The 144179-nt window shown below is 38.4% G+C and overlaps 6 protein-coding genes and 1 pseudogene across 19 annotated transcripts in view; 3 read left to right on the forward strand and 4 right to left on the reverse strand.

Moving 5' to 3' along the window:
- The first annotated feature begins 8112 nt into the window (after nt 1–8112).
- Nucleotides 8113–9138, forward strand: LOC131537031 (zinc finger protein 239-like). The gene is made up of 2 exons (XM_058770244.1): nt 8113–8739; nt 8809–9138. Exons 1-2 carry the CDS (start codon nt 8113–8115, stop codon nt 9136–9138), a joined length of 957 nt encoding a protein of 318 aa, XP_058626227.1.
- A 25778-nt stretch (nt 9139–34916) lies between these two features.
- Nucleotides 34917–40573, reverse strand: LOC131538152 (uncharacterized; annotated as a pseudogene).
- A 693-nt stretch (nt 40574–41266) lies between these two features.
- Nucleotides 41267–101204, forward strand: LOC131538147 (endonuclease domain-containing 1 protein-like). 13 transcript variants are annotated; one of them, XM_058772022.1, is made up of 9 exons: nt 61148–62368; nt 72343–72426; nt 72638–73268; nt 75370–75927; nt 77874–80021; nt 89369–91469; nt 91569–91678; nt 98001–98362; nt 98634–101204. In XM_058772022.1, the coding sequence occupies exons 8-9, from the start codon at nt 98078–98080 to the stop codon at nt 99336–99338; spliced, it is 990 nt and encodes a 329-aa protein (XP_058628005.1). In that variant the 5' UTR covers nt 61148–62368; nt 72343–72426; nt 72638–73268; nt 75370–75927; nt 77874–80021; nt 89369–91469; nt 91569–91678; nt 98001–98077; the 3' UTR covers nt 99339–101204. The 13 variants fall into 13 exon arrangements, 12 of the variants coding, with proteins under 12 accessions (XP_058627998.1, XP_058628001.1, XP_058628005.1 ...); XM_058772015.1 differs by adding an exon at nt 41267–42364 and having other exon boundaries at nt 62293–62368; nt 89369–98362; XM_058772025.1 differs by adding an exon at nt 80734–80768 and having other exon boundaries at nt 91317–98362.
- On the reverse strand, nt 46387–47781 carry LOC131537054 (zinc finger BED domain-containing protein 5-like). Its single transcript, XM_058770291.1, has one exon. The coding sequence runs from the start codon at nt 47779–47781 to the stop codon at nt 46387–46389; it is 1395 nt and encodes a 464-aa protein (XP_058626274.1).
- On the reverse strand, nt 62350–72307 carry LOC131538142 (uncharacterized). Its single transcript, XM_058772010.1, has 9 exons — nt 71877–72307; nt 70131–70179; nt 69977–70038; nt 68682–68714; nt 67742–67935; nt 66018–66172; nt 64968–65401; nt 64653–64858; nt 62350–63980 (listed from the first exon to the last, which is right to left on the reverse strand). The coding sequence occupies exons 3-9, from the start codon at nt 69990–69992 to the stop codon at nt 63783–63785; spliced, it is 1236 nt and encodes a 411-aa protein (XP_058627993.1). The 5' UTR covers nt 69993–70038; nt 70131–70179; nt 71877–72307; the 3' UTR covers nt 62350–63782.
- On the forward strand, nt 89374–89967 carry LOC131537068 (gastrula zinc finger protein XlCGF49.1-like). The gene has a single exon (XM_058770316.1). It carries the CDS (start codon nt 89374–89376, stop codon nt 89965–89967), a length of 594 nt encoding a protein of 197 aa, XP_058626299.1.
- A 35583-nt stretch (nt 101205–136787) lies between the features above and the next one.
- LOC131538138 (uncharacterized) overlaps nt 136788–144179 on the reverse strand; it is an 11915-nt gene continuing 4523 nt past the window's right edge. The window contains exons 2-5 of one of the 2 annotated variants that reach the window (XM_058772005.1): nt 141355–144000; nt 138664–138800; nt 138406–138521; nt 136788–137283 (exon numbers count right to left, since the gene is read on the reverse strand). In XM_058772005.1, coding sequence (XP_058627988.1) covers nt 137157–137283; nt 138406–138521; nt 138664–138800; nt 141355–143977 — 3003 coding nt within the window. In that variant the 5' untranslated portion in view covers nt 143978–144000 and the 3' untranslated portion in view covers nt 136788–137156. Of the gene's footprint in view, nt 137284–138405; nt 138522–138663; nt 138801–141354 lie in introns of both variants that reach the window. The other variant, XM_058772006.1, reaches the window with a different exon arrangement.

The following is a 144179-nucleotide window of genomic DNA, read 5'->3' on the forward strand; positions in this document are numbered from 1 at the left end:
GGCTGATGTAGACCACCGGGTGTTCCTCGCCGTCTATCACCTGGGAGAGGACGGCTCCCAACCCGGTGTCGGAGGCGTCCGTCTGTAACAGGAAGGTGCAGCCGAAATCCGGGGCCCGTAGGATGGGCTCGGTTGTGAGTGCCGCCTTCACTCGCCGGAATGCTTGGTCCGTCTCCGGGCTCCAAATGACCTTCTTGGGCTGCCCCTTCCGGATCAGGTCTGTCAGGGGAGCAGCTAAGGAGGAGAAGTTAGGGATAAAACAGCGGTAATACCCTGCCAACCCCAAAAAGGCTCGTACCTGAGTCTTGGTTGTTGGAACTGGTGTTGAGAGGATAGCGGCCACCTTCTTGTCCTGGGGTCGGACGACACCCTGTCCCACCTGGAAACTCAGGTATTTGGCATCGAAGAGGGCCAGGTGGCACTTCCGGGGGTTGGCAGTCAGTCCAGCCCGACGAAGCTCCATGAGCACCCTCCGCAACCGTTCGAGGTGTTCCTCCCAACTCTCCGCATGTATGATGACATCGTCTAGATAGGCCGCCGCGTAGGCCTGGTGGGGCCGCAGTAGGATATCCATCAGACGTTGGAAAGTGGCGGGGGCCCCGTGTAGGCCGAAGGGGAGAACCCGGTACTGCCAGTGGCCACTGGGGGTCGAAAAGGCGGTCTTGGGTTTTGCACTCTCGGTCAGTGAGACCTGCCAATATCCCTTAGTGAGGTCAAGGGTGGAGATGAACCGGGCTCTCCCCAGACGGTCAATCAGCTCGTCTACGCGGGGCATAGGGTAGCTGTCAAACTCTGAGACCTCATTTAAACGTCGGAAGTCATTGCAGAAGTGGAGGGTGCCGTCCGGTTTCGGGACCATGACGACCGGGCTGGACCATGGGCTCCGAGATGGTTCAATTACCCCTAACCTCAGCATCTCCTGTATCTCATCCTCAATTGCGTGTCGCCGAGCCTCCGGGACACGGTAGGGCCGCTGCCTCACGATGGTCCCCGTCGGGACGCGGATGTCGTGGTGGAGGACGTTGGTCCGCCCGGGCAGGGGTGAGAACACATCGGAGAACTGACTGACCAGATGTTGAAGCTCCGTCTTCTGGGCAGCCGAGAGATGGGGGTTGACGTCAACAACCGTCCGGTTCCCAACCCACCGTTTCAAGAGGTTAATATGGTAGAGTTGTTCCTCCCGTCGGCGACCGGGCTGGCGAATCCGGTAGGTGACTGGCCCGACTCGTTCGGTAACTGTGTATGGCCCCTGCCAGGTGGCCAGGAACTTGCAAGTGGCGGTGGGGACCAACACCATCACGTGGTCCCCAGGCTGAAATTCCCGTGGTTGGGCTGCCCGGTTGTAGTGACGTTGCTGGGCTTGTTGGGCCTTGGCGAGGTGTTCCCGGACTAATGGCATCACTCTGTCTATCCTCTCCCTCATGTCGTGCACGTGCTCGATCGTGGATCGGAAGGCGGCTGGCTGTTGTTCCCAGGCTTCCCTCGCGATGTCCAGGAGTCCTCGAGGCTGGTGACCGAACAGCAGCTCGAAGGGGGTAAACCCGGTGGAGGCCTGGGGAACCTCCCGGATCCGGGCCGGTAGGCGAGGCTTATACTCCCAGTCCTGGAACAGTTGAGCCGCGCTTATAGGGGACAGACCCACTCTTGGCAGGATTTCCTTCCTTAGCTCCTCATACGAGTCGACCCTCTCCAGAGGTAATGCGAAGTAGGCTCGCTGCGCCTCTCCGGTTAAAAGGGGAGCGATAATCCGGGCCCATTCCTCTTGCAGCCAATCCTCCCGGAGCGCGACGGCCTCGAACATTTGGAGGAAGTGTTCTACGTCGTCGTGGACAGTCATCTTAGGGAGAAGCTGGGTCGCCCGCACTCGGGGATCGGGGAGCGGGATTCGCTGGGCAGCTGTCCCGTGCTGTCTCGTCTTGTCGGGAGGCCATATGCTATATGATTTGCTGCTGGCGGATGCTCACCTCTGTGAGATGTTTGAGGAGTTCTTCCATGTCGGGGAGGGGAGGAGCGGCCGCCTAGACAGAACAAAAAAAAAAACACAGCTTAGTCCACGTGCTGAAGGGGTGATTTGTCGGTGATTCCTCACCGTCCGGCCCGCATTCTCCACCAGTGTGGCGGGGGTGAGGAATCACACACGACAACGAGACAGTTAAGTGTCAAGAAAAACCCCGGAGGGTGGATTTATTTGTGAAATTTGGTGAGTTCGTGGCGTGGTGCTCCGTGCAGTGTTCAGGTTCAGCCCTCTCGTGTCTCCGAAGTGGTGGATCAGTGCAGTGCTCCGTGGTTCGGCGGGACTGGTCACACGCTGCCTTCTGGTGAGGGGGAGAGAAAACAACATTAGATGCGGAGGCTTCTCTAGAACTCACCAGAGTGTGCGTGAAAGGTGGCTTATAAAGGGCGGTGTCTGATCAGCTCCAGGTGTGACCGGTCTGCCGGTGATGCGTGGTGCAGGTGTGCACGCTTTGTTGCCAGGGCGACGCTGATGACGGCTCGGGACACGTGTCACACTACATAAAATTCACATACAAGAAGTAGTTCACTCAAAAATGTTTTTAAAAAAGTTCTGTAATCATCTATTCATCCTTATTTCGCTGAAAGACTTTTCATTTTGTGGTTAACTACACAGTTAATATGAAAAACTAAAAATAATAATAATTGCAAACAAACCTGTCCTGTCTTTTGGTGTATGACGGGCGATCGTCGTCATCATCATCTGTCTGTGAGTCAGACATCACAGTTGCCTGTGGAAGTTTGAGTTGAGCTTCCTCATACGTGTCTATGAAACATCACATTGCTGTTAACCTCCCCCCAAAAAAGTAACAATCCTGAAATGCTATCAAAGTTCATTTTAATAGTTAAAATACCAGTAGTGTAAATAATCCGCACCCTGAAGGTTGTGTAGGCGATTCTCGCAGTGTGACAGCCTTATGAATCTTAGCCACAGATTAGTAAGATGGCCAAGCATATGCACCGTTCTGTACCCATGAAGATGGCACAACTTCCACTTCAGATGACTCGATGAACTCCACAATTTTGAAGTGTATTTTAGGTGTATTATGTATAAATAAATGTACACTATTATAAACAATTGCTGTTGATATCAGTTTAAATGCATTAATGGTAGACAAACAAACTTTTCTTGAGAAGGAAGTATGACATATTTTTTAAGAGACTCGTCAATTTTTGCACATTTAAGTTCTTGAGAAAGATCTGAAACACAAGATAAGCTCCAAGCCTGCAAGAATCAACTGGGTAGTCATTTAATCTTCTTGTAGCAGGGTAAGTGTTTTATCTACTTTTGGCCCGGTTTGGAGGTGATTGGTGGACCAATGAGATGTAAGCAGTACTTAAGGATTCTTATTTTGCGGGGTAGTGTGGTGTCCGGTTGATTCTGAGTTCTCCTCTTCCTGGCGTTCCCCTTTCCGCTCCTCACTGTGTTCAGTCTGATTTAGAGTGGGGCTGGTGGCATCGGCATTGCGGAGAGTGTGTGGCGGAGTTTGCCTACAGTAATGGTGACACAAGCGGGTGCGTGAGAGCTGTCTGGTACGTTGAGTCATGACACTTGTTGGAGTAACCATATAGTTTTGCGTTGGTCTTCGTTCAACCCTAACTGTAAAGGGGGGAATGGAACATCACAATCTCTAAGTTGATCTCTCGTTGAAGATACTACATGTGACTCCGCTGTTTTGCTTACAGGCATTTTTGGTTTTGTTTTGACTACGGACCTTTTGTACATCATTGCTTACGGTTTCGCTGTTTGGCGGTTCATTTGGGCCAATCGTTGTGACTTTGTGCTTTTGCTAGGCCATCTATCCGTTTTATTTTGATTTAGTTTTTTTCAGTATAATTGTTTGATTTTGTTATTGCCTTTTGAAACCTTTAGACAAAAATCAGGAAAATAAATTTCTTTGTACTGTCTCACAGCTCCTTTAACAAACGGCAAAATAGGCCCATCACAATGCTCTTTTCGGACATAACTTTTAGAAATGTCAGTCTTTGAACCACCACTAGATATTTCAGATATCCTGCATACAATTTGTGCAACATGGCCGTCGTACCAATCTTTTTAACTGACCTAAATAATTCTCAAAAGGAAATCCAGAAATGTTGTCAATTGGACCATGACATTTCACATCATCTAAGTGAACAAGGCCATGCACATTATAGACCACATATTCCTTGCCATAGAGCTACACAAAGAGCTGCACAAAAGCTCAGTAAGAATAGAAATTGCAACTGAGAGAAGCATAAAGTTATTGTAAACAGGAGTGCTTACAACATCATGATGAACTACAGATCCTGCGTAGAGTAAAAACGGTCTTAGTTCAGTTGCCTTCCAGCGATTTTTCTCTTCAGTTGACCATGGTTTACGAGCAAATTCAGATGGGACATAATTCTTAAGGGAGAGTAGGTTCTGAGATAATTTGAGTACTTTATGTGATGGCAAGCGAGTCTTGAGAGGACCACTGGTCCATAGATCTAATAACCTACGCATCACACCAAGACAGTCTAAATGCACATAATCATGAGGGAACCATGATATCATGTTTATATCAAGACTGTATACATTTATCACATGACGAATAACCAGTATGAGACTTAACACCCTTAACATGTGCATGAGCAGGTGCATCACAAACAACAGAACTGAGAAATAGTTCCTTTCCTCTGAAAATAAAGCCTGACTGCAGGCTCTTAACTTCTTCAACTAAGCTTTTACTCAGACAATATTTTTTGGTTTGGAAATGCCACCAAATATCGCTATTAGAAAAGGATTTTTTTGTTATGCCTTGTAATAAGCCTAAAATAGGCCACAGTTTCATATTTGAACTCTTGTGCAATTAAATGCCATCAAAATTCAACTGCAATGTCAGTGTATGTCTGTTTGGTAGCTGGGGCAATATTTTATCAAGGATTCCTGACAATGTATTAAGAATGCCAAAATAGTGGAAAGAACCTCCACATATTTGTTCTATTCTATATATTAAGCAGCGTTCGAGCATCTTTTGTAAGGTTTGGGTGCATACTACGCAAGACTGACAGAAGAGCTGTTAATGCAACCATAAGCCCAAAATGATCTTGTCATAGATGGTCAAAAAAACAAGAGTATTAAAAATGTTTATCTTCACTAGAATCAATATAAAACATTTATAATAACAGTTCAGAAAACCCCCAAAATAAATAGCATTATACCCCTTGAGCATAAGCTCAAAAATTCTATTCAAAAACATACAGACATTACTAGACAATCACAGACCATTTTTGGTTTACTTGAGAGTCAGATAAAAGCCATTAACAGCAAACCGTTTCAGCAGTTTGTGAAGCAATTAGTAAAGTCTGGAAAGCTCAAGTATGTTGAAAATGTATCAGCAGTTTACAGCTTGTAATGGACTATTAGCAACTCTAATGATAACATGCCTATTCACACGTTCATAGTGAAACAGTCTGCCATTGCCATCTTTTGTCTCTGTGATGTGCTGCAAAATGACCTCACTGACCCTCATTAAACAATCATAACATTTGACCGAAAATATTGTTACATTACCATTAAATCAGAATGTGTAACTATTTATAACCAATTAAGAATATCAATATTCTGCCTCCAGAAGTTCAGTTTCACATGCGCAAATTACAGCTTAATCAGTGCATATAAGATATGATTGATTGGCTATCACCACGCACCAGCCGTGACATGAATCCAAAAGCATTGTGAAAAACTGAACTTCCTGGTGGTTTCAGCTTTATCGGACGTTCGTCCAATCAGTAGCCACCTACAACGGAAATACATCACAGTATTGTTATGCAAGTCGCTCACGCTATTGTCAAAACAAAAATAATAATAAAAAAACTATAGGCCTAGTAAAATCACTAAAGTAGCATTAAAAGTTGTTTTTAAAAGTTTTAAAAACCGAGTGGACAAATGCAAATAAATAGTTTTGTCGCCTTTTTAAAACTGGCTATAACCAACTTAAAAAGGCAACAAACAACTACTGTTTATTTGCATGTGTATATTAAGTTCATTTTTAAAACGACTTTTAAAGCTACGTTATTGTTTTTACTTTAGTGTTAATAAGCACTTAGGCTTACAGGAATTTCTTAGTAAGCAAGTTGCGCTCGCGCTGTTAACATCCGAAAGTACGGAGCGCCTACAACATAACGTACTCGAAAATAAGTGCATCATCTTACCAATTTTTTCCCTCGATGATACCATATTTTCTGTTTCTGATACCTGTTTCTGTGGCTCAGCGGTAGAGAATTGTGTTAGCAGCGCAAAAGGTCATGGGTTCAATTTCCAGGAAACCCACATACTGATAAAAAAAATGTAGAGCCTGAATGCACTGTAAGACTCTGCAGCCAGACTCGGGCCAGTGCTTTAAAGCTGCAGCACAAACACATGCGCGAGAGCGAGCTGCGGGCCACAATCAGCCCGGATTACACTCACCGATGCCGAGTCTGAGCCGCAGGTGCTGAAGGGCAGCCGAGCTCGGGACGATTACTACATGCTATCTGGGTAACATTTAAGTTATCATTACTTTATTGCAGTTAATGTACTTAGAAAATCAAACTATATTTAGGTTAGATACATATGGAGATGCTGCTGTAGTAATTTAGCTGGAGTGATTAATGAAGATGAGTTAGTGTTTATTTTTGTATTGTTTATGTCATATTGTGTTACTTATAACAGTATTATCTTTCAGTGGAACTCTTTTAGCATATATCCCGACTCAAATAATGTGTTTCTAAGAGCAAACACTCAGAATAAAGTGAGATGATCTGCTGATGATCCTGAATGTCTTGTTGAATGAGTGTTGATCGTCTGAGGCTCATCAATATTAACAGCTGCTGAAAACACTCTTTATTTCATGACAATAGTTCCTGTTCTCACCTCAGTTATTATGCTGATGTCTTCAGATCTCCTGTAAATGGCCACTTCAAGCTAATGTCATTGGTGTCAACAGACTGAAGGTATTTGTTGCTTACAAATATGTAGATTTATTTCTGTCTTGATGCTTCCCGATGCTTTCCTCACAGTCCTTTACTACTTTTCTAGATATCTACCATTATTTTAATGAAGAAACAGAATAATGTTAGAATTAGAAATAAAAAATTGTGGATTAGCTTCAGTTGCTTTATGATACACAGATATAAATGTTTACATTGGTTAATTAGTATACGAGTCAAAGACAAAAATGGGTTCATGTAGCAAAAAGAAATAAAAACTTTTCAGGCATATTTAGAAGAAGAATGATTTGATGACATAAAAATACTCATTAATTGTCCATTTAAATCTCTATACTTTGATACTATACTTCAAAACACTAGCTTTTACCCATTTGTCAGCAAGAACAACTTTATAATCAGTTAAAGTAGCCTAATAAAATTAAGTATGGTATTCTTTTAGATACAGTATTTTATTAAGTACAGGTCAGAATAACACAACTAATATAACAACTGACTACAGAATAACTATACACAGATTTGCACTTAATGGGTTTTCTATGAATATATATAACTATTCAGTATGTTGGATACAACATTGTGTGTTTTGTTATATTTTTTTAAGCAATAAGCAATAAACAGCTAATTGTATGAAGTAAATGGACTTCCAGACTGTCTGACAGGGTTGAAGGAATAACTTAAAGGGATAATTCACCCAAAAATGAAAATTTTGTCATCATTTACTAACCCTCAGGTTGCTCCAAACCTGTATACATTTCTTTGTTCTGCTGAACTCAAAGGATGATATTTGGAAGAATGTCAGGAACCAAACAGATATCCCCCACTGACTACCATAGTATTTATTTTTCCTACTATTTTTCCTACTATGGAAGTAAATGGGGACGAGATCTGTTTGGTCCCTTTAACTTAACATTAGATGATTGATAGTTCTCACTACAACAATATTTAATTTGTGCCTAAAATGTTTTGAAAACAATAACTGAAATGTCAATGTACCTCATTCATGCAATTAATTCATAAAAACACACCAGAATGATTATTATGTTTTACAGCAGCTGTCTTGTTTCTGCTATTACATCAATAATCACTTTCATATTTCGCTCTTTGAATATTAGTTTATTTAAAGTGATTTTTTTTATTTCAGAGCTGATGGAAGAGAGCGAGGAGAGTGAAGAACTGAGTGAAGTGGAGGAGGAGCATCATGACAAACCTGGAGAAAAACCTCCGAGTCGCTCAAAGACGAAAAAGACATTTTTAAAGAAAAGAAAAGCTAATAAATCTATCACCTGCACTCAGTGTGGAAAGAGTTTCACAAATAAACATAGTCTTGAGGGTCACATGAGAGTTCACAACGGCGAGAGGCCGTTCACGTGTGATCTGTGTGGAAAGAGCTTCACGCAACCAACACATCTTAAAGTACACATGAGGATCCACACCGGAGAAAAGCCACATACGTGTGAACAGTGTGGGAAGAGTTTCACATTCAAATATCTTCTCAATGTTCACATGATGATCCACACCGGAGAGAAGCCATTCGTTTGTGGTCAGTGTGGGAAGAGTTTCACAAAACAAGGAACGATTAATGTTCACATGAGGATCCACACCGGAGAAAAGCCGTTCGTATGTGGTCAGTGTGGCAAAACATTTCATTGGTCATCAGACCTGAAGAAACACCTGGCAGTTCATACGAAGGAGAAGCCACATTCCTGTTCTGAATGTGGAAAGAGTTTTTCACAGCGGGGGAGTTTACATGTACATCAGAAAACTCACACTGGTGTGAGAGAGTACTTGTGCTTTGAGTGTGACAAGACTTTTACTACAGCGGGCTCTTTAAAACTGCACCAGAGGATCCACACTGGAGAGAAACCTCACAAGTGTTCACACTGTGACAAGAGATTCAGAGAGTCAGGACATCTGAAAACACATGAGAGGATCCACACTGGAGAGAAACCTCACAAGTGTTCATACTGTGACAAAACATTCAGTCAGTCAGGACATCTGAAAACACATGAGAAGATCCACAGCAGAGAGAAGCTGCACACATGTGATCAGTGCGGAAAGAGTTTCTCTATTAAAAGTCACCTGAAGATACACATGAAGATCCATGCAGTGGAGGTACCACACAGCGATGTTCACAAGTCTTCATCGCTGGAGTCAGAGTCAAGTCTCGAGTGATTTAATGACTTGCTAAAAAAGATCTCAATAAAAATCCTCATGAACTGAACTCATCCTAATTATGAAGCTCTAGACAAAATATATGATCTTCTATGATATGCTTTGTAAGGTTAATGTACATCCAGCCTGTTACTTAGGTTTTCAGAGAAAAATCAATAACAATTACATTTTTAATTCTTTTAAATATAATTTATGAGATTTGTTGTATTTTGAATCCAGTTTTTCTTTGTAAAAGGCAAAAAGTTGATCATACTGATTTCAAACTTAAGGATTCATTAGTTTGAATATACATTGAACCAAAAACTATCATAACATCTCAGTTGATAATTCAATATACTTAATTTTTGACAAAATATCCCATATTTCTGTAATGACTGCACATTTTCAATAGTGACAGAAATGCTTTGGTAGCGACCACATTACATTACAGAACTTTAAGTCACAAACTAAAACATACTGAAATAATAATAATAATAATAAAAAAATAAAAACATTTGCATAATTGTACTAATATTGTGTTTATTTCCTCCAAATTTGAGGATTATGTTTTCCATTTTGTCACTATCAAAACAATAATGACATTTTTCGGTAGTGACAGTTTTAGATACTTTTGAACCTAGCTCAAAGATGCTAATCAGCACATGGTTAGCTAGCACAGTTCTGAACAGTGGTACACATGTAAAAACTAAATGTTATGGAATAACTCCCAAAAAAGTGTGTTTAATTGCCGAAAAAAGGTGTTCGGTAGTGACGTTCCTTAAAGTTACACACAGATTTTTTTTACTTTTGAACACATTTACCTTAAAATGATGAGACCTATCTACTCACACCTTGTGAGCTATCAGAGAGGGACACAGGAATATTTCCTGATCATAAATGTATGGGTTTAGTTAAAATCAGACTCAGACAATGGACTAAAACATACTGTTTCGGTAGTGACATGAAAAATGTGGGGCACATTTTGTTACATTTTGCTACATAAAGTTTCATAATTTACAAAGAAAATATTAAATAAATATTTTTATTTTTAAAATTCTAAGATTATTTTAAAAACAACAATGGAAAAAATACAAAAATGATTTCAATATCATTTTCATAAGTTGAAATTTATGGGTTAGGATTTCGGGACAGTACCCAATAAATGATTATATAAAAAAAAAAAAATATATATATATATATATATATATATATATATATATATATATATATATTAATCCTACATATTCTGCATGTCTTCATTTCATTATATTGTCCTAAGACATGTTAATACTTTGTAATTCTGGTAATCCGTTTACATTTAAATAATCATAACTATCAATCAAAAAGGATAACAAATTTTGAGCAGTACCACTATTAATTAAACATAACTTTTCCTTCATTCGGTTAATTTAATTGAATTTTTTTCATTTTCTGGTGAGAAAATACTTTTCTTCAATCATGAAACTGCTACATTAATAGTTCTCAGTACAAAAATAAAGGTTTAAACATAAGTTGTCACAAATCCGGTTCGTGGCTTTCCGTCTGATTGCCACCAGAGGTCACCCTTCCATCATATTGACTCTCACACTACACAGACACTTTCACATTATCTTGCACTACAATTCCCATCAACCACTGCACTGACGACACACACAGCTGATTGCACTGATCACACTGCTAAGTGATAGCTACTCTACGGAACCCAGTTTGCTGTCATACCCTGCGTCCCAATGTTCATACTATCCATCCTAAATATTATGTGAGACTGCAATAAGTGTGTCCCAAAGCATAGTATGTTGAAAAGAGTATGCCAAAAGACCCTGGATGGTCTAATATTTCAGGTCGATTTTTGAAGTGTGGATCCGTGCACACTCTAATGGCTAAAATTGCCCACAATCCATTGCGCTTTGGCGAAGGATTCGGTCCAGAACTACAAACACGAATAAAAAGCGTTAGAAAAACTACAAACGTGGCGGATGCGCGCGATCGAACGTTATGTAGAGAGGTTTACAAAAAGGGGTCTGAGAGTTACTAATAATCAACATTTAAACTGGTAAAAACTATTTATTTATTGTTATCCGTGTTATTTCATCTGCAACAGAAATGTGAACTTTTATAAACATCCATTTGGTCGTTAACTTTTAAATGCATCATTATGCAGAAAATATGAGCAGAGTTCTCCGCATGAAAGACCCGTGACTGGCAGATCAACGAGCTACTTCTTTTTTATCCAATATGGTAAGAAGTTAAATTAAATTAAATGTGGAGGATGTTAACTGTGACACGATGATTGACAGGCCAGTTTACAGTGACGGTGCGTGTAACAGATGCGACATGAACCGTCCGTTAAAGACGCAGTTGTGTGACGTTATAGTATGTCCCAAAGCTTGCATACTCTTCTACTATACACTTAAAAGTGTGTACTTTTTCTTCACCAAAAGAGTACATACTTTAAGGGCGTAGTATAAGTAGGCACATTGGGACGCAGCAATAGTCTTGCCTTGTGTGTTTTCTAGTGATTTTTGATTCTTTCCTGTCTTTCCTGGATTAACCCTTTGACTTCCATTTTCGGACTCTGTTTGCACCTCTCTTGGACTACTGCTCGTGTACCTGGATTATCTCTCTGCCTTGCTCTGTTGGATATTGTTCGCCGATTGAAGACCCACGCTTGTCCTAGGACTACTCTTTGCCTTGTCTTTGCCATACCTGTTTGCCGTTGTTTGACCCTGCCTGTGATTTGACTGTCTATTAATAAAAGCTTGCACTTGGATCCGCTCACCTCTTGTTTCATCGGCTCCATTACAGAATACTCGGCCACACGAGGATCCAGCGGCTTTTCTAACGGACCCTGGTCAGGTATGGACCCATTCAATCAGCTGCTTGACCAAGACTCAATGGATTTGAGGAGTACGTCACTCAATTTTGTGTGTTTTCTGTAAGGTACCTTTTGATGAGGTTGTATTAAAAGACATTTTTCGTTTCGGTCAAAGTGAGCCCGTAAAGTCATGGTTACCTGAAGGAAAGTTTAATGTTAGTTTAAGGGATTTTATGGACTATGCTTTTCTGTGTGCTGGCTCTTTTCTCATTTCCCATGATGGGGATCACTTTGTGTTGCGTTTGGGCTGCGTACACCACTACAGAACTGAGGTAGCGACGTCCACTGTGATGTCTCCAGAGGTAGCGGCTGATGCTGCAGAACCTCTTGGGGTAGTGACAATCGCTGCTGTGCTCTCCGAAGCAATGGCACTCACTTCAGCTCCTTGTATGATGGTAGCGCCCAGCAATGTACTCTCAGCCTGTTGTGTTGCGGTCAAAGAGACCGTTACTGAACTCTCCCTGTGTCTGGAGTTTACCATTGTAGAACCTCCAGAGGTGTCAATGGTATGCATCTGTGATTCCTTGTCCTGCCCTGTCACGGCTATGGAGGCCGTCTGTGATTCCTCGTCCTGCTCTGTCACGGCTATGGAGGCTGTCTGCGAATCCTCATCTTGCCCTGTCACAGCCAGAAGGGCTATCCCTGAACTCTTGTCCTGCCCTGTCACGGCCACGGAGGCCGCTTTTGAAGATTTGCCCTGCTTTGAATCGGCTGAGGAGGCCATCTCTGAACTCTCGCCCCATTCTGAACCAGCCATGGTGGCTGATGGTGAACTGTCTGTCTTGCCTGTCACTGCCAAAGAAATCGTTAATGAATAGTTTGTCTGTCCCCTTCCAACCAATGCATTTAGTCATGGACTACCTGCCCGCTCAGATGCCACCAGGGAAAATATTGATAGACTTCCCATGTTCCCTGCCTCAATCCTTGGGTCTGTGCATGTTTTTTCTTGTGTCTCAGTTTTCCCTAGGTCCCAGTCCCTGCTGTGGGTTCCTGATCCATTGTGGTGCTCTCCTGATCCATCGTGCTGTTCTTCTGATCCGGCGTGGAGGTCTTCTGCCCTGTCTGCTCCGCACTGGTGGGCTCCTGCTCAGTCTGCTTCGCCGTGGAGGTCTTCTGCCCGGTCTGCTCCGCACTGGTGGGCTCCTGCTCCGTCTGCTCCACCGTGGAGGTCGGCTATCTTGCTCTGCACTGATGACACACACAGCTGATTGCACTGATCACACTGCTGATTGCTCTGATCACACACCCTACATAAACCATGGACTTCCTCTTTGCAGAGTATTGTATAGCGTTTATCGCTTTCCAAGTGATAGCTACTCTACGGAGCCCAGTTTGTTGTCATAATCTTGCCTTGTGTGTTTTCTAGTGTTTTGTTTCTTGCCTTTTTCCTGGATTAACCCTTTGCCTTCCCTTTCGGACTCTGTTTGCATCTCTCTTGGACTACTGCTTGTGTATCTGGATTATCTCTCTGCCTTGCCCTGTTGGATATTGTTCGCCGATTGAAGACCCACGCTTGCTCTAGGACTACTCTTTGCCTTGTCTTTGCCATACATGTTTGCCGTTGTTTGACCCTGCCTGTGATTTGACTGTTTATTAATAAAAGCTTGCACTTGGATCTGCTTGCCTCTCGTCTCATCGGCTCCATTACATAAGTGTAGAAAAACATTTTTTACTTTCGTCATTGCTATTAATTAAATTCTGGTCACATTATTTGTGTAAAGTGTAGAAGTATGTATTAGTTGTAAACATGTAAAACGAAATTGCAATTGACATGCAATTGTACCATAAGTTAAGATCCAGCATCAACTTAAAAAAAAAAAAAAGAAACACTATTTACATTTACATTTGTTTACAGTATTTACAATACAGATGCTTTTTGTTTACTTTTGGTATTTAAATATACAGCACGTATAGAAGCTAAATTACTGTAGTGAACAGCAAATTCCAGGGCCCCGTTTATGGCCCTCTCTGACCACAATAGTGGACAAAGGTTTGCTACATTTTGATTGGATCTTGGTGGACTAACATAAGCAAACTGTCCAACGCCATCAGATAAAGATGCCAGGATAACAGCCAGACACCTCTTAGAGGGCAAGAAGAAGACCTTTGGTAAAAAGCCCGGGAAGGACAAGACTTCTCATTGGTCAAATACAGTTTCTGCCCTTCACCCACCAATAGACTGATTGGAAATCAGCATGGAAATGGAGAAGCGTCAGATTGCAATCTCCTCCTCATCGAAAAGAGATAAAGGTACTTTCCCAAAAGACACTCCTAGTTCTGAGTCTTCGGCCTGTTACAGGGAAGGCAGCAACAGATCAACCAGATCTGAGTCTCCGGCCTGCAAGGGTGAGACACTAACAGATCAACCAAGTTCTGAGTCTCTAGCCCAAAGAGGCAGAAGACAAACAGACATCTGTAACGAGGTTAAGCTCCAGCGAGCCAGCCTTCACTCCAAGGTACCTTGGCTTGCGTGTTCCAGGCTAAGGACCTTCTGTACCTACATTGGCGTGTTCCAGATTCTAGGACCCTTTGGTGCTCCAGGAGATCAGCATCCTCCAGCGCTTCGTGTTCAAGGCTGTCGAAACAGATTCCTGCTCCTTTCCCACCTGCATTGTTACCAGCACAACCAGTGGATGAAGTCACCGCCACCGGACTGCTCACTCGACCACAGAGAACGTAACTATCACTTATCCAAACCTCTTCCAGAGACCTTGGCATTGTTGTATATTATCAGTATATGATTTTTCTAATTTACATTATATATTATATAGCTGATTGCAGTTTATAGCAAATCTTTCATGTATTTGTTTGATGCATAATAAGGTCCTTCACCTTATTTCTTTCAGAGTAGCAACAGTTTATCTTCCCAGACAACGTAGCTCTGACATTGCAACACCCAACATAATCACTTGCATTTTATGCATCTTATGCCCTTTATTACTATTTCATTTATGGTATTCGTTTAGTAGTTGTTGATTACTCTTGTCTATTTTTTGTTAATAAATTCTATTTTATTACACTTGTGTCTTCCTTGTGTTGATGATACAGAAAGAGGTTCTACAAGTTAGAGATCCCACCAATCTTTCTTATGTGATGTACTCATAACCACACCTTAAGTGACACGTGATCCAAATATCATAACGTCATTGGTGATGCGAGTACCCATCACTACACCATTTCGCCTCCTTAGGTTGGCGAAAGCAAAAATCACTACATTACCCCTTCAAAGAAATGTAGATTCAAAAATACAAACAAAATATGCGACCTATGCGACCAGATCCAAACTCTAAGTAACCTTTAATTGTTCTGCACCCCATGTCTATATGTTCTAGGTCAGGATGTTTTTTTTTTGGACTAATCGAGAGCGAGGACATTTTCTCTTGTGCTCCCAGCCAGCGGATGTAAGCTTGTGAAGCGGATTGCCATTAAATGACGGGAAGGCAGCATAACATCTACCAGGTGTGATTTTATAGATTTCTTGTTCTTTCAGTACAGCGACCATCGCACTGATGTCTTCTTTCTTGGATGCCATTGTGTGTTTCCCAGACTATGGACTCTGAACATCTGCATCAAAATTGTCCATTAACTTTCTCTGCCTTTGAAGTGTTCTACTGATTTGTTGTGCAGTTTGAAAATTCACATTCGCACCCAGATGTGAGATTGCATCCTTTGTGTCATGTAAATAATGCTCGCAATTCAGATCCAATGCTACATTTTTGCCAGCACCCCCAGTTACATTTACAGTTCTGTTCCACATCATTCTGTGGGCCACTGGTGGACTCTGCATTGCTTGAATGTCAAATTGTAATTTTAGTGCCTCCAAGCTGTACTTGTGTCTCTGGGCCTCTTTAAAATGAAGCATTTTACATTTCCAAAGGTGGCAGGTCCTTTTTACATCCCCCTCTCTCACAGAGTCTTGGAAGTCATGCTCCAAAAGCCCCATCTTTAAGAAGGCACTGTGATAACTGAAAACACAGTCTTCTTCTCGGTGTTGTTCAATAGCACTGGCACCAGTTTTGGTTACACTTTATTTCGATAGTCCACTTTAGACATTCTACTAACTATAAGTAACTTTGTAACTACATGTCAACTAATTCTCATTAATTTGCAACTACATGTCTACTAACTCTCAGTAGGGTAGGTTTAGGGTTAGTAGAGTAAGTTGACATATACTTGCAGTTTCTAATGCTCAGTATGTTGTATGTTGTGAACCCATCAAAATAAAGTGTTAGAAGATATTAAGCAGACAGTCTACTAATACTCTAATGACTGCTAGTTGACATGTAGTTGCAAAGTTACTTACTGTTAGTAGAATGTCTGAAGTGGACTATCGAAATAAAGTGCTACCCCAGTTGTTTCTTTGTGATCACACACAGAAATGCCATGGTCTTTCTTGAAATGTTCTGTTAGGTTGTGTTGTCTTTTGAAAGGTGGATGGCTGCACCTTGGCATCTGACACACAATTGGTTGAGGTACAACTGTACTCTGTGGAGGACTCTGGAGATTGCCTTGCAGCATGTTGTGAAATTCTGGAGATTCATTGAGTATGTACACTCACTGGCCATTTTATTAGGTACACCTTGCTAGTACGGGGTTGGATCCCCTTCAGAACTGCCTTAATTCTTCGTGGCATAGATTCAACAAGGTGTTGTAATCATTCCTCAGAGATTTTGGTCCATAATGACATGATAGCATCATGCAGTTGCTGTTGCATCATGATGTGAATCTCCTGTTCCACCACATCCCAAAGGTGCTCTATTGGATTGAGATCTGGTGAGTGTGGAGGCCATCTGAGTAAAGTGAACTCATTTTTCAAGAAACCAGTCTGAGATGATTTGAGCTTTGTGACATGGTGCATTATCCTGCTGGAAGTAGCCATCTGAAGATAGGTACACTGTAGTCATAAAGGGATGGACATGGTCAGCAACAATACTCAGGCTGTAGCCCATCTGCTTCAGGGTTCGACATGTTGTGCATTCAGAGATGGTATTCTGCATACCTTAGTTGTAACAAGTGGTTATTTGAGTTACTGTTGCCTTTCTATCATTTCTAACCAGTCTGCCCATTCTCCTCTGACCTCTGACATCAACAAGGCATTTTTCGTCCACACAACTGCCGCTCACTGGATGTTTTCTCTTTTTCGGACCATTCACTGTAAACCCTAGAGCAGGGCTATTCAATTAACTTCATTTGAGGGCCGGATTATCGAATTGAACATTTGAAGGGGGCCAAGGATGTGGGGGGCTGTCCTGATCTTTTTTTGGGGGGCCTATAAAATTGGATATTAAATTTAAATGCATATTCAGCTGTAAAATGAACTAATATTACCAACAGTAACATAAAAGGTTAACGGTAACACTTTAGAATAGGGAACACTTACTCACTATTAACTACAACTTTTCCCTCAATAAATTCCTAATTTGCTGCTTATTAATAGTTAGTAAGGTAGTTGTTAAGTTTAGGTATTGGGTAGGATTAGGGATGTAGAACAGGGTCATGTAGAATAAGGCATTAATATGTGCTTAATTACTACTAATAAATGGCTAATATTCTAGTAATATGCATGCTAATACGCAACTAGTTAAGAGACCCTAAAATAAAGTGTTACCAGGTTAACATTAGTGCTGTCTGCCATTCAATAAAAAAATTAAAATTTCTGCAATTAATTCAAATAATGTGACTAAATGCATATTAATATATTTGTGTTGTCATATTTTCACACTGAACTTCCAAATTAATATAGAAACAACATAAAGATGGTATATTTTAAATATGTGTTTAATGGCATCTTTTTACTAGCCTATTGTTAATGAAGAAGTATCATTGATACAAATAATGTTACTGTTGTCTCTATTAAATCAATTTTTTCCCTTTAATTTTAGCCACTAATTATATCCATTTAATATTACAGTATAATTTAAATGTTATATTATTTTTAATGAAAAATATAACTTTTTATAAGTAAACTTAAAACAATTTTCACATAAACTATAAATTGTATGCATAAACTATATTGATTTATTCTTTATTCAAGCTACAAAAGTTAATCAGCAAGCAGAGCAGTCAAGTGATTTCTCTTTTTCTTTAGTTCTTTGATTTATATCAAGCAGCCTACAGCAGGTTTCACTTTAAAAGCAGCGCTGTTTCTTTAATAAAACCTGATGCACATGATGCGGATGTGACATCCAATTTTCTCCCAACTCTTTACGGTCATTTAGGATTTTATAACTGATTTAAGACTGTGTTTATGAGGTAACTCACCAAAACCACGTATTTTTACATCATTGTGTGTGGTTTTGTGCTCTTGTCTTAAGCGGCTCAGTTTATGAGTAGCTACAGCCAAACGCGCAGATTTTCAAACTATACTTCCTGCTTTGATAAAAATATTCGTCCAGTGTCGGCACTATTTCTCACCAGAAGTTATGACCGATAACACTGTCTTTAAACTTGTTTAAACTAACGTTATAATTGTGGATATCTCATAACTCCCTCACATAAGCGCTTGTCAACGCTGCCATTTCGCCATCTACGCTCTCGGGTAGATTGTTGTTATTACGTCTTTCTTTTTTACGTATTGTGCGCATGCGTGTGATCGTGTGCTGCCTGTTACTGACGCTCCCGACTTTTATGTTTTATTGTTTTTATTTCTTCTATGTTACTTTTTTTATTAATATTATTTTTATTTTTTGGATAGTGTTTTCCTCTTTCCTACCACATGCCAACAGGAAAGTTGTAGGACTTGGTGTTTTTTGTGTATTGTTGCACAACGTTTGTCAGCGTTGAGATGCGACTTTCAGCTGCGTGCATTGTTTACACCAGGGATCAGCTGATGAATCTGAAGACGGTTATCGCCTTAGAGAAAACACCAGGTGAAATTCCTCCTGAATGTTGGCGCAAGACACATAGGGGATGCAGAGGAAATAAAAAGCTACGGAGGAAGAGGATGGCTTTGAAACAACGGAGGTTTATGAGGAGAAAGTTTAAGCCGTGTCTCCCCTCTATCATCATGGGGAACGTGAGATCCCTCGCGAATAAGATGGATGAACTGACAGCATTGTCGCGGAGTCAGAGGGAATACCGGAAGTGTAGTTTGATGTGCTTTACGGAGACATGGCTGCACCAGGATATACCTGATGACAACGTAACAGTTACGGATTCCATACGGTCCGTGCGGACAGGGACTGCACCGGAGCGGTAAGCGCAAGGAGGGGCTTGCCGTGTTTGTTAATAACCGGTGGTGTAATTCAGCTCACATCACGGTGAAGGAGTGCTTTTGCAACTCTGATGTTGAACTGTGTGCTGTTGGACTACGTCCATATTATTTGCCTAGGGAATTTTCTCATGTTGTCATGGTTATTGTTTATACTCCCCCTTCTGCTAACCCCAGTACGGCATGTGATACTATTTACTCTGCAATAGCCCGGATACAGACTCAGTACCCGAGTGCATTTATTGCTATCTCGGGGGATTTTAATCATATCAACTTGAACAAAAGTCTTTCTACCTTTACTCAGTTTGTGAACTGTCCCACCAGGGAGGGAAGAACAATAGACCTGCTGTATGCTAATGTGAGGGATGCTTACTGCTCTTTCCCCCTCCCCCCATTGGGCAGGTCTGATCACAACCTGATTTACCTCTCCCCCTGTTATGTGCCTCTTGTAAAGCGTCTGCCCACAACTTCAAAGATTGTGAGGAGATGGACTAACGAAGCCAATGAGATACTTCAGGGTTGTTTTGAGGTGACTGACTGGCAGGCACTCTGTGAAACCCACGGCCAGGACATTGATGGGCTCACAGAGTGTATTACTGGATACATTAACTTCTGTGTGGACACTATTGTCCCAGCTAGGACTGTAAACTGTTACCCTAACAATAAGCCATGGGTAACTAAGGATATTAAAGATATTTTAAATTAAAGGGCTTTTAGGGCGGGTAACAAGGAAGAGGTGCGAGCCATACAGAGAGACCTGAGAATAAAAATCAGGGAAGCCAAGGAGAAGTATAAGAGGAAGCTGGAGTGGAAACTTCAGAAACAGAACACGAGAGAGGTGTGGAGTGGCATGAGGACCATCACTTGTTACAGGCCAAACAGTAATGGAGGAGTTAATGGAAGTGTGGAAAGGGCAAATGAGCTGAATCAGTTTTTCAACAGATTTGACACAGATACCACAATTCACCCTACCTCCCTCTCTCCCTACACAGCTCATTTGGATGGCATTGCTCACACCTTGTTCCCCGACCCCTTGGCTGAGCATTATCACTTGGGAGTTATTTGTGTACCTCCCCCACCTGTTACTTCAACACTGACTTTCACCATTGAGCAGGTGAGAAGACAGCTGAAGAGACTCCACGCAGGCAAGGCTGCAGGTCCAGATGGCGTGAGCCCCAGGGTCTTAAAAAACTGTGCCTCCCAGTTAAGTGGAGTACTTAACCATGTCTTCAATCTCAGTCTGAGTCTTCAAAAAGTCCCTGTGGTGTGGAAGACATCATGCCTCGTTCCTGTTCCAAAGACGTTGCGTCCTAGAGACTTGAAGGATTACAGGCCTGTGGCTATAACTTCACATATAATGAAGACCCTGGAAAGACTCATTTTAGAACAGCTTCGGCCTATGGTCCAACCACTTCTGGATCCCCTCCAGTTCGCCTACCAGCCCCGCCTTGGAGTGGAGGACGCCATTATCTATCTGCTCAACAGAGTCTACACCCACCTGGACAAGCAGGCAAGCACTGTGAGAATCATGTTTTTTGATTTTTCAAGTGCTTTTGACACCATTAGGCCGGCTCTGTTGGCTGAGAAGTTGACAGCAATGCAGGTGGATGCCCCACTAGTGTCCTGGATGGTGGACTATTTGACTGGCAGACCACAGTATGTACGTCTAGGGTGTTGTAGGTCAGACAAAATAATCAGTAACACCGGGGCTCCACAAAGGACCGTTCTCTCTCCCTTTCTTTTCACCCTCTATACCACAGATTTCACCTACTGCACAGAGACCTGCCATCTTCAAAAATTTTCTGATGACTCTGCTGTGGTTGGATGTATTATTGGTGACGATGAGAGTGAGTATAGGGCTGTGGTGAATAACTTTGTCTCTTGGAGCGAGAGTAACCACCTACAACTCAACGTGACAAAGACAAAGGAACTGGTGGTGGATCTGAGGAGGTTGAAGGCTCCAATGACCCCTACTAGTATCAAAGGGGTCAGTGTGGAGGTGGTGGAGGAGTACAAGTACTTAGGGGTGTACCTTGACCACAAATTAAATTGGTGCAAGAACGTGGACACTGTTTATAGGAAGGGCCAGAGTCGCCTCTATTTTCTGAGGCAACTGAGGTCCTTCAACATCTGTAGGACGATGCTGAGAATGTTCTATGAGTCTGTGGTGGCCAGTGCCATCATGTATGCTGTTGTCTGTTGGGGCAGCAGTTTAAGGGTGAGGGACATTAACAGACTAAACAGAATCATTAAGAAGGCAGGACATGTTGTGGGAGAGGAACTGGACTCTCTGACAGAGGTGTCTGAGAGGAGGATGTTGTCCAAAATAAAGACTATACGGGACTTTCCCTCTCACCCGCTCTACAATGTGCTGACCAGCTATAAGAGCTCCTTCAGTAACAGATTTTTACTTCCACGTTGCACTACTGAGAGACACAGGAAATCATTCCTGCCTGTCACAATTAAACTATTGAACTCTGAACTGTAACTGTTACACAAACATTGTACATGGTATTACATTGTTTTTGTATGGTCTTTTGTATACCATGCCCTTTACTATGTAAAGGTGTATACAGTGGCAAATATGTTTCTTTTGGAGGAATTTAGGAATGGTGTAGTTTTAGATATTTACATAGATATTTATTATATTTAAATTATTTTTATATGCTATTTTTCTCTTTTGGTTGGGAATTGTGTATGGTGTAACAAAAAGGAATTTCCCCTCGGGGATAAATAAAGGAATTTTGATTCTGATTCTGATTCTGATTTCTTTTTGGCTGGCCCGGGCCAGTGTTGCCACCTTGTGGACAAACTAATTAGTGCAAGAACAATTCAAGGCGAATGTGCAACCTGCGTACTCTTCCTCGGGCCGGATGAAGATGATTGGCGGGCCGGATTGGGCCCGTGGCCCGCCAATTGAATAGCCCTGCCCTAGAGATTGTTGTGCGTGAAAATCCCAGTAGATCAGCAGTTTTTGAAATACTCAGACCAGCCTGTCTGGCACCAACAAATATTCCACATTCAAAGTCACTTAAATCACCTTTCTCCCCCATTCTGATGCTCGTTTCAACTTCAGCAAGTCGTCTTCATCACATCTAGATGCCTAAATGCATTGAGTTGCTGCCATGTGACTGGCTGATTAGCAATTTGTGTTACCAAGCAATTGAACAGGTGTAACTAGTAAAGTGGCCGGTGAGTGTAGGTGTCAACAATGTTTAGGATTTGTTCATCAAACCAATCGTGCTTCTCCTCATTTGAGAGAAAAGAGGTTGGCATGGATACTGGCATGTCGTCCTGTGTGTGTAAGGAGAAATGATGGAGAACAAAGGCAATGATGGATGCGTCCAGCACATCTGGTTGAAATGAAAGTGTTGCATGGCCTGTAGTTGTCCCCCAAGGCCGATTTTGTCACATTGGTCCTGTGGACAACATTTCTGAGGTGAAACAAAGAACCGGAATCACACTATGAACTTGGATTGTAGAATCTTTTGAAAATCACATCATTGAAGTTCATGGAACAATGAAAATCTGCAATAGCTGGAACTAGTCGTTCCATTCTTTCAGATGATGACTCTTCATTTGCTTTAGCTCTGATGGCTGCATCAGTGTTCTGCTTGGTTAGTTGGTCACCAGCCAAAATCACATGTACTACAGGCTTTGAGATGTCATTTCCATTTTCTAGATCAGAGGTGTAAGGAATGTATCGCTGATTGATGTACTGCATTGCTTTCACCATATCTGCAGAAACCTTCTCATCCACCTCAAGAAGTCCCAGGAGAGTGATTTCTGTTTTATGTGCCATAACGTCACTGTACATATGAGGAATGTGCCATTGTACAATGTTGGAAAACTGACTGAATGCGGTGAAATGCTGATCTACTACACGACCAACCAATTCTTTAAATTCAGAGCAAAGCATCTTTCTTTTTTTTTTTTTTTTTTTTTTTAAGTTAAATTTTAGGGGCGTTTTCTGCCTTTATTGGGACAGGACAGTAGAGAGCTGACAGGAAAGCATTGGGTGGAGAGAGAGGGGGCAGGATCGGCAAAGGACCTTGAGACGGGAATCGAACTCGGGTCGCCGTGAGTATAGTTGCGCTGTATGTCGGCACTCTAACCACGAGGCTATTGGCGCCAACAGCAAAGCATCTCTGTCCTCCGAGTTTGGTAGAATATCCGACAGTGGCACATCCATTATAGGCACAAAGCTCTCTCTGGGTAAGAAATCAGCAGTCACTCGTTCATGGTTCCCCACCATCAGCAACCAATCAGTAGTCTAGACGTTTTATATCTGTTATATCCAAATTATCAATTGTGATCTGCACTGGTGCCCTCGGTGTGTGTTCGTGTAAGAGATAGGGACAACTAATTAAAGTAAAAATTTTACTTTAAGTGTTTCGTTACTTAAATTTTTTTTAACATTTTTAATATAACATTTCATGGACTACTAAACAACACTGAAGTAATATTGAGACAAACTTACATTAACACACATGAGACAAAACATTGTCAGCCTTCATAATATGGTTTCAATTACATGATGCCATTTTAAAATATATGATTTAAGTGTTTTGGGGCTGTGGTGTAACTTTGTCCCAGACCGGATGCATTTATTGTGTACTCAGTGTGAACAGACATACAATGCAAAATACAAACTCTCACCTGACACTCCAGTGGCATTGCAGTTGGTGACAAGCCATCTCTGCAGCCTGATTCAGTTCTTCTAGAAGCTGTTGTGTCATGATCTGTGTGCTCCTATGAAGTGCAAAACAGACTAAATTAACATAACTACAGTTTATGGCTATTGCAGATTTCTATAAATAACATGTCATAACATTAATAAAGATTTAATTCCCCCCCACCCCCCCACCATGGTGGAGAAGTGCTTAATATGCAATATATAAAATATTACAACAAACATTACAAACCTATTCACTTTCACTGCTGGTGTCAATGAAGACTTCTTCCCATTCATACTCTTCACGGTGGTATGTATGATCAGACAGGAATGAAGAGCAACAACCTGGTTCATCAATCCATGTCAAGTCTTCAAGGCTTGAGCTTACACACATTATTTTTTTTCCATTGTAAAATTCCGATATCCCATGTCTCTGCAATCTCCTTGATCTTCTGTAGAGTTGCTGAGTGATTCACACATACTTCAATCCTGTTGAATCTGTCGATGCATCTTTTTTTTTACTGTAATATTATTAACAAGGGTCCTCATAGTTCTCTTTGCATCCCTCTTCTGCTTTTTCTGTGACGACTTCAACATAACAACAGTTTGACTACTAACAGTATCCTGTACAGATGTTGACGCAGTGTGTACATCTGGTGACGGTAGATCAACCTATTCACGTCTAGCAGGGCTGCATTCGGAAACGGCAACACTCTTCTGCTGTTGTGTTGGCGTTGATGGTGCGCATCGTTTCTGCCTGGTCTTACTGCACATCATTTATAAGCAATTTTTGTCGTACAACTTCTTTGGAAACGCTACTGTACCTCGTTAGAACACGTCAGCAAGACGTGCAGATCGCCAAACTTGTGTCATAAAGCTTGCCAACAAACTCTTCCAGCACAATAGTCAATTCCACTTTGTCTGAAGAGTGGGTGGTGTCCACGACATAATCTGTGTTTGTTAGTTTTAGATGCTTTGAAGGTCTCTGAACAAAGTCTGCATATGTTTCCTATCGATTTACCTTGGCCAATAAATGCTGCCATGTATTCCAGACCTTCAACCGTCAGTCTGGCTACGCGAGACTACTGCGGTAATGACAGCACATTTTCGATAGTGACAGAAATGCAGAGGTGTAAATATACTTGAGGGTCATTCTGTGTCAAATCAACCAAATTTTAAAAAATTCCCCGGCTCAAATTTTTGATTTTGCATATATTTTTTCTGAAGAAAAACAGACATGTATAGTGATGAAAGCCAAAATATTAAATGTCGTGGATGAATATTTATTGAGTAATCCACTATTTTGTTATCACGAATCCGGTCTATGAACTTCCGTTCACTCACCACGAGGTCACCCGCTCACCACATGGACTCTTGCACTTCACTAATTGTTGCACTTCACCCCGGACTACAGTTCCCATCATCCATTGCACTGATGACACACACACAGCTTATTCCAATTAGACATGCTACATAAGCCATGGACTTCCTCCTTCTCACTGCCGAGTATTGTTTAGCGCATATCACTCGCCTAGCAATAGCTACATTACAGAGCCAATCTAGTTTTCCCAGTCATAGTTTCTAGTCTAGTCTAGTCTTGTGTTCGCCTGTTACCTGATTCTCGCCTGTGTATCTTGGATTAACCCTTTGCCATGCCGTTTGGATTTTGTTTGCCCCCTTCTGGATTATTGTTTGAGTTTACGGATTACCCCTCTTGTCAAGCCCTCTGGATATCGTTTGCTGATCGAAGACCCACGCTTATCCTAGGATTACTCTTTGTCTTGCCTGTGTTTTACCTGTTTTCCATTATCTGAATCTTGTCTGTTTAATGACCTCGTCTCTGAATAAAAGCCTTGCAAATGGATCTGCACGTCTCACGTCTCGTTCTCCTCGTAACATTTGTAGAGGACTGCAACCAATCTGGCTTCAGAAGTGGACATTTGACAGAAACTGCCTTACTCTCAGTTGTTGAAGCCCTAAGACTTGCAAGAGCAGCTTCCAAGTCTTCATTACTTATTTTGCTGGATCTGTGCGCTGCTTTTGATACGGTCAACCACCAGATCCTCCTGTCAACCCTATTGGAAAATGGCATCTCAGGAATCGCTCGCCAGTGGTTTGAGTCTTACCTCTCAGATAGGTCCTTCAAGATATCTTGGAGAGGTGAGGTATCCAAGTCGCAACATCTAGCTACTGGGGGTGCCTCAGGGCTCAGTTCTTGGACCATTTCTCTGTCTACATGGCATCACTAGGTTCTGTCATTCAGAAACATGGCTTTTCATATCACTTCTATGCTGATAACACTCAACTCTACCTCTCATTCCATCCTGATGATCCGACGATCTCAGCATGTCTAACAGACTAGCTAAGACTGAACTGCTTGTAAATTCAGCAAACCCATCACTTCATCACAATTTCACCTTCCAGTTAGGCTCAACAACAATAACTGCCCTGTCCTGCAGATTTGCTTTATACAATATTAGGAAGATCAGGCCCTTTATTTCGGAACATGCAACACAACTCTTTGTTCAAGCTCTTGTTTTTTCTCCAGACTTGACTATTGCAATGCTCTCTAGGCAATTCCATCAAACCTCTACAATTAATCTAAAATGCCGCTGCAAGATTAATCTTTAATGAGCCGAAAATAACGCATGTCACACCTCTGTTCATCAATTTGCACTGGCATCTTCAAGAAATGGCTAAAAACACATCTCTTCCATCTTTATTTGACCCTCTAACTTTAGCACTCTCTATTCTAATTCTATTTTATCTATTTGTCTTTTTATTTTAAAAAATTCCACACACACTTGACCCTCTATCAATTGCATATTTTTTCTCTAACTGCTAGTTTTTCTTTTTAAAAAACTAACACTAGCTTTCTTTTTCTTTTCTATCTACTTGTTACTTAAAAAAAAAAAACCCAAAAAACCAGCAAGAACACTAAGTTTCTTTTCTCTATATTCTATCTACTTGTTTCCTTTTTCTTTTTAAACAAAAAAAAACCTTGCTACGTGTACTGTGTTAGGCTAACCAAGACTTGTCATAGTGCTTGCATGTTGTTGCTTTTTTGTTGGTTTTGATTGCTTCTATTGTCCTCATTTGTAAGTTGCTTTGGATAAAATCATCTGCTAAATGACAATGTAATGTAATGTAGTTAAGCATTAGTAAATAGTCAGTTCATCCTTTATAAAGCATTGTTCCAGCATTAATAGGCATTAGTAAGCAGTTTATAAATACAGCTATAAATGTTCTGTTCTTGAGCATATCTATGTGCTAAAAATATTGATGTGCTAAAACATTAGCCACATTTAAATCCAGACTCAAAACTCCTCTGTTTAGCTGTGCATTTGTTGAGCATGACTGTGCTACGTCCGAACTGACTGCACTATGTATAATTATCTTCATAATTAAAATAATTTTAAATCAATTTTTATATAATTTTTTAATTCCTTGTTTTTATTGTTGTGACTGTAATTTTTTGTTTTAATGAATATTTCACATCCTTTTATGTAAAGCACTTTGAATTACCACTGTTTATGCAATGTAAATAAACTTGCCTTGCCTTGTACAAGTTTGAGACTTTTTATTTTAGGTGTCATTTTTGGTACATGGATCTTCTGAGTGCGGATGATAAAATTCAGAAATAATGAGTTTTTTTTATATGCAAAGGACTGAAAAGGCAGTAAAATGTGAATGGAAATTAAATGCATTAGTAGAAAACCTATTTTCATGTTTTTAGGCATTACATGGCAAAAAAACATTTTTTTTAAAAATAATTATTTGTGTCTTTTCAAAGCATCCTTAAAAGATCAGTTTACTTGCACAATAATTTATTACTTGTTTTCAGAAAATATATCTTGAAATAAGTTTGATTTCCTTATTCTAATATAATTTCTTGTTTTAAGCAATAATTTAGCACAATTTAATGAGGTTTATTTTGAATGAAGTCTCTTAAAGTTGTGAAAAATGTAAGATATAATGAATCTGTATTTGGCGTCTTGCAAATGTCTTCTTTTTTGTTTTGTTTTATTTAGTTTTTGTTCTTTAATCATCTTTGGAGCTTCTGTCTTTGATGCCTGTTTTTCTGTAAAGTTGTTTACAAGTTCTCTAATAAAAAAAAATATTTAGATCGAAATTAAGGCAAGAAAAACAACAATGAATAAATAACCATTAATAATAATAATAATATTAAATACAAATATTACGGAAAAACAATTAGTTAATGGACTTACAAGACGGAATTAATAAAATGTTTTCTTGTAGGCCTATTTTATGTACTTTATGTAATATTTATTCATGATAAACTTCATTCAAATGCTGTCTACATCATGCACAATACAGTCTGATAGCCTAGGCCAGTGGTTAATATAATAATTTAATAAATTTAAGAATTGAGGTGGGATATAAGTTAGGGACAGGTTTGGTGGTATGGGTAAGTTTAAGGGTGGGTTAAGGTGTAAGGGATGGGTCAACAGTGTAATTACAGAAATGAATTACAGATGTAATTACATCTAGGTATTTAAATATATATAAGTACAATGTAAAAACATGTATGTACATAATAAGTGCATTGTATCAAATGATTAATTTAAATGTAAGTACATAGTAGTTAAGGCCACCTAATATAAAGGGGGCCCGGAATAGTAAAAAGAGCAATTAAAGGGTTCTGACAAGAGAGGTGGGATAAGGAGGGAAAGGGAAGACACTTGAACAGAATTCAAAGAGAAGTAGGTCTGTAGAAATAGAAGGGAAGGCGTGGTTATTTCAAGTCTCCATATAGGTCATACGGCCCTCAACCATTCCTTAAATATGTAGAGCATGTTCTGTTAGAATGCACCAGATATAAAAATGAAAGGTTAAAACTAGAAAATCAAATCAAGTCAATAGGTATTAATGGTTTGTCAATTCAGAATCTTTTAAGAAATTCATCACAAGTTTTCAAGATATTATTGAAATTTGTATAGGTCACAAATTTAATTGAAATAATTTAATAATCCCCCGCCCCCTTATGTATAACCTATATCACACTCCTCATTGATGCTCCACACTTGATCTAAGTAGGTGGCGGAAATGCACTATAAGTTAGTTTGCCAACCGCCACTAAGTCGAAAGAAGAAGAAGAAGAAGCAGAGCGCACGAAATGAATCCAAGAAAAATCGGACAGCAGCTGAAGATAGCCAGGTAAGTTATTATTTAAGCAAATTATTTAATATTAGTTAACTGTTTTACGTAGGAGTGTGCAATATGACAATTTTTGATCGTGGATGATTAATATGTCTCTACGATCTGCTTTTGGAAAAATATCGCAGTATCGTGCTACTGTCAGAGAGTCACAGTCACCGCCGCCCACAGCAATCACCAGATCACAGTCACCTGAGTTCTAATCACCCGCACCTGTCAACCTTCATCAGCACTTCCATAAATACCCACTCTCTCTGACATTCATCGCCTGGTCTATGCTTCACATGCTGAATAGTAACCTGACTCTATAGTCACCTACCTGTATCTACTTACCTGTTGATTCGCTGAGTTTCTCCCCAGTTCCATCAACTTCTCTCCAAGACGAACTTCCAAGTATCCTGGTTCCAGATCTCCAACTATCCTGTATACAGAGAACGCTGTTATCTCCCAGTCAAGGCCTTTGGACATTATCTCACATCAAGATACTCACCCACGTCATTCTCTGCACACTCCAGTCATCAAACCATTCAATAAACTTCACTGTCATTCACTCACCTGTGGTTTCCATCTTTGTCTGTGACAGCTACAGCGCGACTCCGTCTCAATATACTGTACAACGTGTCAAACATTCACATCAAATGTTATCTAAGCGGTACACTCACTTGACACTGCACTTATTCGCAATCACAAAAGTACATTATTAGTATGTGCTTTAAAGCCTTGCCAATTAAACATTTCATTTGTGCACTGCTCTGACTTTTTCTGAGCCCGTACACATGAAACGCACGTTAAAAAGCCTGTACTGGACTAAGTTATCTTTCTTATCTGATTGTGCTAATACTGTCAAAAACACACAAGGATTACATATAAAAAAATGTCTAAAAATGTCCGAAGTGAAAGTAAAGAGTTGAGAGAAACCGGATGCGTGCAGGTCTTAAAGCAACTGTACTAATCATGCTGCTGATTGTCATCAAAGGGATAGTTCACCCTAAAATTTAATTTCTGTCATTATTTACTCACTCACATGTTGTCCCAAACCTGTATTTATTTATTTCTTGTGCTGAACACAAAAGAAGACATTTTGAAGAATGCGAGTAACCAAACAAACGGAAAAAACTAAATTATAATACTATGGAAGTAACTGGGGACCAGCAACTGTCAACAGAAGAAAGAAACTCATTTGGGTTTAAAAAAAAAAAAACCTGAGCGTGAGTAAATGATGACAGAATTGTCATTTTTGGGTGATCTATCCCTATAATGGTAATAAAACAAAACACAAAGCGAAAAATTGACTGAAGAACTTTAATACAGTTGCTTTAATAAGAATCAATGTATAATTTATGTATATAGTGTTTTGTTATATTTGTTAATTCAATTTCTTGAATGCTACTGCTAAATACACCTACCTGAACCTGAAAACTTTGTTTTATTTGTTCTTATTGTTTATTAACAATCGCCCACTTTGGCCTAAGTGTCTGCCATTCTTTTTTTATTGTATATTTTGTTACCTTGTAAGGCTTTGTTTTTAATATAGGGAAATTAATTTGGCTGTACTGCTCAGACTACTTGCAAAATAGTAAAACATGACGTGAACATGACAAAGAATCATGCTAAAATCGTGAATCGTGATATTTCTGAAAAAAAATGTGATTTGATCTTTTTGCCATATTGCCCACCCCTAGTTTTATGATAGCAAATTGACCGAGAGCTATATGCAGTGAATTACTGGACTTTTCCCTAAAATACTACACTGAGCAGTAACTGTAACAGTGAGCATGTTTGCATGCACACCAGTAACTGATAACTCACAAATATCAGCTTGTAGAGATTAGTTTTTGGAAAAAAAAAAAAAATTGTAATGACCAGGTCCATCGAGATCCATTCATTGTTCTGGAAGTGGCCAACTGCTCCTCTCACAACTTTTCTGATACATATTTTGTAAACAATAAATTGAAACATTATAAAATACATTATAAAATCTAAACTTTTCTCAAGTTTAGAATGTATTTCTCTTGTTTGAGGTATTTTGAAGTGCCCGCTTTTGCAGTAATACCATTTAAATTTGCAGAAACACTAAAAGTTGATTGAAGGCACATATTTGTTTCAATCTAAAAGGTAAAATAAAAACAATTTAATTTTACTTAAATGTAAATAAAACCAAGACCAAAAAAAAAAAAAAACACCTGCAAGAAGCAGATATGAACGGTGTGTGTGTGTGTGTTATAGTGTTCTGGTATATAATGTATTTACAAATGTGTATAATGACATGGGTACTACAACGTAAACATGGTTTATGAGGACACTTCCTGTGTCCCCATAAAACAAAAGGCTTAAAAAACATACAAAACGGTGTTTTATGAAATTCAAAAATTGCCAGTAGTTTCCTGTAAGGGGTAGGTTTAGGTGTAGGGCGATAGAAAATACAGTTTGTACGGTATAAAAACACTGTCACACCCCTGGACTGTTTTGTTGTGTTTTTGCTCCCCATGTGTTCCCTGTGACCCAGTTTCTCCCCAGTCTGATTGTGTTAATTTGCTCCAGGTGTGTCTTGTCTTCCCCTGATTTCCCTGTCCTTAAAAGCCCCAGTCCTTTCAGTTAGTGTTTGTCGGGTCTACTTGTTAGATGTCGTGTGTTTCCCGTGTTCCTGTTTTGGATTTCCCCCGTGAGTAAAAGATTAAAGACTATTCAACGTTTCTCCATGTCTCTCTCATTCCTCCCAGTGAATCGTGACAAACACCTATGAAGAGTTCCCATAAACCACAAATGCGTGTGTGTACGTGAGTGAGTATGCTCGTTCCACATTGCATTTGTGCTCTAGTATCAGGCCTTCGGTTTTGTGGACATTTTCAGATTTATGATGGATTTATTGATTTTATTTCCAATTTCTATAAAAATGGTCTCTGTTGCAGTCACACCTGTGTATTTTTTTAATAAATCATTAAAACGGAGGAAGGTTCCAGCATGTTTCAAGCGTTCTGTTATTATACCTGTTCCCAAAAAGGTTCGTATCTCAAGCCTAAATGACTACAGACCATTCGATTTAACCTCCGTGGTAATGAAATGTTTTGAGAGGCTGGTATTACTTCATCTGAAGGTCGTCATTGGCTTGAATAGAGGCCTAATAGGTCTGTGGAAGACGCGCTGAATATGGGACTGTATCTTATTTTGAAGCATTTAGATACTCCAGGGTCTTATGTACATATTCTTTTTGTAGATTTTAGTACAGCTTTCAATACTATTATACCAGACATTCTTCATTTCAGACTAAGAAAGCTTTCTGTGCCAAGTAATATTTGCAGCTGGATTATTAATTTTCTCAGACAGAGTGCAGAAAGTAAACCTGGGGGTATTTACATCTAGAACGAGCACCCCCAGTATTGGTACCCCTCAAGGGTGCGTGCTTTCCCCGCTGTTATCTTCCATTAATACGAATGACTGTACTTCCTCCGATTCTATGGTCAAGCTTTTAAAATTTGCTGATGACACTACAATCATTGGCCCTATTGTCTCGTGGTGCAGACGTAATAACTTGCATTTAAACATCGGCATAAACTGTAGAGATTGTTAATTTTACATAGAATTCTACCTGCTTGAAAAATTATAATCTGTCTAATGGAACTATGTGCAGATTCTACAGGGCTATGATTGAATTGGTCCCGTGTTCTTCACAGAAGAACTTTAAGTGCTTTGACACAATCTGTATTGTTAAAAGCGCTATAGAAATAAAGGTGACTTGACTTGACTTAATTTACTGTTCGCTACAGCTCTGCTACTCCGAGGGATAAGTTTAGGCTTCAGAGAGTAGTGAGAATGGCAGAACGCATTATTGGGACTGATTTACCCTCCCTTCAAGATCTGCACTTGACACGGGTTAAGAAACGAGCTCAGAGGATTGTCCGTGATGCATCCTGTATTCAGTCTTTTCAGACTTTTACCTTCTGGAAGGCGTTATAGTCTGGTTAAAACAGAACTACCAGATATCAGAATAGTTTTTTTCCAGTAGCCATAGAGATTCTAAATTATATCATGTAAATTATTCATATTCATACTACTTTTCTTTGTTCTCTCGTGTGTGTGTGTGAGAGTGTGGGATGCCTCATACCAGCAGAAAATTCCTTGTATGTTATGCATACCTGGCCAATAAATGTTGATTTATTATGTTTGTGCGTTCATGCCAGTGCATGTGAGTGAGCATGTCTTTTCTATATTGCATTTGTGCTCTAGTACCAGGCCTTCATTTCTGTGTTGTGTGGAGATTTTCAGATTTAATTTCTGGACTTGTTTATTTTTTTGACAAATGGAAAAAAAAAAAATCATATGATTTTTTTTTTTTTCATTTCAATCAGTATAACCAGAGTTTTGATTTGTTTCTCTCACACTATTATAATTTGTTTATTCTTAAAACAAATACAAATGATTTCAATAACTTCCCTTATATGAGGAGCACAGGAGTGTTCGGGGTTAACTAAGATATTCTGTCTTAAAAATGACCACACAACATCAATTTTGTCACAGCATCACCTACTGGTGGAAAGTGATAAGCAATAAATCATATTATACAAATTTTGTAAAGATTTTTCAGCCTTACTGAATAAAGGCAAATTGTTTTTAATTACTCCTTGTTGTAATCAGTCTGATCCTGCTTTTGGTGCTTGGCCCCAATAATTGCTGCTTGGTGTGTTCAGTGAGTGGTCAGCGAGAGCAGCCGCTTGCAGTCAGGGGCGGAGTTGAAAACGGAGCCGTGAACTCGGACAATTTCTGCTCCCATTAGTGACACTCTCGCAGTGTTTGCACTGTTTCACAGATGAAGTGAATTAAATGCAATATTTGTCAAATACACAGATGTTTCACAAATGTTTTCATGAGCAACAGAAACCCTTTTTTTGTGCTGCTTAATACAGTGCCATCAGTTCAAGAATAAAGTTCAACACAAACATATACTAATTGCTAATAAAGTGGGGGTATATATATGCTTTTTTTTCAGTGTTTTATGATAAATGTGACTCAATATTGTGACATTGCGACTACAGTAAAAAGGTTTTTACTGTTCTAAAAACAGATTTGTGAGCATTATTGGAATTGAAGAGATTACAATACACCAAAAACCACGTGATTGTTGTTATGTGGTGAGTCTGGCCAATTGTGAAACAGCTGTGTTGTCATCAGAGCTCCTGCAGCCGCTCTGGTGAAACTGATATCGAAACTGACACTGGATTGGCTCTATCTCTCTCCTCTCCACCTGTAGCTGGTGTGTGGTGAGCGCACTGGCGCCGTTGTCCTGTGGCTGCCGTCACATCATCCAAGTGGATGCTGCACACTGGTGGTGGTTGAGGAGAGACCCCCCCACATGATTGTAAAGCGCTTTGGGTGTACAGCAATACACAAATCGCTATATAAATGCTTCATTCATTCATTAAACCGATTATTTTGCATCTACGTCATTATGTCAAGAGGTCAGGGTCGTCAGAATGGGAACACGATGTCGGTAACCGAGTACATTCTGTGATTTGGGGACACCGACACTACAGAGATTAAAATTTCAATTATACAGTTAAAAACATGTTAGAATGGAGAAGCTTTTTAGCTTAGAAACAACACAATGGTGATAGTGAATTTATGGCTCAATGGAAATGAACAACTTGACCAAAATTTGCCTTTGTCATTTGTATTTATTATTTATTACAGATTCATCATTTCCAATCTGCTTGAATAATATAAGTGCTCACGCAATGAATATTGTAGGAAAATACGTCTGGAAATGTTATGTGTGATATAGCTCATTGCGATCACTCTCTGTGTTCATAAAGCAACGCTCCTTTGATTCATTGTTCAGAAACTCTTGGTTGAATGAACGCAAGGGATTCAAACATTAGTCCATTTATTTATTGGAATGACAAAAAAGTGTAAACGTGGCTACTGTTCAACTCAACTAGATCAAAATCAACTAGATATGCATGAGCAGAATTTATTGTTTGCAAAAACTGCATACGTTACACAGTATACATTATGGCAATGCCTCAAAGTATACGTGATTACATACGTTTATCAGGCACAGATTGCGTAGATAGCCTAATGTGTTTGCTGGGCAAAAACAATAAAAGCTCAATGAAAGTTATGAAGAGAAAATCATTCACTAATAACACATCACAGTTTGATCACTGATGTAAACAATTCCTGGAAAAGGAAAAGTACTTCATTAATTAGAAATTCCAAATTGAATTTCTTTTTGGGCAGGCAGAAGGGATTCACAACGTTATTCTCCACACATTTCCGGCATTCCATCACATTACTGTTTCTCATACACCGATAAAGAGGCACTATCTTATCAATGTTTTGAAATTCTGTTTGAGATCCTTGTCCTTGTCCTTCTGCCAGATCTCTTGGAAGACAAAGGCATTCATTTTGTCTTTTCTTTTATTGATCCAATTTCTAAGGCCTTCCATAATATTGTCGGCACTCTGAAGGCATGTTTTCACACAAGGTGAGTTGTACGAATAAAACACTACACAGCTTTGGTCTCTTGCCTTTGCTAGAAGTTTGTCCATGAGAGAGTTACCTATAGGATAGAGCAGAACATGCTCTGAATGTTCTGTTGTTTTCTCATCTATTTTAACTGGCCGTGAAGCAATGACATTTTTTGGCTTAGTGCAAAGTTCACATTTGGAACCTTTTTGGAGAAGCATTTTCACTTTTGCTGCATCATCCTTGTCAAACTCATTCTCGATATTAGCATGTTTATCTATACAATGAGCCGGTGGGACATAGATCGATAATGCATACTGAGCATCAGCTCCTTGTCCGGTCTTTGGCTGGACACTGAAAGACAAAACAGCATAAGGTTATTGCAATTATCATAAAACATTATAGAATTTGCCTTGTTCCATGTACATTTTGTCATTCAAACCACATGCACGGTTCGAACTGAATATATTGATTCATTCATCGACTTCATGCACAAATGTACCTACTTGTCATAAAAATACTGGGTCATTTTAGCAAGACACACAGTGTTCACATCCTGAACGCCTTGAACACACAGATGAAGCAGGCAGAGGAAGATGACGAGACCGCTCAGTGGTACCACAGATGCCTGAAGTGAAAACAACTCATTTTAGCACAAAACTAGGCTTCAATTCATGATCTGAAGAACCGGAGTGTTTAAGGCTGTACTCACACTAGGCATGTTTGCCACAAACCGAGTCCGAGCACAATTGTCCCCCCTCCCTACCAGTAGTGACAATGAATTTTGTTAGGGCAGATTCTCGGTCATAGCACAAGTTTATCAGAACACTTTTGGCAGAGGTTGCTTTATTCAGTCTGACAGTAACAGACTGTGTGTAACTGACACACAGTAATGCAATAATAATTGCCTTAAAGGGATAGTTGACCCAAACATGAAAATTCTGTCATCATTTCCTTACTCTCTATGGAAGAAAATGAATGACAAATGTCTTTTAAACAAAAAAACTCGGCATTCCACATCTGGGAACCGCAGGAATAGCAGTAGAGCACCGATGCATGATCTCGAGCTGCTGTCAGCCGCTCACCAGCAAGTGGAGCATGGACGGTTGAACTAATTTTGAAGTGCCGGCTGCAAGAGCTTGGTGGTGTCTGATGGGAGTTCAATACTCGTTGCATCATACGTGTAAGCCTCGTCGGTAGACAGACGGAAAAGCCAATGTTTTCCTGACCGGGAGGCACTTGCAGCATCTGATGGGAGTTCACTGTGTCAGACGGGTAAGCCTCGTTGGTAGACAGACGGAAAGGCAAGGTTTGCTCGACCGGGAGGCTCTCGCAACATCCGATGGGAGTTCAATACTCACGACATCGGATGGGCGAGCCTCGCTGGTAGACGAAAGAGAAACATATTTGCTCCACCGGGAGCGCTCTTGCAGCATCTGACAGGTAATTCAATACTCAGAACAGTCTAAAAGGGGTAGATGCTATGAGGATTACTTTGCGTAATTGTTTGACAAATATAATAAGCTGCTTCTAAGGATATTATAGTTTTGAATTTTTAATTAGTTTTTATTTTCATTTCGTTTTCAAATTTCTTATAATTTTCATTAATGGTTTTGTTAGTTTTAGTTTAGTTTTTATTTTGTGAACCAATTTCTATTTAGTTTTTATATATTTTAGTTTCAGTTTTAGTAATTATAGTTTAACAGAGTTAATGGAACACTTCCAGTGTAGACCAAACCAAGACATTTAATTTTAGCAAAGATGAATGTTTGCAGTTCACAGTTAACTCTTGTGCAAACCTCTTAATAATAATTCTTTTTGTACATCACATGTGAATTAGGTTTCTAGTTGCACTTGTTCAATAATAATTGTTTCTTTATGATACACCTAGGGGTGTGTGATATATATATATCGTCTGCGATAATATCGTAATTGTTGATGTCATTCTGTGCAGCGCCACTTCAAGTCGAACGCACCTAATAAAACATCATATTCCGATTTTTTCTCAACTGTTTACGTTCACTTAAGTTTACATTTGCTCTCTGTGCGCACCGAACACAGCATGCAAGCACTCATTAGGATGGCTTCAGCCAGTCAGTTGAAATGAAAGAGTTGTGCAATAGCACTGGTCATCAACAGAAACACAGTGTGATTTTCAAAAAGTCAGTGCTTAGATCGCAACACAGACGGGGTGAATTTACGAATGAACGTGTGAAAGTTCTGTCACAAACATGGTGTTACGTATCCTTAAGTGGGTACTGCTTTTTTAAGTGGGTACTGCGTCTGTGTATTGTAGCTGCAAATTTAAACTGGAGAAAGCTTTGATGTGCTATCGCACCCAAGGGACCGTCTGACAATTCCACCGACTGGGTTAAAACGTCCAATACATTTTAATTGAAATGGCTTTTAACATTTTAAAATAACACGCTGTCAAACTGTATATCTTTTATTGCTCATAGTGATTTACTACAGGTGAGATTTTGCCAATAACTCCCTCCATATATGTACAGTACACAATTATTTTCTTTAAAAAGGTTTTTTTCATGTTCCAACGGTTGTAGTACATTGCTAGATATTGAATTACTACAGGTTAGATTTTGCCAATATCGCCCTTACGGTATGTACAGTATATACAAATTTCTTTTTAAAAAGCTACAGCTATTCACCAAAAGTGAAGTTTAACATGCAGTTTTACGCGTTGCGTAACTTGCGTTCATATTCTGATTTCATCTGCCTGTATATAGTTTGGATCATCAGTGAGGTGTATTAGGAGTTTGGTCTTTTAATAGCAATCATCGTTTTTTTTTTTTTGTAACAGATGTTTGACGGAAACAGTGTGAAACCTTGTGTAATCATTCATATTCTACATCTGCTTAACTGTAGTCTACATAGTCCGCATCATCAATAAAGTGTATTCTGAGATCTGAGGTCTTATATCACTATATTGGTTAATTGAGGCACGTTACGCGTCGTTGGGGAATCCTGGAGTGTGACGTATGAGGGGAACCCCAGCATTACAGCTCAGCGTCACACAGGCCATGATACAGAGTTACAGAAACAAAGTAACAGAAAGCAATATATGTCTTCCTCAAATGTAATGTTAGTTCTGTACATCAGCGTCGGGTCAAACAGCATTATAATCTCCTTTGCGGTAGAGAAAGCTACATGTAATCTACACGGGGAAACGAGTAACAGCGAAGATGCTGAATTAAACGTAAACACAATCAGCTTTTCCGCATACTGATACAGGCCCTGATAATCATAACTTCTACTTAGCGCTTGCTCCATTTATGCAAATCAGTTTTTGTGAATGAATGACTTGATCCACTTGTTGCTTTGGTCTTCATCAACAGCCACTTGGTGCCACTTGCTGGTGAGTGACTGACAGCAGCTGGAGATCATGCATCGGTGCTCTACTGCTATTACTGTGGTTCCCGGATGTGGAATGCCGAATTTTCCTGCGAATTTGAACCACTGAATTTGTGGCAGTGAATTTGGAAAGTGAAATAAAATGACCGAAATTTGTCTGTCAAATATTATACATCGTATTTTTAAACCGATTGAATATTTGGGAAGTGAATTCTGGAAGCTTGAATATGAATTATTGAATTTTTAATTGTGAAATATTTTTAATTGAAATATTCACAGTTTAAATAAACTATGTTAAATTTCAGGATCTAAAAATGCAAGCCCTGAAAATACAAGGCATTAAAAATGCAAGCACTGTTAATTCAATGCATTATTTTTTCAGTTAGTGCAATTCAACATGCTTTTTTGTTTCAAAGACATTTGTCATTAATTTTCTTCCATATTATTTACTCACCCTCCTGTGGAAAGATCCCAAATGTCATTAAGGCATTGTAAAAATAATCAGATGAGAGCTAAAAGACAAATCCACGACTTGAAGAAGAGCAAGGGCTTTGTATGATGAACGGATTTACACACTTACTATAGTAAATGAACATTCAAATGCGCACGAGAACATCATGACAGTAAGTACATGGAGACATATTTGGATGAACTAAACCTTTACAGTTTGAGACGCTTTACGATTAGATCTGTGATTGATTGCGTCATCCTAAGCGTGAAGTGGCAAGCCTCAAAGTGAAAACGCAAACATTTAAATCATCATATCGCATCTTATTTAGTATGATTAGTGTTTTAGATGATTTATGATTACATAGGAGCATTATTAGCGGGAGAGACGGGACTAAGTGAGCCCCGGCGTACAGAAAGTGGTGTGCCGGTGGCCAATGTGGCCGGTCCACCAGGTACACAGATTCATATAAACATGACGAAAACCATAATATTGCATATCCTTTCAACGCGGATGGATGAAAGAAGTGTGTGCGCGGGTGGCAGAGCCTGTCGAATGAGATCTGAAAGTGTGAGTGTGCTGTGTGAGAAAAATTTACTTAGTTTCAGTACTATATTAAAGTACTATAATATAACATACTGTAGTCCTGATAATGCCAAACGTCTGATTTTACCAGTAAAAATGGTTCTACATAATTTATTTCTATGTATTTAGTCAGTGACAGAGTGCAAAAAAAAATTAAAGCAAATTTTAGCTTCAAGATAATTAATATTTTTATTCTGGTGTCACCACTGTCCTGTGACGGGACCAGAACCAAGTTCAAGTCTATCTAAGTCCACCACCCAAGTCCATAACAAATTTAGCAAAGCAACAGCACATTTTTAAACATTTTACCATATATAAAAGTAATAATTATAGTAATAATAACTTTACTTTGGCTTAAAATATTATGATATGATCGTATTGTGAGTTAATTATCGAGAGATGTATCGTATCGTGACATGATTGAATTGTTACACCTCTAATAATGTGTTAAAATGAGTTACCAGAGTTGTGAAGTCTTACCCTTATTATGACTTACCATTTTATCTGCTGCTCACAATCAGAAGGTTCAGAGATGCCGTGTGAGTCTGCGGTGAAGCAGGAGTGATGAGGAACAGGACGCAGGTGGTTTTTATTCTAACACTTGACCAGCCCTCATTTTCAACACCAATTAAAATTGTCCACACTTGCATTACTGACTCTTTGCATGTCTCGCCATGTACGGTATGCTGCTGGACATCCTCAAAATGGTCAATAAGTAACAGAATAATTAACCCTTGTGCGGTCTTTATTTTACATTTTACATTTTAATTTTTAAAAATCGTAGCTTCACCAGAATGGTACGAAACTCGGTGACTTTTATGGCACTTGGTATGTGAACACACAAAAAAATTGAGGGCATGATTCGAAAAAGCTAAGTGCTCGTAAAAAAAAATAGTCACATGGTCTTCGGTCAAAAATGACAGATCATAGGAAATTAATGGGAAAATACAGAAAATGTTTGTGTTTACAATCTACAAATCCCTAATAATGCCGAAAAAAATTGCACAGCAATGAAGGGGTGAAACATCTAGAGTGCAAAATCAACACATCAACTCACACGCACACACACCTATGAACTGGTGTGCCTGTAACACAGCAACTATGTAAAATAAAATCAATAATTCTACTACAATGCAGTAAAAAAGTGGACAGCAAGGAAAGGGTTATACTCTAAAACATCGAGAGTGTGAAACCGATATATCCACTCACACACACTCACAGACACACACACACATACACAATTATATACACTCAAATGAATTGGTATGGCTATAACCATATAGCCAAAATGAGTTAAAAGACTGAAATAAGAGGTTGAAATCAGAAGGACTAAGCTCAGAAGGATTAAGCTCTGATAAAGCATTCCTGTTCATTTTTGTTAAATTTTTATAGAGTTTTTATGTTTTGTGTAACAAAATGCTTTCTGTGTTCAGGGTTGACTGTAGTAATAGTAATGCAAAAACCTATATAATAACCTAAATAATAACCTATATAATAATAATGCAAAAAAATATAAACCTTGACAAAAAGTAGTCTTTGAGAATGCCTAAATATACATTAAAATCCACAACCTAATAAAAGTTAACAATTATGTCTAAAAAAAAAAAACTAGGAAATTCAAAAACCTCTCCATAGAGTCCTGTACAGGCAACAAAAATATATTGATCGTGAAGACCATGAGTGCGACTCCCAAATGAGGAGCACATAAGGGTCAATAGTTCCTTCAAGAACTCTAAGGGCTGTGCTTTTTTCAGTATTCTTTGATGGATTAAAAAAAAAAAAAGTCCAACATTTATTTAAAATAGAAATCCTATGTAACAATATACAATACTGCTTAAAATGTTGGGGTCAGTTATTGTTTTATTTTTTCTGATTTTCTGTTTCTATGAAACATTTGCTCCCTAAAAAGTAAAATATAAAATATCCATATCTGCAAGACAGACTTTTCAAGGTAGGAGATTAAAAATGATCTTCCAAAAGTTACTGCCAGATTCTGGAAGATAAATTCTTCAAACAGTGGTACAAAAGGATGTCATGCTGGTCCTTCAAGAGTCACTTTCAATCTGGAAGAACACTTTGTATATAAGGTCTACTTTGTATTTTTGATTGTATTTATTTGTGCTCTTACAGTGGTGTTTGTATTTGTGTCTAAAGATTTTTCACCTGGTTGACTAAATGACTGGCTGATTGATCACTGCATCAAAAAAAAATAAATAAATAAATAAAAGAAAGCAAAGTATGGTCAATGAGTGGAATCCGGTCAAATTCTTGTAGTGGGCTGTCTTATCAAGTGGGAGAGTTCTGCACACTGAAACTTTGTAAATGTTGAATCCACTTGACACTCAGACAACACGTGAACGCGCTCACTGTGTGACGACGCCATGTTCTCGTGCTGGTAGAAGGACCGTTATGGCCTATTCTCTTGCTTTTGGATATTCTTTGTTGGTAAGTATTAGTTCTTTTATAGGTAAACTTGATAACGGAATATAATAATGTTGAATGAAATATGTTGGGTAAAATACAGGGTATTTATTAAAGTGAGGTGAATTGTTACAGACGACCTCTCGCTTTGTTATCTAACATTACTTGTCATTAACTGAATACGACCGGTTGCGACGACTCCTTTTAACATATTAAGTTTGCTAGCCCAGGGAACAAATGTTAACAATACAAATTGATTTATGGCTACCAATATTTTTGATATCTAATGATATAAATTTTCTGAGCCCCCCCCACACCCCCCAAGTAAAAAAACATTATGTTCATGTATTTGTCGAACCGTACACAAACCTGCCCGCTACTACTACAACTTTTAGAATACTGGGTTCACACAGATAATGTTTTGGCTGTTAAAAACACGAGACAGTGGAATGAAAAAAGCGCAAGGTCTAGAGACGTGTTTTTAAAAGCTGCACTTCTTTGAACTTGAGTGCCGTGTTTTAGAATGATGTATCATGCATGAGGAGCAGAATTCAAAGACGTCCATAGCGCGCTTACATTTAAATACAGTGGAAAAGTACCGAATGAAAAAATGCGTTCTGAGTGAAGGACCCTACTAAAAGCTACTTAGCAAATAGAGATAGCAGAGCATTGAATAATATTACATAAAACAAAATCTGGCATCCAGGAAACACGTTTTAGATCACCAGATATAAATATGACTTAGACCGCAGTTTCACTATAAACACAGAAAAGTGATATCACAGCCACCAGCAGTTTTTCTATAAAACACACACTCATGGAGACTGATTCACTGATGTAACACATATTCATTGCAATAGGAAGGAAATTGTTTTTTTTTTAATTTCACAGGTTCAAAAAATCATCCTCATGTTTTGACTCGTACTGGAAATGTTGTTTAGGTTTGCTCGTTCTCACAATAGGAGAAGCCATTGCTCTTTCTGTACTCATGGAGAAAACTTATCACTAAAGTCCACCTCACATTTTTTGATTCCTACTTTTGGGTTATTCCTACTGTTGATAAAGCTATGCATTTTTAAGCTCATTTTAACTTGTGCCAGCTATTCATACAGACTTTCATGCACATTTGAACTCTCATGCTCTTCAGGTGTGAATGTAATGTGCTCCCGTAGCCTAAAACCAGTGTTTGCAAGACTGTGATTCTGAAAAATGACATAGTCTAGTTTTAAGTTTATTGTAAAGAAGCTCCATTTGCTCCATCTGTTCACATTTTACATTCTACGGTGAGTCTGCAGAAACTTCTCTGTGACGGAGTTTGTTTTGCTCCTTTTCTGCTGCTTGTTAAACTTTTTCTCTGTGTCACAGTGCATGTTTGCCATGCTAACAAGGGCTGTTCTCAAACATTTAAAGAGGCAGTGATCCAAACCAAGAAAAGGGCACCAGATCACTGTTGTGTCATGTTTTCAAAATTCTAGACACAAAACTCACCACTGATGATCAAAGTGCACATTTTTCCAACCTTTAGCACATTTTTTCAATTAGATACAATATGTAAAATAATGCACGATACAACACAGTGGTTTCAAATGTTCAGAGCTCACTTTACTTCTTTTTCTGCAGTGCAAACATATAGGAGGAGGAGCCTATGCTAATCAACCACAGAGTCCGGAGTGTTTCTTAAAGACACACTGACAAAATGACAATACATTACATCTCCCCTCCTCAGCAGAAAACATTCCAACATAACCACTACAAATATATATGCAGCTATTATGAATGTTAAACATCTGACTTCTATTTTTCTTTCTTTTTTTTTTTAACTCTGCAGATAACATGCAAGACATCCAAGTAAAACATGAAAAAAGGAATGAGCACACATTCTGTGTAAAATTTAGCCAGTGATGCACAATGATGGGCAGTAGTGTACATTTCTCAGTAGCGTGGTGGTAGCGTCGCTGTTTTCTGAATCAAATAGCTTTTCGGTAGTTAAGCTCTTTTTTGATCAAGTAGCACGGTAGCGTCAACAAAAGCTAACGTTACATTTTCCAAAGAAAGCATTCTGAAACTCAAGCTCAAATCAGAAATAAAACAGCTACGGATCACTGATCCTGGATCAGTAAGTGACGCCACAGACACTAAAGCTCGTAACGCCATTGGCTCCTCAAACTGTCAGTCAAACCTCATTATTCCTCCCGCCTCTCTCATCAATGAAGTGCGGCGCGCAGTTTGGAGCATCTCAGCTTGTTTGCAGTCTGAAGGTAAATAAAGAACTGTTGATTGAATAAGTACAGCGGTTTCTTTACTCAAAAAACACTTTATAAAGGCTGATGCCTTTTTTTTTTTTGAGGAACGGAGAAGAGTTTTTCTATCATCTGTTGTCGAGTCACAGCCAAACAGCTCGTGTGAAGCACTGAATCTTTCATAATATGATGCTTTGGCCAAATAACAGAAAAAAACTGAACGCCCACATAATGACAGAAAACTGGGGAAAACGGGACACAAGTCAAAAAAAACTAACAAAAAAAAACAACATTTGCTGGTCAAAAGCTTCGTATTTGAACTTGATTTTGGTGAAATGTTTATATTAATATCTAATGACACATGCAACGATGCAAATAAACATAGCCTATCTGTAGGCCTAAACATCTATATGGTAACACTATAGGCTACAATACGATTTCATTAAAATACATTTGTTACAGTATTTATTAATCTTTGTTAATGTTAGTTAATGAAAATACAGTCATTCATTGGTAGTTCACGTTAGTTCACAGTCCATTAACAAATGTTAACTTTTGATTTTAATAATGCATTAGTAAATGTTGAAATTAACATTAAGATAAATGCTGCAGAAGTATTGTTCATTCTTAGTTCATGTTAACACTAGTTAACTAATGTTAACTACTGAACCTTATTGTGAAGTGTTACCATTTATATTAATGTATCTGTATACAATAAAGCCACAATACCAACTACAAATAGGAGGTTTCCGGCCGACAGCAAAAATGTATTTTGCCTATGTTACAATTTGATACTGATTATGTTGTCAAATTGGTTTGGAACAGCTGTTGAATAAACAATTAAACTGATGCCTGTCTATCTGCTTGACGGACAGTTTTATTGATCACTGAGAGAACATTGACTTGGTATGATGTTGGTTCAATATAATTTTATTTTATTTTTTTTAAATAGCTTGGATGTAGTAAACTACTTTTGCCATGTTGCCGTAGCTTAGCTTGCTACATTTCCCAGGGCTGTAGCTTTAGTGTAGTTAAGCTTCATTTAAAGAAGAGTAACTGTTAGCTTAGCTCACTACATTTTCCAAGCAGCTTGTTCAACAGTGGTGATGCATGTAACAATAACAATGAACTGTCAAGCATCATCATATCTATCTAGGAAGGAGAGGTTACCCGCACATCACTTCCACGACGTGTCTTTACCACACCTTTCCCTGACTATAAGCAAAGCCTGTTTGGAGGTCTCACAATTCTCTCCCGTTTGGTGACATACTGTCCAGCTGGCAGGGTTTGTTTACCACAGGGGTTCTCAACCTTTTGCAAGCTGGGCCCCCCCAAAGCTGGTTCACTGCAGTTGGGGCCCCAGTGCCCCCCCCCACACCACCTTGCATAGATAGATAGCCCTAGGCTATTATTTTTAGGCCCACATTATTATTATTATTATCATCAGAAGCGGTAGGTAGGCCTATTATCATTACTAGGCTATTAATTGGCAGTAGCACCAGACTTCTAATGTGAGCTTGCAGACATTATTATTATTATTATTATTATGAGTAGTAGTAGGCCTATCATCATTACTAGGCTATTGCTATATAATTATATGAGGTTACATGCTTTATTGTTGTTGTTGTTGTTGTTATTATTATTATTATCATCAGTATAGGCCTATTATCATTACTAGGCTATTGCTATAATTGGGAACTGGCACCAGACCTCTGATATTAATTTATGCTTTATTATTGTTATTATTACTAGGCCTAATAGTAGGCATCATCTGCATTTTTTACAGAAGCTTGCAGGTAGGTGATGTTAATGTGAGACCTGAGCCTGCTTTGCCTTGCAAAGATCCTCAATTCTTGGCTCAATGTTTGATAAACATAGCCTCAAATCATCCTCGATTTGTGCACGATTGCGGTATTTCGTTTTGAGCGCAGTCATTTTTGAGAATCCTGCCGCACACAAATATGTCGACGCGAAAGGAAGGAGAATCTTCAAAGCGACGTCACAGAGTTCAGGATATTCCTGCATCGATGCTGCCCAGAACGACGAAAGAGGGCAGGAGCTAAAGACTTCCTTCAGTCTACTGTCACTCTTCAGCTCAATAAGCTGTTCCTGCATATCAATTGATAGCTCGTTTGCTGTGCACACAAACGGATCTCGAACCCATGCAAAAGAGCGATAATCCTCTTTAAAGTACGTCGCAAACTGTTTACTCATTGCTGACAGGTGCTCAGACGCTGATTGAAATAGGGAGGAGAAATCGTGTGACGTGCCTGCATCAGTGATAAAGTCTGCAAGGCTGGGGAACATGTCGCAGTTCCCTCGACTGATGCGGCCATGCCAGAGGTCTAGTTTTTGTGTGAAGGCGTGCACTTTGTCTGCAAGGAGCAAAATATGAGTTTCGCGGCCTTGCAAAGACAGGTTGAGGCCGTTCAAGCGGTCAAATATATCGACCAAATAGGACAGAGACGCAAGCCACACAGTGTCATCCAGATGCTTCGCCAGATCTGATTTGATTTCTGTCAACAACCACTTCACCTCCTCTCGCAGCTCATACAACTGCTGTAACACCCGCCCCCTGGAGAGCCAGCGAGCTTCAGTGTGCAGAAGCAGCTGTTCGTGCCCTGACCCCATCTCCTGGCAGAGGACCCCAAACAAGCGAGAGTTTAGCGGCTGTGATTTGATGAGATTTATCATTTTCACGGATTGGTTCAGCATGGAGTCAAAAAGAACCGGCATTTTTTTAGCAGCTAGTGCTTCGCGATGGACCATGCAATGTGTCCATTTCACAAGTGGAGCTACTTGCTGAACGCGAGCAGCTAGGCCACGCTCACGCCCCGTCATTGCCTGCGCACCATCCGTGCATAGGCCAACGCATCGGTCCCAAGCCAAACCATTTTCACGGATAAAAATATCAAGGACATTGAAAATGGCTTCTCCTGTAGTGTGCGACTGAAGAGGCCGGCAAAACAGGACATCCTCCTCAATCGCCTTGTCCCGCAGATACCTGACATAGGTGAGGAGCTGTGCCTGCCCAGCAATATCAGTGGATTCGTCCAGCTGCAGCGCGTAGTAAGGACTCTTTTTTACGAACTCTATCAGTTGCTCTCTGATATCATTGGACATGTCTACAATTCTCCTAGCGACGGTGTCATTGGACAGTGGTACTGCACCGAGTTTGGCTGCTGCACTATCGCCTATCATTATTCTGCACGTCTTGCGCTGCCGGCAAAATGAGAGTCTCGGGGATTGTATGCGGTTTACCCAGTTTACTGATTCTTTTGGCCACTACATACGATGCCTCCAAACACTGTTTAGACACAGTGCTGTGCACTGAAATGGTTGCCTGTTGCTGATGGAGGCCATCAAGCTTTCTTTTAAAATATTCAGCCGGTTTATTTTTAATGCCAGCATGCTTTGTTTCGAGGTGCCTTTTTAATTTGCAGGGCTTCATACTGTATTTGCCAGCACCTCGGCACACACGACACACTGAGGTCTCAGATCAGCCGTGACTGTAAACCCAAACTGCAGGTATGCTTCATCATACCTTCGAAGCTTTTTTGCAGCTGGTGGTGCATCGGTCGGCTTGTTGGTCCTCACAAGAAATTTCTCCATTTTTGTTATGTGTTTTCAATAAAGTTTAGGCAATATGTAACTGTGTGTGTGGCTATGTTGAGAGACGTATCAGGGGCTAATCAGTCGGGACTTAGGCACGATCTTTAATTAAACAAACAAAATAATTATTTTGCAGACAATTCAGATTTTATTTTAATACTTAACGATTGTAGTGTGTGTGTGTGTGTGTGTCTTAGTCACGTGGGTAGTTTTAGCTAAGTGTAGCTACTGCCTAGCAGTTAAAAAAAATGACTGGCTAGGGCTGAGATTTGATCTAATCTTTAACAAGAATGTTTGTGGGTTTAGTCTTTAAAAAGACTGTTGGGGTTTTGTAGTAAAGGCCTATGTAAATCGAGATTGATAACAGACTAGCGAGAGCTGGCACAAGCGAACTTGGCAAGAGACTAGACTAGAGTGAATGGAGAGCTATGTCGTCAGTCAATTTAAATGCAGTGATTTATTTTTGTGTGAGAGTGAGTGAACATTTACACCCCGCTCTGTAAGCCAGTAAGCCAGGGCGGGAACGGCGGCGGCCATGCGCATGCGCGATTCATTTGCAGCCAGGACGCGGAGGGGTGTGTGTCTCCTCTCTGCTCTGACTGCTGCGCGAGGCTACTGAGAGACTGACCGCCTGTGAGTGCTTTTGGACGGGAGAGGGGCTCACGGCAGCACCCGCTGCTCGTTGAGCACAGTAAGCCTAACTGCAGAGTGATTCGTGCTTTCGAGTCTCCAAACACCACAAAAGTCTCCAAAAACACCAGTAAAAGTCAATGGATTTGTCGCTTTTGACAAAAAAAAGTCTCCAGGAGGATGATTTGTTTGTGTTATAATCAGTGCTTGAAGTGGGGGAAAAAGGTGGCGGTACTCTCTTTGCATTGGCAAATCATTAAATTTTTGATTTATTTATAAATTTTTTCACCCAAAATGATGCTGAAAGGATTTATGAGTAACTTTCACTTCATTGCTTAACTCCATAACGTGTGAAACCCAAACATTCGACGATCATGTTCTAATCACTTATTGTGCATGTCTTTTTAAAAGCTATTGAATAGCTTAAGGGTTCATATTCATGTTTAGTATGTATGAGTTCTCCCAATCAATTCTTTGTCAACTGTATCATATTCTGGTTATAGAAATCATGTCCAAAATTATACTCTGTAAGAGCGGGAAAATTCAGACCATGTGACTGACAAGATAACATTTTAAATTTATGAATGGGGAGGAGAAATATACAACACCCCGAGCTAAGACATTGTCTAATTGGTCAAGACAACATTTGGGATGTGTCCAAAAGCCGAGTTTAAATACTCATGACACCATCAAATTATGCTCTTTGCTACGCTTTTAGCCGTACTCTTAGCCGTGCTCCTAGTTGTGCTTTTAGCCATCACATTTTGCGTTCTTTGAGTGCCGTTCAAGCGTGCTTCAGCCTGAACGCCCGCTGCAACTTAGCCACAATGAGAAGAAACGCCGTCTCGTCAAACTTTACTCTTTTCTTTCTTTTTCTTCAGGTTTCTTTTCTTTCCATTGAGAGTTTTCGTGTTCTGAGTTAAGTTTTGCCACAAAGCCGTGTCTGTCTCCGAGTCAAACTTCAACCAGCAACTGACTCCAGACCATTCGTCAGCCAATGCCCAAGACTTCACGACTACTGAACTTCAGCCAATCAGCAACCTTGGGAAACCCCTTACTGCAAGGACAACAAGGGAAACCCCCTGAACACGCAATGCAAGTAGCCTCCAGATTTTGAGCTGAGCTGGTGCATTTAATATACATTTTAGCCTCATTGAGAAACTCAATGCGAGGGTTAATTAAGTGATTGATGGTTGTTCAGGTCTATGCGATAGCACATATTGTTATAAACTTGGGATTTCGCATTTTCATTCTCTTAAACTCATCCTTTCCTCACTTTCTCTCTTTCTGCAACTTGTGTGAATTTGTGTGTTCATGTGTTAGATTAGTTTATGTCTTAGATTTATCAAATAAAGCCGTATTTATATTGAAAAGAGAAGTATCTTGTGTTTTGTGCTTACAAGTTAATGTCTTAATCTGCCGATCTTGTTACTGTGCTTATTAATAGTGTTTTCACTATATTTTGGATTTTAATATCCAGTGCAGAGTTGATGTTGTACGGCTCGTTCAGTGAATCGCTGCCGACTCAGTGACCAGCCGCAAAACAGTGATTCTGTTCAAATTCCTTATAAAATCATAAATGATTCCCTTTGAGCTAAATTGACCGTTTACCCCTACACTGCTTAAAAATGGAAATATTTGAGGTAGCTGGTGACAGTGTCAAGAAAAACTCCTTCCCATGATCCACCCTGACCTCGGCCCACATGCCACATTCTAGCACAGTGTTTCTGCAAGACAACAAAAGCATATTTATATAGGTTGGATGAAAGAATGAGTAATGATAAAAAGCTCTGTGTACATTTGTCTTTTGACACTATACTAAAAATACATATTACACATTAATTAGTATGTTTGAATATGATATTAAAAACAAATTTCCAGTTTATGAAATAAATTTCCAAAGTTTGAGAGAATAAACTTATGTTTATGATGTTTATCCATTACGTCCTTTACCAAGCAATCAAAAAACTGGGATAGATTAGTGAAAAATTCTTTAAAAATTAACCAGTAACAATCAAATTTTATAACTCTAACTTTTTAAATGAAAATTAATTAAGAATTGTACTGATGGAAGAACTATACTTAGGATCATTCTTACATACTGTATATTCTATCTCAATAACTTCCTAATTGTTCTCCAATGGGTTTGGATGAATATGACTAGGGCCTGTTTCTGGGCTAACCTCAGCCATACCTTTTTATCCAATAATCAATGCATAGTTAATACTTTTTCACTCCAGATAACATATGTATGGAAGCATATCAAACTACCCAAAAAGACCCAAACAGATACCCAGACGGAAAAAAAAATAATAATAAGTTACCTGTAAACATCTTGATATATGACCAAGTTGTTTTTAACTGGCATCGTGGAGTGTCCAACTATTTTACTGGAGAATGCATCTATAGCTGCTACATGGGTCACACCAAACATGACCATCTTTTCATTCTATGTGTAATTTGTTACCCATGTAGTCAGCGCTGTAAGGCACTGGATTCATGTTTCGACATCCCTTACATTCACGTGAAGAAGAGAAAACAAATTAGACGAGCAATGACAATTGCTCATGACAAATGACAAATGAGACGGCAATGACAATTCCCCACACTAGAAACACTGTGTAACATCAACACTAAATTTTACAGGGTTACTCTGTTACAGTTTGACATTAATGCTAGAATTCTTTATAACAATATTTCTAGCAACATTAAGAGCATTTAAACCCACTGAGACAGCAGAAAATACAAATCTTTCACCAGAACACAAATATAGTACCCATCATCCTAACATACAGTAATACCTACATTATATCGATTAAATATGATAGGGCTGATTAATGCTTTGAAGAAATTGTCCCACTCTGCCTTCTGAAGCTTTTACTCCATTTGAGGCCAGGTACCCAGTCATCATTTTCCTTCCGTACATCGGTCCAGTCTAAAGTGAGAAAATAAACTTGCAGATCACAAAGTTATATCACTAACAAAAAATAATGTTCATAACACTGTAACTGGCAATCCCTTGCATAAGCAAGCATGTATGATTGAATGACTTCATTTGCCAAAATTGCATGGAGAAAGGAACCTGGACACTCAAGTAGTGTTGAGTAGTGTGTAACAATACTTATAGGACAAACGGAAAAGTGAAAGAACATTCACTTTGATGCATTTACTTTAAACAACTCTTTCGCATCTCTGAACAGACTTCAGACAGATCCCAACTTCAGGAACAAGTAGATTGTTTATTTTAATGGCATCCTGGATTGTGCGAGAGGATCATTAGCAAATAAACATTTGTTGAAAGATGAAGCGGTACTGGATCTGCAGCTGCATCACAAACCATAAGTAAATGATTTCAGAATGCTTTGTCTGGAAATGATGGTTTTTATATGGATCATGTTGTCAAAACACTTATTCGAAGGAGCAATTGACAGTTCACAAAGAGCTTGATTGACAGGCGATCTGACCAATCAGAACTATTATGTGCCACCACTACTATCCGCCGCTATCCGCCATCTTGCCCGACAGCTACAGCCGGACTCCATAGAAATACATGTTAAAACGGGGTAAAAAAGATAGGCTGAATTGAAACTTTGGTAACACTTTATTTTGAACATTCTGTTGACTCTAAGTAATGTTGCAACTACATGTCAACAAACTCTCATAAGAGTATTAGTAGACTGTCTGCTTCATATCTACTCACTCCTTATTGTGATGGTCTCCCAACAGATATTCTACTGACTATAAGTAACTTTGCAAGAACGTGTCAACTTAATCTAACCCTAACCCTACCAGTCAACTAATACACTACTAACACTCTAATGAGAGTCAGGAGAAATGTAGGTGCAACATTACTTATAGTCAATAGAATGTGTTCTGTCTCTCATTTATGGTATCATTATGTTCAGGTGTGTCTCCTCATTATCCTTAATTACGTTCCCCTTATAAGTTGCATTCAGTTCTGTGTTTCTTTGTCCGATCTCGTCTATGTATGCTTGTGGTGTCTATCCTCTCGTATTGGATTGTCTATGTGGATTATTAAAGACTGTTTCTCATTATCCTTCATCGTCGTGCTTCTCTCCCGCACCAGACCGTGACAGAAGATCGGACCCAAAACAAAAGTAAGGCATAGCTGCGTGTTTCCCCTCGTTTTGTTTTCCGTTTTTCCTCAGTTTTTATTTTTTCGTTTCGTCGTGAATGACCCTGCCTGCCTCCTCCTCATGCTGGAGCAGAGGAGCCTTTCCCTCGAGGACCATATGAGACTATTCGTGGAAATTGCCAACTATACCCACTACCCGGACTACTGCCTCTGCACGTTCTACCAGACGAGCCTGAACGACGAGTGCAGAGCGCGGTTGTCCGGAGATGGTCCTCGGGGAGATTTTGCCACCTTTGTGGAGTGGGTGCTGGTGTCCTGTGGATCCCCACTGACTGTGGACTTCGAGGACGATGACACCAGCCCCACTCCTGACCCAGAGCCCAGCCCACCATCACCCCGAGCCGCAGAGCGTCAGCCCGAGCCCACCGCGGACGGAGAGCCAGAGCCCATAGCAACCCATGAGCCATCGCAAGAAGGAGCGACTGAGCTGGAGATTGCCCCGGAGCCAGAGCCTCACCGAACGTCCGATCAGGTGCGAGAGCCGCTACATCGCACGCGACAGTGGGAGTTACAGTGGAGCGTGAGGGTGCCGAAGAAAGCCCCGCCTACTGCACCCGACGCTGAGGGTGAGCAGTCGCAGGACTCTGGGGACTTGATAAATTGGGAAGATCATGCAGACATGCCTTCCATGCTCACGCCTTCATCTGAAATCTCTAACTACCCTGAATTGCCGACCTACCTGGATTACCCACCCACCCTCCCTCCCTCTCCTGCCTCCTCCTATCATCCCGGCTACTTCAGCCCCTCCTCCGCTGCATCTGTGCGATGGGATCGCCGCGGGTCTGCCTGTCTCCATCGGCGTCGTGGCTGGGGGATCCCTCGTCTTCGCCTCCAGCCTCTGAGTCCTGGACTCCACCTCGGCCCTCCGACCCAGCGGCTCCACCTCGGCTCCTAGCTCCCTCATCTCCACCGTCGCCCATCGGCCCACCAGCTCCACCGGGCTCCTTCGTCCCTCCGGCTCCGCCTTGGTCGGTCGTCATCCCGCCATCGCCTCAGGACTCCACTCCTCCGGCTGTGCCTCGTTGCACTCAAAACAGCAAGAGCCAATCTGTCCCGCAGCATCAAAAATGGAAAATGGTCATATGCTCAAAAAATCAACAATCAATTCACAGACAGCAGAGACACACGGAGTCTGTGGCAAGCCATTCAGACAATCACAGACTACAAGCCCCCGCCACAGGCCTGTGATGATGACACATCCCTCCCAGATACACTCAACCACTTTTATTCACGGTTTGAAATGCAGAATGACACACCTGCACAAAAACTGCCCACACCTCCCAACGACCAGGCGCTCTGTCTGTCTCCAGCCGACGTAAGGAAGACCCTATCTAGGATCAACCCACGCAAGGCTGCGGGTCCCGACAACATACCTGGCCGTGTACTGAAAGACTGTGCTGTACAGCTGACAGATGTCCTAACAGATAACTTCAACACCTCGCTGAGCCAGGCAGTCGTCCCCACATGTCTCAAATCCACAACAATCATACCGGTACCAAAGAAATCACCTGTGTCCTGTCTAAATGACTACCGTCCCATAGCACTGACTCCAATCATAATGAAGTGCTTTGAGAGGTTAGTCATGCACAACATCAAAACCAGCCTCCCCAACACACTCGATCCGCTCCAGTTTGCATACCGTCCAAACCGCTCTACGGATGATGCAATCTCCTCCACCCTCCACCTGGCTCTTACCCACCTAGAAAATAAAGACTCCTACGTTAGAATGCTGTTCATTGACTTCAGCTCAGCATTCAACACAATAATCCCACAACAGCTCATCAACAAACTAAACCTGCTGGGCCTTAACAACTCCCTCTGTAATTGGATTCTGGACTTTCTAACCGGAAGACCTCAGTCAGTCCGTGTCGGCCACAACACCTCGAGCCTGTGGAGAGAGTCAGCAGCACTAAATTCCTGGGGGTGCACATCACAGAGGATCTCACCTGGACCACCAACACCATGTCACTCTCCAAGAAGGCACAACAGTGCCTACACTTCCTCCGCCGGCTGAAAAGAGCAAGTCTCCCTCCACCCATCCTCACCACTTTCTACAGGGGCACCATTGAGAGTGTGCTGACCAGCTGCATCACTGTCTGGTATGGGAACTGTACTGCAGCAGACCGCAAGACCCTCCAGCGGACAGTGAACACAGCCGCAAGGATCACCGGTGCCCCTCTCCCCTCCATCCTGGACATTTTCCTTACACAATGCTCCAGCAAAACCAATAGTATCATGAAGGACTCCACACACCCCTCCCACAGTCTCTTCCAGCTCCTACCATCAGGAAGACGGTACCGGAGCATCAGAGCCCGCTCTGCCAGACTGCTCAACAGCTTCTTCCCCCAGGCTGTGAGATCCCTGAACTCAAATCACCCCGCCCCTCTCTGAACCCCCATACAAACCCCCTACCTCCTGAAACATGGACCATCTGAAAACTTATGAAACTTTTTTAGTGCAATCGAAGTGTGCTACACACAGGTGAGTGGGCCTGTACAAACCACCTGTAGTAGCACACTCTCCTCTATGCGCACTAGTCACTTTTCACACACACTGCTGTGTGTATACATAAAAAAGACAAAAAGACTCAGTAATATACGTATGTTTACATGCTCATGCACTACAAATCATCCTGCACTGTTCCCCAGCCAGATGCTGACCCACAATGTTTCTCTTCGCACATGTACAGTATTTATCTGAAGCACTCGCATAGTTTGTATTGTTTGTATTTTTTTAGTTTATGTATAGGTAAAACATTTTTTTATATATAGTATATTTATAGTCAAATCTATCAGTAGGATAGTTGTGTATAGGTTTATATTGTTTTACTTCATTGCTGTATGCCTGTATTTATGTAGCACCGTGGTCCTGTGAGGTACAACATTTCGTTCCACTGTATGCCCCGCATGTTGCGGAATGACAATAAAGCTCAACTTGACTTGACTTGATTCGTGGTACACCCTAAAAGTGGATGGAACTAAAGACCCAACTGGATGTGAAAACATTTCTATTATACTCAGGTATGTTGATGACAGTTATCGTGTGCGAGAGAGACTGCTGGCAAATGTTTTTTTACATTTACATTTAGTCATTTTGCAGACGCTTTTATCCAAAGCGACTTACGATTGGGGAATACATAAAGCGATTCATCTTGAAGAGGCAATCAGACAGACGAAGTGCTTGTAACACCAAGTCTCAGGCATTGTTTAAATAAGTACAAGCTAGCAAGGGAAGGAATAAATAAAGAGATTTTACTTTTTTTCTTTTTTTCTTTTTTTTAAGTTTAGGATGAAGTCAAGTAGTGTCGAAAGAGATGAGTTTTCAGCTGCTGCTTTAAGATTGACAGGGATCCAGCACTCCGGATATGGGTGGGAAGATCATTCCACCAGCCAGGAATGGTGAAGGAGAATGTTCTGGAGAGTGATTTTGAGCCTCTTTGTGATGGTACCACGAGGCGTCACTCACTAGTGACGCCAAGCAGACAATATAATTATTTATCAATTCTAGGAAGATTACTTTCCTGGCCAAGGGACAATAGCCTTCCTACTTACACAGTGCTAGCAGTAGTTTAGCATGTAGCAAGGAGCAACATTCAGTGACTTTGAATTGTGAGTGGAACACAGAGACAATCAATTGTGAATATAAGGGATTTAATAAATGAAACTATAACTAACATACAAACAAACTAAGCAAAACATATATATATATATATGTAGAATGAAGGAAAGTAAGGGAAAGAGAGAGAAGAGCAAAGAATGGCAGTATTTCACATCAATTAACCACAACCTAAAATGAGAATCATCAGAGACACAATTCACCTTAAAAGGGTTCAAACTTAAACACGCATCTAGTTAGTTGTTGCTGAATAAGAGTCTTGATGCGGTAGACAAGGTTCTTGATGAGTTCTTTAGGACTGAGTTGAAGAAGTCCACAGCAAATCCACAAAGTTACTTGAAGGTAAACACTGCCAGAAGGTTAAACTCAAGATGCGAGTTTTGGAATGTGTTTGTCTCCAGAAGAAGAGTTTTGAGAATTGATTAGTCTGCGTTCGGAACTTTTGATAGTTCATTGCCGCACCCACTTTGTGGGTGGAGCGCCAATCAGAAGCATGCATTTTGAGTGGGAGAGACATCCTTTGTCTCCGTTTATGGCCCATTCGCATTTTATTGCTGATCTGGAACGCTAGTGCAGCTTTTAATTCAAAACATAGTAAGAATTGTTCAATGCATTTCACGATCATTGCACTGATTACACAGCTGATCCCATCAGACACGCTTTATAAGCCTTGGACTTCCTCTCTGTCATCGCCGAGTATTGTATGCATTTATCACTGTTCTAGTTTTTAGCTACTCTACAGAGCCCTGTTAGTTTTCCTAGTCTTGCCTTGTCTTGCCTGTTTCGGATTGTGTTTTCCCCTGCCTGGACTATTGCTTATGTTTTGGATTACCTCTCTTGTCTAGCCCCTTTGGATACTGTTCACTGTCGTCTGACCCACGCCCGTTTTAGACAACTCTTTGCATTGCTTATGATATACCTGTCTGCCATTGTTCGACCCTGCCTGTTATGACCACGTCTCTTATCAATAAAAGCTTGCATATGGATCCGCACGTCTCACGTCTCGTCAGCCCCGTGACACCTATATAGCGATTTTATTATTCATATTAAAAAATAATAATAATAATAACCTGTTTTGGTCATATTTACTATTATTTGCCCAGCTCCCCCTGTCATTGATCCAGCACCCCCTCAGCACCTGCGTTCAAAATTCTCTGGCGCCGCCCCTGCTGATGGCAGTCGCATTTAAATGACAATGTGAACAACAGCGCCAAAAAATACGATTTAGCATTAAGACCTGCAGTGTGAACCAAGCCATAGACACTTTGACGAATTGAATCGGTCAACTCTACAGATGTCAGTGTCAGTTTGTAAACGGCCAAAGGAAATTAGTTGTTATCAAGCATGCTTTATTCCTACATCTGTAGTTGTACCTGCAACATGCAAGTCTATTTAAATTTACAGTCCATTTCATGCAGTAATAGTGAATAATTAAGTTTTAAATGTTAATATTTCCATCATTAATGATTTGTCTCATCCACTCTCAACCCTTCTGCAATTAATCAGAATGTTATTTGTTATGATTTGTCCCGTCTGACCCGTGAATTATCCTCAGTGTCCAGGGATATGTGTCCATGATCTCCGCATCACTAACATGTATCTTTCACATTCTACTCTTGTAGCTAATATGACAAGGATAATTAGGGATCCATTTATCTCTCTCACTCACACTCACACACACACACACACACAATTTGCTTCATTTTGCTTTAAACAGGAGTCTTACGACAATGTAACACCTGCTGGTGTCATCCCAGCTGAAGCAGCAGCCACTGATACTAGGTAACATTTTTATTTCTTTTATTATTAACATAGTAACCATAATTTAATGCCTTCTTTCTACTTATTGCATGTGTTTGTCGGCAGTGCTGATTTTCACTGACACCTCCTTTTTCACTGTATAGTGCTTGAGTGTGCGTAGAAGCTTATGGCTATATCTTTGGCCTGATGCCAGTTTAAATGTGCATATCAGTCACTCTTTTTACAAATACAAGAGAGCCTGAATGTGATTTTACATATTTAAGACGCTGATAAAATGGCTGTATCACCTGACAGGAATGGCTCTCCCCAAAATGTAGTATTTTTATTGTAAAGTTTTCACATTTTTTACAACCCTCTTTTAATTAGAACAGTTGCATTAGCTTCTTTTTTCCAACAACCTGCTGTAATTGATAACATTAATTATGGTCCGAATCCATGTAGGTGTACCAGAGCCCTAGTGTCATGATCCGGCCCAGGACCTTCCACTCATCAGCCACACGAGGTCGCTCTCGCAGCACATGGACATTGCACTACACCCCAAATTATATTCCCCAGCCAGCACTGCATTTGCTAATCACACTATCTCTCAGTCATACCTGCAGCTCATCAACATTCACACCTGCACCACATTTACGGACCTGAATATAAACCACTAGCACGGTCTATTCCAGGCGAAATCTTAATTGGCTGTCTTTCTATCTCGATTGTTCGTCCCTGTTTTCCTGATCTAGTTTCCGTGTGACGACCCTGACCTTGGACTGTTTCTTGTTTATGACCATTTTCTGCCTGCCCTGACCTCAGCCTGGATATCGTTTCTGTCTCTGCCTAGCCCCAAGCATTGACTCTGTTGTTGTTCACCTGTGTTCAAATAAACCTGCAAATGGATCCGCACGCCTCTGTCTTGTCCGTTACACCTAGTAATTACACTGGAAAGCTGGCTCAGTGGAATGGCAATGACACACCCAGTTTTCCATCTACATTCTATGCAGCTAACTGATGCACAATTGTGACCCTGGAGCACAAAACCAGTCTTAAGTCGCTGGGGTATATTTGTAGCAATAGCCAAAAATACATTGTATGGGTCAAAATTATCCATTTTTCTTTTATGCCAAAAATCATTAGGATATTAAGTAAAGATCATGTTTTTGTAAATTTCTTACCATAAATATTTCAAAACTTTATTTTTGATTAGTAATATGCATTGTTAAGAACTTCATTTGGACAACTTTACAGGAGAATTTCTCAATATTTCGATTTTTTCCCTCAGATTCCAGATTTTCAAACAGTTGTATCTCGGCCAAATATTGTCCGATCCTAACAAACCATACATCAATGGAAAGCTTATTTATTCAGCTTTCATATTATGTATAAATCTCAATTTTGAAAAATTGACACTTAAGACTGGTTTTGTGGCCCAGGGTCACAATTGATAAAAGCAGAACAATGAATATTTGATAAATCATTTTTTACCACACCTGGTGCTAACCATATTTGTCAGAAACATGTTATTTAGTTTGTCATATAATTGGATATTTATGCCAGCTTGGATAACATTGCTGTGATTGTGATTTTCAAATTAAAATAGCAAAAAGTGGTATATCAATGACATGAGAAAACATCCTCCCTACATTATTGCGTACCTCTGTGTGGAAATTCATCAAGATACAACGACGCAGAGATTGCTTCATTCTTTATTCTTTTGACCAAGATGGCAGAGATATGCAACTATCCCATTGTATAAACGTAGGGTGATATCTGGCAAATTGGGCCATCGGGTAAAATGGGCCATTTAAGGTTTGATTTGTCTTTTCTCTGTAAAAGTTAACAGCCAATGACTGCAAAGAATTTCAAACTGTTGCCATAACAGGGCCATGTTCAAGCTCAAACCGGTGCGCAAAGGTTTGCTACGGTTTCCAGGTTGAATGACATGTTTCCTGGAAACGGTGTGCAACGGGGTTTGAGAGACGTTTTCTCTTGTTCGGTGGGTGTGTCAAAAATGTCAGCCAATCAGCAGCAACATGTATACAAACCATGCGGTATTAAAGAGACAGCTCGCACAATGGGAGTGGGAATTTGTAAGTAAATGTAACATCAAAATAAATTCACAAGAGCAAGTATTGTTTGCACATGTTTATTTACATTAAAGGCTAAATAACTGAAACAATAAGAGCACAAGTATAGATCTGGAACTTCTTTAAGTCTGTCTAAATATCATGTATTAATTACAATGTCTTCTGGTCCGTATCCTTTCCTGAGGGAGGTGCTAGACACTGATTAATGTAACATAAAAATACTATACATATTTATATATTTTGCTATAGTATTGTGGAGTGACACTTTCATAAACTTTTCTATACTCCTCTGATTATATAATGGTAAATATTACAATATCATAACACAACAACAGTGATCAGCAATAATGATAAGTCTAATACTCACAATAAAAATAATGGTCATGTAGATCATAACACAGTCTCGGAGGTAAGAAGTGGATTATCCTTCATCTGAAATTTCTTTTCATTCTGAAATGTGAGGCAAATGTTGGATCACAATAATTAGGAACCACAGTTTCCACAAATCCTTCACTCGATTGGGATGTTCTCTTTTATTCTGGACAGCAAGGGTAGTGACTGTAACATTGAGCGTATTTTGCAGTATTAAACACGTATTTATACCGATTTCATCAGGCTCCGAAAATTCTTCCAAAAGAACTGTTTTATTGCTCACGCACACACACACTCTCTAGTTGTTCAGGTTATTGTTACATTTTTTCGTGAAATTGATGTTTTATTGATGAAATAGCTTGAAAGGTCTGAGTGTTTTACCTCTTCTCTTTGAAATTCTTTGCAGTCATTGGCTGTTAACTTTTAAACTGTTGCCATAACACTACTTGTTATTGTTGCATCTTTTCATGGAATTTGTGTATTATTGATGAAGTTGACTCATCATTAGGCTACAAGCACCGACGGGCAGCGAGAGATGGTTTAGCACTGCATCGCATGTCTTAGATGAGAAGAGGAAGGGATGGTTGTTGTTGGTTGCTGTATGATGACTGAAATTGCGAAACGGCAACAGTTAGTAAATTAACGGCAGAACATTATGCTTTCTAATGCACACACAAATTGCATGTATTCTGACAGCAATGATGAGCTCATTAGCCAGGGTTCAAAGAAAATTTCTGCGCTTAAAACGGTGTTATTCATCAGTTTCTCAGTAACAATTTTATGAATTTTTAGAAGGCATGGATGTAACATTATGATGCGTGCAACAAATGTCTTCCCAAATTAGTAATGAGAATAATTTATAAATCTGCTGTTGTCAACAAAAAGAAGCACTAAGGACTTCCTGTGGGTTTCTGCCAAAATAAAACTACTCTATCGACATTCAGAAATGTTATTATTGTAATTTCACTGATGCTCTGTAAAATAAAATAAAAGTAAGAAAATAATAATGACCATAATAATTACAACAGCTCTATTAATACATTTATTATAACATTCACACATAGTGTTCAAATTAGGATCTGTAATATTTTCTAATGGTTTAAAAGAAATTCTCTCCTGCCCAGCAAGGCTGTTCAAGAAGGGGTTCTCAAAATGGCAAAAAAAAATATTTTACTAACTTCTTAATTTTAAGTTAAATTGTGCTTTGTTGGTATAATGTTTACTAGAATGTTAAACTACTTCAGTCTTTTCCACGACATTCTAATTTATTGAGATGCACCTGTATATATCACTACATAGATTGTTAGTTTTACCTAGCCTAGCCCAAAATTAGCTTAACTTAACAAGGTTTACTCATTCTTTCTGTTGAGTACAAAGTCCATGTGGCCTCTCAATCCAGGTTTTTCCTCTTTTTAAGTTTTTTTTTTTGCACAATTTGTGATGCAAACAATAGCCCTAGCTTTGTGTTGACGTCCACGTTTGTTTTTGTACAAGATCCTGTGCAGCTGAGTTATCGTGAGATGTGTGGATTCGACAGAATTTGTCCAGTCGTGATTCGCCAGTCATTAAGGTTTGTGCTCCTCTCCGAATTAACCATCAGTTAAGTATTTTGTATAGCGTACCTATGCATTTTTTAAATTGATGAATAAAAACAGTAAAAATTAATGTCTCATATAAAGCAGAGGTGTAAAAGTTTTTCTTAACCTGTCAGGAATGTAAAATTTTAAATGCAAAATAAATAGGTAGTGATTAACATTTCGAATAGAATAATGACCCATAAACATACAGTATTAATAAATCACATTATTTGTTAATTGTGCCTTTCTTCAAACCCAAAAACAAATACATAAATAGGAGTAGATGCAAATTAGTAATCGTAATAATAAATTATAATAATATAGTATGATATTTTTGTAATTTAATGTTTTGTCTTATCTTTATTACAGTATTTGTGAGTTTGGAACAGTTCACTATCAAGCATAAATCTTGATACAATATAATTGAAGCTGGCACAGGTATTGCAGAATTAATAATTGTAATATTAATATATAATACTAATAATCTATTCTAGGTAACTTGGAGCTGGAACTGGATGATAGAGAGCAAATACTGTTAAACTGGTAAATTATTTAAGGTTAAACTCTTAAAATAATGAATTTACCACTGCAAAATTTACACACACACACACACACACACACACACACACAAGTACACAAGCATTCAGTTGCATTTCTTAATCTCATTGGCTGATAGACAATACACAACCTTCATGCTCCTAGATTTGCATTCAAATTATTTTACTTTTTTTTTTTTTTACTATTTTTTATAAACCATCATTTGCGGCGTCTTCAACACTAATTGGTTCATAACACCACAGAGCCTAATTAGTATAGCATGTGAGCTACATAATACAGTACTTCAAATGTACTTTCACTGCATCTCCAAATAATTCTTGGTTTATTACAAAATGGCTTTAACTTTCCGATTAACACTAAATGTATTAAATTCTTTTAGACAAGGGTTGTGTTTATATTGCATTACAGTTAAAAATAATTCCACAATTCCTAATGCATTTTCGTTTTCTTTTGTGTTCTGGAGAAGATATCAACATATATTGTCTCTGCTATTAACATGATTTATGGATGGAAGCAGAACTGTAATGATCCCTGATGTATTGTACACCGAAGCATTAGAAATGGCTTTTTTAAGGATTTGGCTACAATGAAATGTTTAATGTCTTTTTTCTTTATTGTGTGACACAGACATTAATCATGTGACCAGACCGCAAGATCCGTATAGCATAATAAAAATGCAAAGCGATTTTGAAAGAGATAGCCATAAACTGATCTAAATAACATTCCTAACGTCAACTTATTAAAGAACATGTATATGTGTTCAAGAGCAGTTGTAAAGATTATAAAGCATTATGAAAATAACAAGAGAAGCTGTATGCATTGATTTGTGTAAGCAGCTTTCAGGAAGCATCACTTCTGGGTGTTACACAGTGCTGGCGGATCTGGATTGATTTTCTTCAGCTTCTCCGTGATAGACACATACTGCCTTTTCCTCTCCTCCTCAGAGAGTGAAGACGGATTGACCTCCAGGAATTTATATGCATCTCTAGACTGAACGCTGAAGACGCCTTGAGCTCTCTGACAGCATATACCAAATCTCTTCCAGTACTGAAAGATAAAACACATGCCACCATTAATCACATGTTCTAAAATATATTTTATTAAATATATGGACATAAATGAACTAGTTTCAACTTCAATAATGAGCTGCACTGATAAATAATAATTATAATAATAATTAAAAAAAAAAAAACACTGCAGTGATACATGGAAATTTTTTTCTCATCATATTTTCACCAATCTGTCCCAATACAATTTTTTTAACAAACTGATAAATGTGTAGATGCTTACTGTAGTTTTTATGTAGCAGAAGGCATAGAGTGGCATTACTGCAGAATATGCTATGTTTTTACTAGGCTACTAGTCAAAATAAAGCGTAAAGTCTAAATGAATATTAAAGTGCATAACTTGTGAAAAAATGTAGAAGTAACACAAAACAGGTGCCTAAAAAGGACATTACAGGGCATATACAGGGCATTACTGCCACAACATGGCTAGATCTGACTTGAGAGTCATGTTGTGTTTTGTCACCAGATGGTTTTAATCTTAATTATTACAAAACTCTTTGCTTTGGATTCTGGAAAATATAGCATCAGCTGTACACTATTAATCAGAGTATATTATGGATATACAACATAGGAAATGAAGGTGAGAACTCAGAGAGTTCATGAAAGGCATAATCAAATTACATCAGGAACATTTGCTCAACGTCTAACTTACCTTTGCTGCATCTTCAATGGACATTATAAACTCATCCTTCATGTCCTCCATCCCAACTAGTTCCGCACCAGCAAAGGTTTTATCTCTCAGCGTGTGCAGAATTGCATCCACCTTCTCCCAAAACTTTTTAAGATCGATCAGAATTTGTTGGATTTGAGAAAGACACAGCTGGACTTCGATCAGGTTGTCAGGGTTGGGAATCTCACCTGGAATGATTTATGAGAGATCATTGTGAAGAACATGTCAAGAGCATAACATGCATGCAGATGCATTTACTGTATGTTTGTAACAAAAAAATCATAGAGAGACTCTCACCCATTCGGATTTTACAATTGGCCAGCTGCAGCTGAAGATCAAGCTGCTTGGTTTTGATGTTCCACTCTTCATTTCGCAGACGGCTCTTCTCAGGGTCGAGTTGTTTCAGTGTTATATTCAGAGCGATGGCACTAGGCTCCTTCATAGCATCTGGATAGCCTCTAAAAAAGTCAAGGAACTTCACAGTCCAGTGGCCATGTTCTTCCTGAAATCTTCTGAGGAAGTCGTTCAGCTCTTTAGTTGTTTTTTTAATTTGTTCCTCATTCATCTTTATGTTCTCGACTACTCTTTTCAGTTCCCCCTCGAGCTTGGCCAGAGCATCCTCCAGACCCTTCATCTCGTCAGATTTCTTCGCTTTTTTTTCTTTGGTGTCTGCTTGTTCTTGATACACGTCACTGGTGCCCGCCTTCACACTTTGGTTGTGTTTATCATACCTGAATATTACAGTGCATTTCAAATAAATAATTGAATACAACGATGTGGTCCAGATTTCATTTGCACAAGACAAGACACTGAACAATTTTCTTAAAATATTATTATGCACAAATGTGATTCTATACAAAAGATTAATAGGCACTGGATGAACGTTTTCATAGTTCTGTTTGGGGGAACTAAATGACCTCCTACTTCAGAGTAGGGTCTAAAACAGTTCTACAGGAACTGTTGGGCATCTCTGATCAATACAGCAGTGTTTGGTTTCTAAATGAATCAAAAAGAAGAGTGCTTACTAATGTAGAGAAGACCTCCCTTCTGTTCTTTTTTCATGCTCAAACAGTAACTTTGCACATATAATTTATGATCCATTGACACTTTTTACAAAAAAATATATTATTGTTATGACCCAAAACATCTTGTAATCCATGACCCTGAATAGCAAATTATTTGAATACTTAAAAATAACCACCATCTGTACAAACATGACAGTAACAACAAAAAAAGATGACTTTGGACTCATCAAATTTACCTGCAATTATAAATCACCCATGTGTTTCCCCTTTTGAATTAAGTTGGCGCATATTTGTTCCTGTAAGATATTACTAATATTTTCACCTCTTCACAATGTCATCCACTTCTGCTACGATGTCAGTGATCCAATCTTTGGCTTTCATCAGGTAAATCACCGCCAAATTGGGTTTGTTCTTCTCGACAGCTTTTTTCAATATTGGAAACAGGGAGGTGACCAGGTTGGAACACGTGCCGACACACTACGAGACAACATCAATCACCAAGTTAATCATGTGATAGACTAGTAAGTCATGGCAATTCACAGTGACCACCCAACCGTATACAGTTAAAAACATCAGTGAATCATAACAGTATAGTAACTTCTGAAGTTATGTGATGCTGTCATGACTAATTGTAGTACCCTGATAGCACACGTACATCTAGGAGACGTCTATTTGATGTCTGCAAGACATATTATTTTAGAGTGTTTACTCATCTGCAATACGTCTCCTTTTAGATGTGAAATAGACGTCTATTAGATGTCTTTAAGATGTTTATGATTTAGAATGCTGAAAGACGTCTGTCAGATGTTTGTAGACAGCAGATGCTTTCCAGATCAAGAGATCTTTAACAGACATCTTGCAGACGTACGTGTGCTATCTGGGTAATTTCTTCTTTTCTAATTTTCTCTTCCTGTTCTAGCTCATTGTGACAAGTTTGAGTCCAAATATTGTCCAGCATACCTGTACTCCTTAGTTCTTCTGTTAGCTGTGCGTTGCTCTGTTGTCTTCAACAAGTTCAACAATTGGATTATTATTATCTTCATGCATGTATGACATTATTTTTAGACTGCTTCTCAATTTTTTCCACCCAACTCCATGGCTCCGCCTCCTCTGCTGATTCCGTGTGGTATTCTAACTTTGCCTTCTCTGCACTTTCCCTCCTGTGATGGCCTGAAGCAAGCTCTATCTGTGAATCCAGTCTTTGCTGATTTTGATGAATCTTTGGAATGACTCCTCTCAGTCCAGAGCATGGGCGTCACTAGGGGGGCTTTCTACTCAGCCCCCCGTAAAAAATTAGCGATTAGCTCCATAAACTGTACACAAATTCGTGATCGCCTCAGTCCCCTTTAAATTTCATATTAAAATGGCAGCAGACTTCGATCTCGGCTCCTCCCCATCTTTCAGTGCATTCTTCAATCCACAGACTGCGGCAGCGCAGAGCGAGAAACAGAGGATAAGGTGTGTGTTTATTAATAGACTGTAATAATATCTGCTTCTGTGCAGTTCTTTGTCATAAATACAGTTTGATGTCATTTTGATACATGATGATACAAAATGTCATGGGGGAGCAATCGGTTCCCCATCTCCCTGATAGCACACGTACATCTAGGAGATGTCTATTTGACGTCTGCATTTACATCTGCAAGACGTATTTTCTTAGAGTGTTTGCTCACCTGCAATACATCTATTGGTTGTCTCCTTTTAGATGTCAAATAGACGTCTATTAGATGTCTTTAAGATGTTTATGATTTAGAATGTATGTAAAACTGACATTTTACAGTTTGAAGACAGCAGATGCTTTCCAGATCAAGAAATCTTTAACAGACATCTTGCAGATGTACGTGTGCTATCTGGGTACTGTAAAGTTTTCGCTGCATTCACCCCTCATCAGAGAACACCTTTTGAAAGTTAATCACAGCCTCCACACAATCCACTGTCCAGCCTCATAGCTGAAGTGTTAAAGGGTGAAAGACTCTTTTTGAATAAACATTTAAATCAGAGGGTTGATAGATGACATTGATGGCTATGGTGAATTAGGCCTCATACCTTCAGCAGAAGGGCTTCAGAGGATCCGAACAGCAGTTGTGTTTCAATAGCTTGATCTCTGATCAGACGCTCCAGCTTTGGGAATCCTCCCAGACTCAGGAAAGTCAGGTGATAAAGGAGAGCCGTTCGCTCCGCAGATGGAAGAAGCTCCTGAATGAAATCTGCTCTAAATATAGAGTCGTCATCGACAGTCTCTGAAATATTTCAAACATTTGTGATGGTTAGCAACCTTTGGCATTCGATAGCTAATGGATGAAAAAGGATACTGTACAAATAAAAGGCTATTTTGGTTTGAACTTGTTTTAATTAAATCAATACACTCTAAAAAATGCTGAGTTGTTTTCAATCCATGGCCCATAGCTGGGTAGCAACAACCCAGTATAGAATACATTTATAATCCGATGTTTGTTTTGTCCAATATTTACCCAACCATGGGTTGAAAACAGCCCAGAATGTTTTTTAAAATTATTTATATATATATATATATATATATATATATATATATACATACATACATATGAAGAGTTTGGTTCCAAAACACTAGTAATCCATTCTGATTAATTTGAGTAAAAATGTGTTTTCTTCACCAAGAAAGTGGCAAGATGAAAACCACTATTTTCTGTTTCAAACTTTCACATTTCACTATCTATAAATATGTTATTAAATGTCTGTAAGGCAAAGATATACACAGAGTTTTGCGCTCAAGTTCACAGGCCGAGACGGCAGAAAGCGCATCCTGTTTGCTTTCATTATTTTTATTTATTTTTGTATTTTTTATTTTTTGCTCAATATGATGTTAAGTGGCAGATCAGTGGGCTTGCTGTGGTTGAATATCTAAATAAGAGACATCCTCAGTCCCAGACCAAACCTAAAGCACTATGTGGAGGATGCAAAATAATTGACTTTTGTGACTGTTTGCTTTGTTTCAGAATAAACATACCTAACTCAGCCTTTATCAGCTCTCCAGAGATTTCTGCAATAAAAAGAGTATAATTAAAAATACAGAGTTGCATCAACAGTGAAATTAACAGCTGTAGCTACAAATAGCACATATTCTTGTACTAACATAACTACCAAAAAAGAGTCTACCATCATTTTGTCTAAATGAGCAGTATGCACTGCAGCATTGTCTTCTTATATATGTTTATCAGTCCAACGCAACACAGCTGTAAGGTCTGTGCCGAGGTTTCGCACCAAGAGACCACATTTTTTACGTAAAGAAAGAATCTATATTTTCATGTCATTTGATGCGATTGGTAAAATGATCTCATCTCCTCGACAGTAGAGCAGATCATAATAAAATGCTGAGAGTTTAAAGATATTCTGTTGATTTTGAGGGTGTGTCCTTCCTGGGGTCTTTCATGTAAATACCGATTTATGACCCGATCAGGTCCAGGGTCCCTTCTTATGTACATAATGTCTTCATGTGGAGGAAAGGATATTTAAGGGAAGTTTGAAAAAGATTCAGGGGCATTCTGTATAAGCACATGAACCCCACAGTGTTGTGTGTTCTTGATAATAGTTAATCAATATTAACAAGATGTGCCACTGTCATTACAATTAGTGGTTGAGAGAATGCAACGCTTAATATGGCCGCACTAGCAAAGCTGGTCGCACTTTCCAGTAAAAACCGCCAGTGGTCAATCGATGAAGACTGACGGTTCTTTGGGGCGAGGTTCTCGTGAGGTGCTTGTCAGCCTGTGCTCATTGGGCAATAACTGAAGTGACCTTGAAAAGGGGGATTTCAAGCTCAATCTAAGCTTCAGAAACAAACGTCAAGGTACAGTCGATGTCAGTTTTAAATGTTGTTCGTAAAAATGTTGTTTAAATGGGATTTTAACTGGTGATTGTAGAAATAGCAGTCTTCCCCATTCACGTCTTGCCAGTATGATGTAAGTATCTGCCCAAAGACGTTGCAAACATGGCCTCAGAGTGGCACAACTTCCGTAAACAGACTTTGATGCAACCTCATTAAATGTAAGAAAGTACTAGAGTTTTGATGTTCTCAAGTATTAAAGGTAAAAAAAAAAACAGAAACAACAACATGTATTTATGAGATGTAGTGGAGTAAAAGGAATTATATATGTTTTATCTAAATTTTATGTACAAATTTTTTTTCCAAAGTAGAAACTACAGATACTTCAAAATGTATTTTTGATTGAGTAAAACACTTGAGTACTGTCCACCTCTGCACAGAACTGTTATTTCAGGCTAAATGATTGGAAGGTGTCTTACCTGTGGTATTAGCCATGTTTTTTAATGAACGTTCACTGGCGAAGCATCCGACTGTAAGGACTCTAAAATAATGAGAAAAGATGCGATGTAAGAAGAATCAACAGAATATAAGCCTAAACAAGTTTTGTAACCGAAGGTGTGAATTTACAATCACCTCCTTTTGTATTATATTTCTCAGTAATCAGATAACGTTTCTTAGTACACTGAAAAAAATCCAAATCCAAATCTGTTGGATTAACATAAAAAATATGTACATTGCTTATGCTTACTCAGCATGTTAAATAAACATGACTTTTCTTTGTAAAAGTTTCATATTTTGATTTAAGTTCTCAACTTATATTTTTAGTTAATCTGACTTTCATTTATCTTTTACACAAAATTGTTATATTAACAGAGCTCGACAGAATGTTTAAAAAAGTAACCGCACACATCCAAAGCAAAGGCACTACTCTGAAAATTTTCTCGCACTAATTTTAATATCGGACACGGTGGGAAAAACGACATCTCAGCATACTAAATCACAGCGGATATATATGCGCAGCCGAGGTACAAAAGGGCAGCACATACTGTAAACACAATGTTAATGTTATGTACAATGTTACAATGTAATGTAATGTCATTTGTTCCACGGTGTTTAACTGCTGTGCAGTGTTTCTGTTTAAATCTGAGTAAGTCATGTTATTATTCTTTTTATTTTCATTAATAATTATTTATTATGTATGTAGGGTGATTGCAGGTAAAGTGGGCCAATTTTTGTAAAACGTGTAATTTAGATACTTAGATGTTTTTTTTCTTTTCTTTTTTACTTTTAACTTTAATGTCCAGCTATAATATTTAAATTTGAATATGGTTCATATAAAGTGTTATTTGCATGGTATATGCGAAAAAACATTTTTAGATCATGCACTCCAGAAAAAATATTTTCAGGTAAAGTGGGCCATCCCTTATTTATAAAAAAATATTCTGCATCTTAATTAAAAACACATGATTTATTAACACATATTATCAGACAAACATATTTAACAAATCCAAAAATATATAACCTACAGGTTATGAGTAAAACATCATTTTGCTAGTCTCATCCTTTCTTCCTTCCAAAGATTGAACTGAATGCCTCGACATCCTTTCTATTCTCTCTTTCCTTTCTTCCATCTCTGACTTGAATTTCCTGACTGCAGGCTCATTTCTGTTTTTTAAAAGAATTAATTATTCGTGTCAACTATAAAATATCCAGTGAATGTCAATTTATTTAATGAATTTGTATATAATAACTGTAGGTTAAAGGTCAGCCCACTTTACCTGAATCCCACCGGCCCACTTTATCTAGCACACTTAGCCAAATTGGGCCATCAATATTTAAACAACTTACGAGAAAACTAACAAATTTATAAAGCATTTTTTTCTGTGCATTTTATTCCCTGTTAACTGTGGAAACTCAAAGTGAATAGTGTAAATTATATCACTAACATAGTTTAATAATAGCAGGGCACATTGTAACGCACAACTGGAATTTAAAACTGGTTCGTGTCTTCTGCTAGTTAGCAAAGCATTAAAGAACTATCTAAACTGATAAATAACAGATTGGAGATTAAAATAATAGCAGATTTGTCTCATTTTAAATTAACGCTAAAATTTGAGTTGAAAAATTTACTTCAGCCAGAAATGCACTTTTACTATGGCAAAACAAATGTTCAGCAATATCTTCAAAAGATTTTTGAATTTTTTTTTTCTCTATATAATGTTGATATGGTAACTAGTAAATGCCGTAAATTTGGTTATGCTAGCATGTGTAGACATATTTAAACTAAGCATGTTAAAACTAAGTTTGTGCCCCGTGCTCCCCTACATCAGTCTTAGTACATAGCAAATCTATTCAGGTAAAGTTTTTAATAATTCATACATTTTATATGCAATTTGATCACTAATTAAGGTTTCTTTTGCCTAATGACTTGTTTTTTAGCCTTAACAAACCCTTCCAGGACGTTGCAGGGAGGGTTTTGTTTGATAGTAGTAATGCACATGCAACAATGGTTACACTTTTAATAATAACAGTACATCAATTTGGATAATAGTGTACTAATAGTGTTCTACTCACCTATCGTGTTTTCAGTGTTCTGTTCCAGCTGTCCTCCAGCCTAATATACAGTAGTGCCGCTATAGGGCAGGGCCTGCTGGGGCTATAGCCCCGCCTTAAAATTTGCATAGCACTGGAAGTCCTCCCAAGAATTTCATAATAATTCTGTAATAATTTTTACTTTCCTCAGTGTGACTTTCATTAAATAATATAAAAAGTTATTTAAAATCCTAAAAAAATAAAGTTTTAATGAATATGACGTGTTTTATAATCAGACTTATATTTCCTACAGATACGTTACAGTAAAAGATGCCTGTGATACTTCTGCACGGTACTGTATATGTGACCCTGGAGCACAAAAGCAGTCATAGCACAGGTATATTTGTATCAATACCCAAAATATACACTGTATGGATCAAAATCATTAGGATATTAAGTAAAGATCGTGTTCCATGAAGATATTTTGTAAATTTCCTACCGTAAATATATCAAAACTTCATTTTTGATTAGTAATATGCATTGCTAAGAACTTCATTTGAACAACTTTAACGGCGATTTTCTCAATATTGTCCTATTGTCCTATACAGTGCCATCAGCAAACAACAAACAAATAACCCTGATGGCTTTTTCATCATAGCCGGTGACTTCAACCACGCAAACTTAAAGACAGTTCTGCCAAAGTTTTATCAACATTTGAAGTTGGACTGACACCTGGACCACCAACACTACATCACTTTCCTGTGCCGACTTAAAAGAGCAAGTCTCTCTCCACCCATCCTCAGCACTTTCTACAGGGGCACCATTGAGAGTGTGCTGACCAGCTGCATCACTGTCTGGTACGGGAACTGCAGTGCTGCTGACCGCAAGACCCTCCAGCGGACAGTGAACACAGCTGCAAGGATCATCGGTGACATTTTCCTCACACGATGCTCCAGTAAAGCCACCAGTATCATGAAGGACTCCACACACCCCTCCCACAGTCTCTTCCAGCTCCTACCATCAGGAAGACGGTACCGGAGCATCAGAGCCCGCTCTGCCAGACTGCTCAACAGCTTTCTCCCCCAGGCTGTGAGAGCCCTGAACTCAAATCACCCCGCCTCTCTCTGAAACTTCATCCATAACTCTACCTACTGAAACCAAGATCCTCTTAACCCCCGCCACATGTAAACCGTCGAAAACCTGAAAAACATTGTGCAATTCTGAGTGTGCTACACACAGGTGAGTGGGCTGGACAAACCACCTGTAGAAACACGCTCTTTCTCTCTCTATACGCACCAGACACTTTCTTATAAACACTCCATGTTGCAAGAATTTAATAAGGACTTGACAAATGTTTAATTGTGAATGCACCACAAACCATATTGCACTATTTGCTTCTTAACTTTAAATACCTCTTTTGCACAATATCATGCACAGCTATTATGTAAAGTACTTGTATAGTCTGTCTTAGGTTATGTGTATGTATAGTCAACTATTTATGGGCAACTTTGATAGTGACGAGGGCAATTAGTGTAATTAATGTAATTTGTGTTTAAAGATTTGTATTAACTATAAGGGCCAGTGGCGGGACTTTGTCCAGGACACCGGGGTTAGACCCCTACTCTTTACGATGAGTGTCATGGGATTTTTAATGACCACAGAGAGTCAGGACCTCGGTTTAACGTCTCATCTGAAAGACGGTTTTAAGGACCTGTGGAAACCCTAAGAAATACTGTTTTCATGGTCAGTTTTCCATTTATCATTTGCTAATGTTAGTGAATGTTTACATTAGAGTGCACGACCTGCTGCGCTGAAATTAAAACAGGGAGCGGCTGGAAACTATAGCGACCTCTCCTGGTTGGAGATCGTATTAACATCATAAACTGAAAGCAATCTAAATGTTTCAAATCGAAAATATGGTGTAATACAGTGTAGCTCAGTGTAAATATAAGCACAGGCTCTTATCCTGCTTGAATTTGTTCTAAATAATAAACGCACATAACTTCATAAGTACTAAATTTACTTCTGTGAATATTAATTATTTTAACTACTGTTTTTCTTTCATTTTCCGCCGATTGCAGCCGTCAAATGTAACATATCAGTCAAGTCATCTTTATTTATATAGCGCTTTTAACAATACAGATTGTGTCCAAGCACTTAACAGTATCAAATTGGAGGATAGAGTGTCAGTAATGTATGATGATAAGATTAAACACTCAATTTTCAGTTAAAGGCATTTCATTATTAAATTCAGAGATGTCATTGTCTAGCTCAGTTTAGTTTAAATAGTATCTGTGCAATCAAATCGGCAATAATAAGGACTGCTTTGTCTCCCGATCAGTTGAATTATTCCACGATTGAAAAGGAAGCCCTTGCTTTATTGCTTGCTTTACAGCATTTTGAGGTTTATATTGGCTCCAGCAGTCTTCCTGTCATCGTGTTTCTATCTCGCATGTACAATCAAAATCAGCGTTTGATGCGATGGTCTCTAATAGTTCAAAAGTATAATCTGGAAATTAAACATAAATAAAGAACTGAAAATGTTTTAGCTGATGCTCTTTCGAGAGTTTAGATGTGGTGTTGTAATATTATCACAAACTGGTTTGTTCTTAAAGGGGTCATATAATGCCATTTTTGTACAAGCTAATATGATTCTTTAGGGTCTAAATTGAAAGTTTGTAATATACTTTAATTAAAAATTCTCATTAGTATTGTAAGAAAACACTCATTTTACCTGCTCAAAAACAGCTCTGTTTTCAGCACACCGTTTTGTGTGTTTAATGCTAATGAGCTTTGCTCGCCCCGCCCCTCTGTTCTGTGGGGCGTTTTTGACACTACACACGTGGAGTGTTGCCTTGACAACAGTTGAGGGTATATTTTGAAGAATGGCAGCGGGAGTCTCTGAGGATACTGTGCAACCGTATCAATTCGAACCGGAGTTAGTGTAGTGTTATCATGTTAACTTTAATACCTGCCTACACAGTTTGTATCCTGAAAAAAAGTACCACAGGTTCCAAAAAACAACAGTTTCCAGCACTGATAATAAATCAGCATATTAAAATAATTTCTGAAGGATCATGTGACACTTCAGACTTGAGTAATGATGCTGAAAATTCAGCTTTGCATCACAGGGATAAATTAGATTTTAATGTATATTAAAATAGAAATCATTATTTTATATTGTAATAACATTTTGCAAGATTACTGTTTTTTCTGTATTTTTGATCAAATAAATACAGCCTTGATGAGCATAAGAGACTTCTTTAAAAAACATTACAAGTCTTACTGATCCAAAACTTTTGAACGGTTGTATAGTGATAATAAAATTAGCTTTTGATAGGCATTGTCATCGGAGGTGGAATCTGCAGCGAGAGCTCTCATAGACGTTTTAGCCAGGGACCTGTCTCCAAGTCTGAACAGCACAACAGTATCCATCCCTTCAGTCAGGGCCCCTTCTCCTTTGCTTACGCCCTCATCTGGTTCACAGACTAGGGTGAGGCAGGCACTAAGAAGGTAATCAAATCCCTGATTTTAAACTGTTGTTATCCTAACTGTATTGAAAAATGACATGTCATTGTGAAATTTTACAATAAGGTGCTTTTTTCTTTTTGTCTTTGTGAGTCTCAAATTGTTCTCTTCCTTGATGTGTGGTGAAATAGGCCGTTCCCAGGTATGTTCTCATGAGTCTCAGAATGATCAGCCGAGGGGGGAAAGATGTTTCATGTCAACACCTGCAACCTGTGTGAAAACAACAGATTTCACTCCAAAAGGCTCAGAAGACCTATAGTTTGCACATGCAGGCCTGGGTAAAAGACTTCTGAGTCGTCCAGACAACGTTCAACACCAGGGCCAGGAATTCCCCCCTTACATGGGTCGCATTTATTTATCTACACTACAGGTTTTAATGTATGGTGGTTTTCAAAACAGCTTAACAAAATTTGTCATGCTCTCCTCCAAACTGACATTAAGAGCTGTAGTAAAACTAGGGGAGAGTGGGGTAAAGTGAGACATTTTTTACATTTGCTCCCCTCTAAGCGAGCTAAAATGATATATCAGTAAAATTTACACATTTCCCATTAATTCAGGATGTTTCCTAGCACTGGAAATGATCAGAATGTATTCAGGACAAAGGTCAGTGAAAATATGAGTGTTTTTTAAAAAGTCGTCTTGTGGTCTAGTACTTAAAGTGTACATATTTGAATTTAATAGGAACAAAAGTATACCTTTTGAAAATGTACCGCCCCAGTGACAGCTTTTGTACCTTTATTTCTGAGAGTGTGATCTCCTTCAAGCTGACATTAAGAACTCTGTTTAAACTAATATATGTCACTTAATGTTTCATTATTTTGAGTTGCTTTAATTTTTATGCCTTCTGAATGAAAGAATGTCTCAGCTTTCTAAGATATAGCCTAATTATTTTTTTCTAATGTTTAATCAAAAAATCAGATCAAAAATTAGCCTTACCATTACGAGGTGATATTTGACTCCTTAAAGGGGAATTTTATTTTTTACAAAGGTAATGGCATTTTCTAACTTTATTAAAAGTATGTCATCTTTTATGTCAAATTTAAAATATATGCATATTTATAAACTTTTTAAAATTTCTAATTAAAACAATAGAATAAGAACAAGTAGAATAAGAAGAATAAGATACCAATCAAATGAAATCAGTATTAACAAAATTAATTTGCACAGAGGTGGAACAGAAGAACACAAATGTGGCATGTAGGTGTATTTTCAGACGTTTAATGAGCCTCAGAGGTGGCATGAGTGCAATTAAATCAATAAATTCATGTTGAGATTAATATTTTAAATATACAATTTGAATATAGAAATATTAAATGATTTAAATAACAGAAAGAAATGTTAAAATGAAACTAAAACTGCCAGCAGGTCACTGATTTTATCACTGAATCATTCATTCATGTCACGAATCCAGTCCGTAGCCTTCTGTCTGCTCACCACCAGACGTAATCTTCTCTCACACCACACAGATTTTACTACAGTTCCCATGATGCATTGCACTGATTACACACACACAGCTGAATCCATTCAGACACGCTTTATAAGCCTTGGACTTCCTCTTTCAGATTGCCGAGTATTGTCTAGCGTTTAGCACTCTCCTAGTGTTAGCGGCCTTACCGAGCCGTTCGTGTTTCTGTTTAGTCTCTAGTTTTGTTCTGCGTTAATCTCTCACCTCGTGATAGCTGCTTTGAGTCTAGTCTCCAGTTCTAGTTAGTCTAGTCTTTTCGTGTTGCTTTGTTTCCTGATTCCTGCCAGTGTTTCTTGGATTGACCCTTGTTTCGCCGTTCGGACTCTGTTTGTACCTCGTCTGGTCTACTGCTCATATGTTTCTGGATTACCCCTGTTGTCACGCTCTGGATTTTGTTTGCCGCTGTTTGAATGGAGATACGCAGCGGCTCAGTTGTGACTTTGATTCAAACTATTTTTATCGATGAAATAGAGAAAAATCAGGCAACAGTGTTAGTCAGACAATGTAAGTCACTTAATATTAACTTCTTGTTTATTGAACTGTCAATCCAGTAGATGTGATACTCCAAAGTGCAAGTGCAAAATAGTCCTGCTTGGTAAGTAAGTCCCCAAGGCTTCCTTCACAACGCAGGCAATATACAAATAGCGACCTGCTTCCTGCGTGAGGTGTCCATCTTAGGCCACACTGCTCCTTTATATGGAGAGGCTACTTCCTGCCACGTGTCATGTGATCGCTCACATGACAGGAGAGTCTCAGTTCTTAAAGACAAACTTATTATTTTAGTTCACTGTCTCTCAGCTGTTCTTATTTATAGTGTATACGGTGGCTCTATTTATTTTATTTTTTTACAGGAGACTGAAACTGATGTTACTATAACTGAGGAGGAGGATTGTTCAGAAACTGACCAGCCAACTGAGCAGTCCAGAGAGAGTGAAGAGAAATCACAGGTAACACAAGATACATTAATCTGCTTCTTAACCTCTTAAGACCCGAGAACACAGTTTTAGGAAAAAAATAGTTTTTTCCATGTCTTTACATTGTTTAGAGCATTAAAATAATGTAATTAAAAAAATAAAATAAAAATAAGATATTTAATTCATAAGTTATGCTACTGTATGTCCTCGGTGGAGGGCATCGGGACTCAATTTCTTAAAAAAAAACAAAAAGACATGAATAAACATGCATAGGCAAAAACAATAGATTTTTTAAATCACCAATACATTTTTAGTTTTCAAGATTTTTATTTTTTAACCAAACTTTGTATAAAGATGATTCTCATTCGATATACCATTTTTCTTTCTGCAAAATGTGTGTAAAATGGCCATAAACGGGTTCTCATTCTCATTATATACAATGTATCTATAAACTAAATCTAATTTGCATATTAATGTGTTTTTGGGGCAACGTGTAATGAAAAAAAGAAGTGTAATAATGGGAGTAATAATTGACAAGATTTTCATAATAATATATAAGATTTCATAGAATATTGAAATATAATTTCTTTCCCTATTCATTCATGTCTCCCAAAATGCGTAATAAACATGCTTTTAAGAAGGTAATCAAATCCCTGATTTTAAATGTTGTTACCCTAACTGTATTGAAAAATGACATGTCATTGTGAAATTTTATAATAAGGTGCTTTTTTCTTTTTGTCTTTCATAAGTCTCACATTGTTCTCTTCCTTGATGTGTGGTGAAATAGGCGGTACCCTGGTATGTTCTCATGAGTCTCAAAATGATCAGCCGAGGGGGGAAGGACGTTTCATGTCAACACCTGCAACCTGTGTGAAAACAACAGATTTTTTTTCAAATCTTTAATTTACCATGTATTTATACATACAAATATTCAGCTCAGACTAATAATGGATCTCTGCCCTAAACATACATGTGTCTGCTGGCCTGGAGAGGTCTGTGCTCCTGTCTGAAGTGCATGTATAGGTTATCTGTAGCACATACGGGTTCAGACAGCAAGCCTCAAACCCTGGGAGCAGACTCAGACATGGTTTTCAGATGCGGAAGTAACATTCTCTCACAAAAACGGCTCCAGAAGCCTTAATAGCGTATTTTAAAGTATATTTTAAAGAACATCTAGTTCCTACATTATTTTTCTATACATCGACTCACTGGGGTCTCTAACCTACAATATGCCCTTTAAATGCGCCTCGAATGTTCGCGCCCATCAAACACGTGAAAGTTTACACAAATATTGTTTAAGTGGATAGTAGGCATAAACTGAATGAGAATATAGGATCTATAATATAATATAACATAATATACAGTAATATAATAATAGCTTTAAAAATGGTAAACGTAGTGTAGAAACAAAATGCATTGCAAAAACACATTGATTAAAAATCATATGAGGCATGACTATAATTTCACAAATAGCCTATGTTAACACACACACATTTTCAAAATATATTTAACAGTGCTTCACATATATGTGAATATATTACCTTTCCATATGGGTAGTTATCCTCATCATATTTCATATTCTCATATTTGAGAAGCTACAAGAGTAGACTGTGAAAGATACATGTTAGCGATGCGGAGATCATGGACACATATCCCTGGACACTGAGGATAATTCACGGGTCAGACGGGACAAATCATACAAAATAACATACTGATTAACTGCAGAAGGGTTGAGAGTGCATGAGACAAATCATTAATGATGGAAATATTAACATGTTTAAAACTTAATTATTCACTATTCACGGGTTTAATTAACAGGACATAATTTATTTTTATTTTTTTGATTTGTTGTGATGTTTCCTCGGCTCGTCCAGTAGGTGGCGGTAATGCACCTTAAGCTGGTGTGCCAACCGCCATAAAACATCAAAGAAGAAGAAGCAGAAGAGAGAAAGAGCACCAGCAGCTGTGCAGAAGCTCTGTAAAATAATAATAAATGACAGAACAGCTGAAAGAGTGAAGACGAGACTCGAGGAGAAGAGGAGCAGCGAGTTAACTTACCTGTTTGAATATTGAGTTCTTGCCTTGGTGAGTTATATTTCACATATTCCTGATGTTTTTCTTTTCTTTTTTTTGCAAACTCGAAAGCAAACTGAGATAGTTTGTTAATGTTAAAAGTGTTAATGTGTTCAATAACAGTTGAATCGATGTGTCAATGTGTTATTTTGAGGTTTGCGTATATGTGATTTATGGCTGTGAGTGTTTGCCTTGTTTCTACAAGGCTGTTTTTTTTATTTTTTTGAGCATCATTTACTACACAGAGCCGTAGTTCACTGACAAGCTACGCAATATCCTGTTCATTATCGGTGATTAATCGTCTGTGATTAATTGTAAGGAATGCTCTTTGTTCTGTGTCCTTACCTGCAGCAAGATATTTTTGGTGGTCTTTATTTGGTAATATCTAAAGCATGGAAACTGACAAATAAGTTTTGTATCAATAGCAAAATTAAGGAAGTGTCTTACAAAATACTTTATAGAATTTATCCTGCTAAGCATGTTTTGGGAATATTTTATATTTAACATTTTGTATACCTGTGAATTTTGTGGTCAAAGAAAAATTAATTATTTTGCATCTTTTTTTTCATTGTATTTACTCACGATGATTTCGGAAGGATTTGGAATTCTATATTAACAGAAAAATGGAGTGTACGATAGAAATTTGTTTATTTGATGTACCTTTTTAAACAGAAAACTTGAGTTGTAAAGAACAACATATTATACGTTTTGTTTATTTTGTTAGGAAATTCCATATGCATAAGAAGAAGTGGGCTCAAGGTAAACCAAATTTTGCACATTTTATAAATTACTTTATATGTAAATTTCTTGGAACGAACAAAAAAATCATTGAAAACGTAATGCTCTGAAAGCATTGAAACTTCTGTAATTTTCTTCCTCCTCTTTTTTTCTCTGGCAGCTAATGTTAACTTGATCATGTGAATATGCAGTACCTCGTGTTCACTTGGGTAAAGTTGGTTTTATATTCACACATTCACAACATTCACACATTTCCGCGTTCAATAACTTTCTAATTATATGTGCAATTAAGTTATTTTTTGCAAATTGTAATCAGCGATATCATTGTCAACCTACTACATTTTTTTTCACAATCGATCAAAATGGGCAAGTATTGTTTTAATGTCATACTTACTTGTGAATGTCTGCTGAATGTGCAATGTAGTGTGATTAACAAAGCAATTGAATGCAATAGTCCGAATGTGTGAATATAAAACCAACTTTACCCAAGTCTCGTGTTCTTGTGGCATTGAATTAATAAAGCTAAAAAAAAAAACATCTGTGATTATGAACGTGATATTGCATAGCTTGTCAGTGAACTACGGCTCTGTGTAATAAATGCTGCTCCATCTGAAAACACGTGATGGAGATTTACTACTAATCACAGAACATGCGCATGATAATCGCATTCGATTATTGCAGAAATGGAAGCAGAAAAGGAGAGATTTTTTTAATACAAAGAAGTTAAGTGCTCATGGAAGAGATGAGTTTTCAGTTGTTTCTCGAATACTGTCAGGGATTCAGCGTTTCGGATGGGGTTGGGAAGATGATTCCACCAGCAAGGAACAGTGAATGAAAAGGCACTTGAATGTGATTTTAGATAGATAAACACAAACAGCACGTTTTTAGTGTGTGAATTATTGAACGCATCAATTTGATAACTGATTTACTTTTCATTTTGGCTGTTCTGATACACGTGACAAAGATAGACTTAATAAAAGAACGCCGAGAACATGAATGAACCCTGCAGAATAAAACAAGATGATAGTGAAGAACAAGTAGGTTGGTGTTTTTTCTTGATTCTTCGATAATGGTATAAAACTTAATGTGGTTCACCAGATTAAGGCTCGGTTTCACAAACGGGGCTTAGCTTAAACCAGGACTAGTCCTCAGTTAAATTAAGATATTTAAGCAACTTTTACAAAAATGCCTTGGAAGAAACCATTTCAGGTGTGCATCTTGACAGAACAATGATCCTGACATATTTTAAGATATGTCAGAGCAAGATATTTTCAGTTGAGACGGCTCAAACATGCATTTTAGTCTAGTACTAGCTTAAGCCTTGTCTGTGAAACTGGGGTTAGTGGTTGCAGTTGGAAACATCATAAGAGCTGTGAAATAACATTTAAAGCTGTAGTACAGAAAAGTCATGAATTTGTAAGTTACAGTGGAAGATTGTTTTGGTGGTTATGGTGAGTTGAGGCTCAGCTATTCAGTGTGGATGAATATGATGGTTTGAGGAGTACTAGTCTTGCGTAGCCAGACCATTAGACTATGGCAGAACGTCTGGAAACCTTGGCCGCTTTGAATGGCCAGAGCCCGCCCAAGAGCCCATATGACTGACAGGTAAAGCATCCAATCACGTTTAATTTTGTGCCGCATCATGTTTAGGGGCGTGGAATTGTCCCTACAATAACAGACCAGTATGCAACCTGGGGCCTGTTCCTCTTATGTCGCTAACTCAGTTAGCTGGATTTGATTGTTGACAATTTCGCTTGATCTTGAATTGTTTGGTTCTTCGAAGCTCATCCCGGAGATGCTGTCATAGCAACAGGTCCTTAAGCTTACAGAACAAGCTTAAGAAAGTTTAATTAATGCTGTCACATAACAAATCTGTTTTTTTGGATTACAAATTTATAAAATGTTAAATCTAGGTTCCAATGTAATAGTATATAAACTGAAAAAGTTAGGTACGTTGTATTTAGCATTTATGGTGAAGATGATGACATCAGATGAACGATTCTGTTAAAGTTTGTAGCAAGAGGTTCCTGCCAGTTCCTGTTCTCTTATTGTAAGTCCAATGAGGAGACTCTCACCTTTTGTTTGTAATGGCTCTTGGTGCCCCTGCCCCAAAAATAGCAGGTTGCTATACCTGAATACTTCATTTGCATGCTTTAAGGTCGTCAACCAGGTGCTTTGTTTCCATTCCTAAGCACTGCCCCCTAAGTAAGGAATAATTGACGACGGGCCGTTGGATTATTAGAAAAATACTGCACACCCGAGGTGGTGATGCGGTCACGACGCGAAGCGGAGTTACACAGTTACACCTCGGGTGTGCATTATTTTTCTAATAATTCAATGGACCGAAGTCAATTATTCCGCTTATACTACGGTTGTCACACCTTAAGACATCGATCAGATGATATATTTCAAGGCATTCGTCCGGTATTTCTACTTAAATCACTATTGTGTGTAGGATTATTTCTTCCGCATCTCATCCAGCGCCTCTGTTGCTAATTCCAAAACGTCATTTTAAACCTAGTAACGGAGGCTTGAGCCGTTAATAACAGACTAATGCAGTTAATAAGTTAGTTATGAGAGAGAGAGAGAGAGAGATTACCTCTGTGCGTCTCTCAATAGTGTTCGGCAGCAATGTCTCTAGTTATAGTGAAACTTAGTTCCTTTTGTTCACGAACAGCGCCGTTGTTGTTACCTCGCTTGTGAGAAATCATGTAGTTTTTAAGTTGTTTACTGATTAAATCGTCAGAGTAGCGCTAACAACATTAGCGCAGGGCTTGCAAAATTTCAAAATCCCTGGTAGCCCTTCGGGCAGGTACTCTTCAGATTTTGGTAGCCCGAAAATTAATTAACTAGCCCGAATTAAAAAATTACTCTCTTTTCTTTTCTTTTCTTTTCTTTTATTTATTTAATATAGAAAATCAGATAGGAGTTTAAATGTCAATCAAAAATATTTTCAATACACAAATATCAACAAATATGAAGGAAGGAATTTTATTTCACTATTTACAGGGTATCTGCAGAATTTTTTAAAAATATATTTAATTTATGACCCATTTTAAGAGCTGCACAAGTAAAAACATGAGTTGATATTTGCATTGATCTGACCATAAACAGTAAGAAAGGCTATTTGTAAATGCAAATTCATTCTCTGCCACGAGGTGGCGCTTTAGGAGCGCTGAAATACTGCGGTTTCCCCGGAAACGCTGTACACAAAGCAGCTCCGCGCTCATAAACACTGCTTTATCAGGAATTATAGGTAAAATGAAATTTAAAATGCCAACGACACGTTTCTGAGGACACTCGGTTACCTTCAGATACATTCACATAAAGACATCCACGCAGCGTTTTGACTTGAAACGTGCAGCGCTCATATTGATTCAATGACATCGTTGCCTTTTGAAGTTTAATCCTGCCGTAGCGCGCGACTCTTGTCTTTCCGTCCCCAACTGTAAGACCTCTTGAAATTATAATTAAGACATTTCTTACACCATTTAACATATTTAAAACTTTTTATGGCCTTAATTTTGATACAACTCACTTTCAGAGTTTTTAACCTCTTAACTGTCACCGTCCACCCTGTGGGACGCCTACCTTTACTTCACTATTTTACAATTAAATCCTAATCTAATCATGACAAACTATATATCGTTGGAAAGGTCTAAGACTCCTAAATAGGTATTTTACCACTTTTTCTGTTAAAAAATTATGTAGGAAAAGTAATAGATTAATTTATGACCAGAGGTGTCAAATCCAGGGTCAGAAAGTAAAAGTCCTGCCATGTGTTTATTCCACCCATGAACTCAGCAGCTGATTTCACCAGAGGAGGAACCAAGTCATTCCTTTCAAGTCACAAGCAAGTTTCGAGTCAAATCCCAAGACCTCAACGAGTTGAGGTAATTAAGAGATAATTGAGAGACTAATTAAATGTTGATTGTGCATTAGTGATGAACACCTGCTGTTATTGAGAATTACAGAGGATCAGATGTTGATGTTTTATTGGTTAAAATGATGCCACCATCATGGAGATCAGTGTTTGCTTTAGTTGGGCTCTTGACCCTTTTAGTAACTGAGAATGGATTGCTTTTAAGCAATTGCAATATTGCTTCACAACAAACATTTGCACATTGCTGAGTTAAAAGCTTGAGGAAGCAGATGAGCTTACACTTTTGGCTTTTATGTCACTTGAATGAACATCATGAAGGTGTTTCTCTTTGGTTTATTTATTGACGTTCAGCTGTTACAGAACTGCAGGAATTTACTATTAAACAAATGCCATTGTAATATTAAATATTGGAAAAAATTAAGAATTATATTGCTCAGGCTTTTAGACATGAACACTTATCATACGATCCTCAACAGTGGTGACAATAATTATTCATACTGTGGTGTTACCCAGCATGCATTGCAGCATGAAGCATTTTGTTGATTGTCACCATTGTTGAGATTCATACGCTGGTTCTTGATGTCTGTGTGTGTCTGAGTAGGACTGGAGTTTAAATATTTAAATGCATTAGATTTAAAATTCTTTCTCTATAACTGCTACAGCAGTAAATTCATTGCGTACTGTGGTTTCACAGAGTTGTTTATTCAAAAGCAGAACATAAATTAAAAAAATGAAAAATGTTGTATGTGTATGTATATATACACACAGTATATTGGATGCAAACAGGTAAGCACCTGATGATTACATCATCATATGAAAACAACTAACAGTTGCTCACTGCACAGCACTGATCTCTCTGCTTTACAACAGCACATGCATTGCTACAGAGAGATCTAACACAGGAGTCAAGGGTCAAGAGCCCAACTAAAGCAAACACTGATCTACATGATGGTGGTATCATTTTAACCAATAAAACATCAACATCTGATCCTCTGTGATTCACAGTAACAGCAGGTGTTCATCACTAATGCACAATCATCATTTAATTAGTCACTTAATTATCTCTTAATTACCTCAACTCGTTGAGGTCTTGGGATTTGACTCGAAACTTGCTTGTGACTTGAAAGGAATGAGTTGGTTCCTCCTCTGGTGAAATCAGCTGCTGAGTTCATGGGTGGAATAAACACATGGCAGGACTTTTACTTTCTGACCCTGGATTTGACACCTCTGTTTATGACAAGAGTGCACCTGAAAAAAATCTACATCATGACATGAATTCTGACCTTTGTCACAGAAAGTCTTCTTAGTTGCCTTTTTCTCTATCACGAATTAGAAATCATAAGAAATTATTTATCAGTAGAAAACTTAAAATTTCAAAATTCATCCTTTGAAACCCATTTTAAAATCAGACATTGCATTACCATGTAAATGGTACATTAAAATCATGTTACAAAATATTTTCATTCATGAATTATAAAAAATTAAGTTTGGATAGTGCACTATAATGTCTCTGTTCAAAACTGTGGGTGACAGTTAAGGGGTTAAGGACCCGCGGGAGATCTGTATTTAAGGAGCCCGTCGGGCAGGCGGTGATACATTTTGGTAGCCCGACTGGAAAACACAATAGCCCCGGGACGTCGGGCTAGCGATTTTGCGAGCCCTGTAGCGGGATGTATGTTAGTGTGTGTGCAAACTGTAACTGTTATGTATGTGCGGTCTGTGAGGGAGAGAGAGCGGGAGAGATAGAGTATGTGCTTTCCGTTCATAATAAAGCGTAATTTTGTGGCAAAAACATGGACATGATCTGTCGTTTTTATCCTTTTGATTACTATATGTATTTATTTGGCCAGTGTCATTGTGGGTTTTGGTTATTTTGCTGTTGTAAGAGCTTTGAAATAACAGAAATCATTTGGCGAAGTGATATGGTCATGTAATGCGGTCAAGAGCTGCCTGGAACTATGTTCGCCGTGCGGTTCCCTGAAAATAATTGCACACCTCAGAACGTTCGGCAGCCAATCAGATTCAAGCATTCAACGGCCCCGTAGTATAAATGTATATAAACTACAATGTATCACTGCTTTAGTTAGACTTGGATGACTGCAGCGACGCACAGCGAGTTCTCAATAAAGAGTAACTTCTGTATGAAAGATATCCCAACGTCTCCTGGTCTCTGCTTCGAGGGAAAAGTTTCCTACAGTTTCAAAGATAAAATTAAATGAATTGCTAATTACTACATTGAAATAAAAATGTAAAGCCTGTACAAATACTAGAAATCGTGAATATAAATAATTGGGAATCATGTAAAAAAAATTTAATTAAAAAAACAGTACACATTTCATTTATCTATTATAACAGTTATGTAGTTTTGTTCGCTTGGCTGTTTCCTTATAAAGGTCCAGAAATTTGTCAAGTTTTTCGTCAGGTGTCTTTTTTAATGATATGATTTCATTACGTTGCTGTCTTGCCGCCAGCCAATCGCTGCATTGCTGATCATAGTTTCGAGTATCGATACATCTGCCCTTTTCAGGGAACACGAGAACGCGCAGTGATCTTAGACATCTTAATTCAGATATTTGAATCATTCGTTTGAAGAACCAAATTAGCCAGAGGTCAGTTATCAGGATTAGTTATCAAGATCTTTCAAATCATTTCCGATGTAATCAGCAACGTACGAAAAACAGGCTCCAGTAAATTACAATTTATTCATATAGCACAATTAAAAACAACCCGCATTGACCAATGTGCTTTACAATAACTAAAACCACAAACAAGAATAAAAGCAATAAGTCAGAAACAATTAAAATTGTAATAGAGTACCATAAAAAAAAAAAGGGCTTCAACATGATAAAAATGGTAATATGCAATAGAAAATGCTTCAAGATGGGCAAATCATTCCAAAGTCTGGGGGTAGCTACAGAAAAAGCACGGTCACCCCTACATTTCAACATTGACATGGGAATTGACAAGAGTCTCTGATTTGATGACCTGAGTGATCTGGTTGAATGGTGCTCCGTCAGTAGGACAGAAAGGTAAGATGGAGCCATACCATTTAATGATTTATAGACAAAAAGTAAAATTTTAAAATCAACTCTGTAGCGCGCCGCCAACCAGTGTAATGAACGTAAGACAGGAGTCGCATTTTGGACTAATTGTAATCGTGACATAGCCGAATGACTAATCCCAACGTAAAGAGAATTGCTGTTGTCCTAGCTTGAAGAAATAAAGGCATGGATTACTTTTTCAACATTTTTAAAAGAAAGAAAAGTCTTTACTTTCGATAAAAGTCGAAGCTGGTAAAAGCAAGATTTCACCACATAATTAATCTGCCTATCAATTTCAAAGATTCATCAAACACAATGCCCAAAATTTTCACCCAGAGTTTCATGGCCGAGGTCAGCCCACCCAAATTTAGTTTAGAAGTAACAGAGGAATCAGAGGGTCCAAATATAATAATTTCTGTTTTACTCTCATTAAAATTCAGAAAGTTTAAAGAAAGCCATGCCTTAACATCAGTCAAACAGGCCAAGAGGTTATCCAAACCATCTGAATTTCGCTTGAGGGGCAGATAAATTTGTGTGACATCATTGTAACAATGGAATGACTGCCCATGTTTTCTAATAATAGAACGAAGTGGCAGCCTGTACAGAGAGAAAATAATTGGGGCCAAAATGGAGCCCTGAGGAACCCCACACGATAATACAGCATTCAGAATGCCCAATAAAGCTGTTTCCATTTACATATTTTCTGTTGTCATACATAAAACAAGTATAAATAGTGACTAAACACGACCCATTAATACTACATTAACCAGGAGTCGTTCTCACTTTACTCTTTAAATCCTGATTTATAATCGTGACATCGTCTGATTAAATCAACATACATCTATTACACTAAAGAATGACCGTTTGCGGTGGTTTTGGCTATATTACTTTTTTGTCTCATGCAGTGCTCTGCCTTCGTCTATGTGCATATTAACAGACGAAATATGTTCATATTTATAGGCCCAAACAGTAAGCGACAGGTGCTTGGAAACGCTGTTTTATACCCATTTATTGACGAGTTGGCTGCGGAATGGCCAACTGACTGCGCTGCTTCTCTGCTGTGGCTCACTGCACAGAATAGACTCGGAGAGAGGCGACACTGCGCCGGGAAAGTCAGACTTCACGCTCGCGGGGCAGCCCTGACAAAATCTTCCAACTGAACGATAGCGAAGGTTTATCCAAAAACGTTGCTAGGTTTGTCAGTATGTACCATTTATGGAAAAAAGTTGCTAAAAGGGTCTGAAAGTTGCTAAATGTAGTGCTAAAGTCATGCTTGTGTGTGTGTGTGTGTGAGATGCGGGAGCTGATGGCAGGGGGTGGTGGATATTTGTGGCGGTTAATGTGGATATTGTGGAGGACCACCTCAAATAAATCAATGTATGGAAAACACTGGTTGATCCAGTTTGCCGTGTTTGATGAAGAGTCGTCAACGCATGCTTCAGATTTACGCAATTTACATCCAAACGTGGTCAGAAAATACAGAAGTTCTTAAAGTGTAATTCAAATTTTATCTTCCTGGGCAGGTCGCAATTTATGCCATCTCTGAAATGTTTTTTTTTTCTTTGTACCCAGTTATGCATCAAAATGATCATACTTTCTGCTGATGTATCAAGATTCACGCCCTTTTCCTTTCACATTTCTTTCTTTTTGAGTTAATGAAAATCAAACTCTTGAAACCTCTTTAACTTTCATTTTAGACCCGATGGAAGAGAACAAGGTGAAGGAAGAACTAATGGAAGCAGGAAAGAAACATCATGACACTTGCCCTCAGTGTGGAAAGAGTTTCTCATGTGAACAAAGTCTTAATCTTCACATAAAAGTTCATGCGGAAATGAAGCCGTACGAATGTGACTGGTGCAATAAGATTTTCACACTAAAAGGAAACTTTAATAAACACATGAAAATCCACACTGAAGAGAAGCCACACACATGTGATCAGTGCGGGAAGAAGTTCAGACTTAAAGGAAACCTTAATACACACGTGAGAATCCACACTGGAGCGATGCCACACACATGTGATCAGTGCGGGAGGAAATTCAGACATAAAGGAAACCTTAATACACACATGAGAATCCACACTGGAAAGAAACCCTTCACGTGTGATCAGTGCGGGAAGAGTTACAGACATAAAGGAAATTATAATGATCACATGAAAATCCACACTGGAGAGAAGCCACACACATGTGATCAGTGCGGAAGAGATTTATACAAAAAGAACACCTTAAGATACACAGGAAAGCCCACACTGGAGAGAAACCCTTCACATGTGAACAGTGCGGGAAGAAGTTCACACTAAAAGGATCTCTTTATGAACACATGAAAATCCACACTGGAAAGAAACCCTTCACATGCGATCAGTGCGGGAAGAATTTCAGACAGAAAGGAAACTATAATGATCACATGAAAATCCACACTGGAGAGAAGCGGTACACATGTGAACAGTGTGATAAGAGTTTCATACAAAAAGGACAGCTTAATGAACACAAGAAAATCCACACTGGAGAGAAGCCCTTCACCTGTGAACAGTGCGGGAAGAGTTTCAGAAAGTCAAGTGTTTTCAAAGTACATCTGCTCACTCATTCTAGAGAAAGACTATATAACTGTGACCAGTGCAGTAAAACATTTTTTAGGGCAGATTTCCTGAAGGACCACCTGACGGTTCATACACAGGAGAGGCCTTACGTATGTTCTTTGTGTGCAAAGAGTTTTAGACAGATGGGTACTTTAAAAACACATCTGAAAAGACACAGCGGCGTGAAGGATCATATTTGCTCTGAGTGTGGAAAGACTTTTTTTACAGTTTATGCACTGAAACAGCACCAGACGGTTCACACCGGAGAAAAACCTTACCAGTGTTCACACTCTGACAAGACATTCACATGGCCAGAATATCTGAAAATACATGAGAGTATCTACACTGAAGAGAAGCCACACACATGTGATCAGTGTGGGAAGAAGTTCAGACTTAAAGGATCTCTTTATGAACACATGAAAATCCACACTGGAGCGATGCCGTACTCATGTGATCAGTGCGGGAGGAAATTCAGACATAAAGGAAACCTCAATACACACATGAGAATCCACACTGGAACGAAACCCTTCACATGTGATCAGTGTGGGAAGAGTTACAGATATAAAGGAAATTATAATGATCACATGAAAATCCACACTGGAGAGAAGCCACACACATGTGATCGGTGCGGAGGAGTTTTATACAAAAAGAACGCCTTAAAAAACACATGAGAATCCACACTGGAGAGAAGCCACACACGTGAACAGTGCGGGAAGGGTTTCATAAAAACGCCTTAAACACATGAAAATACACTGAAGAGAAGCTGTACACGTGATAAGTGTGGTAAGAATTTCAGAAAGTCATGGGTTTTAAAAGAACATCTGCGTACACGTTCTGGAGAAAGGCTATATAACTATGACCAATGCAGTAAAAAATATTTTAGGCAAGATTCCCTGAAGGACCACCTGAACGTGCATACACAGGAGAGGCCTTATGTATGTTCTTGTTGTTCAAAGAGTTTGAGACAGATTGGTAATTTAAAAACACATTTGTAAAGACAGCGGTGTGAAGGATCATATTTGTTCTGAGTGCGGAAAGGCTTTTTTAATTTTATTTATTCTTTTTTTTTTTAGAGAGAGAGATTTTGAACTGAAAATGCACCAGACGGTTCATACTGAGGAAAAACCTTACAAGTGTTCACACTGTGACGAGATTCAAACGGCCAGAATATCTGAAAATACATGAGATGATCCACACTGGAGAGAAGAGATATCACTGCCTTTCATGTGCGAAGAGGTTCACTCATTTATCTAATTTAATCGTTCACAGGGAAAGTGTGTCTGAAGTCACAGTAAGTAGTTCATGTTCAGATCTTGTACTTTCAGATGCGATGTTGCGTCCTCACTGAACAAGATCCAATACCATGTCAAGCAATAAAAGTTATCTTCCATATACAGAAAATGAGAAAAAATAAACATCATCCGAAGATTTCAAGGTGAAGTGAGTTTTAATCATTGATTAAACTTGTTAAACTTTTATTGTGTGCCGAATCTACAAAGGGATGTGGTCATGAAAAAAACGAGAAAGTGGAAAAACTATATTAGTTTTGCTCATTAATTGCTATACTACACTAGTTTAGTTAAACAAGTGTTGTGTTTCCCTAAGAAACTTTTGTGAGCTAAACCATAAGCATTCAAATGTAATTTTCCTTCCCACCTCATATATTTTCCATTATCATGTCCTTTTTGAGGGTTGCTTATTCTACTTGTATTAAAAAGTAGCATAGTATCATTTAATAATAATTGGTAATATCTAAAAGTCATGAAGTATCTGTTTGATTTTGGGGCTTACCATGTTTAAATTTCTTGATAGAGCTAGCTAATAAAAATATTTCTCCCCACACGACCAAGTTTGAGATGGATAATTAACTGTTTTACCTTTGATATCAAGTATTGTATAACAATCCAAAATTAACTTCTAAATTTGATTTGGTGAGTTGATTTGCATCATTAATCTTGCATGATGTAATGCAGTGTGTGTGTGTGTGTATATATGAGACATGATTGTATGTTGGGATATACAGGTGCATCTAAAAGAATTCGAATATCATGAAAAAGTTACTTTTTTGGTAACTTATTTCAAAAAGTGAAACTTTCATATATTCTAGATTCATTACATGTAAAGTAAAACATTTAAAAACTTTGCTTTAATTTTGTTGATTAGAGCTTACAGCTCATGAAAATCAAAAATCCAGTATCTCAAAACATTAGAATATTTTCTAAGATCAATTAAAAAAAAAAAAAAGATTTGCAAAACAGAAAAATTTAACTACTTTAAATGTTCATTAATGCACTCAATACTTGCTCATCACTGACTTCAGAAACTTCACACTGGACTTCAAGCAACATGGATTCTGTGCCTCTCCACTCTTCCTCCAGACTCCAGACCTTGATTTCCAAATGAAATGCAAAATGTACTTTTATCTGAAAAGAGGACTTTGGACCACTGAGCAACAGTCCAGTTCTTTTTCTCCACAGCCCAGTTAAGATGCTTCTGACGTTGTCTCTGGTTCAGAAGTGGCTTGGTAGCCCTTTTCCTGAAGACGTCTGAGCGTGGTGACTCTTGAAGCACTGACACCAGCTTCAGTTCTCTCCTTGTGAAGCTCTCACAAGTGTTTGAATCGGCTTTGTTTGACAGTATTCTCAAGCTTGAGGTCATACCTGTTGCTTGTGCACCTTTACCTACCCATTTTCTTCCTTCCAGTCAACTTTGCATTTAATATGCTTTGATACAGCACTCTGTAAACAGCCACACCTTTCAGTAATGACCCTCTGTGACTTACCCTCTTTGTGGAGGTGTCAATGATTGTCTTTTGGACCATTGCCACAGTAGTCTTCCCCATTATTGTGGTTTCAAAGAACAAGAGATACCTGGAATTTATACTGTATGGATGGTCATTAATTGAAACTCAAATGTACAGTATTGTTCAAAATAATAGCAGTACAATGTGACTAAACAGAATAATCAAGGTTTTTAGTATATTTTTTATTGCTACGTGGCAAACAAGTTACCAGTAGGTGCAGTAGATTCTCAGAAAACAAACAAGACCCAGCATTCATGATATGGACCCTCTTAAGGCTGTGCAATTGGGCAATTAGTTGAATTAGTTGAAAGGGGTGTGTTCAAAAAAATAGCAGTGTGGCATTCAATCACTGAGGTCATCAATTTTGTGAAGAAACAGGTGTGAATCAGGTGGCCCCTATTTAAGGATGAAGCCAGCACTTGCTAAACATGCATTTGAAAGCCTGAGGAAAATGGGTCGTTCAAGACATTGTTCAGAAGAACAGCGTACTTTGATTAAAAAGTTGATTGGAGAGGGGAAAACCTCTCAGCTAAAATGATCTCCAATGCCTTAAAATGGAGAGCAAAACCAGAGAAACGTGGAAGAAAACGGAAGACAACCATCAAAATGGATCGAAGAATAACCAGAATGGCAAAGGCTCAGCCAATGATCACCTCCAGGATGACAGTCTGGAGTTACCTGTAAGTACTGTGACAGTTAGAAGACGTCTGTGTGAAGCTAATCTATTTTCAAGAATCCCCCATAAAGTCCCTCTGTTAAAAAAGGCATGTGCAGAAGAGGTTACAATTTGCCAAAGAACACATCAACTGGCCTAAAGAGAAATGGAGGAACATTTTGTGGACTGATGAGAGTAAAATTGTTCTTTTTGGGTCCAAGGGCCACAGGCAGTTTGTGAGACGACCCCCAAACTCTGAATTCAAGCCACAGTACACAGTGAAGACAGTGAAGCATGGTGGTGCAAGCATCACTACTTACTACCCTAGCAGAGATGGCAGTGTTCAAGTAAGCCCGTCTTGCCATCACAGTGACCGGAATGTAACCACCCTCAGATGGCTATACTAAGGAGGACCCCAAACCATGTTAGTCCCAAGGAAACAATACACAGCTAGCCTAGATAGCCTTCCTGCAGAGTTGCCCAGACCACAGAGTGTCTACTTGCCACCCTAGCAGGGGAGAGAGCATTGTCTAGGCAAGGGCTCAAACAGACCGTTACTTAAAAACCCTAGGAAGGGGAGCAGTCACTGAGCTAGCACACAGATATCCTCAGATAGCTATGTACCTGGGAAGGGCTACCAGAAAGGGGACCGACTGAAACTACCCAGACCACAAAAAGTGGGTTGTCTACTTACGACCCAAAGAGGGGAGGTCTGGGTAAGGGCTCAAGAGACTGCTACTTAAAACCCTGAGCAGGGCAGCGATCACTGAGCTAGCATATAGCTATCCTCAGATAGTTAGGTTCTAGGAAAGGGGCCCACTCCATGAGAGGGCTCACCGCAATTGCAGTAGAACACAGCTAACTACAGATAGCTGTATTCAAGTAAGCCCGTCCTGCCAAAAACAATGGCTGGAATTTAACCACCCTCAGAAGGCTATATTAAGGAGGTCCCCAATCCGTGTCAGTCCCACAGTAGGCTAGCAAAGCACTGTGCTATTGACCAAGATCTTACAAGAGGGAGATCCAGACCATCAGTAAATGATTCGCTAAAGAGCGAACACAAACATCATAGTCCGAGATCAAGCCTGATGTAAGCAGTAGCCATAGCACTAGTGGGCTGGACACCGCTATCCTCCAGTAGCAGTTCCTTCAGATAAGGCTGAAGATTGCCCAGGCCATGGAAGTGGGCCATCTATTTAAAACCTCCGAAGGGGAGACGGCACAGTCCAGGCAAGGGGCTCACAAAGACCACAATCTAAAAGGGAAGCGGTCTCCGTGCTGGAACACAGCTATCCTCGAATAGCAGATACCTAAACAAAGACTTCAGCACTTACTCGAGAACTTGTGCCAAGGGGAACCCAACCTAGTCATTAGAATCTAGGCTAGAACATAGCTGCCCTCAGACCGCCATATTCCAGAGCAAAAAGATATTCTAGGTGCTGAAAACCTTGGGAGAGAAAACTTGCAAGCCTCTCTCCACAGAATATTTAAATATATTCACAGCCAGCAAGACTTTCCACCCACAATAACATGCATATTAGAGAGGCACAGCCGAGCTGAATATAGCTCTGCCCACGATCTTGCAGGATCAGGGCTGAAACGACTCCGTGCTCACACTTAATCGTCATAACAACTCTACAATATCTGTGGCATCTGACAACCCGTATAGAGAGAGTATGCGGATGCCACAGATCAAAACGATGACCGCGAGGTGAGATAAACTGTGCCGCAGCAATGGCGGAACTGGGCTGCAAGACACAAGCGCTCTGTTCCGTATCCCTCAGGTATAGGAACAAACGCGAGCGGAGCCTAAACATTGTGAATGCACGTGCTCTTCGCCGAGACAAACGCGAAATCAGAACATGCCCTCAAGTGTTAGAATCCAAACACAGAGGCACACATTCCCTAAGGCGCTGCTCGACTCAAGCACTATCCACAGGATCCGATAACCCAAAAAGGGCATCTCAACCCCCGCAAATCCTGCGATCCGAGTCTCTGCCGTGCCTCATCAAACACATCCAATGTTTTCAAGCCAAGCCAAGTTTCCTCATATAAAGGCAAATGAGTGTTACAGTTGTAACACACAATACATATATTTGTCCATACCTCTGCATTTTCTCTCAAATAGAGTTTTGTATTTGCAAATCACTTTGCAAAGAAAAACTCAACTTTCAAACAAACGCAAAGCAGATTGTGTTTATTTGCAAAACACTGGATTTGTTTGATGAATATTGGCACAAAATTTGCTCCATACTCACACGCACTTCAAACAGATGGCTCCTGAAGACAGCAAAGAGGATGACGTATTCAGCAGGTGCCCTCTTACACTTCCGGGCACCCCGCCTATGACGTCATGGGCCAGGTGGGCCTATAGATTGACGTTGTTTCACACGTGTGAAACATGCAGGCTGCATTCCCCAATGCGCAGCGTTGAGTTCCCTAGAAGGGGAACAAAAACACTATAAAGTGTACTAAAACATTTATGGTAAACTACTATTACTCATAGGTGCTGCCTGATGACGATTATGCTATATGTTTCCTGTGAAATAAACACATAAGGTCTTTAAGATGTTCATGATTTAGGATATGTGTTTGAAAAATGTTTGATGTTTGTGCATGAAGTGCTCATGAAGCGTGTGCGGGTCTATTCTATCTGTTTGAAATCCATGGATCACCGTTATGTGTTAGTGCTGCTTGTTGATGCACAAAATAAGAGCTACAAATCAATAAAAAGACAGATAATTTAATGTTATAGATTACACTTGAATGAAAACAGCTGTTTTACAGAACATGCGGTATGTTTGCTGTGTTGTCACGTTTATGTGGCTTTGACCAGCAGATGTCGCTAGCCTGCCATCACTCCTCCTAGTCTCTGCATGCGTACATTAAGTAATAATTGCAGAATGTTTTTCATTATGACACAGTCATTATTTCAAGAAAGTTTCTCAGTGTTATGAGAAACTAAGTGATTATTGTGAGAACGATTGTCATTATTATGTGAAAAGTTATTAGGGGACACTGGGAATTGTAACATTTTTTACATTTTCCTTCATAACTCACAGACTACTTGAAATACACTAGTCATCTTTTGATACAAAAAATATAGGTGCACTAAGTAAGGGATAATCAACAGCTAGCTGTGCATTAAACGATTTGAATGCACGACGCGGAGGCGAAGAACCGCCCGACGCGGAGCGGAGTGCATTCAGATCGTTTAATGCACAGCTAGCAGTTAATTATCCCGTTTATGCCATGGTCATTTGCCAACATTCACATATTAAAGATGTTAATAATATTTGCGCTGCAATATTTGACCGGAACGATAAAAATGATGGTTATTTTTGTCTGTATTACTATTTAACTTTAACTGTATGTTATTATGGTTACCAATGTTTATAGGAAGCGCATTAATATAGAACGTGATTAAACTGACCTGGAACTATCTGTGCGGTTCAACGAATTTAATCAACACCTGCCAGCCAATCAGAATCCAGTATTCAGACAGACCATGGCATAATTAATAATACAATTTATATATTTTCGTTAATAAGGACAAGACTATAATATTAAATTAAATGCAAGATGTCAAGGGGGCAATTGTAACCGTGTTTGGGGGAAATATTAACCGACTGTATCTCAAATAAAACCTCAAACTAATCACTTTACTGATGTAGTATCTAATAACATTAAGATTTTTTTTTGTATATGGTTCAAGTTCTTTTAGATGTCAGGCATTGTGCATTCAAAAAGCAAATATCTTTCTATTTTTGCAGAAGACAAGGCAACTATTCTAGTGGGAACTCAATTTTAATTATTTAAATATATATTTTACATTTATTTTAATACACCCATTTAAAATGTAGTTTTACATTTAAATGTAGTGAAATATGTTCATTTTCTAACAGAAAAGAAGCTTATGTCAACACAGACGAACAAGGTGCTTACATTGGGCCATATGGCAGTGTAGACAACTACAGTATAATATGCAGAATACTTTTTTCCATAAAGACCTGTATTCACTGATTCTGATGCTCTTTCAGGTGTATATCATTTTGTATTGTTCAACTGAGAGTTATGATACATTATTTCAGTGATCTTATGTATGGTATGAGCAGCTCTCAGCCACTTTTTAATTATTATTATTATTATTATTATAGTAATAGCTCTCAAAATAAATAAGGTTAGTGATCCTTACACTATTTTGTGTGAAATCAAGTTTTCTTTACATGCAAGTTCTTAAATGAATCCCATAAGCATGTCCAATCATATTGGCCATTTCTTCTCATTTGTTAATTTCAGTCACACCCCCAGCAACATCTCTGACTCCGACTGTGTATTTAAAGCAGCTGCACTTCTGGTGTCTGCTCTATAACACCATGTTTGCTCTGGGTCTGCTCACTTGTATTGTGCTCGGAGCACTCAGTGCTCAGGCAAAAGTATCTAATGACTTTGACTGTAAAGAGTTTTTCTACAAAGACATAGAACCAACAGGAATGGATCAAAATGCCAAGAAAATCTGTCAGTGGACGTCAAAACCAAGTTATTATTACGCTACGCTGTACTCGGTTCATCACAGGATTCCTCTCTACAGCGCTTATAGATTTGACCCTGCATGCTCAAGCGACAGTGGAAGTTCAAGCACCTGGCATTTAGAGCCACAGGTAACTATGTACTTCACTGTCTAACAAAAGACTTTCATTAGCAGTGCATTCCATTCTGTTTTGTCATTCAAAATAACACATAAAATACATTAGATGAATGGTGCATTATGGAACATTCATATACCGTACTATAAACTTTTAAACATATTCACTGAGAAACAATGTAGAAAGTAAGAACATAAAATTTTTTCCACACAACATTTGAAACAAGTCTTTTCTCACAAATAATTAAACATCAAACTAAACACCTTGCATAATATTCCTTCTGTAGATTTCCCAACCTACATCCCAAATGTATTACATGGTCCGTGAGGATCAAAAAACTCAAAAAAGTTATAAAGAAAATCAAGCCATCAGCAGCGACTACACTGACTCCGGATTTGATCGTGGACACCTGTACCCCAACAGCTTCCAATGCAGTGACGGCCGTACAGCAACATTTACACTGACCAACGCTGCACCTATGGACCGGTGTTTCAACCGTATCCACTGGAAGGACTGGGAGAGCGCTTTGAGAAGTTTTTTAGAAGGCAAGCTTAAAAGTGGTGGTGCTTCTACAACAGCCTACATTGTCACAGGAATTGTACCCAGTGCAACTGAACGAATACCACGCAGGGGAACCTCCGGAGACTCTGGAAGGGTGACCGTGCCCTCTCACATCTGGACAGCCGTCTGCTATAAACACAACAGTGATGACACAAAGTCTTTCTCCTTCAGCTATATGGGGGAAAACAAGCCAGAGCCGGGCATACGCCTGATGAGTGTCTCGGACCTGAATAATCAGCTCAAAGGACTCTATAGTGGGAACCCCAAAATTAAGATTTTTAAGGATGATTGTTTTGGTGACACTAAATCAGATGAGGTTAAGACCAAATTTCAGAAATTAATGAGCTTGGATGTGCCGAACACACTGAAAAGAACCAGCAGCAGCGACAGCCTATCTTCTAAAACCAATGTCAAGGTGAAGAAGAATTAGCCTTTGACAATTAATACTAATATTTGACTTTGTAGGTTAGTAAGTACAAATCACAAACAATTTGCAGACTTTCTAGTATAAGAATGTCTTTAATATTTGCTTCTGAAATTAAATGTTTTTTTTCCCTGATGATTTGTATCCAAAAACAAAAATCTCAATAAAAACATTTATGCATCTATAAATAATTAGCAATTGTTTTTACACAAAGTAGTAACTTTGTTTTTAATCAAATCTGACATTTATGACTGTAGACTGTAGTGAATGCACATCAAAGCTTACAAAATGCACAGCAAATGCACAGACATCTCCATCCACTCCTCAGCAGATGGCAGTCAGCCCAAGAAATGTTCATTCACATTCACATTAATTATGAAAAAATGTTTGAAACTGTTCAAAAACAATGTGCTTTAAACTTTAAAATGTGTGACAATGTATTGGGGTGACAAACACGGTAATCAAAGTAATGTCTTTATTAAAGAAAGTTTTTCCACATACTTTTCATTTACAACTTTAAAAATAAAAACACCAATACAGAATATTGTGTGATTAAAAAAAAAAAAAAAAAACGTATAAAATACGTTAAAACAAAAAGGTCGAGAAAGTTATGTTGGTTTCCCAAAAAAGGGTCAAATGTTTTTCAACAGTAGATGAAATGAATCACTGTTGTTAAACTGTCTTCCCATTTTTAACATTACGATGTAAAAGCTCTGTAGAGTAAATAGAGTATCTTACACTGTTCTGAGATGCACTGATGACTATGGCGAGTGGTTCGTGCCATGGATTACCTACCAAAGGAGAGTCGTGTACTTTTTACGTGTGAGAAGGGGTACGTCGCAACACAGACGCGTGACACCAAGGCCGTAGAGAAGTACGCCGCCACCACAATAAATTAATATCTTACCCTCATGTGTTTTTTTCTAGGTTTTCTTATAAACAATAAACTCACATATTTTATGTATTATAACAAATGCCAGCAGCCTGACGATTGTTGTTACACTTTACATCACGAGCAAACCATTGTTTATCTAATGTTTAATTGCATTTAATCTGTAATGTTTGGCCACATATTTATGATAGAAATGCTACAGCCAACAGTTTAAAGTTTTATTTTGAAACTTTATTTGCATATTTATAAATATATTGATGCATTCTCATATGTTGCTGGCGCATTTGTTTAAGTTGCTACAAATAATTTCAACAGCACAAGTTTTGTCCACATTCCCAAATGCAAGTTATTGTGGAAAAAAATTGGTTTTGCCACAAACTCAACTCTGTTGAACAGAACAGTACCAGAGGGTTAAAGGGATAGAGATGTTTATGTTGTCCCAAACACACATTTATTTTTGTTTCTTCTTTGGAAAATAAAAATTAAAAGGAGACTTATGGAAGACTTTTCCATGTCCCTCAAAAATATGATTATTGAGATTGCTTAAAATAAACACAATGGTTCATTGCAGAGAAACTGTGAAAACTCTTGAAACCATTAGTATTTACTGTACAGCTCAGCTGTGCATATTTATCTTTATTTAATTTTTTTCTTGTTTGCTCAACATTTTGCTGTTTTTAATCATTAATTGAAGACACTGTTTGTACTCTGCTTGCTCACGTTTAGGAAAACGGTGAATGGTAATGATAGATATAAATTGCTTTATTATATGTTGTGGGGAGAGGTCCATACTCTCTTAAGTTCATCCTAATTACTAATTGAATTGTTAGAAGTTTTGGGTTGTCAGAATAGTAGCTGCATAAAAAATATTATGAATAAAATTCAGAGTATGTTCATATTGTGATCCAATATGTAGCGCCTGTGTACTCAAATGCAATACATAAGCTATTGGAGTTTTAGGTTCTCACGGAATTCTAAATATATAAAAAGAAATATTAAATTACTGTATACTTGAGACCAGATCTTAGATATGGCGAAGGAGATTCTTGCAAATTTACTAAAGCATTAAAAGTTAGTTAGAAATATTAGTTTAGAAATAAGTTAGTGTGATGTAGTGAATCAAGTTGAGTTTGATAGTCTTTTATGAATAGTATTATACAAGTTAATTAATTGTTTATACTTATTTTGAATTTGATAATTTCAGAGTTAACTTTTTTTCACATATAAGAGAACAAACTCAAGCAAAGAAAAAAAAAAACGTTATATGATGACACTGAACACAAAATATAAACCAAACACAATAGAAATGTGGCACAATGAGTCAAAACTCACCAAAACCGCTGTGTCTCATTCATATAATTTTCCTTTAGGTCCCCAAACAGGTAAATATCCTCTTTCTTCTCTTGCAGGGTCTTAAAATCAACTAATTAATTACTAATTTGAGTCAGTAATCTCTTTAATAATACTAATATTAATAATATAAAGATAATAATAATAAAATATAAATATGAAAAATATGAAAATAAACTATTATTAACACCATTAGGGTCCTTTATAGTACTTTCAATGGATAAAAAAATTAGACAAAGTTTCTTTCTTTATGGAACCTTATAAAAATGGTTCTATTTAGCACCAAAAGGGGTTCTGCTGTTGCTACAAACTGAAGAACCCTAATTTGTTCTGTTTAGAACCATTTTTCTTTAGCGTGAAGGAGGAATTCATTTTATCCATTTAGTGATGGACTTGATTTTGTTATTTTCAAGCAATAGCCTACTTGCTACTACTAATATTTTTAAATCGCCTGTTCAATAAAACTTTACTAAATTGAAAATAAATAATTATAAATAATAAAAATATGAACGAATGCAGATAAGTTAACACTTAAAGATAAGAAAAACTCATGTAGCCGCCTTAACACCTAGCAACAACAGTCATTTAAAGTGCAGAAATTATGTAAATAAATTATTGTAAATATTATTTGATATTAAAAAAAAAATAATAATTTCCACCATCAAATATTATTAGTGATTCACAGTTCACAAACTTACATGTAAATGAACTATATAAAACTATACTGTCAATAAACAACAGTTACACAAATGAATTAGATCAACCAATGCATTTATTTCCATTCAGAGGAATAGAAAACAAATGAATAATATTAGTCTAAAACGATTCCTTATCTAATAGCTGCATCCAGTGGACAGGGTTAATATCAAAGCCTGCAGGTTGCAGTTGAAATTGCTGATGATTTACAGCAGTGGTTATAATACCAAAAATACAATGATAATAGTTCAATCACATTCTAAACCAGCAGTTCTCAGCTGATTAGGGTTGGAGCTAAACTCTGCAGGAAAGTGGACCTTGAAGACCACAGCTGATAACCTCTGGTTTAGAATGTGCTGTTCTCCTCCTGAGCATCAGACATTCATACATCTATTAAAACTGCTCCTCTTTTGGTCAGAAGCTACCATGTTAGTATTCCTTTGTTGTAACAAAATTAATAATAATAATAAAATATAAATATGAAAATATGAAAATATGAAAATATGAAAATATGAAAATATGAAAATATGAAAATATGAAAATATGAAAATATGAAAATATGAAAATAAACTATTATTAACACCATTAGGGTCCTTTATAGTACTTTCAATGGATAAAAAATTAGACAAAGTTTCTTTCTTTATGGAACCTTATAAAATGGTTCTATTTAGCACCAAAAGGGGTTCTGCTGTTGCTACAAACTGAAGAACCCTAATTTGGTTCTGTTTAGAACCATTTTTCTTTAGCGTGAAGGGAGGAATTCATTTTATCCATTTAGTGATGGACTTGATTTTGTTATTTTCAAAGCAATAGCCTACTTGCTACTACTAATATTTTTAAATCGCCGCCTGTTCAATAAAACTTTACTAAATTGAAAATAAATAATTATAAATAATAAAAAATATGAACGAATGCAGATAAGTTAACACTTAAAGATAAGAAAAACTCATGTAGCCGCCTTAACACCTAGCAACAACAGTCATTTAAAGTGCAGAAATTATGTAAATAAATTATTGTAAATATTATTTGATATTAAAAAAAAAATAATAATTTCCACCATCAAATATTATTAGTGATTCACAGTTCACAAACTTACATGTAAATGAACTATATAAAACTATACTGTCAATAAACAACAGTTACACAAATGAATTAGATCAACCAATGCATTTATTTCCATTCAGAGGAATAGAAAACAAATGAATAATATTAGTCTAAAACGATTCCTTATCTAATAGCTGCATCCAGTGGACAGGGTTAATATCAAAGCCTGCAGGTTGCAGTTGAAATTGCTGATGATTTACAGCAGTGGTTATAATACCAAAAATACAATGATAATAGTTCAATCACATTCTAAACCAGCAGTTCTCAGCTGATTAGGGTTGGAGCTAAACTCTGCAGGAAAGTGGACCTTGAAGACCACAGCTGATAACCTCTGGTTTAGAATGTGCTGTTCTCCTCCTGAGCATCAGACATTCATACATCTATTAAAACTGCTCCTCTTTTTGGTCAGAAGCTACCATGTTAGTATTCCTTTGTTGTAACAAAATTAATAATAATAATTAAAAGAAATCCTTTCTACCATCACCTTTTTACTGTTTATACTTTTTGTAACCTCTTATTTTCCTAAAGAGATAAACTATATACATGAAACCAAGCACAGATAGATTTAAAAGTAGGTAACACACACCAAGATGTCAATTTAAATGTTGGTAAACTAATTAGTAAGTAACCGTTTATAAAATGTTTAAAATAAAAATAATACAAAGTTATTTCGACAAAGACTGTTATGTAACAGAACAATGTCAAATTTAGTCTGTTTTAGTTATTACTTTATTCGTTCTTTGACAGCATCATCCACCCCTCCCAATGCAGAAATGTATGTCCCATTGTCTGGGAATGTGTTTTTGGAGTGAACAATAACTGTGCTTTAAACTTAAAAAGCTTAAAAGCTTAAAATATGAAACAGTGTATTGGGTGACAAGCACTACAATCAAGGAATGTCTTTATTAAAAAAGTTCTTCACACATGCCTGAAGACAGTTTTTCACATACAACTTAAAAAATATAAAAATAAAAAGTCAAGACAAGTTCCATGTGAGACGTGTCAGAGGTTTGGTCATATTGCTGAGGTTTGCAAGGGAGAACAGCACTGTGCAAGGTGTTGAGGAAAGCGCGAATATCAAGCGCAGCTTCAGTTCTGGCAGGTCACATTAGTCAAGCTCACATCAGCTGATCCACATCTACCTATCACAGCACTCATATATAAGTTCCTTCAGTACTATCGCCAGCTTTCATGTTGCTTTCATGACCCTTTTTGTATGAGGAATATACATTTTTGCCATCTAACAGAAGGCTTATTAGAGTTGCATATGCTAGATTTAATTGGCTATGTTACATAAATCTTTGGTGTATCAGTCTGTAAAATTAATAAATCAGAATTGGGGGTTCAAATAGGCCTCTGGGCTCTGGAAAATAGAAAGGACTCACTATTCTACTGCACTGTAGCCGTGTGTTTATGTATATACTGTTGGTTTTTGTATTATGGTGCATCTATTGTATTTGTTTGTTTAGTAATTATCAATGTGAATTGATGTGAGACACGCGTGAGATCCAAGACAAATTTTGGAAAGAATTCCAACAATAAAGTGTAATTGGATTGAATAATTGAATTGAAAAAGGCATATTAAAGCTAACAAATGCCTCTAGTAAAACTCGTGGAAGTGATGTGTTTTCGTGCATTTTATTTTTTCACATGGTGATTGTGAAACACAAAACACATCACTTACATTATTTTATGGTGAAATTTGTTATTTTTAATGTTAATTAGGTCAATTTTAATCAAGAACAATGCACTGTTTCAGTTTGAAAATTGTATACATATCCACAAGGTTTGGGAGGCAGTTTAGTAAAAAAGTTTGAGGTTTGTCCATCAACACAAAATACATTCGACTGGGTGAAGTGCAAAGACCGCATAGAATATCTGAAACGACGTTACTGCAAAAGTGTGAAGCATAATAAGATGGGGTCAGATCCATAGCGCTGCCCATTCTTTGAGGAACTGGACTCTGTTCATGGTTAGTTGCTATTTCTAAGAGTATTCATTTTTTATTGAAAAATATTTTAATAGTGTACAAAGTAGTTAACTTGTGGCTAATATATGTTTGTAAGTATTCATATGAAATAAATTAGACATAAATAATAAAATGCAGTGAACGAGCTAGTAATAGAGACACAGTAACCCTGTTTAAAACTCTACTTTATGTTCTAGTTACCGCCCACTTTCTCTAATTGGTACAGATGTTAATTTATGCAAAAGTTTTAGCCTTCTTGTTAATCATGATCAAACTGTGTTTATTAAATCTCGTTTCGACTACTTCACATAATCTGCTCATCTGAACAGTTGATTTCTCCCGCTGCTATACTCTCTTTAGATGCAATGAAAGCATTCGACCATTTGGAGTGGAACTATTTGTGGACAGTGCTAGATCACCTAGGTTTTAGCTCTAACTTTATAAATATTATTAAAATCCTTTATGCTAATCCCTCAGCCACCATTATTACTGGCCAGATACATTTACAATCATCTCCAATTGGAAGAGGCACCCACCAGGGTTGTCCTCTTTCACCTTTACTGTTTGCTTTATCTCTAGAACCTCTTGCTCAAGCTAGTAGTCAAGCTAGTCAGCGAGTAGATCTCCATCAGCCAGAAGCATAGCTGGTGCAGAAGGATGGACAAAGTCTGGTAAGCAGGCTATATTCCAGGAAGGATATTCTTATATAAGGAAGGCAGTTAGCAAGATGGATAGAATTCTAAAGGCCCTAAAACGGATAATCTGGTCAATTGCAACCATTGCTAAAGCACTAATGGAAAATGGTGATGGAGAACAAATAATGTCACCAAAAGTATGAGATGCTAGTTTGGACAAATTGACGAAGAACGTTGGCCAAACAGAATAACTAAAAAAGTTGGCAGGGTGTCATATGTGCCTATAGACTTCTGGAAGGGGAAAGCCCTCAGAAAAAGAAAGGTGCAAAACCTACACAACAAAAACCTATTATGGAAGGAGAAACAGAAGATCTACTGACACACAGACTGACTGATGATTAAGGTAGTCATGAATTTGACCACTGTGATACACACAAAATATGTACACAATTGTGTTATGTTTGCTTTATTTTCCTCTGATTATTCGTATTGTTTTAAGTTCATTGATCGCATTATTTCCTAATGCAGTGTTTATGTGCAAATTAACAATTGTATTTTGATCTACATGGAGAGAAAAAAGGGGGACTCTTATTTTGACATTCTGATTGGAGAGTCGCGGACAGAACGATGAACTGCGCATGCGTCCTCAGATCAGCAGAGGAGCTGTTAAAGAGCAGACGCGACTCTCCCGTTCTTCTGACATTACTCCTGTTTTACAGGCAACAGTAATCTGTCTGCGGGGTCTCTGAAGGCGGGGCCTGCAACACCACAACACCAGAACCCGAAATACAAAATACAAGAAGTTGCAAATTGTACTATAATAGAGATAAAAGTGTTAAATTGCAAAATTCTACTTTAGAAGAATGTAGCCAATGTACAGAAATAGTGGGAAATTACACAAAAGGAACTAATACAATGATAAAATGTAGATTGAGAAGGAAAATATTTAACATTACTCAAATAAGAAAAACATGGATTTGGCATAGAAAAAGTGAAATAGAATATGTAGGACCTGGAGAAAAACATGGGTGCTATCAAACGCATCAAGAGCATGTCAAATTAGATGACAGAGAATATAAAGTTGACCCAACACGAGTAAGCGTAACTTGCAGAAAGACTGAAGTTAAAAATAAACCCGTAACGAAACTTCAAAATCCTATGTTAGTTTTTGAAAGAGAATGTCAGAAGTACATTGCAAAAAACAAGCATGCAATGTATGAAACACCTGTAAAATGGAAAGATCCTTTCCGATGGATACATTGGCATAGTAAGACAAATAGAACAGCAAAAGTGATATTAAAACCTGGTACCTATTCTGGTCAGAAGAAGACTTTATATCAAATAAGTGTGAAAATCAATAAATTGTCTTATGTAGCTTGGTGCTAATGTTAGCTCTAATGCTGCTGCAGAACTGGTGCAATTATGCTTCATGATGTATTTTGTCATAATAATTGACGTAAGGTTGCAAGAAAATGTTTTGTTGTAATTTTTTTAGAAATACTTTTGATAACAGGCCGGTAAATGTATATTGGGATCGAAGCGATGTGGCTTGGTAAACCTTGTAATGCTAGAATAAAGGCTACTCATGGCTGAATAAAAACAAAGAATAATGATAAAGGAATAATGAGGATAATGTCTGAGGTGTGAAAGGCTTGTCTTACTGGAGAGCTTACAGGGGTCATAAATCAATTTATTAGCCTTCTCTAAAAACACACGACATGGTCTTAGAAAATGTTTCATAAAATTCAGTTTTAGAGATTATGTTCTGAAATTTCAAATGAAGCATTAGTAGACTTGTGGCTTTAGCTTCATTGTGTTTCTAAAACCATATCCTACAGCAACATATTTTTTATACATTTAAAAAATGTTTTTAATATTTTTTATTTTTGTTTTCATGTTTGAGCTTATATATCTCTATTATCATAACAGTCTGAGTAATTCTGCTTCTTGAACAGTACACTTTGAAGTGTCAGCTTTGTGAACATGTTGATTATGTATCTAGTAAGAAAGACTCATGAGCAGCAACCTTTTTATTTTGGGCATGTCATTTGTTTCTCCATGCTGACAATGGGGCGGTGACAGCAAAGGGGTTAAAAATGGGTTCAGGCACCTCGCCATTATTAAACCATACCAGTTTGTGTCAGCATCGGTGTGGTATAAGCGAATCTTCATTCTTAAGCTCTATTCGGACGGGACTAGTTTTACAGGGGCCGTTTCTGTTTCACAGACCTACTTTGAGATTTGAATCCGTCCAAATCTGCCATGTCTGTTTTTCACACACAACCTCTGTAATAATTTCAGCGCAAATTACCTACTATTTTTCGGCAAACTCAGCGGCCCTCAGAGAAATCTAATCCGGTCCGAATGTGAATGTCTGTCATTGCCAAAAAAGGTTTTTTCCAAAATGCTTTTTCTTGTGTGTTTTGGTCAACGTAAACTATCGTACAATCTCTCGCTAGCGCAACTGTATTTTCTGAAAGTTTCTGAATTCTGCGCACCAATAATAGATGTAGATGTGTTTGGTTCCCTGTGAAGAAATTAAAAAATGAAATCAACAAGAAGAGCAAAATCACGTAAACTGTTACGACCAGCTGCTGTAATAATAGTTTCAGGTAAGATTACTTTCATTTCTGCACTCAATTACAGTTAAAACGTTGCTATCCCTGTGGGTTTATTATAAGAACCCAGTTCTATAAAATCATGTTAAATTTATGTTTAGTTTTTTTTTTATTACAATTTTTATAAAATGTTTACAACACACTAAATAAGTTACGATGTTTTACTTTACATTTCAAAGTGCTTAAATGTAAAAGTACTTAATTTCAAAATACATTTGATCACATTTCATGAATTGTGTTCAATGGCAGTTTTTAAGTTATATACCTGAAATATACTTTTATATAGTTTCAGGGTTCCCACACCTTGGTTAACTTCAAATTCAAGGACCTTTCAAGGACTTTCCAGGTCCAATACCCTCAAATTCAAGGACTTAATGTGGGGACACATTTCAAGTGAGAGCAAAGGTTACATCGCGTCACCTTGTAAGATACATTTATAGTTTTCATGTGTCAAACACAACTATGCAAAAAAGCATTTTTTTTTTTTTTTGCATTTATTTTTGGCCATATGACAAAAATCTGATATTTGTCGTATTTCTGTTTTGCATAAAATTGAATAATATTTGGTACATACTATACTGTATTCTAAAATGATCTGATATCAACTTTTGCATGGATTTTATTGAAAAGAGCTTAGGCTCATGTAACCAGAAGTTTTAAGATATATGAATATGCTTAAGTTTTTCTTGCCTCATGGCTTTGCATGATCTTAACAAGCGAAGCAATTCAACATTACATCCTTTGGATCTCTGGCAAGCCATTCTTTGTAATCTTCTTTGGTGAGCCAAATATCTTAAAATTTGCATTTTCCAGTCATCATGTTTCAGCGGTTTCAGCCTATTTTTGCAATGTTTCACAGTGTGTCTGTGAGATGTTGAGGTACCATCTTAGTAGTTTTGTGTGCGTGTGAACGTCATGGCAACGAACAACACAAAGTACTTCACGTAGGAAACACTTAACGTAACGCATAAATGTGCCACGTAAATCAAGCAAGCTAGTATGCACAAAGTGTTGGCGAAATAACACATTGTTTATTTTCAAAAACTTTCCAGGGCCTTGAAATTTTTTTATCAGATTCACAAACTTTCAAGGATTTCAAGGACCCGTGGGAACCCTGTAGTTTACAGCATGACAACTGCACCAAGTGCTAAAGGAGCGCACCAGCACCTTCTGCGAGACATGTGATGCAGAATTTTGGGGAAACCCAGTGGTACCTTAACTTCAGAATGCTAGAGGCCTTCTTAAACCTCTGTGACCTTCTTCGTCCTTGCATACCAAAGTAAACCACAACAATGAAGAACACAGTGAGTTTGGAAAAAAGGGTTGCTCTGACATTTAACAAGTTAGCAAACATTGAATTCCACGATGTTGCAAACCTCTTTGGAATTGGGATGAGCACTGCATGTTTTGGGAGGTGTGTAAAGGTCTCTGCCAACTGCAAAGGAAGTTTATTGGAATGCCAAAAAGTGAAGAAGATGTGAAGACCATATTCCACACATATACCACACACATTCCCATCCTAGCACCCTCCAGCTTTCACACTAATTACTACAACACAAAGGGGTGGTGCAGCGTAATACTACAGGGCTTGGTTGACCACCAGTACATTTTTCAAGATTTTGATGTTGGCTGACCAGGGAAGTGCCACGACTCTTTTGTTTTTCAAAACTCAAAACTACACGCAAAGCTGAAAAATGGTAGCCTACATGCTTTCCACCACTCACCAAGACAATACAAGGTGTTGATATTCCTGTGCTGATTGTGGCCGACTCAGCCTCTCGTAATGTCATGAAACCATTCCCAGAAGGAGTGACGCTTCAACTGCGATTCGAAGCATGGTCTGTGTAGGGCAAGAATTCTTGTGGAACATGCTTTTGGTGCAGATGGTGCTGTCTAATGAAGCGCAATGACAGTCAAACTAAAAACATTAAATTTGTTGTTGCAGCTTGCATTGTGCTGCACAACTTTTGTGAGTCTTCGAAGCTGGATTTCCCACAGGAGCAGAGCACAGAGATGCCTGAGGAGGAAGACACAGAGCAGGAACATGCAGATGACGAGGGTACCCTTGTTACACCCCAGCAGTTTGACCAGGCCAGCTCTACTGCGGAGCAAGTCCGTGAAGCATTAGTATGGTACATCTCTGAAAATCAGTGACTGTTGATGTGTGCAATGTGATTAAACACATCTTTGCTTAATATTTTCGTAGTTTTATTTATTTTTCCTGTATCATCTGAAGCACCTTTGTAAATGGTTTGAACACAAAAAGTTACATTTTATGGTAACACTTTAGAAAAGGGAACACTTATTAACTATTAACTATGACTTTCCCTCAATAAATTCCTAATTTGCTTCTTATTAATAGTGTCAGCATCCTTCCTCCTGTAGTTTGTCTCCGTGCCTCTAGAGGTCCCCTGTGTTCTCCTCTGCCTTAGTTCTTCCTCGTGTGGCCTTGTTAGCGTTATCCAGCTCACCTGTGCCTTGTTTCCCCCTGTGTATTTAAGTTGTGTATTTTTCCCTTGGTTCCTCACTCGGTTTTTGAGTCTGTGGCCTGTGTTTCCTGCCTGGTCTCACTTAAGCCTCTCTAAGCTAGCCCAAGTAAGGTATCCTGAGTTCCTTTCTTTGATTGTTATTTTTCCCTGGCTTTGTTTTCTCCCCTCGTGGAGTTTTGTTTTTCTCTTTTGGCTTTTTCCATTTTGATGTTATTAATACCTCGGTCCGAGAAGAACTTTTGTTGTATTATTCCTGCAAAGACCTTTTTTTTTTAAATAAACCTTCATTTCCTGGAATACTGCCTTAAGTGTTTCGTTTGGGTCCAACATTACCACTCTCGTGGCTCAGTGGTAGATCTCACAACCACCACGCGGGGGCCAGTCGCGGATAGTTGGAACGCAGTGAACGCAGCTAGCCAAAGAGCGGAAATGATGTCACAGCCAATCAGATTTTGTCATGCATTTATTTGGACCGGGGTTCGAATCCCACTCACGCAGGTCTAAACCATTACACAAACACAGCTTTGTGCTTTTTATCAAACAAAATTGTAAAATTTAACATTACAGCTGCAAAGTATTTTAAATTTGTGTATTATGAATAGATGATTAGTATTAAAAGAAATACAGTAAAATAATAGTATACATTACATGGTTATATGAAAACATAAATTATATAATAATGGTTATATTAAACATGAATGGTCTCTATTAAATGGCTTTTGAAATGAAAATAAGAGGCATTTAAATTTGACTCAAACTAAGTAATATTCAAGTACTAAATGAAAATTGATTAAGTGATGGAATAATTTAAGTCACACTTAAGTTAAATAATCAATTAAGTGTTTCCAAAACCATAGAAACTGTAAAATATTTGTCCTATGAAAAAGAACACAGCACTCGTGAAGCAATTTGTAATTTTCAGTTGTTTTTATTAAATGCTTTAAGCACTTTTTAAGATTAGTAAATACTGATCCAAAATAATAAAGTATAAAGAAAAATAGAATTCTGACAAAATATACATATTACAGTCTCACACTGAACAATAAACAAATCAAAATATACAGTATATACATGAGTTAAATATTATTAAGGGGCAAAAGATCAAGAAATGTCATTTATTTCATTTTTTCTGCCACCCATCTCCGACTCATTCAACTCTTTCCGGGTCATCTTTCTGCATGTCCTGAGGTTGGTAAATGGAAAAGACTTTAGCAGGGCAATGAACATATTTCCCTGCTACGCCAGGAAAGACTGTGTGTATGTGAGGACTGTTTGGACCCTGCTTCAGCTCCATTTTACAAAATCTGCACAAGCGACTAACGTGTTCAGTTTCAGGCCTTTTGTGTTTTTGCTGTCCTTTCTCCTGCACCCGTTTCTTTGTGTACTCAAGTTCACTCTTAAATTACTCTGGTGTGTGTTAGTTCTTAATCACTGTTAGCATTAAAAACCTTTGTGTAGAAGTACCCGACAGGGCCTTGCTGATTAAGAAAAAAGTGGTTAGAGGAACCATCTTTGGCTGTCCACAAGCAAGACAAGTCTTCTCCTGCTCAGGTTGCTGCTGCCGCTCCGTAACACAATTGTCTCAATGGTCTCATGAGTTATGAGTGTGGTCAGAGCAGGTGCTGGTGGGTTTGCATCTGCAGGCTTCATTGTTACCACTGGCACACTGGTTGTTTTACTGCCCGCTTTCAAGATGTTTCTCTGGAGTTGTTTAATGAAGAACTGGTGTTCTGCAGTTTGGCCAGGTGCTTGACATACTGTGAAACGTGCAGTTTTGTGGTCGAATGGAGCACGCTGTCTGGATCAGTAGAGGAATCTGTGGAGCATTGCTGCATGCTCCTGAGGATGTCCTTCTTCCCACGGTGTTTATTAAGCAAGGTGTCAGTGGGCTGTGTTTGTGGTCCAGTACAAACACCCTGCCACCAGTCTTCACAGGTCCAGGGGGTCGCAGGTGAGGCCGGCAGAGTACTTCCTACACAGAGGGGAAAAATGAATTAATTTCTGCATTCTGAAAATTATGATAGGGGCTCCACATGGGAACCATGATATGAAAACAGCGAGGGCACAGGCAGTGTACCAGTGGTGTCTGCAACAAGTTGAATATTTAATTTAATGTGTAAGAAAACAGAGTTTCTGCAGGTTTTATGAAGGTTAAGTTAAGACATTTTTAAGACCAAGTAAAGCAAATTTGAGGAACAAATGAGAAAAAACTAAATATGGAAATATCTTTTACTGCAGCTTCAGATCATGCTGCAAAAAAGTGATGTTCTTCCTCAGTATTTTTGTCTTGTTTTTCAGTGCAAATGCCTAAAAATTCTTAAATAAAATACATTTACTGGAGAAACAAAATAACATAAAATACAAAGTCTTGTTTGAAGTGATTTTGTGATTAAAACAAGAACTAATATCTGCCATTTGGCAAAAAAGTAACCTTAATTTAAAGGGAAGTTTTGATAGCTCATAGACTGATATTTGTTATTGTTTTAAGAATAATCTCATTTAATTTCATTACATCTTTCAAGACTTCATTAATATTTGCATCTGAAATAAACATATCTTGATTGAAAGATGTTTGATATTTGTATTGAAGACAAGACAAAATACAGAGGAAGAGATTCATTCACTTTTTGCTTTGCATCCAACATTTTATGAATTTAAGACTCTGCTCCGATTTAAAACTTTCTTAAGGCATTAATTTGTGTAAGGGTAAATTAAGACATTTTAAGACTTAAAACCCTGCAGAAACCCTGTGTGTATGATGTAGTTGATGTGTCCAATATTTACCTGCATCTGACTGAGGATCTGCATGGGTACCAGGAGAAGATGACAGCAGTGTAGAAACAGTGGTCTCTACAAGAACATCACAATAGAAATATTACAAAAAGCAATAATTCTATCACACACACACACACACACGTGTCTGGTTTGCTATCCTTGTGGGGACTCTCCATAGGTGTAATGGTTTTTCTACTGTACATACTGTATATTCTATCGCCCTACACCAACCCTACACCTAAACCTACCCCTTACAGGAGACTACAGGCATTTTTAGATTTTCAAAAAACTTAATTCAGTGTGATTTATTAGCTTGTTTACCCGTGGGGACCTCAATTTAGGTCCCCACCGTGACACGAGTCCCCATGAGTCTGTGTGTATTCAGATTTAAGTCCCCACCAGAATAGAAAAACAGGTACACACACACACACACTATAATACTGTAGTACTCCTGCTGTTCTTGTCAGACTGATATTCATTTACAATTTCATGGCTGTACTGAAAATATAATGGCCAATACAGTAACAACAGTGGTAAATTTATTTTTGTGACTCTACTGCTAAAATACCATGGCTAAATTATGGTTACTATAGTAAAACCATGGTCAGAAAACATTTTTGAACTGTGGAATACATGTCATTACAAAAATGAGAATAATGGTTACACCCATTCATAATTTAGCTTGTAATCAACAGATGACGTGTTAATGATAACAAACAATACACAGAACCGTAAATTACAGCCATGTTCATTCATAATTTGGCGTGCAAACAATCAACCTACGATAAGCTATGGCAGGGGTGTCAAACTCAGTTCCTGGAGGGCCGCAGCCCTGCAGAGTTTAGTTCCAACCCTGCTCCAACACACAAACCATGTAGTTTTCAAATAAGCCTGAAGGAATTGATTTGCTAGATTTGGTGTGTTTAATAAGGGTTGCATCTAAACTCTGCAGGGCTCCGGCCCTCCAGGAACTGAGTTTGACACCCCTGAGCTATGGTAAACAAAACAGGACAGGGTAAAGTTTGGAAACGAACAAAGTTTACTAATGTGATTTCAGCATTAACGGTAACAAAACGTAAACCGATGTCACATAAAGTATCTTACCTTTGACAGATGCGCTGAGAATGCGTTGAATTAAACAGTCGTCTTCGTCTGCGAATTCAAACTTCCCGCGGGTGCCGAAACGCGGAAGAGCGCCACGAGAGCGCTAGCGGCCGAAAGTGGCTGTGTCTCATTTAGAAGGCTGCGTCCTCCGGAGGTCGAATCCTCTGGAGGTTGCATCCTCTGTAGGATGCATAACGATACGAAGTGTCCTCAACCTAGAATTAAACGAGACGGCCTTCGTGGGGACGGGCGGAAAAAAAACAGGAAGTATCACGTTGATTTGCCAACACATTTAGAGCATTGTTGCACTCTCACACTACTTAAATTAAGGAAAAATGTTTCTAAATTTGGAAAGTAATTTTAAAAAAAAGCTTGTTTTATTTCGCTCAATGTTTGAGGAGCTGCAACGTTCGTACAACAGACAGCTGTTAGAGAAAAAAAGGAGGAGGATATTAAGAACAAAGTTTAACCTATATCAACCTCAAAGTTTTTATTGGAGGCAATTTAAGTTAAGTTGAAAACACCACATCTGCGCTTGTGTGTACATCTGCCGGCACCGGCATTTTTCAAATTAACGACAGTTGTTTATTGACGCAAAGAATTGTGGGTTATCTGTAGCAGCGAAGGATACACCTGATGCATCCTCCGAATTCCCGTGAAAGAAGGTCGCATTCGAAGGTTGCATTTGGAGTGTCCTACTTGCTTTTCTGAAATGAGACAGCCTCGATGACGTATGCACCCTTCGAATGAGACCTCCGGAGGACGCAGCTTTCTAAATGAGACACAGCTAGTATATTGCGTCCGTAGTGGTTTAGCACTACCATTGAGAATGAATGGGAAACGGTTTAGGGCCGTTTAGCTAAAGAATCTGCGAGACCCAAGTTCAAGCCCGGCTTGTGACAAATAGTTAGTGCGGTAGTTGTTAAGTTTAGGTATTGGGTAGGATTAGGGATGTAGAATAAGGTGATGTAGAATAAGGTATTAATACGGGCTTAATTACTACTAATATATGGCTAATATTCTATTAATATGCATGTTAATTAGCAACTAGTTAAGAGACCTTAAAAAAAAGTGTTACCAAATTTATGTGTCAAATAAAACTTATGACACATATCGAACATTTGTCTCATTACTTTTAACGTAAACTGGATTTTAACATATTCAAGTTTCGCCATTAGGCATTAAAGTGCAAAAATGTAAACGCTGCATTGTGCAAAAACATAAATCCTATATTTTCACATTATTGTTCCTAGAACAGTTCTTTAAACTTGTACAAACACGTGTAACTGCACAATAATGTTGGCAAAAAACAATGCCCAGAAAAAACTAGTGGTCATTTCTTTGGTCAGACACTGAACGTTGATCTTGGAAAACTGATGCTGACAGATTTTGGTGCGTGGCTTCTCCAGGTGGAAAAGCAAATGGATCAGATGGATAATAGTGCTGAGCTGGATGCTGATATTGTGCAAATGAAGTTGAAGGGCCATACTATGGCATTGCAGGTCTAAGCACTTGCAGAATTTGAACCATGAATTGCTGGGTATCTCGAGCACGCCTGTCTTCAGCTTCCCGATGCTTCATCTCAAATTCAAGAAGTGCTCTTTCCAGATCTAGTCTGGCCTGCTGGAATTGTCTCTCCTAGGCCATGTGCTCCTTGTCAAGATGCTGTTCAACCTCTGCTGCTGTTGTGTCTTTTGTCATGTTGTACTAACATGTTTATCCCTCTCTCCCTGGCTTCCATGATGTGAGTTTTTTTGCCTTTGAGTTTACTCCCTGATGAGAAAGATCACAAAATTGCATTGCATCATAAGACATGGACGTGCTATTATATGATAATACAATATATCATGATAATGAACATGCTCAATATTGTTATTGTGGAGACTTCAAAATGTGAATAATTCCTTATTATGAATTATTTAGATTTTTAGAATGAATTTTAAGAATACTTTTTAACAGGTTACTTTGTTTCTGAACAATAAATAACTAAAAATAACTGAAGCAGAAATAACAGGATTATCAGTGTGGAGAATTACTTTTCGCAAGGGATGTACAGGTAATTGTGCATCCCAGGGAACTCCATATGCACGAAGCGCTGACCTGATGCGAAGATACAGTACATGAAAAAGGAGGTTCCTGGTAGATTAAAAAGAGCCTTAATATGTTGAAATGATTTCAGGCCTTTGTCATCATAAATGTCACCAAAGGAATTTACTTTACATTTAATCCATTGTGGAGATTAAAATGGGTCTGATAAAAATTATTATGGAACAAGGGTGAATGGCGATACCACCTCAAGTTTGGCTCTATCTTTCTGGTCACCGTTCTCCAAGTAGAAATAAAATGTGTTATGATAGGGCCAAAACGAAGTTTACATTGTGAGACACCAGCAAAAACCATATGCTCTATATTGTGAGGAGAAACAAGAGATTTTTCAATAGCCCACCATGAGGTTGACACATTTGGTTTAAACCAGGCTGACAGTGCACGGAGAGTAAAGGAGTCAGCGTATAATTTAAAATTTGGGAGGGACCAACCCCCATCTGATCTGCTACGCTGTAAAGTAGATAATTTAATTCGGGGGTGTTTACCATTCCAAATATAATGAGAGATTACTGAATCGAGTTTTTACCAATTTGCCAGATCTGAGGTGACTGTAGCCAAGTTGTTATTAAATTTTTTTGAGACAATATCCTGCAGGGACGGATAGATATCTACACCTAAGTATTTGAAGGAATGCACCACCGGAATAAAACCAGGGCGCGCTCAGGAACAGGAGCCCTCCTTGGGCTAAACTCGGAAACAGGAGCCCTCCCTGGGCTAAACTCGGGAACTGCAGCTCTAACTTGACGCTGGTCTGGGGCTAGAGCCATCTCTCGACTCTGGTCAGGAGCTGATACTGGAGCAAACTCTGGGGCTGGAGCCGACACTGCTGCTGTCAACATAGGGCTTGGGGGAGCTGCAGCCGGCGGACTTGACTCTGGAGCGGCTGGTAAACTTGACTTCGGAGCAACCAGTGAGCTGCGACCGGCATGCTTGAGTGAGCGCCGCTTACTGGGTTGGTCCGGTATTCTGTCATGACTCGCCTACTGTGGCGGAGACAAAAGGAAAATAACATAAACAGTCTTTATTCTTTCAAATCCAGAAGCACACGGAACAGGCAGGGGCAGGGGCAGGAACAGACAGACAGACAGACACCCACCCCCACACCCACACGTAGGACGAGGGGTAGACGTACAATACTGGGCAGGAAACAAGGGGCAGAACACATTATAAATACTCAACTAAACGAGGGGATGACAAGACACACCTGGAATCAAATTAACACAACGAGGACCGGAACAGGAAAATAACCAAATATGGACAGGCCTGACATCATCTGCAAATAAAGATATGTGATGTGAAGTGTTCCTAACTGATATAAGAAGTGTAAGTTCTGACTGCTCATTTGACCATATGTTCTCTGATTACTTTTTGATCCCACTTTCTCTCTAATTGTTTGCCTCTTTCTCTGCTGCTAGGACTTTTGTATTTTATACCTTTAATAATAAATTCAGGCCATATTTGATGTAACACTCTTTTTAGCTCTAACTTGCCTGCTCTCTTATTTCGCAATCTTACTTCTCTAAGATCATCTTCTGATGACTCACTACTGTCACTGTCCGTTGTTTCTTGCTCATCTAAATCTGACAGTTATTCTCCTGACCCCTGAGAGTGGTATTCTGTCATTTTACTTTCAAAATCCTCACTAAATGGTGTGGTAGGTTGCGAGTTGTTTTTAGAAGAGGCTCCCGTATCCACAAGGTACATAATTCCTTCTAAATCCACAAATAACTGATCATCTCATTTGTCTTTCTATCACTCTGGGGTCACAAATCTTCTGCTTCAGTAGTCCTACTTCTCCCTATTCTGCTTCTGAAATTTGTTCCTCTTTTCTTACTTTCTGTTTCTTCTATGTTTGCTCAATCACTTTATTTCTCCTCACCTTCTTTGGGGTAATTGTACTATTTTTTCTTTTATCTATTATTTTTCTCTTTTCTTCTGGAGTGATTTGTTCCCATTTTCCATTTGGGATATAGCTGTTCTTAACAGCTGTCACTGTCTTATTTGCTACTCTGGGCTTTCCTTTTCCCCAATTGTTTGGGCTCTTATTAGTCCACATCCCAGGACTAGAGACACTTTGGTTACTCTGCCTACTCTGGAACCTAGTATTATATTGTTTCTACTCCCCTGTTCTAGATTTAAATGGCTTAATGCTGCCAGCTTTTTTATAAACCTGCTCTGAGCGGTTTCTCCTCTGAGGTGTTTCTCTTTTCTTTTTTACATGCTGAGTAGTAAGGTCATATTCTGCTAATCTGTTTTCAATTTCTTTTTTGCTGGCATTGTTTAATATTGTGGCTAATGCGTGTCCTCCAGGTGTACTTCTACCTACTTCATGCAACAACCTAATCTTGTCCTCATGAGGGATTTCATCTTCTGTTGACAGCCACATACTTAATATTGGTACACCACCTTTTTGAGCTTCAACTAAGTCTTTTTTTCTGTACAAGTGTGCACTAACCTGGTGATTGAATCTTTGCCAAGTCTTGCAGCTTCAACTGCTTTCATAATGTGGTTTGCATAAACACTGAGGTCCTCGCCCTGTTTCCTGCCTCCGACCTGCTGCCTCACAGCCTCAGTTAAGTTTAACTCTAATAATTTAGATTGTAAATCAACCTGTTCTTCTCTTGACTCTTTTGAGGCATTAAATCTGAGGTATCTAGGAGTTGTCCTGTTCACTGGAACTGGTATGGATGATCTAATCCTGACTCTCCTTGTCTGTTCTCTGGGCTCTTCTTCCCAGTCTTCAGATTCATCTGAGTCTTTCTCCATTCTGTATTCAGGTTCTGACTCTTCTAATGCCATTTGTAGCTCTTTATTTTCTTTTTAAAAGACCTTTAGCATTCTATCCATCTCCCTCTGCCTTCCCCATGTAAAAATAGCCTTCCTGAAATATAGCCTGCTTACCAGACTTTGTCCAATCTTCTGCACCAGCTATGCTTTTGGCTGATGGAGATCTACTTGCTGACCTCATTTGACCATAAGTTAAAGGAACACTCCACTTTTTTTGAAAATAGGCTCATTTTCCATCTCCGCAAGAGTTAAACAGTTGAGTTTTACAGTTTTCGAATCCATTCAGCCGATCTCTGGGTCTGGCGGTAGCACTTATATCATAGCTTAGTATAGATCATTGAATCTGATTAGACCGTTAGCATCTTGCTCAGAAATGACCAAAGAGATTCGATGAGATCAATGATATTACGCAGCGCTTGAAAATAGTCCCCAGCTAGGTAACTAGTTATGATATAGCTGGGGACTATTTTCAGCCCTGCTACAAAAAAACAATAGAAACCATCACAGAAATTCTAATGGTTTCCATTAAAATACCATTATAAACCATTAGCTTTTTCCAGTAAAACCATTACAAAATTCCTTTTTGTATTGTGTTTTGGGCATTTCTCCAACAACAGAATCCATCACATACCAGCAGACACCATTTTAGTTTCCATTAAAACCAATACAATTCCCATTATAACCATTAAAACCGTTACATTTTCTATTGTGTTTTGGGCAGGGTTCTATTGTTTTTTTCAGCAGGGAGGCGCTGCGTAATATCATTGTGCCTACTACACCCATGGTACGGCAGCAAAGTTCCTTGATTATTACACCAGAATGAGAGTATAGTTCCTAGCCATATCGGCCTAGAAAATCGCAACTTTTAATTTTCCATCAGTCTTAGTACATGATGTAACTACAGAAGAGTCAAGTTTTAAATAGGAAAAATATCGAAACTCTTTGGTAATTTTTGAGCGGGATGCTAACGGTCTAATCAGATTCAATGATCTATGCTATGCTAAGCTACGCTAAAAGTGCTACCGCCAGACCCAGAGATCGGCTGAATGGATTCGAAAACGGTAAAACTCAACTTTTTAACTCTTGGGGAGCTGGAAAATGAGCCAAAAAAAGTGGAGTGTTCTTTTAAACTGCGTCCTCTGATTACTTTTTGATCACACTAATTGTCTGCCTCTTTCTCTGCTGCTAGGACTTTTGTATTTTATCCCTTTAATATTAACTTCAAGCCAATCATTATTTATTTGATGTAACATTCTTTTTAGCTCTAACTTGCCTGCTCTCTTATTTCGCAATCTTACTTCTCTAAGATCATCTTCTGATGACTCACTACTGTCACTGTCCGTTGTTTCTTGCTCATCTGAATCTGACAGTTATTCTCCTGACCCCTGAGAGTGGTATTCTGTCATTTTACTTTCAAAATCCTCACTAAATGGTGCAGTTGGCTGTGAGGGTGTTTATAATTCTGATAGTCCTAGCGTTTCCTCATATCTGTATTTTTGTCTCTTAATAATATTCTTTATTTCCTCCTGTTCTCTCTCTTTAACAATGAGGTTTATAATTACTTGGTTTTCTTGAGACATTTCTATTATTCCAGATATAAGACCCTCTATAACTGGACTCATTGAAATCATATGTATTTCCCTGTTTCCTTTACTCACACCTTCCTTATTTATATTTCTTATTAACAATCTGCTCTCTTCTTCAGATTGTTCTTTGCTACATGGCTGTGTATTACAGTCATTACAGTATGTGCCATACTCTCCCATTTCGGAGAAGCTCTAGTCACTCTTACTGTTCCTGCTTGTTGAGGACCTAATCTAAACCTCATATTCTCTATTTTCTTAAAGGGGTCCCTGGGTATTAAGACATGTATAGCTTAATATAACGTAAATGATGTATCTTATTCAAATATGTAGTAAAAAACCCATGAAAATGTATGTTATTTGAAAAAATCGACATCGTTTTTGGACTATGGGGGGCGCCATTATTTTATGTGCACAGTACATTCTGCGTCGATGATGTCAAATGGTTGCACTCAGTGAACTACTGGCGCTTTTACTGCAACAACTCAGAATACACAACTCAGAAAATAAAATACTGATACGATACCACATTGTGAGGCTTTTGGTTGTAATTTTCAGTCGAAGGGCAACAAAAGAAGCGATGTAATGTAAGACTTCACTGGGAAGATGGGAATGGGAAGATGCCTGTGGACAAATAAAACTTACTAAAGACCCGCTTCTTTGTTCTCTCCACTTTAGCCCTGATGCTTTTGAGTCTTTTAGTAGACCACAGCTACTGAAAGAGCTTACAAACGGGTGAGACAAGAAATGCTAGATGCCATCTGTTAGGATGTAAACATGCCGACGCGCGGCCGCTAGAGGAGTTCCTCAGCGTGGATTTTCCTCGATATCCGGGGCGTTTAGACCCCTTGTGGGGAAAAATCGATGGTACAGCATTTGGTTTAAACCTGTACTTATATCCATCGCCACCTGTAAGCTCTCTCAGTAGCTGTGGTCATCATATCAGTATTTTATATTCCGAGTTGTCTATTCCAAGTTGTGTTGTGGTAAAAATAGCAACAGATAGCGCTAGTAGCTCACGAGTGCAACCATTTTACGTCATCAGAATAATGGAGCCCCCCATAGTTCAAAATATGTATAAAACGAGGTGATTTTTTAAAATAACACAAATCTTTAATGGGTTTTCTACTACATATTTCAGTAAGAGACATAATTTACGTTATATTAAGCCATACAAGTCTTAATACCCAGGGATCCCTTTAAGAGTTCCTTCCCTTAAACATCCAAAAACTGCTCCAGCTATTCCTGATCCTTTAATCATGTGTGGATTTCCATTTACTACCACCATACCTCCTGAGGTATTCTCTATCCAGCCTTCATACATTCGGATCATTATCCGCTGTAACTATATTTCTGTAACTGCAGACCGAGGTGGGTGTAGGATCTGCTACTATGACTACACTATCATCTACGGGTGGTAAAGTAAGCAGGAACTTATTGATGGAAGTTATTGATGGAGGAAATTATTGATTAATGACAGAAAGTCTGTCATTGCCTCTCTGTATATCATAACCTTTTCCATATTAGGAGTCTCACCCCGAGACTTTTTCAGGTTTTTCCCATTCATGGTGTACAGTTTTATTTTGCCCAGGTTCTTTTTACGAACCGTACTCATAATTCCCTCTGCCTCTGAGGTTTTACACTGTATAGCCACTTCCTTATAGTGGCTCATAGTGGCTTCCTATTTCTAGGGCCCATTGTATGACTGCTAGGCCGACTTCTGACTCTTGAAAGTTTCCTCTCTGCAATCCATCCCTACTTGTTAACCATAAAAGTATCTGACCTGGCTCTGTTTCCTGGACTGAGGTTTCTGCCCTTAAGGCTCTTTTCTCCCAGGCTTTCATCCTGTGGTCTCCCCATGTATATGCCTGTATTGAGATACTGCTGGATTTTCTCTGGGCTTTTTTACCTGTCATATTAGAGCGTCCCCTACTTCAGGTTTTTCAACTCTATAGCCCCTCTAGACCCCTCTTGGTCTCACGGGTAGCAACCCCGTTTCCTGGCCCTTCAGTCCTTTCTCTGGACTGGAATATACCAATACCCTCTGGATTAGTATCACCAAATCCTTTCTGGATTGGTCTATTTGGGTCTTACTGGCAGCTCTTCAATGTGGTATCTAGACTTTCAACTTAAAACTCAACCTACAAGCCCCGCAGTTGGGCGCCATGTTACTCGGTGTGTCCTTTTATCTTACACCTTCAACCCTATGATTATTCAGGTAGGGTAAGGATAGTCAAATGTAGCCTAAACCATGAAGAACTCACTTGCCCACAGGTTAAAGTCCTTCAGGAATGACATAGAAGACTCCCTTGTGGTTGTTCTTATTTGAGGCTCAGTTTGTAGTTAAAAGTGAAGTCTCACGGGAGGCAATAGTAACAATAAAATTTCTTATGTTATTGGTTACAATACAAAGTAGTTAATGCAAAAATAAAACAAAATCAGCTAAGTTACAAGTTCTATAATCAAACTCTAAGCAGCAATATTGGAGATGCTCGTAGTTGGGGTTGCAACATGCTCTCTTCACCCCTGTGTACCCTCTTGTCAACCTTTGTGTTTGATTTCATAGAATTAGCTCATAAGCCTGTCTTTCACAACTGTTGCTTACTCATTCTAACAAAGCAAGTTGTGCAACTGCAAGCATCTTTATCTCAAAACATACACGGCATTCATTCTAACAAAGAAAGTTGTGCAATGGCAAGCATTTTTCTCAAAACATACATGAACATTAACTTAAAACAAGCAAATAACAACTTTGAAACAGGTAAATAGCAATATCATTTTTCATATCCAAAACAACATGTAAATATAAATTTATTTATCTGCATTACAGTAATGTAAAAATATAAATTACTTGGCACATATTTTTGTCTTAAACAGATTAAAAATGATTCATATACATCTGCTATCCTTTACCAAAAAGTGGTATACTTCTGTAGTAGTGGTATACTAAGTTTATTTTATTAAGTATACTTGAGTAAAGTTCAAGTATATTTTTAAGTCAAGTCATCTTTATTTATATAGCGGTTTTAACAATACAGATTGTGTCCAAGCACTTAACAGTATAAAATTGGAGGATAGAGTGTCAGTAATGTATAAAGATAAGATTAAACACTCAATTTTCAGTTAAAGGCATTTCATTATTGAATTCAGAGATGTCATTGTCTAGCTCAGTTTAGTTTAAATAGTATCTGTGCTACCAAATCGATGATAATCGCTAGAAATTAAGTGTCTCCAACACTTTTGCAACACTTTTAAGCATGCTTTATGTAGTAAGTATACAAATATCAGTGTACTAGTAGTATACTTGTAAGTGTACTATTTCAATACTCCTTGGGACTAAATTGGCCCACTTTCTAGTATATAAAAGTATACTTTTAAGTATACTTTAAGTATAACAGTAGTGAACTTTGAGTACACAATTAGTTTACATTAATGTTTTTAGCTTGTACCGAAACTGTACTAAAAGTAGTGTTAATTTTGACTGGCATTTTTGATTTAGACTTAGTCTTTATCTTGAGATGAAAATGCTTAATAGTCTTAGTCACATTTTAGTCATTTGAGTCTTTCATAGTTTTAGTCGACGAAAAGTCATTGCATTTTTGACCACTTTTAGTTAAACTGCAGTTACCAACATTTATTTTGGCAGCTATTTTATGTAGTCTTCAAACAAAAATAGTCATTAATTCTTCTCTCTTTAGATTGAATCAAGGATTGAATTTGGAAAAACTGGAATAAATTATGACAATTTTCATTTTTTGGTAGAGATACAAATTAAACTCATTTTTCAGGTACAGTAGGTTTACTTAACAAGTATACATTTATTTAACATATTTTGTTGGTTAACATTAATGACACAAATAGGTATTTAATTAGGAATGCCATCCCATTAAGATGGAAAGTATGCATGTAATACGGGCCGTCATCCTACCCCTCCCCTCCAACCCCACCATCACCACTATCACTCCCATTATCCATCCCTATTTTCCATTCCCATCACATTTCATTTTAGTCCAAATAATTTAATACTTTTTAAATAATAATTGGCAACTAAACTAACAGATTTTTTTGTTTTCATTTGTATTAAAATTACACAATCATCAAACACAAAAACATTGACTTGTGAAACATATTTCAGTATACAGAACAGTATTTGTCACGTTTGCCTTCTGTGACAAGATGAAGAACATGGAGACATGGGCTGAACTCAAAACGGCAGACATTAATAAACAATCCAATGAATGAATGAATGAATGAGGCATTTATATAGCGCTTTATTGTGTATTGCTATACACCCAAAGCGCTTTACAATCATGTGGGGGGTCTCTCCTCAACCACCACCAGTGTGCAGCATCCACTTGTATGATGCGACGGCAGCCACAGGAGAGGAGAGAGAGATAGAGCCAATCCAGTGGATGGGGATTATTAGGAGGCCATGATTGACAAGGGCCAGTGGCGGGAATTTGGCCAGGACATCGGGGTTACACCCCTACTCTTTACGATGAGTGTCATGGGATTTTTAATGACCACAGAGAGTCAGGACCTCGGTTTAACGTCTCATCCGAAAGACGGTGCTCTATTGACAGTATAGTGTCCCCATCACTATACTAGGGCGTTAGGACCCACACAGACCACAGGGTGAACACCTCCTGCTGGTCTCACTAACACCTCTTCCAACAGCAACCTAGTTTTCCCAGGAGGTCCTGCTTAGCTTCTATGGGCAACCGGTCTTGGGCTGCAGAGTGATATACCCCAGGCTGTGGCAATGGGGTAACACAAGGCAGGGAGAGACTAAAAAAAACAATAACATCTACTTTAATACCGGACACTAGACACAGGAAAACACAGGGCTTAAATACTGAAAACTAAACGAGATAATTAATAAAACACAGGTGGAACAGAATTAACTAAATGGGGACAGGAACAGGAACAGAACCAGAAATGGGCATACATGAGGAAGAAGTCAAGGGGAGCACGTAGAGACAGAAAACACACACAGACAGTCCTTGGACGTGATATCACCTCCCCCTCCTGGAAGGCGCGTCCACGCGCCATGTAACATCTATCCTTGGGCTGAACGTGGTGACAGGGGCCCTCTCAGGGGTGAACTCAGGAACCGCTTCCATCAAGGCAACAAGAGAAGCAAGCAGCTTGGGAATGGCCTCCGTGGCCATGACAGGAGAAGCAGCCTGCTTCTGAAGAATCCCAACAGACAAGACCGACTAGAATTGTTCCTGTGGACAATGCTTCAGGGGACATGACTTGACTCTGGTCAGGGGCTGAAGCCTGCACTAGACTCTTGGTCAGGGGCTGGAGCCTGCACTGGACTCTGGTCAGGGGCTGGAGCCTGCACAGGAGCGAACTCCAGGGCTGGAGCCGACACTGGAGCGAACTATGATATGAATATGATACCTCATATGATGCAAAGAGGGAAGAGCTGGACATCTGTGTAGCAGCTTTTAATTTTTCTTGACTCTTTTAAAATTCTGAATATTTTCTGTGGAAGAATTCTGCCGACCTACCGACACATGAATAATATTTAGTTAATGGTTTCATTGCATGGTTTGACAGGACCTCACCACAGCATAGTTGCAGTGAACCCAAACATTTTGTAATTGTTTTGATACTTACGTGTTTTGTGTCCGTTTTTCTTATCTTTTCTGGTGGGCCAGAATTTTCTTGACTTGTGTCAGGCCCACTGGTTGATGGCCCATCAAGTTTTTTAAGCCAGCTGTCCATAATGGCAGCTCTGTTTTCTGACAAACTGTTCCCGTGAATGATTAAACATGGCAGCAAATATAAAAATGCATATAAAGTAACTTGAACCTGAATTTTTTAATGGTTTTTGTAACAATATCATTGTCAATATTAGATAAAATTAATTGTCAATTAATACAATTAAAAAAAAATTTAATTGATCCTACGGACCCCCTGCAATTATGCAGCGTACCCCCAGTTGAGGAACACTGCTCTACACGATAGACATTTGGACTGCAGTGTGTGTATTTGAGCACCGAGAACTGATCGCGTGCTGTATGAGAACTGAAGAAGTGGAGCGTGCGCAAGAGAGAGCACTTCTGGTGTGTGTCTATCAGCACGATTCCGACCATCACGCCTTAACTGTAAGTTAATCGACAACGAATTGTGACTCCTACCCTATCCCTAACCCTTCAGGTGCTGAGGCCATTGTTTCAGATTGTTAGATCGTGTTTTGGTAGCCTATCTGTCCGCTGCGGCTGCCATGCTTAGACTAGATATGCAAACGCCTGTCATCCGATTGCAATCCAATGACAGGGATGCACATTTTGAAAGACAAGACAGTTAATTTACAACTATAGAATGTATTTTGAATGTCCGGTTGTCCTCTTTTAGCAGTCTAGTCCCGTCTCATCTTGTTAACAAAGATGCAGCATAAATTTCATCATAGTTTTTATCATAAGATATTAGATATTAGACATCAACGTCTCGTCTTAGTCACAGAAAAAAGGTTTGTTAACGAATATATTTTGTCGTCGTCTTCGTTGACGAAATTAACATATACTAAAAGTGAATTTATAGGTACACTAACAGTTTACTAATTAAATATTTGTAGTAGCATTTTTAGTCCAATTTCTTTTAGTGAAGTATAGTCTCAGTAAACTAGTAAACTCAGTAAAGACACCTATCAAATTCAATATATTATTGTAAATAGTATCAACCAATTATATATATATAAAGTTTATGTTTGTAAAATGGCACAGTGTTTTATTTTATTTTATTTTTTAAATATCTGACACTTAACATCAGTCAGTCAAGCATTATAATCTGATATTATGATAATTTAGCATTATATGATGATAGAACTTTAGTAATTATTTGTCATTTTGACTGAACTTAGGACTGGTAGTGGTGCTTATATTGTTTGTCATTTAGTGTTTCGATATGAAAAAAAGGGGGAAAAAACCCTAAATATAATACTGATAAGATAACAAAACTACTACGAATTCTACTACTAATAACAATATAAAACGCACTAAGGATTAACGAGCTGCTGGGTTCATGAATATTCATCACGTTGTCTACGTTCGTTCGAATTGATTTGCTGAAATCAAAACAGGGACGATAATAGATGAGCGCCAGCCAATGAGATTGTCGCTTGCGCATTAGTTCCGCCCACTAGCAGAGAAACCGATAGTTCTTAAAAGCTGAAGAATTACAAAGGAACTCCGTTATTTTGACAGGAAAATGCAACAAAGAATATCGTTTACATGTAGCGCCTCACTTCTGCATGTTATGAAAAACTATCTTGCTTTGTATCTTTCTTCGCGTGTGAGACAAAGCGACGGCGAGCCGTGCGCCTTCACACTAGAGTTTACTGTATGTCAAATACAGCTACACCATCCATTCAGATAAACTGAAAAATAAAATGATAATGATATTATAAATTATAGTAACGCCTTATTTTATTGTCAGTAACGGTAACGGCGTTGTAACGGGGGAAACAGTAATTCGTTTGATTACTCGTTACTGAAAAAATAACGCCGTTAGTAACGCTGTTTATTTATAACGCCGTTATTCCCATCACTGGTCATTATTACCTCTTCATTGGTCTGCATTTTATTCCATAACGTTACATAGTTTTGATGCTGTTTTATGTCAGATGATCATGTTACATTACATGTAGAAGCATCTGTTGTTTCAGTTTCTTCTTCACATGTGTTTTGGAAATTCTGTACAGAAGTTGTGTATTAGCGCCCCCTACCATATAACAATGAAAACATGGATTCTGTGAGCACAAGTATAGCTAAAAAGTATAATTTCTGAGAAGTACAAAAAGCCCATTTCTAGACTAAAAGTATACTTTACTATTTTAGTTTAAAATAAGTGTACTAATAGCACACCTGAATACACTACTTTTTCGTAAAGGATTGTATGTTCAAAGTCGCATTTTTGATCAAACTGAAAAGTAAATCTTTGGCCAAAAAAAAATAAAAAAATCTACAAGTTTCCTTCCAAATAGGTCTGGGCTGATTTTAGGCACTGGATGTAATACATACTTGTTCATAATTTACATCTTCATCATCCATAAGCAGCTCACAATCAACGAGTGCATAATTACCCCTTGTCTGGATAGATGTCGTTAGAAGTTTTAGGTACTTTCCCCTGGTGACCATCCTGGCTCAGTCAAGTTCGGACCACTTTAGCTCGATGAGGTTGTGTTCAGGTTCAGATAACTAGTTATTATTAATTAATCACTCAGAGACTTGTTTTAAAAAGTTAACGAATCACCAAAACACTGGTTTCGTTTTTATTAAAAAACAATAACTCATAAGCAAATAACAAAAACTAACAGCGAGTAGTCCCCCCCCACTAAATGCCTTGACAAATAGTCTAACAAGCATTTATATAGTCTTTGCATATCATTTGCATTAATCTCATTAAAACCTCCCAACTCTTCCATCTTCTGCCAATGCTTGTGACTGCCTTCTCCCTTGTAGACAGAAAACATGACCTTTGTCACAGAGGCTGCACAAGTCAGTGTCAAAAGTTCAAAAGGAAAAATTATAACACCTCTAGATAGCAAGAGTGTCTACTTCTATTTTAACCCTCTGGGGTCGACAAACGCGTATACGTGTTTTGAGGCAGATTTTCCTGATAAGGCCGAAATGAGTTTGAATTACTCTGCCATTTTTGATCGTACAGATAAAAGCAATACACCATTCGAATCTGTAAGGGGTCTACTTTTATCTGTAAACACTCATAATAACAACTAAACTTTGTGCTTTTGAAGAATAAAGAAAACACTCGCTCTCTGGTGCGCTCTCTGTCTTCTTCGTCTCCTCGAACTGCTTTTTGAACCTTTCAAAACATAAGCGATACATAAGCACATATGCCTAAACCACAATATAACACCTCTAGCAGGTGTCAAGAGCATTTTATGCCACGGTTAGCTAGAAGTTCCATCTTGCACTCAAGTTGCAAAATGCATCCTCTTGTTTCTAACAATTTCGTTACAAAATAAGCAAAGCAACTATATAGCAGTCAGATACATAAAGATATCATTATCTATGATCTCAACATAGGATACACTTTTACACAGATTTCAACACTTATATTTTTATAACAGGATTCTGGAGTTTCACTGTCTCTAAATCATTTGTCAATCTTTGTAATTCAGCTGAAAAATCACAGTTCAATCACATCTCTTATCAAATTCATTATTCTCTTATTTGTTGATTCCTGTTTCATCAATCTCAGAATTGTCTTCATTTTGAAGACGATCCTCCCGCTCTCTCTTGAGCCCGTCTGCGACGTTCCTTCTTCTCCTGTTTCTTGACCTCCCTACTCCAGTTTCGTTGTATCCCTTGAACTAAAAATTCGTCAAAATCAGTTTCTATTTTGTCTGACCTTTTCTTATCGTTCCTGTTAGAGGATCGGTCAGGAAATTGCATATCTGATAGGTTGAGACCTAATCCTTCACAACGCAACGTCCTCTTTTACATTTACATTTAGTCATTTTGCAGATGCTTTTATCCAAAGCGACTTACAATTGGGGAATACATAAAGCGATTCATCTTGAAGAGGCAATCCGACAAACGAAGTGCTTGTAACACCAAGTCTCAGGCATTGTTTAAATAAGTACAAGCTAGCAAGGGAAGGAATAAATAAAGAGAAAGAGTTTTTTTTTTTTTTAAGTGTAGGATGAAGTCAAGTAGTGTCGAAAGAGATGAGTTTTCAGCTGTTGCTTGAAGATTGACAGGGATCCAGCGCTCCAGATAGGGGTGGGAAGACTTTTAATGCACCTTATTTCGAAAATGTACTGAAATACGTGCTTTAAATGTCCTTTAGTTATGATTATTTCATTAATCACTATACTATTTATTACTAATGTCTCATTTCAGTTTTAGTTTGGCTCTAGTTTTGTATTTATTCCAGTTTATATGAAAAGGTTCATGTAGTGTGGATTAAAATTCATATACAGAGTAAATACTTTTCACTGAACATGTTAAAAATAAGTTTGAAACAGTTCTCGAGAGCGCGGTGGTGGTGACGCTGAAGGCGAGCGACCGTGGTGATGTAGTTTGTTTATAGCCTAAGTTTAGCTTTTCAGTTCTAGTGCTTTTATTTAGGCTTCAAAATTCATCAACGTTATATTATTTTGTGAAGATTATCTTGATGGACAAAACGTGTAAGTTTCATGAACTATGATTGACAGAGCGTATTTTTTGCGATAATCCAAAAGCCTATGGAAAAATCCTATTGGCTTTTTGTCGAGGAACCAGTATCATGCTAACCGCCGATCCGCCTACAGAGTGACGTCATAGTTCCCCCACTCTATAGGGGCGGGGCGACACGTGTCACTCTGCCCACCCCCAATTCCATTGGCTTATAACATGGCAAATCTTATTGGTGTAGACCCGAGCATGCGCATTCCTTTGTGTACGATTTTGTAATTGAGTTGGCCATATCATTATGTGCTAAGAATCATAGGCCTATCTTAATTATTATCGGTTTAGTAACCGTGGTAATTTTAGTCAGATGAAGTCATTGTTTACGAATAAACTCTTGATGACAGCACTTCCGGGTTCTTCAGCTGCATAGAGCTTCATTCATATTTCCTTGAGGATCGGCAGGCCGCCGATCAGCACTAAGTTGTACGCAAATGATGATAATTTACTGTATTTTAGAGATGGACAAACACGAACATAAGCGGCTGATTTTACGTTTTAAACTTTTTTGTTGTTGTTTAAAGAGATGAGTTATAGCCTACGTTGCTCAATGCGTCACAAACTTGTAGGTTATAAAGTGCTAATAAAATGTTTTCATGGCAAGCTCAATGTTTCCTTGTTTATATCTTAATAAAATATTTGAGCCTATATTGATTCTCTTACAGTTTTTAAAGGTTCCTATCTTATAGTAAATAAGTGTCCGTGATATCAGATATTAAAAATCCAATTATTTATGTATCCACACCCTCATTGTGTGTGTGTGTGTGTGTGTGTGTGTGTGTGCGTGTTATAATCTGTGTACGGGATGAATTTATATTCAGTTATTAACACGCAATCGTTGTACCCATATAGACCTGCATAACTATTGAATATTAAATCACTCAGAGCTGTAAATCTGTGCAATAGATACGTGAGCACTTTCAATGACTAAAAGAGACTTTCTCTGAGATTATATATTTTTTTATTTATTAAAGACTATAATAACTATCTAAAATCAGTATGCCTAATGTAGTACAGTGATTCCTGGTTCTTTTTAAAGGATTGAGCAACAAAACCAGTAATTTAATTTGTGCATATAGCCAACATATAAAAATATAAATAAGAATGTTGCAGAGAAAATTAACATTTATTGCTTAAATATGCACTAAAGCACATTAATAATAATATTTGCTGTAGGTCAGATTTAATAACAGCTGTTTTAGTGAACAAAAACATTTAAAATAGGCCTATATGCAAAAAAAAAAGGGGTTTCTTTCAGCAAGGTTTTTATTCCCATTATCCACACATATATACCCAGTTCACGCTGATGGACTATTTGGTATTATTGTCTTATTTGTCACCGCAGTTCTTTAAAATAAAACCATTTGCGGGTTTGTCCTATGTCTTACTGAACTACAGTGAATTATCATCATATCCTAAGTTATTGCTTATCCACTGTAGCATTTGGACCAATCAGACACACAATTCTGCATTTGATTTAACAAATCAATTAGTTATTAGATTAACAAATGGTCACAGACCCCTCAGCCAATACACATACCTGGAGCCAGTAGGACTGTCAAGGACTTCAGGCCCCCGGTCCCATGGCAACCCATCAGATAACACTAGTTTTATTGCTCAAAGGAATGCAAATGGCCGAGCAACACTCACTTCATAGCCCCTTTAGGAAAAAGACATTATGCCATAAAATGGACTCTTCTCTAATTAATTCATAGAAAAACCTTTCTTTGAATGAGCACACATATCATTAGGTCATTGTGTATATTATTACTGTTCTTGTGTATGTTTTTGTGTATTGTATACTGTTTTATGCATGCTTATAATAGATCACTAGTTAATATCACTCTGACTGTAATATGTCTGGTCTCTATCAATTCGTCTTCGGATGATCTAATTGAGAGTGAATATTACATGTTGATACCTATGCAACATATTAATGTCCTAAGAATCTTTAATAGTTTGTATATCAATGTCCAATCCAACCCCTTTGCAAATTACCATGCTCTCAGACAAAGGGCCATAAAGCCCCCAGTATTTCCAAACTCCCGCTTGGAAATTCAGCCTCTCTCATTGGTCAAGCCCATCCTGGGAGGCGTGACTCTTCGCAGACCTTAAAGGTCTCACACACAGCTTCTGTAGGCTCTTCTGCAAAAGCTCTACTGCCAAATCTCCGGACTGCTGCCCGTGTGGAGAGCCTGAGCCGGTGCCGGCGTGCCCGGTGGGCTCCAACATATCTCAGTCTGCAGTTCTGTTAGATCCTAGAAGGATGTGAGCTAGAACTCTTCTGGACCCTTAAGTCTTGCGCCAGGCCTTGCGGCCTTGACTTTCCATTCAACCAAAGCTCCGCGGACCTCAGAACCAGAATAACCTCTTTGGAATTCATCACTCTTCAACCCAGAAGAACGTGATCGCGAGTCCAAAACCTTGAAACCATCAAGACTTTTCATCCGAGACTGCATTCCAGACACACGCCAACAGCCGTGGAAGTGCAAGTATGGTACATCTAACTAAACTAAACAGAGGTTTAGTATAAGCTATAGACCCTGTTATAAACGGCGCTGATGGTTTAACTCTGGTGGTTAACTAACTCTTTCCATAACTGCATTCTGTTTTCTCTAATGGCTTCATTCATCCACTTTAGCTCCCCTTTTGTATAAAAGCGTGAGTGTATGTATGTTTGTTTGTTTGTTTAAATTAGTTATGTGTGTTAGCGTTTAGTTAATAAAAGTTGTGTGCACAAATTACATTGTTACATGTCTATCTGTCCTAGTCCTCACTTTCCTTATTTGGTTTAGTTCCTGCCCTCATTAGTTGATTATCGTTTGATTGTCTCCACCTGTGTTTGATCATGTTGTTTGCTCTTTTGTTCTGGTCCCTTTAAAAGTCCTGAGTTCTCCCTTTGAATTTTGTGATTTACTTATCGTCATTAAAGAAACTACCTTTTTTGTAACCGTCGCCTCCTCGTACTCCTTGGACACCACCGCACGTAACATACATGAGTTTCTGGTTCTGCCTTGCAATTTAATGTCCCTTTACGATTCTGACCCTCGCTACATGCTCTAATGCATTAATACTTAAAGTATTTTCTGTGGCCACGAAAATATCCTTTCTTAGAGTTGATATGAACTTACACTGAATGGTCGCTGGATGAACAGATCAGTTGATGGCAATTTAATTCTGCTACAGTTATCACTGTCAGCCGATATAAATAATTGCAATTAATCATAATTAATTGTAATTATTTATAAACAATTCCCTTTTAAGCTAATTTGCAACACCACCGATCCTAAAATAAAGAATATAGGCTACATTATATAAATATACATTATACAAAACAGCTAAACCTCAAACAGTGGATCATTTTTATCAACATCGCCCAGCTAAAACTGCTCAATGTTTAAGTATGTCTACTTTGTGTACAGTGAAAAGTGCAATAATATCTGACTTCATTTAACGTGCAACCCACCTGTTGAGACCGAGGACCACTATTTACGTTCATCACACAGAAACATAATTAATATTTCTCATAGGTGAGGCTATTTATAGCACAGGTAGGACTATATAATGGCCACGAATTAAGAATTTGTTCCCTAGACTGAATTCGTGAGCCGCTCATAATACACAGCTCTGTTCTGCCGGAAGTACTCGGAGATGATAGGCGTTTGATAGGAACTTAATCTAACTAATTCGTCATGAATTTAAAAAATAAAAAAAAAACACATTTGCTAATTGATTCCAACTAAAATCGCTGTTGTTAGCACTTAATATGTCTGTAGTACAGCCAAACAGCGAAGATCATTCATAAATACATATATAAAAGAATGCTCATGCGCAAATCTCTACACCAATAAGCTCTTCTGTATTATAAACCAATGAAATTGAAGGTGGGCCACCTTAATGTGTCGCCCCGTAACAGCAGTAATGCTCGGCCCTCTCACTGTATCGGCTCAAATGCATGATCAGTTGCACTTATTATGGGCTCAAGAGTCCTTTCAAGTTCGTCTTCCTCCATTTAAACAAGTGTGTGTTCAAAAAATAAAGAAATACTTACTTATCACTTAACAGGCCAATGGAGCGAACCAACCCCGTGACGTCACACGTGGTGGTACTTGCAAGATGGCGGCGTCCGTGCTCTAAAAACTATAACAAAAAGCTATAATAAAAGCTTTTATTTTTCTTTAAAATGGTTTCATTAATCGTGTTTGTTATATATTTTTTTAATTAATGTGGAAATCACTTTACTAAATAATGAAAACTTGACTGACTGCTTCACTTCCACTTTAAGGCTAACATATTACTAAAATCTAAAAAACTTACATTTTGATTTCAGGGGGACTTTAAGCCCTTATGCTTGCCTTGTTACTTTGTCTAGTATTGTCCCTGTAACCATTGTTGGTGAGTTGTTTCCATGTTGATGTTATTAGCCAAAGTCAAGTCGAGTCATTTTTTGTTCACTTTGGATTATACACTTCTGTTTGTGATGGAAACAAGATTATTTTTCTTATCCCATTGGCAGATAATTTTGCTTGTTTTTAGATATTTGGACTGGAAACAAGACACACATACTAAATAAGAAGAGCATTTTTACAGTGTAGTAAATAAACTGTACTTGGATTCTCACTACGCTCGCCTCCAGTGGGACGTCGTTACAATTCCTTTGAACCTCACAAAATGATCGACGTCTCTCTTTCATTTATGAAAACTCACAACATTTTTACTTTTGTGTTTGTTTCAGATGGAGGATCGAGAGAATTTGAAATCGGTCTGATTTAATTGAGATCATCCACGCATTAGACACGGGTTCACAGATATGACAAGCAGATTTGATGTTTAATGCTTTTTAATTGGATTCTGATGACTCAGCTAGAATTTGACAAGTCAATGCTAATTTCAGATATCTGCATTTAGAATTTGACCGGTAAGAAAGATGATTCAAGATATCTGTAGAAATATTTTGACTACAGATTGAAATTAAACTTAAATTAAGTTTTGAATAATGACATATCTTCATCACATGTACTCAAAGATAATTAGAGATAAGTGTAATTCAGTTAGCACTAGTCCCTTATATTTTCAGATATCTAAATTGTTTGTTCATATTCCATATGTGCTGTGAATGTTGTGCAAATGACCTCAATCAGGTTGATGCCATACTTTATTTTTTAATGCAAGTGAAAACAAGGCTGTGAGGGATAGAAATACAGTCTGGAGGACACTGAATTTTACTGCAAACAAACTTACATAACATATCCTGCAGGTGGAAATGCACTCCACTTGCTCACTTTCATCAGATTCTAATGTCTAATACAATTTAGAACTGAAAAACAACCAAATAAATGTGTTTATACTAGTTGCATAAATGTTTCGCGAGAGTTGGCTACTATTTTCCGTCTGTGCATTTAGGTTCAGTCTGTCTTTTGAAAGATGAATACAGCACCTCCACCAAATCAAAGCTTGAAAAAGGAACTAGAGAAACTTAAGCACTGAACAGTGAATCATGGTGAAGTGTCTTCAGAGACATGGTTGTGGAACCAGAGCATAGAACTGGCCATCCCTTGTATATGAGCCACGAGGAAAATGGCACAGAAAGCCATGTCGTGTGTTGAAAAGCTTCCCTACATAGCCATTGCTCTTCAAACTATTGGGTGACAAAGAGAACATTAGAACACAGACGTGACGTGACATGATTTTAATCTCAATAAAATCATTTTTATCTGCAAACATAAACATTTCATAAAGGTTTACTCCCCTCCCCCCACTTTATAATAACTGTAGTGTAATAAAGTACTTACAAATAATTTGAAAAATATTGGAGTTAATTGATGTTTTATAAACTTTAATACATTAATTTTGAATTCCTCATTCATTGTCATTGTAATTAACAAATTATTATCGTTTAATCAGCTCATGTATAAAGAGTTAGACAATGCTTTTTCAACAACTTATTCTATTATAAATTAAGATTAAGTGCTATAAAACCAACCTTTATTAGACATTGATTGCATTCATATTCGGTGTTCCTTAAAATGTTTAGAAATACATTAAGCACACACTCACACACACATTGGGTTTCCATGTTTAATAGAGACTTTCCATAGAAATGAGTTTTATACTGTACAAACCATATATTATTTACCCTAAACCTACATCTAATCCTTAATGATGTATTTTAACAACATGGTCTCAGGAGTATTTGTATGTCATTCATATCGACATCACAGTTAATGTCTAATAAAGGTTGGTTTAAAGCACTTAATTAATGTCATTTTCTGCGACCCAATCTAAAGTGAGAACTAACTAAACAATGACACTTTGTTAATAACAGTGACAATGAAGAACTAACTGTTTGCATATATGTAACAGGTATAGAAATTACACTGTTAATGGATTAATTAAACTTCACACAAATTTGCTCATTTTCACATATCTTCCTGAGTGAAAAATGAGTGCTTTCCCCTTTAAAGGGGAATTATACAAAATCCACTTTTACATGGTTTGGGCATAAATGTGTGTTGGCAGTGTGTGAACACCACCACCCTACAATTATAAAAATCCACCCACTCCTCATTTTTTAAATCCCCTTTAAACCAAAGCAGTCTCATTATGCCGTTTTGATTCTCTGAGCAGTTTAAGTCCATTAATGTATTAATTACGGTTTATAAAACATTAACTAAAGATTTGTAAATACTTTATTACACTATGGTCATTATAAAGTGTTACCAGTACTGTGTATTGTATTTGTATTTGTATTGGCACTAACCTACACACGTAGTATTTGACTCCTGGAAACCTCCTTGATTCGTCATATGTGAGCATGTTTCCTTGTGCCCCCTCCACCCATTTCCAACCACGTCCTTCGCACGGATCAACCAGAACCTGCAGATTGTTAATACAGTAATTTAAGTTCTCAAGAAAGAGGAGGGGCATCATCTTCTTGACTGCAGTCTGTTAATTGTCCCACGTGTATTTGTTTTCTGTAGTGTTTTAAACATAAATATAATGTAGTGCACTGAGGTACCTCATAGCTTTTGGCTTGATAAGTTCTCCAGTCTTGTTCATAATAGCAATGCTGTTTGCTTACAAATCCACTGTGCCACCCACCATCACTTCCGACGGCTTTGCACACCACAAGGTTGGTTTTAGAACGAACAGCATCTTTAAATGACAAGGATTTATAGATTAATCAAGCCCAATGATTTGAGAGGAGCTTTTTTTCTAGCTTGAAGATACAATGCTGTTGTTTTACATGAGCATAGAGATGAATTGCACAACTAGGGTTGGGTGTTGTTTGAATTTTAACCCATACTATCCGTCCTAAATAGCATTTGAAAATGGAAATAGCACAGCCCAAGTCGTAGTATATTGAAAAGAGTGTTCCATGGGTCCCTGGATGGTCTACTATTTCCAGTCAGAATCCAAAGTGCAGATCTAATGGCTGATATTGCCCACAACCCATTGCAAGTTGGATGAAGATTCGACTAGAACTACAAACTCTGCGGACATGATTCCGAGTAGAGTGATAAAGGTTTGAGTGATTAAAAGTCAGTATCTAACCTGATGAAAAGATAATTATCAATGTTATCCACATTATATTTCATCTGCAACAGCATTGTGAACTACTTTTGGCCATTATGATTGAATATAATGATGTTATTCACACGAGGAGAGTCTACTCACGAAAGACACATGACTGGCAGACCAATGTGCTGCTGCATTTCTCTCAGAATTAGTAGAAAATTAAATTAAATTGAATATGGAAGGTTTTAACTGTGACAAGATGATTGACCGGACAGTTTATCGTGACAGGATGTGGTGAATAAGTGACAGAGCTGTCCGTTAATGATGACGCAGTAGTACATCCCTAAGTTTGTCTACTCTTTTGCTACACACTCAAAAGTATGTACTTTTTATTCACAAAAAGTGTACATATTTTTGGGGGCGAATTGGTACACAGCAACAGAGATTGTCTGGTACTAGGACTGCTATATTGTCTGTTTATGACTTGGACTACCTGTACAGATCTGGCCATTCAAAATGCGTCTCTTTTCATGCGGCAGCCTGCGATTCGGCACGCGCGATCACTGAGCTACCTGCACGCGCTTTTTCAGATTTTTTAAAACTGGAAGGAACAACATTCTGTAGTCAAACAACATGGCCAGCTCTGGGGTAGAGCTGAAGATCTTTGCCGGGTTCGGGCTTAATTTATATCATTTTACACAGACACGGGATCAGGCGGTAAATGAGCGGTCATGTGATGCGTTTCGATTAGCACGAGAAAGATGCGAAAATGGATGCTTGCCTCTGGTAATTACGTTTTTGGTTGCATCAGCAACTAAAGCAAAGTCTGAGGTTTGGAAAAGTTTTGAGCATGTGCATAATGAGAATAATGAGCCAGTGTATGCCTAGGCCTATTTAGAGTGCTGAGATGTAATTATGTTAAAACGTGTATAAATGACTCATTCCTAACTTTTAAGGCCCGATTACAGCTCTACTCTGGGGTGCATTTCCCAAAAGCATCGTTAACCAACTATGGTCACAAGTTCCGTCGTTACCAGCATAGTTCAATGATTCAGTGTTTCCCGAAACCATAGTTAAATGCTACTTACCTCCTTCTGCCATCATTTCATACTTAAAGTGTTCAGTTCGGTAACACTTTAGAATAGGGAACACTTACTCACTATTAACTACGACTTTTCCCTCAATAAACTCCTAATTTGCTGCTTATTAATAGTTAGTAAGGTAGTTGTTAAGTTTAGGTATTGGGTAGGATTAGGGATGTAGAATAAGGTCATGTAGAATAAGGCATTAATATGTGCTTAATTACTACTAATAAATGGTTAATATTGCAGTAATATGCATGCTAATAAGCAACTAGTTAAGAGACCCTAAAATAAAGCATTACCTTTAGCTCTTATTAAAATAATTCCGTATATAGCTGCAAGGAAATATACCTTCTTATATTCTTGTGCGTGAATGGTATAAAATCACTTTTTCTGTGAGTGAGCTATGAATATGTGTGCAGCACAGAAAACAGCGTGCGGGTCTTGTGCGTGAACGGTTTAAAGTCATATTAAAATGCACACAAATTTTTCCCTAAATTATCTTTCCTACAATTTTCAGTGCTTATCAGTAAATTCCATTATAATTCAATTACGTGATTTTATAATGCCATTACATGGGATCGGGTAGATGTGGAACTGTAAGAAGAAGCTCAGTCATAAAAGTGCTCAAGTGTTTAAAGAGGCAATGAACTGTGATGCTGTACATTTGAAAACATGGACATAAGAAGATAGGAATCAGCCTCATCTAATGTGAGCATATGTAAAGTAAAAGAGTTTTCGGTCCCACTTTATATTAGGTGGCCTTAACTTCTATGTACTTACATTTAAATTAATAATTTGATACAATGCACTTGTTGTGTACATATATGTTCTTACATTGTACTTATATTGTTAATAATACCTTTATGCAATTACATCTGTAATTCATTTCTGTAATTACATTTATAATTACACTATTGACCCATCCCTTACACCTTAACCCACCCTTAAACCTGCCCAGACCACCAAACCTGTCCCTAACCGTACCCATATCCCTATAAATGTTTTGCAATGCAGTATGAACACACTAAGTACACTGTACTTATTTTTTGATGTAAGTACATAGTAATTAAGGCCACCTAATATAAAGTGTGACCGAGTTTTCTTACTGCCGTGCGCTTTGCTGGGCTGAACCCACTTGAGGTCCTGACTCTTGCATCCCTGGTATGGGTCTCCTTTCCACGGACTCACACAGATGCAGACCCTGCCGTGATTTTTGGAGTAGCACTTGGTGTTCACTCCACAGGGATTCACCAGGCATGCATCACGACATGTGCCGAAGATGCCAGTGCAGACCTCATTGTACTTACAAACGCTGTTTTGTGTGCAGTTGTTACACTTGTGAGGTATGAAGGAAGGACAGGGTGGCTGTGAGCATTTGTACTCCGCTGGCTGAGGGTGTGTGGCGGAGCCCCAGCCAGTCGAGCACGAGGCCTTGCAGACGGTGGCTCCACCTTCAGATCTGCACTCGACTCGCCCGTTTACCTGCTCAGCATAGCACACAGTTAGGGCACTCCACTTCCCACCAGAGCACACCACGGTCTCGGGGAAGGGCTTGTATGGTCCAGCACATTTGAGTTTGACCTGCTGCTGGGCTGTGCTGTGGTAGAGCTTCTCACAGTGGTTGTTCTGAAGATTCCCAGCCTTTAGAGGGCCACATCCATTTTTATTGAAGAGTCTCCACTGCTGTGAGACATAGTCCTGAAAAAACTTCTTAACAAAATCAACGTTCTCTGATTTTCCAGTGACCAGTGAATATTTTGACCAAGCTAAAACAGCTTCCTTTTCAAGGACAAACAGGTAGCGTACAAAATAATCAGTCTGGTCACTGTAGTATTTTGTGCACTCTACTGGTTCACCAGACTGACTTTGTGAGTCCTGGACCAGTGACTTGCGAAAAATATCCAGAATGTTGTGTTTGTCTCCAAATCCAGTGCCCATCATCATGTGGTGAAAGTTTGTGAGATAAAACTGAAAAGAGTGTCCCCCTGTGAACAGAGCCCCAACTTCAGAAACATAGTGGCGTTGGGTTATTGTACTGTTTTTAAGATGTGAATGAAGTTTGTTGATGTAGCGAAATCTCTGAATCACATTGCTGTATTTCACAAAGATTTGTGTCCACTGGATGTCATGTCGGACAGACTCAATTATTTCTTTAGTGTAGTCCTTCAGCTCCTTGACACTAAAATAAATTGCTGTCAGATCGGGGACCGGTTGATAGATCATACCATCCATTTCACCTTCAAGAGCTTCATAGTCAATAAAATTTTGGATGCTTTCCTCACAAGCTGGACCATGAAACATTGTATGGCACTTGCAGAATCCTTGTGTGGTGTCCTTGATGGGTTTACATTCTCCATTTTTACAATTCACGTCTGAGCAGGGAGGCTTCACAATATTTCCTTTGAGGAAGATACTAAAGTCTCTGAGGGAGTGAGGTCCTGGTTGACAACTCAGCTCAATATCCGCCACATCTGTCTGTGCATAATCTGATGTTTTTTTAACAACATGAAGAAACTTTATGTGGCTGATAACTTTAGCACCAAACCTGTGGAGCAGCTCTTCCTTCATTGTTAAACACTGCATGGTAATGCTCAAACCTGCCATTTCTTTTTGCACGCTGGATTGAATGTTGGCCTTTGTGCTTTGATCGACAGCAGAGCCCTTTTCTTGATGAATTAGGTGAATTGATGCCTTTTCTTGAGCATCAAAGTTAATCGACTGTCCAAAGGTATACTCCACATCTTTGATTGAGTGGGCAATTACTATCCATTTGAACCAGTGGAACTTGTTCTCCAAATGTTTCTTAATATCTGTAGCTAGCTCTTTATTACTTGAGAATCGTTGATTGCTAAGTTTCAAAGCGTCCTTATAAGCCCATGTCTCAAAGCCATCAGCACACTCAATCAAGGCATCCTGTATGGCTGATAAAGTGTTGGACAGTTGTGTGACTGCTTCTCGTGCCTTTGCTTTATCATCATAGCCCTTTAGTTTGTAATAAAACACATTTAACTTTAGTCCTGAAACCATCAGAGTGGTGAAGTAGGTGGTGTATTGGACCAGGGCATTAAAATCACCATTGGATTTCTCAATAATGAGCTGTAAGAGATTCATATTCAAGCTGGCAGGATTGTTCTCAGTGATGTATCTGTAGAAATTAGCAACACTGTTCTCTGTGCCTGTGTTTTCATAGAAAGTGGTGAACCTCTCAGCCAGCCTGGTCTTCTGTTCCTGTGTGGAGGCAACAGGAGCGGTCTTTATGAATTCTGTTAACTTGGCCCAGGAGTTCTTGATCACATTCTCATCTTTGCCATAGCTGCTAGCATAGTTTGTCCATTTCATTTCTGTTTGCAGGGTTGAAATTTGAAGGGAGAGAGAGTCGAGTTTACGGTTGATCTCTGCAAATTGTTCCTTCATGAATTCAAACATTGGGTTAGATTGTGGAATGAATGCAAAGATGAAGCTAATTAATGCCCCAATAAAGCCAAAACTTGCTGCAACTTTGCCAAGAGAACTAAAGACTTTGAGGACTTTGAGGAGTGAGTCACGAGCTGTGTCTTCCTTTTTTTTAAAAACCAATTCAGCCAAATCATTGATGCGTTGGAGTAATTCCTTAGACAATGTCATGCCCTTCTCTACTTGAGTGACTTGTGAGACTTTAATTCCAGCTGTGCTGAAACAGCTGTATACAAGCAGATAAAAGATAGTGAGGAAAGTCTTCCCAGTAGCCATGCTTAGACAGCAGACAGCTTAACCTGTTAAAACAGAATGCATTAAATGTGTAATTAGAAGCATTGAATGTCACTGGGCTTGCCTGGTGTCACTCAATTCACAATCTGCAATTCACAATAATGCTACACACTGTCCATTCTTTGCTGTTCAAGCTACACTACACAGGATTTCTTATTTTATTGAGCCAGTGTATATTAGGGCT

This window comes from Onychostoma macrolepis, chromosome 03, assembly GCF_012432095.1.
Source record: "Onychostoma macrolepis isolate SWU-2019 chromosome 03, ASM1243209v1, whole genome shotgun sequence".
Classification (NCBI taxonomy): Eukaryota; Metazoa; Chordata; class Actinopteri; order Cypriniformes; family Cyprinidae; genus Onychostoma; species Onychostoma macrolepis.

Coding starts and splice junctions, on each gene's coding strand:
- LOC131537031 (XM_058770244.1), top strand. CDS start 8,113: ATGGAAGAGAGCGAGGAGAGTGAAGAACTGAGTGAAGTGGAGGAGGAG. Junction 8,740..8,808: donor ATCAGAAAACTCACACTGGT/GTGAGAGAGTAC, acceptor AAACTGCACCAG/AGGATCCACACTGGAGAGAA.
- LOC131537054 (XM_058770291.1), bottom strand. CDS start 47,781: ATGATAGGCGATAGTGCAGCAGCCAAACTCGGTGCAGTACCACTGTCC.
- LOC131538142 (XM_058772010.1), bottom strand. Junction 66,173..67,741: donor CTGAAGCCCTTCTGCTGAAG/GTATGAGGCCTA, acceptor GTTGTCTCGTAG/TGTGTCGGCACGTGTTCCAA. Junction 63,981..64,652: donor CCATTGAAGATGCAGCAAAG/GTAAGTTAGACG, acceptor TTTATCTTTCAG/TACTGGAAGAGATTTGGTAT.
- LOC131537068 (XM_058770316.1), top strand. CDS start 89,374: ATGGAAGAGAACAAGGTGAAGGAAGAACTAATGGAAGCAGGAAAGAAA.
- LOC131538147 (XM_058772015.1), top strand. CDS start 98,078: ATGTTTGCTCTGGGTCTGCTCACTTGTATTGTGCTCGGAGCACTCAGT. Junction 98,363..98,633: donor CCTGGCATTTAGAGCCACAG/GTAACTATGTAC, acceptor TTCCTTCTGTAG/ATTTCCCAACCTACATCCCA.